Here is a 144,179-nt window from a genome sequence, read left to right on the forward strand (position 1 = left end):
AAGTTTGATAGCATGAAGTACTAGGGAAAACATAAAACAATGCGAATGTTCATATGCTAGTGGAGTGCAAACTTGTACAAACCCTTTGAGATACAGTTTAGTTGACCAGAAAAAGATCTCATAAATAAGCAAAGACCCAAAGACTAAAAAAATTAAAAATCCATCAGTCATACATACCAGGGAGCATATAAGAATATGACTATACTGTTTATAGCAACAAAAAGAAGTAAAGCTGAATGGACAAGTCAAATGTAAATTATAAAATACATTAATTACAAAATTTCTTTTCAGAGAAATGCTCCAAAGCAGTGAAAGTAAATTAACTAAAGTTTTTTGTGTACCACTAAACATACAAAGAAAGACAAGGAAGACCTTATCACAAGAAAAATAAAGAAATTATTAACATAAAACTCAGGAAAATAGATACTCAAGATAAGATACAAACATGGAGGGACATACAAGGAATAGGTAAAACAACAACAATAATAATAGTAACCTTTTTTTTTTTTTTTTTGGTACCGGGGATTGAACTCGGGTCCTTGCTCTTGCGCAGCAGGCAGCAAAACCACTGAGCTAAATCCCCGGCCCAGTAACTTTTTTTTTTAAATGAGTGCTTACTTTAATAAAGAAGATTTTTAACTCTACATTAGTTATTCCCACATATTGGGTTGCACAATATAAATCAACTGTATAAATTTAAAAAGCTGTTACATGCTTTTAGGTAATAGTCAAAGTAACACAGAATAAACTCATTTTTCTCACTGGTTTCTATTTGATTGCATGCCTTTCCTTAGAAATCCAAAAGAATCTCAGCATATATTCACAAATTAAATACAAATGGAGATATATAGTTCTGGGGATAGACTCTAGGACCTTGTGCACACTAGACAAATACTCTTATCACTGAGCTATATCCGAGCTATATCTGCAACTCTTTTTACAATTTTTTAAAATTTTGAGACAGGGTTTCACTAAGTTGTTCAAGCTGACCTCAAACATGTGATCGTCTTGCTTCAACCTCCCTAACTAGGAATGTCAGCCTGTGACTCCATGTCCAGTTTTGCCTTTGATCTATTTATATTTGAGCATTTACTAAAACAAAGCTTCATATGATATGAAAATAGATCTTGAACTCTAAGTAAAAAGGTCCTATCAGAAACAAACTAGCCAAGTAGAGACAACAGGGTACCTGAGCTTTCCAAAGATTTTATTAGTCTTATAATTCTAAGCAGTCAGTGCTTCCATATAAATCAGATTCATGTAAACTGATTAAAATTTTCAGTTTTATTAATTCAAGCCACATATTCCCATATGCCCACATGAAAAGGTGAAAACATGAATACATATGGGTAACATATTAAAATACATGAGGAACGTGCTCTCTTCGGCAGCACATATACTAAAATACATGAGGACTTACTTCATGCAAGAGTGCTGTTCCTGTAAGTTATATGTGCTCTTTCCAGAAATTAAAAATTGAATTACCTGAAACATGGAGTAACAGTCACTTTTTTATCCAACTATTGCAATTCCTCTTCACCGTTATTTAATAAGTTATACATAATATGTAATTTTAGCATTCAAGAGTGGTGTCTAAACCCTGGAATAGTAAAAGTCAAAAAGGGTGGCACTAATATTAATTCTATAAATTCTATAATTCTATAATTCTATTCTATTTTACTTGTGAATCACCTTAGTCATGTTTTCCTAGAGCAAGTGGCATAACGCAGTTGCGTATTGTATCATAAATAAATGTTCTTGAAATAATCACTCTCAGTTTTACGACCCCAACTAAATAACCCTGAGATGTTTGCATTTGATTACTTGGAAAGTGGTATTAATAATAATAAAAACTTCTTCAAGGGCCAACAATCTAATAAGTTAAATTCAGTGAAATATAATTATGTCATCTTTTAATATTGGGGAACTAGATCAAGGAAAACACAAGTGATTATTCTATAAATAAATACACAAATAAATAAATAAACAAAATCAGAAGTATCATTAGCACTGAAAAAAAACTATACAGATATGCCTATGGCTAATGAAGAATAATTTAGGACTTAAAATTCTAACAGAAAGAACTAATGAGATTTGTACTGAGCAGCTTTCCTGAATAAAACTGTCTGATTTCCAGCTTTAACTTAACATCTTGTTGCCTAAATTTGCTTCCAGGTTTACTAACCTTTTTTAAAAAAAAAGTTTGCTCAGATTAAAATAAAAGTAGGAGGACATATTGTGAATTTAGAACCATGAAGTTCATGTGCTCTCAGGAGTGTGTACCTCTGGCATCTCCTCTCTAAGCCCATGTCAAGTTAAATTGTAAAATAAACCGTTTATGTGTCCATAAATCCAGCAGATTAACCCAACCTCTAAAAGATACAAAATCTACATAATTTTGAGATTGTCTTATAGGCATAGGTCAACCTCATCTAACTAAGGAAGGTTACAGATATTCAGAGGGTCAGAATTCCAGAATGTATAACCTTGTAGGACAGGAAATGTGCATACATACTGGGAGGTGAGGGGACTCTTACCCTTCATGCAGACAAGCAAGAGGAATACTGAATCAGGATTTGAGACAAGAGGAGCCTGAAAAGTTCTTCCTAATCTGCCAGGACTAAATTGAATCACTTGACAGAGACAGATAGTGGATACAAGGCTTTTCAACATGCATCCAAGAACTGCATAAGTCCTAATCTCTAAAACAAGGGTAGGTGCCCCCTCATGTGTTTTCTTACAATCTAGCCCCATCTCACACTTGATTTCTACACTTTTGGTGGCTTCTTGATGCAGTTACTACACATTCTATGTATCTACTCATAATTCCATAAAGCAAGGGCATGTGGTTCACAAATGTGTTGTTAGTTCCTACTACTCATAGTTCCTAGCGTATGATAGCTCTTTAATAAAATATCTTTAAATCAATGGAGCATAATAACTTCAGAATCTGTAACTTGAACTCTTTATTTCTCAAGTCAATTCTGTGTACAATTCATTTTCACTTCAAGTTGGACATTCTATTTTTACCTAGAAATTTGTTAGGTCTAAATTGAATACCATAACATCACCTCTCCAGATCATCATTATGCACAACTGATTTCCCATTTTAAAGGCATCATTATCAATATATAAAATTTGGTGTTATTTTAACTTCACATTTCTAGCTATCTCCATATAAACTGTTCACTACATTTATCCTTTATCATAACAAATTTTTATTTTCAAAGATATTTATGACCACAAGTCTTCATTATCTGTGCCAACCAGAGCATCCAAGCTGGTCACTCTTATTAAAAAATACAAAAATATTGAATGTTTATTATGTGCATTGTTCTAAGTGCTCCTTAAGATCAACTCATATAGTACTCAATGATTATTATTTTTACTTTCTAGTTGATTTTCTATACTCTCAAGGAAAAATATTTCTAAAGGTCTCCTTGGGCTAGCTTGAAGCACAAAATGAAGGGTGTGATCTATTGAAAAAATAGTGATATATCCCAAGGAAGATGTGACAGTTAAACTGGTTGTCAACTGATTGGTTTGAGAGCCTTGAGGATTAGTAAAGTACATTTCTGGTGCCTGGGTGTCTTATAGAGGTCTGAATTTGGGTACTATGTCTGGTCCCTGGCCCCTTCCTCTCTAGTCCTGTTCTCCTGTTCTGCTTCCCAGTTGCCTTGAAGAGAACAGCTTTGCTTTGCCATGACCCTCCATCATCATGAATCCAGCTGACCACTTACTGAATCCCTGAAACCATGAGCTACAGTAAACCTTTCTTTCGTTAAGTTGTGGGTGCTGAGTCTTTTGTCCCAGTGATGGGAAAGCTAAACAATACAGAAGAGCTAAATGAACCAAGGTAGCTCTAGGTCTGGCATCTTGGAATCTGAGGACAAGGACTCACTAGTTATTACATCTCAACTTGTCTAATTTCTGCTTCAACATGCAGGGACTTGGCTCTTTCTTTTGGCTCCAGAAAGACAGTCTCCTTAAAAAAGGGAAGATGGCCTGAGCTTGTGTGCCATAGCTTAGGAAACTATGAGGAAAAGAGAAATTTAGGTTCTAGCCCTATTAAAAATATTTCAGACCTTCAGAGAAGGTCTGATGGAGAACTCAGCTTGGGTCACTTAACAATTTCTGAGCTAATTGCTGAGGTAAGAGGTGGAGCTGAAGACAAAAATTAGGATTATAACAGAAAGGCATCAATGAGGTATCAGAAGAGAGGACAAAGGGACCCTAAAAGAGACCAAGGAGAAGCTATTTATTATACTTCAGCTTAATTGTCTTACACTTCACCTAAATGCTTAAAAACATATATGATGTTTGTGTTGATAGGATAAAGAGGGACATCAGAAAATGTACAGTCCTAATATGTGGCTCAGAAAATTTAGAAAGATTTTTTTGTTTGTTTTCACTAAGAAATGTACTCCAACACAGACTTTCCAAAATGTATCACAGAAGATGTGTAAAGGCATTCATTCATTTAATAAATTTTATTGGGTGCCAGAAATGTAATTCTTAGCTAGAACTTTGGCATATTGGTATTATATATCAGCCAACACAAATGCTTAGAGTCTTAAGTCATTTCCTGGGTAACCTACTCCAACCTGCCCTTCCTGTAGGAATCATGCCTGCTTTTCTCTGACACTAAACTGAGCCTCTACTTGAATTCTTTCCACAGTCAGTTACTCGCTACTTTAAAAAAACAAACAGAAAACGAAACCATTATATTATTGGACAAAACAGTAATTACCAATGACATCCCTTTTACGGTGGATCTAAATTTGCCTTCTTATTATCACTACCTCCTGTGCATTAGTTTCTAGAATACATCAGTCCCACCACACACATGGTTGCATTTTGAGTATAGTATATGAAGGCAGTAACCTTTCATCCCCATCATCCTCTCTTTTAAAGACTAACCGTCTTAGAGAAACTATCTGGTATTTACACATGTGTGTCCTATTTATTTCACTTATGAGTATGGTCTCAATATGCATCCATTTAGCTAAAAATGTCTCTAGTTTCTCATTCTTTATTGATAATTTGAAATAGGAAGAAAAGATCCAAAGGGATAAGGATGTTGGGAGGGGAAGGGGAAAGGAAAGGAGGGAAAGGAAAAATTATGAGAAAAGAAAAAAAATGGAAACAAAGTCTATGTAAATAGGGAAGGGTGGAGGGGGTGAAGGGCACACAGGTAATGGGGAAAAAATAAGAACCAAGATACATCATGTACAGGTACAAGCACCTAATGATAAATGTAAATGTATTGTTTACCTAAAATGTACCAATAACGAATTTAAGGGAAAAAAAAGACTAACCATCTTCATATCTTATTAGTACAGAGAATTATAAAAATTTATGATTGATGAGTAGAAAAGCTGTTTTTTAGTCCTGACTGCTACACAAATTTTAAAAATACATCAGTACTTAAAGGGTTAGCATTTGTGGTTTTAATTATTTATGTGTTATTTGGTAAGGTGAGGCAGGAAGGTGATTTGTAATTTCTAGAAGACAATTTTATGGGAGGCTACTTGCAAAAGTTCATTCTTTGACTAACAAGTTCCCCTAGCTCCTGGCCATTACATGCATGGGGGAATATATCTACATCTATGTATTTGGGAATTTGAAGATGAAGATGTTACAGAAACGAGGTACTTAAATTGTTAAATGTCTATTCTACATATAGCAAATATGTTGCAGTTTAATTTTGAGGAAAACATTTGGTCATTGCTCATATCTCTGGTGCTTGTCTTGGTTCCCATATCACATTAACTGCAGAAAAGTAATTACCCTTCCTTAGGCTAACAAAACTTGATAGATTGTAAAAGTGGGAGCATTCCTATCACCTAGATGTAGTCATAAATCAACTAGGCAATCCCATCTAAGAGTCACTTCATTATGGAGTGTGTACTGAGAAAATGACTTTCTATATTAGCATTGCTTACTTAAGAAGTAATGGATATTACAGTAATATGGAAAACATGACCTTACAGTAATATTGCTTCCATTGATTTGTAATTGGCATATCGAAAATAATAATTTGGGAAAACATATTTGGATATTTTTTACTTCAACTCACATTTGCGTCTAGCCTGCATGAGTGCCTCTTGTTTGATGCCTAATATAGCACAGGAGGGCTCCCAGAATGTGTGGGCTTCCCCAGGATTGCTCCTCTCATGGGCCCTGCCTGGAACACCAGGCTCCCCGACCTGTCTCTAAGTCCCATGTTCCTGCAAGCATCTCAATTTGGATTATTCTTAAAGCCTTCCTTCCTGTTGACTTTTGAACAGGGATCAAAATCCTAACTGTACCTCTCAAGGTCCCTGCCTGATCTAACCCCACTCTTGACTCTGAGGCAGCCCTCAACAGAGGGCCAGAAGGAAGAGCCTGTGTCCCTGCACCAGCCAGAAAGGACATGGAATCAGCTTGACTTTGCACTGGGGACAAGCCTGGACCACTTGCTGAAGGTGGTGCCAGTGGGCTTCTCCATTGCCTTTCTGTGTTGCTCCAACTGCTTTCCTTCAGCTTCCTCTATTCTGTGATGATAGACTCACACTCAGAAGAACAGAGCACTGTCTTCTGGAGGAGGGAGTATCTACAAAAATCATTTGTAATTCTTCTTTAAAGGGTATATGCCCCATCTCATCTACTTTTAATTTCATCATTTATTTATATCAGTATAGACCTGTGAATGTTTAGTCTGATTTGGGGTATAATCTAAGAATTTTTACAAATTTTTATTGCTCAAATTATACCATCTTTGATCACTGGAAGTTTTTTTCAAATAGTTTTTCCCATTTTATGGTCTTGTCTTTTGTCTTTTCTCTGACAGATGTATTGCAAATATATGGTCTCTACCAATGCCTTGTGTTTTTACACTTTTTAATGATGTATTTTATCAACAGAAGTTCTTAATTTTTTTTTTGTACTGGGGTCGAACTCAGGTCCTTCCACTTGCACAGCAGTAGTTCTTAATTTTAATTAATCAAAATCTATCAAAGCATTTGATAAAAGTCATCACTGATTTGAGATTATTTTCCAAGTCAGAAAACCAGCAGTCAATGAAAATTTCTGCAATCTGAGAAAGGATATTTACAAAGACAACCCTGAGCTTTCACAATACTCAGTAGTAAAATATTGAGCACCTTCAGCCAAAGTCACAAACAGGAAAAGGGTGTCCTTCATCATCATTTAGATTTAATATAGTTCTGATGTCCTAGCCAGCAGTAGAAAAAGGAAAAGGAAATATAAAAGCTCATAACTGAAAAAAAATGAAACAAATCAGTCAATATTTACAAATGGCACATTTATCTATGTAGACAAGCTGAAAGAATCTATGAACAATTTAATAAATACAGTAATAGATTCATGATATTGAACAAAAAGTCAATACTTGAAAAATCAATTTATTTCTACACAATAACAATAAAAATATAGAAAATTAATTTCAAGTATGATTTACAATTACATCAAATATTAAATAAATAGAATTAAAATGTTCCTGACAACTACGCTGAATTACAGTTAAAAACCTAACTAAAAGAAATTAATACTATTTAAATAAGGGGAGGAAAATATCATGTCCATGGACCAGATTAATCAGTATCATTAAGAAGGTATAAAGCTTCAGTCATGCAAGATAAATAAGCTTTGGAGGTCTAATGTGCATCATAGTAGCTATAGTTAATATTTCATTGTATACTCAAAATTTGCTAGAAGAATTGATCTTAAATGTTCTCACCACATACACACACACACACACACACACACTCAAACATACCCACACACACTCAGAAATTGTAACTATATGAAGGGACAGATATGCTAATTTAGCTTTATTGTAGCAATCATTTTGAAACATATACCTATATCAAAGCATCACCTTGTAAAACTCAAATATATGCAATTTTTTGTCAGAATACTTCAATGAAGGTAGAAATAATTCTCTAAATCACATCCAAGCAGATAGACAGGCTGATGCACAATAACCCACACACTGATGTGCAACATATCATTTATGATAAACACCTAATTATAATTCAAAGCAAGAAATTAAAAAAGGAGGAAAAATTGTGAGTCTCTGAATCCAACAATTCAGTGCAGTCCCGATCAAAATCCTGGATTTATTTAGTAGAAATTAGCAAGATGATTTTAAAATTGTTATGAAAATTAGAATGGACCAGAGTAGCCAAGCCAATGCAGATAAAAATTAAAGCTGGAAACCATATAACTATGATATAAATTCAGTGTGATGAGAGGGCAAGAAGAGATAAATAGACCAGGGTAATAGAGCCATTAGTCCAAGATAGTCTCAGGCATATTCACCAGTTCTAGACAAAGGCTCCATGGCAATTCAGTGGAAAAGGGAGAACTTTTAAATAAGTAGAAACCTATTAATTAGATGTGAAAACAATCTTAAGTCCTTGTAGTATTGCATAAAACTTAAACTAAGAAAAATCATGGACCTAAATAACAAACCTAAAATAATAATATTTCTAAAGAAAAAGCAAGCAGAATGTCATTATAATTTTGGAAAATGAAAAAGTATCTTCAAAGGACTCCAATTACAGTATTCAGGAAATCTTTTTGGAAAAATTTATAGCAAGAAAACTTTCTAATCTTTGATTATTTTTCTAAATTCACTCAATTTTTTATCATTTTGTCAATTTTCCCATTTATTTAACACTCAAACTTTTGCTTAGAAGTATAAAATGAGGAAATTGAGTAAATAACTTACATGCTTTTGTCTCTAGTATATAATCATTCTAACATATTGAAGAAGTTTATTTTCTTCCTTTGGACTTTAATTTTTAAATTTAAAATTACAAAATGATATTTAAACAAAAGTTTCTGGTATGCAATTCTATTTGGTTTTGAGTGACTAGGAGTCCCAATGCACAATAGCCAGCAAATTTCCTAGTTATCAGGCAAAAGACCACTTTTATTGGCTCTACTGACATGTTCTCAATACCAAGACATTAGCATAGCTGTTGAAATTACCAACTATAAGCCAACAATGGAGCAAAACAGCCCCACGTAAGACACATTCAGTACATCAGAGCCCAGCTACAGCATACTATGTAATCTCACAAACATCACCATGTGAAGAGTTAAAGCACCATACCTAAACGGTTTCTCCCCTTTTCATCCCATAGTAAACTTATTCAGAATAGCTGGAAACATACTTTTAAGACTCAATAAAATAACTGCACCAAAAGTAATTCCTAAAATTTTAGATATGTGATATATATATATATTAGATATGTGATTGATATATATCTAGATAGATAGATAGATAGATCTTAGTGAACTAAGCTAGGCACTGCCCTAGATGTTTCTGAAACAATAGAATCTGTGGCATTATGGGGATACTAATACCTGTACAAAACACAAATAAAGCACAAAACTCTGAAGACTGAATTTCTTATAGCTGTGTTTACAATGCAGATATGTGTGTGTTAAATGAAGCATGAACCTTAATGATATTGAAAAGGATATTTGAAGAATGGTCAACTATAAAATTGTTGAAGAGCATTTCTTAATTTTCTGAATATTAAAGCAATGCATGTCCAAAGAAGGCAAGTCATGAAATACAGGCATGTGAGAGGCAGCCATCATGTTCTCCTTTAGCAGTATTGCCAAGGACAAATCAGTACATCATACTTCTTTCAGATCTTTTTATTTTAGACATGATTTTAAATGAAAATATAAGAATATAATAATATAAAATTCAAATAAATAATAGGTATCCTAAGTCTGATAAAACTACAAAAAGAAGGTGGGGTTCACTTATAAAACTGGATTCAGGAATTAACTAAAAAATCACACTATTTTCATTTTTCATAAAAGAAAATACCTCATGTATTACATGAAATAATTTGCATTTTAAAAAATCACAAAATGGTGAAAATTGATTTTATCATATTTTTAAAATAAAGCACTTCAAGTGAGAATATTAAAACTTTCAATAGGAAAAAACGGAGTTAATTCACAGTCATAGCACGCACTTCATCTGGATCATCTGCTGCCATCTCTGTGACCTTTCTGCCTTTTCTGCTTCTCTAAAGACTAGACCTTCCTCCTGGGTCTCCAGCCACATAGACCATGGACCACCATTCCTAAAGTCCTAGCTGCTGAGACATGAGCATACTGTGTTGTCTCACACCCTCCTCAGACCCTATCTACCTCAGTGTTAAAGCCATTTGGACTCGGACATGGTCAAGTCTAAGTTTCATCAAAACCTCCTCCACCTCAGAAAAATGCAGCCCACAGCCCCTAACTGACCTAACATCCCTTTGTGTGCCAGGACCCCTTTGCTCCCTACACACTCACACTTGATTCTGTATAATACTACAACTGCCATGTCTGTCAATCTCTCCAGTCTTATTCTCCCAGATTTCATATACATCAGTGCACTTTGCATTGCTGAATATATACAAAGAGTCAGAATACATTTTCCTGCTTTAGTAGTAAATTCAGACAGGACTTTGAAACAGTCACCTTCTCATGAAAGGCCCACAATCTCAGCCATAAGCCTATAATACTTTCTGTTTTTACTGTTACCTCTTATGATGGTCCCATGACAGCCTATAATAAGATCTCTGAAGAAAAAGTCAGCAAAAGAACTCCCAAAGTGTCCTGTTAAATGGATCTCATTTCTCCACTTCCTTCAACCTTTTACTTAACAGTTTTGTTATGGCCACATACCAAGTCGGGGTATTTAGAGAACCAACAATTTCAACTTCTTTCTACCTTACTCTCATTTTCACTCATCAAACTTCTGCCCTTAGGAAAATGTGCCCGGTATCTTCCAATGATTTCTCCTTCTTTTGGTGGAAAGCTTCCAGAGTTCAAATGACTCCTCTTTTCACACCTGAACTTAAGGTTTGGAAACTTCTGGGATACACAGCCTAAAGCCAGCAGGCATGTCAAAGGAGAAAATCCACTGGGCCTGGAATAGGTGATGACTTAAAAAGTTTTTCTTTACAAAGCGTCACCCATAATATACTGATGACATTCTGCATGGCCACATGTGACTCAGCAAGGACATCTGCATGTTGGAAAGAGGTACTTTGTCAGAACCTTTGAACTCCATCAAGAAACATGGCCTTAGTGGGGCCCTGACCTTGGCAAGAGGCCTGGATTACTGCCCTAGTAACACCACAGCCACAGGAACTAGGAAGAGCAACTGTGTAGGCACTTTTAATTTCCCCCAGAAAAATGGATAGTTTACCGTAAGGTTGGACCAGATTCTTGGGGACCCCAGAAAGCAGAAAGCTGCACAGAATTTGATGACACCAATAGTTCAGGCCCTGTGAACTGAGACAATGACTCCCTCATAAATGTTCCTTCTCAGCGTCATGAGAAGAGTGCTCTGAAGGCCCTGTTTCAGACGTGCACCATCTGCTGAAGAAAAAGTATAGTTACGACACCAGCGCTAGAGGTCCATCTCTGAGGAGCAAGGAGCAACAGATCATGGGCAGGCCAAGTGAGAAAGATAACAATATTTATGAGCTGGAAATAGGATATGTATGTATGATTGTATTCTTTTTATTTTTTATTTTGGTACCAGGGATCGAACTCAGGACCTTGCGCCTGCGAGGCAGGCAGCAGCACCACTGAGCTAAATCCCAGGCCCTATGTATGGATTTTAATTCTAGCTTATTACAAAAATAGTTTGAAATGATTTATATTATTACATAAATTATAGCACGTGTATAAAAATGACTATAAACAAAGATAAAGGAAAGATATGGTTAGAAAAAAGAAGGAAGCAAATGAGTTCATACCTGCATGTCTTCTCAGTAATAAGACTATAGAAGTGACTCTGAGTGTGCTAGCATAGGAAGAGCAAAATAATCACTGCTTGAAATAAGCCAAGCTATTTTCTGATATTAGGATCCTAAAGGAATTTAAATTTGGACTCTCTTAGAGAAGATTGATGTAATTTATTGACCATATCCTCAAAAATATCTCTACAATAAATGCAAAAATAGTTTGCCAACATTTCTTTTGAGACCCATCAATTTATGGCAATGACATAATATCAAAACACCATTTTCTAAGAACAAGTGAATGATGAATTAAAACAATGCAGTATAGATACTGACCTGCTTACCTGATCCAAGAACAACATTTAGACCATCTAGAAAATTAGAATCTGTGAGCCACTCAATTCCAATACAGGCAGGTAGTGCCACCACCTCATTATCCTTTTTATAATAGTCCTCAAAACAGACACACGTGTAGGATAGAGCCACATGTAGCAGAGCATTCTTCAGAGGAGAAGCCATCTCTCATTGGATAAACTAGGAAGTTAACCAAGTAGAATAAGAAAGAACAAAAGGAACAATGTATTAATCATCATATAAAGGCATGAAAACTAGTTTTAACTTAACTTCATTCTTTAAGTCAAAATAATCATGTAAGAATGTTACTGGGTACAGATCTTCTAAAAACACATTGGGAGATAAACATCTGTGTCTCAGTAGAGGAAACTCTTATGACGGAATTGCTCTTAACCAGCTTCCATTCTACCAACTCACAAGACCTATGTTCTCAAATTCCACTGTGATTGAGTTATCACTGGGATACGTGCATGTTTGTGGCTATCTGATGTTCTCTTCAGATGAGCCTTGACTCTATAAAAAGTCAATTGTCTTTCTTCCCAAACCTGGTGACAACAGTAGCTGAACTTGTAATTACAATCTACTGAATAAATATGAAAATCAATAATATGATTTCAGAAAGAACACTATATTTATAAAAACTAAATTAAAAAAACTAAATTGAATGCTCTATTATAAAGCTGAAATATTTGCTTTCAAGTAAGGTAAAGGAAGGGCACAACTATGAGCTATCAAAGGAGGGAAGTTAACATTCTTGAAGACTTCTAGGCTCATATTACATCACAAATGCCTTTAATTTCTAACTCCCTTAAAAATGCAGAGGAAAGTATTGATAGTACATTATGACTATGGTCTACACAAAAGGAAAAATGTACTGTATATAATACCAATCAGTAGCTCCTAAGCCATGATTCTGAACTTAAATTCTTAATGTAGTTATTCTCCCAACATTCTTTCTATAATTTCCATTCAAGAATTGTCCGTGAATGTCACCTATCTCTACTTTTTTCATCTGGATCTTAAGGAACATATTTTTCCAATAATAATATTGCCAGCAGACAGAACTGGCTTCATGGTAGACAGAACATGCCTTCAATGGAGTAGCATGGGATACTATGATTGGTCTAACATTCTGTGGTCTGGTCTTGAACTAGTCTTACTTTGAACTTGAATTTTGGAAGTGAAGTCTGTTGGAATGTAGAGAATGCAATGAGAAGAGGGACACACACAGGAGGGTGCATTCTAGGTGAACTTGGCACATATAGCTTCAGCTCCTGCAGGCATGGGTCTGGTGCCTAGGTACATGCCCAACTAGGAGCTCTTGGAATGCCATGAGGCCTTGAGCAGGTGGGCAAGGCAGGTCCTGGGCACAGGTTAGTAGCAGAGGTGGCAGCTGCTGCAGCCACACCCTGGGAGAGGGGATATGCTGCGTGCAGGCCAAGACTTGGAAATGTGGTGTGGGCTGGGTGCACCTTCTTTCAGAGCCTGTCTTTCTAAGGCCCCACCTGTTTCTCAGCCTGAGCTCCACTGAGGAACTTCCAGCTTCCAGGCTGCAAAATTTGCCGGAAAACTATTGCAAAATAATAAAGTTACATGCGTGAACATCATCATGAAGAATATGTGAAAGTTATCGCAACTCCAACAAGTTTAGAATCTCTGTCTTTGAAAGCAGCACAACACTACAAGACAGATATCTAATGAAATAAGTCTATAACTAACTAACCTAGAAATATAAATGAAATTTAAAGATTTTCACATTGGGGCCGGGGATTTAGCTCAGTCGTTCCACCGCCTGCCTTGCAAGCACAAGGTCCTGAGTTCAATCCCTGGTACCAAAAAAGAAAAAAAAAACGACTTTCACATATGATGGAAAACAACATTATTTTCACACAAAGTTTCAGAGAAACAAACCAGTTATTAATAAGGAATATAAATGTTTATTGCTATAGCAACAAAATGCAGTCATTTTGAATTGTACACAAATCACAAAAGTAGTTCTATTTCTTACACAACCTTTAGAAATTACAGTTTCAGAAAAAATTAAAATGAAATTTTATAAATTTGCACTTTAAATTCTGATTTATACAATACTCATGTGTAGAGTTAAATCTTTTTAGAAAAATTGTTCACTGAGAATCGAGTTTAAATATACTAAAATTTATATTTTGAAATGACTGACTACAAATTTATCCAGTGTTTAAAAACTTAGTATTCTTTATAATTGCATCAATAAAAATAACCTCAAAATTAAAAAATCGATAATTATTTGTGATCATGAATTCACTAAGAAAAATTGATATCACTTTCAATCATATCAATTGAAAATGAACTTACTAGAAATATAAATTTCAATCATCTAATTAATGAATTTCCAGAAAGGCAAGCTATAAAAATAGTACAATTAATCAAGGTATCACATGAATAAGTTATTGTTATTTATTATATAAATTTTGACATCAGAAGCATTTTTACATCTTATAAGTTGTTCCTCATGTATCAGTGTTACCTCATTATAAATAATGAAATATTTTAATCAGAAAAATTTATATTTCAGCACTTTTAGTGGTACTTTTCCTTTGCTTTTTGGACAAGCCTGTGTTTTGTTTTTTTATCAGGCCTTACAATTTATAAAGCTAGATCTACCCACAGAAATTTGCCTTTGGAATTTCTTAATATTAGAAATACTAGTTGAGTCCCTTTGATTATAGTTTTTTTCCAGAAACAGAAGGTAGCTCATAGTAATGTTTTACCAGGTTTGTTAGAAAGCAATTGTGGTCCTAAGAGTAGTTTTCTTCAGAAATGGTAAATCCAAGAAAAAAAAGCAGACTTTTCCCAAAAGTTCTTCATTTCTTAAAGACTGTGGACCTTTCTTTGGTGATTTTCTGATTTCAATCATTTCTGACAATTAAGTCAGGAGAAGCATCTGTGGGCCTGAGGAGAATATGAGGTATTAGTGATATGAAGACCTTTGGGAACAAAGCTTTTTAAAGTGTTTATAGCCTGAAAAAAATTCTTCAGGCTCCTATTGAAAGAGAAAATTAGTTGAAGTGCCTTATTGAATCCATAAGACTTTCCTCAACTACTGAAGCTTTTGTTTACATCAGAACCTGTAAGAACTGCTTTATTGGAGCCAAAAAGAAATGTGTTAATCCTATAAAAGGAGCTAAAAATACTGAGCCCTGTCAGGATCCCCAGGGACTCTGAAAAGCGATGATTGACAAGGAAAGCAACTGATTCTATATGGAAGAAAGGGAAGGAGGGAGTCAGTGCAGCTTCTTCGGGCTCCTAGGCTCCTTACTTGGCCTGTAGACCCTTAGGCTCTCTGGCTGTCTCACCCTAGCTGTCCTGGGCTCACACTTCCCAGAGGCCCTGGGTTTGCATTTCCAGAGTGAAGGTGGCAGTCAGAGTGAAGGCAGTGGTCTCCCCAGTCGCCACCTGTCTGGGATATACTGCCTCATAATAAATAGGCAGATGCTTTCCTGCCTCCATACTCACTGGCCACAAGACTTTCCTTCTCCAGCATCATAGTATAAAATATTAGAATCCTAAAGTTTCCACTGTACCAGTCATTACAGGGAAATAACTATTGCTTTATACACAACACATACACATATATACACACAATCTCTGGCTACAAATGTTATTCACTGATAAAAAATTAAATCAATTTATTTTTTAAAAATCCTTGGCTTTTTCTATAACAGGTCAATTTTTTTTTGTTTATTTGTTTTGTTTTGTTTTGTTTTGTTTTCCCAGCACTGGGGATTGAACCCATGGTCTTTGCATTGAGCTACATTCCCTAGCACATTTTTAAATTTTAAGACAAGGCTTTGCTAATTTTCCCAGGCCGGGATCCTTCTGACTCAAACTTCCAGAGTGCTGGGATTATCAGGGTGTCCCACCATGCCTAGTAACCTTATTCCTGATCTAAGTTTTTGCTCTTGGGGCACTAAAACATTTTAGAAAAGTCTATAAAGAGGTTTTGATTTACAAATTCATTTCTCAACCTTAAAGCACAACAGATCAAACAAACCAATTTCTTTTACATGTTTAACAAGTGTATATTCTTGCCAGATCTACTACAGAGCTTCTTTGCTCCATCACATGTAAAGCAACTTCCGTATGTCCTATTTATCTTCTGTGGATTAAGCTTTATCCTTTTAGCATTTCTTACTTGAATTTACCATGTCCTGGGTATTGCAAAGAGAATCTTATTTTCTGTGACTTTAAGTATTAAGGAGATATTTTAAGAAGAAAAGTTCATTATTTCAGTTATGGTCTTTTGTGAGATTATATCTTAATGGATTTTCAGGAGTAAAGCCCAATATCATAGTCCTTGTGCCGCCCTTGCAGGCCATCTCAGACCTGGCAGGATACACTGTGATACAAGTAGGAAGAATTCCTCAGAAGGAGGTGCCAGGCTTTTACCAGGAAGGAAAAAATATAATATTTATTAAGAATTATATAGTAATTAAACTGCTTAATATTGTCAAGAGAGTATTTATGTTACCTCTACTTTAATATGAGAAAATTGAAGCAAGAATAAAGTTGAAACTTCTAGTCTTTTGCAAACTTTATAATCCTATGGAGCTTTTCAACAGTTCCCATTTCCTCTTTCTCCTCATAATGTAAGTCTGCATTTTGTTTGTTTGTTTTTTCCATTTAGTTTATTGGTACATTTTAGGTATACAATACAGTTACATTCATCATTGGGATCTTGTACCTTTACATGATGTATCTTGGTTCTTATTTTTTCCCCATTCCCCTGCCCTCCCTTCACCCCCTCCACCCTTCCCTATTTACAAAGACTTTGTTTCCATTTTTTCCTTGTCTCATATTTTTTCTTTTCCCTTCTTTCTTTTCCCCTACCCCTCTCACTTCCCCTACTCCTTAAGACATTTTCTTCCTATTTCATATTATCAATTATACATTTTAATCCTTGTTTACACTTTTGGTTTTTCACACCAGATGTTTATTTTTTAATTTTAGCTAATGAGTATATTTATGTAGTACATAATATTTACATTCCTCATGGGAAGTTGGTACATGATATACATCTTAATTCCTTTTTTCCATCCCTTTCCTTTATTTTCCTCCTCCTCCACCCATATCTTAATCCCCTTCCTTTTAAAAGCATTTATTTATTTATATTTATTTACATGTTATTTGCCACATGCTTGCAGTACACAATGTTTACAGTCTTTGTGTGGAGCTGGTACATAGACATAACACATCCCATCTTCTTTTTTCTCATCACTTACCCCTTCCCTCTATCCCACATCCTCCCTTTCTTGACCCCCTTCCCCTTGAGAACAAACTATCTCCCTATTTCCTCTTATCTATCTTTTATTTTGCTCTTTATTTTTACTCTGGGTTTCTCATATAAGAGAAATTATGTGATGTTTAAGCTTGTGCATCTGATTTACTTCACTTAACATTATGTTCTCAGGGTCCATTCATTTTCCTACAAATGACTCATGTTTGTCTTTCTATATTGTAGAGTATTACTCCATTGTGTATAAATACCACATTTTATCCCTTCATCTGCTGTGGACATAGGGGCCATGTCCAAGATTTAACTATTATGAATTGTATTATTATAAACATGGGTATGCGTATATCACTATAATATGATGTCTTTAATTCTTTTGGGAAGATAACTTAGAAGGGAAATAGCTGGATCAAATGAATTTCTACTTTTAGTTTTTCAAGGAATCTCCATACTGATTTCCTTAAAGGTTATACTAGTTTACATTCCCACCAACATATAGAAGGATTCCTCCCCCACCCAACAGCCTTTCCAGCATTTCTTATTTTTTGATTCTTGATAATGGCTATTCTTTCTAGGGTACGATGGAATCTCTGTGTTGTTTTAATGTGCATTTCTCTAATGGTAAGCAGTGTTGAGCATTTCTTTGTGTATTTATCAGTCATTTGTACTCTTCCTGTAAAGTGTCTATTTGTATCACTTGCCCATTTTTTAATTGGATCTTTTATTTTGGAGAGTATAAATTATTTTAGTTCTTTACATATTCATTATAATGAAGGTGACTCATGAAACACATTGAAAAACACCAATTTAGAAATCAAATCCGGTAAGAAGAATCAAAAATAAATAGTGATGAAAATATGAAAACACTCAAGTAGAAACTGAAATTCAAATCCCTACTGTAGACCACAAGTAATAAAGATTACATTATTGTGATCTTCCTTTGAATAATGAATTGGAATAAAATATAGCCTTGCTTTTATGATTTTGAATTTCTGTTCTAGAATGAATTAGTCTCATATAACTAATACTGTAAATGTCACATTATTTATATTGATGAATTTCTCTCTAGTATAACTCTTTCTTACTCTGATAGGAGAAAACAACACCATTCATATCTGCCACTTGTTTTTTATCACATAGCTGTTTCACTAGTTGAGCATTATTTAGTGGTAAATCTAGTAGAGCATTTTACGTCTATTGTCTTATTTTATCTTCACAACTGTCCATTAAATTTCTAACTATTGTGGATGAAGAAATGAAGAATGGGGTTAACTGAATCACCAGGATTACAGTTAAGTACAGTGCAGACTTCCAGACGTCCAACTACACAACTTCACAGGGTAGACTGCTTACCATGTCCCCTTCTCAGCACACAGTGTCCCTCGCCAACACTCCTGCAGAAGTGTACCCACTTTCCCATCAGCAACTTCCTCAGAAGTCCATCATGACACTACCCACACTCTGGATCCAGATCCCAGAATCAAGACCTTCAGGGGAACCCTGCACCTGGAAATGAGTTCAGGAAGAATCATCTGTTCACTCTAGAATCTCATATTATATAATGCTATCCAGTTTCAACCCTAACATCTACTTTCCAGCACTGAATGTATTCTGTTTCCCAGCCTCTGATCAGTCACTTCTAGTTCTGTTCTGTAGTGTCCTTCCTAAGGTGCTAGTCAGAGTGAACCTTTAAAATCAATCAAATCATACTACTTCTCTGCTGTAAAGCTCCTTCTGGCTTCCTATCACTCTTAAAATAACCCCATATCCCAATCCTTATCATGAACTTTAGAGCCTTCATGATGGGCCCTTACAACTGTATGTACACGCCTTCTTGTCCTTTTCCCCTGATTTCCAGGTCCCACCCCTGGTATAGGGCAAAGGCCCTTCCTGTCCAGGACACATGATGCCTTTACTATTCCTCTTTGGAAGGCATCTCCTCAGATGCTCACATGACTTCATTCAGATCTCTGCTCTATGTCACTTCTTCAGCAAGCATCTCCTAAACATCTCCCAGTACTCACAAAGTGTTAGAGGGCAGGGAATATCCTTTATTGAGGTGTAAATGTTATATGATTAGGAATGCCATCTGTGACCCTGTGCTGTAACACATCAGTGCCTCAAGCCAGAAAATGCACCAGCCACAGGTAGTTTCTCTAGCCATGCCTGGCAACTCAGCATCACTGGAGGAAAAGGTAGGGCCAAGACATTTCGAATACAGCCTGCTCTATTTTCTGTGCTCCCACTATACCTTTACTCTCTACCTGCAGATCATCACCAGCATGATCTTCTAGGCCCCCTCTGCTGTGTCCTCTACATCCTCAATGTGCAGTATGGAGAACTCATTTTAGACCTTTAGGTCCACAGACCTGCAGCACATGGTCAAGATCCCTACCTTGAGCCAGAGCCAGGAAGAGCAACTGAGCAGCCACAACCCTGAAATTGGCCCCAGGGAACCAGGCAGGGACTCAGTTACCTCTAGGACTCCACCCATAACTTCTCTGAGAATGCACACTAATTTGTTTCATTTAAAAACTAAACTTGTAAGCAGGCCATACATAGTGGTACACATCCATAACCCCAGAACTCTGGGAGGTTGAGGCAGAAGGTTTACAAGTTTGAGTCTAGCCTGGGAAAGTTAGGGACTTAGGGACCTGAGCCTATCTCAGGTTGAACAGATAGATAGATAGATAGATAGATAGATAGATAGATAGATAGATAGACAAACAACATAAAATAAAATAAATTTCTTGGTACAACCACATGCCACAGGACAAAGTGGACGTGGTTCTCTGTTTGCACATGGAAAGGTCTGGTCCACTTACCTCCATGAGGCTCATGCTCAGCCTCTGCCATCCCACGAGCACACTGTGAGGTCTGGTTCCCAATTTTCAAATGGGTCATGATCTTTCCAGAACACAAGAGACAAACCTCTTGGGTCCTCCAGCCTTCATTTTTCCATTATTCTTCACCCCATAGAGACTGAATGATCTTTAGATGTGTCACTACTAGTCTTTCTGCAAGATTTCACCTGATTTTCATATTAAACTCTTCAGCCACCTTTGTCTATAAGGGAGATTGTATAAGAATGATCTGAGTGATGTTAAGATCACTTGCTGATCATGAAGATAATTCACTCAAAGTAGACTTCTGTTCCATGTTTCTGTCTGTTTACAGCTTTAAAAAATCCCTTGGTTTTCCTTCTGGGTAAAACTAACGACACTCAGAAAAAGTCAGTTCATTTTCAGAGTGTGGCAGTTTCTTAACTCTACTGCCAAATTGTACCTCTGCTTGGCCTTGGGTCATGGCCCATGTGGCTTTGAGGAGAGTAGACAGAAGGCTCTGTAGCACTGAGGACCTATAACTAGATTTACCCAGTCCTCAGGGGACACAGACATCGTACTCCCTGGTTCACTGTAAAAGCACATTTCTATCTTAAAAGCCCAGATTGATTAATAATATGCTCTCTGACAACCCCTTTATTAAGCTCAGGAAATAGATCATCTCTCTGGGCCCATCACATAGTAAGTATCTAATTAAAACGCTTCCCCTCCCCTTTTTCAATATAATCTGCATCAATTCTATTGGATGTTAATTTGATATATTCCTAAGAGAGGAATTCAGCTGCAAATTTTGGGGTAGTTTTGATAATCAGAGTTTGAGAAAAGCAAGACTATGTACAAATTCACTATTTTGACTACTGTTACCATTACCAGCATTTCCATATTAATGCTGTTTCCTAAAACACACTTCTCAATGGAAAATAGAACTTTTCCTCAGAACTTCCTTTCCTTTTTATAAAGCCTGGGTAGAGTTCCTAATCAATATCAAAAATGAACTCTGCTTTCTGCAGGCCTTGATACTACAGGAGTCTTTGACAAGTTCACTACATTCCTAGTGATCATTCTCTTCCTCAGCATTATTCAGAAACGCCAGTTAGTTTCCTCTGAAATCTGACTGTCTGGTGGGAACTTGCAAATAACTTAGTTTCCCTGGTGATGTCTATGGATTTCTCTGCATCACACAGAGAGATTAAATAAGACCTCCAGAGAATTTATGTTACCTCCAGCTTTTGGTCAACCAAGAGGATATTCTCCTGGGAACCCATTAAAAGACCCAGAGTGGTGAAGTCCAGAGCTCAGCTGCCTGATAATGAAGGAAAGCCTATTTACAGGCCTCTCTACTAGTACTTGCCCTGTAATCTGGATTCTGTCCAACACAGAATGGCATTTGTCCTACAGCCTCATCTCTCTTGTTCCCTTGTGACTTCCAGAAATGACAGTGCTTGCCTTTAGCATCTCTTTGGGGCAATTTAAAGGCTGACATCATGACTCTTTCTTTTGTCTCTCCAAGTAACAATTTTCAAAGCCACTTACTTCATTTTGCATAGGACATGAAAGGAAATCAAGTGTTATTTAAAATACCTGTTGGACAGATAATAAAATCTGTGATTCATTAAACCCATAAACGGTTCCCCAAGGCCTTCCCAAGCCTGAACAGTTAGTTATACACAGTAAAACAACTTGACTGCCTTTAACCACCCTTGATTGTTCCCTAATAGAGCAAGACACTCCTCAGGCTCCCTGATTACATTATACAGAAAGATTGCATTAAATGTATCCTATGTTTTGGACACCTGGCAAGCTCCAAAACAGTGTCATCTTTGATCATGTGGAAAGAACTTGCAGTCTGTGTGACACACCACATAGTCTCAACAATTACACACTTCTGATCACAGGGCAAGCAGAGATTGAAGATACCTTGGCCTGGCCATGGTGGCTTTGACAGTTCAGCTCCACTTTCCAGGCTTTGTATTTATTCTTCTGAGATTGTCATAGCTTGTAATAAATCATGGCAATAGAGCTCTGGGTCAGGACAGGTAATCCTCCTCATTTTTGTCACTTTTTATGCAGACAGCGAGAAGTAAACATGCTACAATATTAAAATTTAAAACAACCTAAAGCTTAGAAGTCCAGCCTTTGAGAACAATTCTTAGCAACTTCTTGTTTTTAGAGTAGATCTCTGAAGGAACTAGGTTATTTCCTTAATTTAGAATAATTTGTCCTGATTCCCATAGATGAACTTCACCCCTTCCCAATTTCAATTTATATTTCTATAGATGCTCAAGAAATTGATTTTTATCTCCTTTGAAATGAATCTTTTCTCTTAATTCAGCCTTTGTCATGTCATTTTAGAAGTTCCATATCACACGGCTTCTAGCAGGTGCTAAGTAAATATTTGCTGAATGAGCAAGAACTCGTGACATCCACCAGTAAATAGACACAGACTAAAGGAGGACCAGGTTGTTCATTTTCTTCAGGGAAGCCACAATCTCATTTCCATGCATGAAACAGATATTAATACAATGATGACTCTAAATGATATAAGATGCCAGAGAAGGGAAAGATCAAAGTTGAAAAATCTAGAAAAAATTTGAGAAACAGAATAGATTTAAAGAAAATTTGATCCCAGTTTAATGGTTGGGAGGAGAGAGGGGAATCCAAGGAAGGAACAATTCAAGGACTACGGAGAACCAAAAAACTATTTAAGAACAAGTTCTGTAATTTATTTGGTGTCTGACTTTGGAAACTTAACCTGTCTTATTCTTGCTTTCAGCATCTCCTAAATAAAAACAATGCTTACATAATTAGTAATTGAGAATAGTTAATAAGAAATTTTAGGTACATAACACAGTGCCTGGTCCAGAATAGAGCAGTGGTGACTATTATTGTTACCACCGCCACTGTTTTTATTAAGATGATGACCACACATATATCCGGACATAAAACAAGCAAAGAACCTGTATGTGAAGACACTTGAAAATGATTATGAATATAAGAAACTGATTCTGTAACCAATAATTTATTATATATAAATTATATATATACATATATTTTTTAAGAAGTGTGTTCTTTGGCGGTGAATAAAGGAAAGAACCTTACATGACATGAATACCTGCAAAGTATCTGGGGCCTTGACATGCATTACCATATTCATTTTTTGTGAGGTAGTTGCTAGAATAGCAGCTAGAATTAAAATCCAAGCATGTATAATTCTAAACCTAGATCCTTACTACACATAATCATGCCATTTCCTTACCTAAAAGCTATTTATTAGATTAAAACGTATGTCATGTGGATAAGTTAAAACAAGGATCAGCAAATACATTCCACATACCAAACCCCTTTTTGTAAATAAAATATTAATGGAACACAGCCACATTATTTTGTTCCTTATTGTCTATAGCTGCTCTTTTACTTGGACACTGAGTTGCAAAAGTGCAGCAGCCATAGACCTGCAAAAGTGAACAGGTTTGTTAGTCAACCCTTTACAACAAATGGTTGCCTAGCCCTGGTCAAAAATATGCCTCTGCTTTCTAATCCATTTCTTCTTTCTTCCATTTTTCTATCCTTTATATAACTTAAACTCATTTTCTAGATCAGCTCATATTATTTCATTGTAAAATTCCTCTCGAGTTCTACACTGACATCAACATAAAGCCCAGCCTCCCCATGTAACGTAGATCAAGTATCCCTTACAGAAAATGCTTGGGGCTGGGGATTTAGCTCAGTGACAGTGCACCTGTCTCACAAGCAGAAGGTCCTGAGTTTGATCCCTGGTACAAGAAGAAGAAGAAGGAAGAAGAAGGAGGAGGAGGAGGAGGAGGAGGAAGAGGAAGAGGAAGAAGAAGAGGAAGAAGAAGAAGAAGAGGAGGAGGAGGAGGAAGAAGAAGAGTGCTTGGGACAAGAAGGGCTTGGTTTGAAGTCTAAATTTGAAATCCATTTGTTTCATATATATCTTATGCACTACAATAGTTGTAGTAATTTTGTGCATGAGAAAAAAGTTTCACATTGATGAATTTTCCATTTGTGGCATTATGTCAGCCCTCAAAGTTTTGCATTTTGGAATTCTAATTTTCTGGTTAGGACAGCTTAACACATGCTCAAACCCTATTCTAAAGTCACGGCACTAAGTTTTTCAGACTTTTGTTATTACCTTAACCACAGGAAAATTTCACACCAGTGGCCTGATAGCTGTTCTTTCACCCAGAAGTCTTGAGCTTCAATTATTCTCTCTATACACAATGACTCTGCCTCTGACCATGCTACCTACTTCCCCAAGCTCATATCAGATGTCACCATCTCCAAGCAAAACTTCATCCCCCCACTTCTCAGCCAGTATAGGACTTTTCTGCTTTCTGACTCACATAGCTGCTCTTTTGGGGCATCCCTCTGATTTGCATGTTGCTGTGTCACTGTTACATGTGTGTGTCTCCTTTCCCTTGCTAAAAAGTAAGCTTCTTCATGGTAGAAAGACCAAAGACAAAACATTCGTCTTGACTCCCCGTATTACTGAGCACTACTGTTTATGCTACAGTCTTGAAACCTACAAAGTAGACATTATGTACTTACACAATACTTTTTCTATCAAATAGAAGAGACTTTTGGATTAAATACCAAATAAACCGCATGTGTTTTAACTTCAGATAAAAGTAATATAAAGTCATTTATATTAACATATATATAATATAAATATTTTCATATTGCTAAGTTTTATTTTCTACTTACTTGCAGAAAATACGTGGAAGTTTTAAATCTAATCTATTTGAGCATTTTGTTTTCTTGGAAATTTCCCCATCATTTTAATAATGGAAGATGCATCTTTAAAATCACACATTGTACTGTCCCAGATATCCTGATGTTCTTGGCAAATAGTAAAGATGATAAGAACAAGAACATAATGAATAGAATAATAGTGACTAGAAACTGGGGAGAGTAGGGAAGGGAGGCATGGGGAGAGATTGGTCAAAGGTACTAAATTCGCATTATATAGGAATAAAGAGTGTGGTGTGATATGGCAGAGCAGGTGATTATAGATAACAAAATAGTGTACATTTCAAACAGCCAGGAGAAAATATTGTAAATGTGTTCACCATAAGGAAATGATAGATGTTGGAGGATATAGATTAATTTAACCTCATATAAACCTTATACAATATTTACATATATCAGACTTTCACACAGTACCCCATATGCACAGTTTTATATTTTATGTATCAGTTTAAAGTAAAAAAAACTTATGAACTACCCCAGGGGAAAAAAGAAACATAAGGCATGTGAAGATGTTTTGTGCAAATCTGTGATAACTGTCCATCCTTGATAGTGACCTATTCTTCGCTAGCATGTAAAGTTAAAACATTATTAATACAAATAAAAAAAAATGTTGACAAGTTCATATTTAATCATCTAATTTCCTCATGTTTATAGTTTCGTTAAACACTTTGCTAATTGTGTTTCATTTAATATTTTATTTTATTGAATCTGAAAATTCTAAGATTTAATTAAATTTTCATGATTTGGCTGTTTATAATGACTGAAACCCAAATTTCCATATTCATTCAAAGTCTCACGTATTGGCTAATGGCTTTATATAAAATGTATACATATTATAAAACATTCTGGAAAGCATATTTATTTTTAGTAAAAAGTATACATGTCCAATTGCCTAGAGAATTAGAATTTTCAAAATCATTTAGCAAGAAAATCTACTGGTCTCTTTTCATTCTACTGGCAAACCCATGAAAATATATTCTTTATTCTGGAATAAAACCTCATAACTGGACCTTTTTGGTTAGGAAACTATTTTTCTTGGAAGAAAGTATAGGAAGGAATTTGGAGACTCAGAAAAGAGTTTTAATTTGAAGGAAAACTCCCATAATTTCAAAGACCTCTGGAAAGTGCAGGTCCATTTACACATAAGTATAATGAGCCCTGTGGAAGACCCAGGTCCTCTCCTGAGGACCAGACTTGCTGGAATATGTCTTCTGGAGTCATCTGGCAGGAAGGAGCCAGAGATCTCTGAGGAAAAAGTTGTCATAGTACAGAGTTGGGAACAGTGGCCTTGTGGTAGGGCTGGACATAGAGCTGGGCTCACCCTGAGGAACGCTGCAATCACTCATTCTGAGGCCGAGGCCACACCCAAACATGTACATCCTGAAATATGTATTGGGAAGACATGAGAAATGCAATGAAGGTCTGAGATCATGGAAGTGATCTGGATACAATCCAGCTTACGGCACTTCCCCCCATCAAATCTGGAAAACAGAGTAGCTTTCCAGTGGGAAAGGGGTGTAGGGATGGTCACCCCAGAGCCACTGCAATCACTACAAAGGCCAGGTCATCTTCTTTCAACAAAACCAGAACTTCCAACTGAAAAAGAAAACTAAACTTCATGGTAGCCTGAGCAAATCTCCTGGTTTTCTGAGCACTCGACAATAAGCATTCAGTTTTGACACTTGAGGTTAACCAAGAATCCTAGATTAAAAAAAAAAAAAAGAACAGAGTGAGTAAGACTCCCAAAGGGAAAAAGTCAGCCTTACAGTAAAGGATGCGGGCACCAGAATTCATTACATTGGCTACTAGATAAAGCCGAATCTATCCATTGTCTCAGTCTGTTAATGCTGCCATAACAAAATATTGGAGACTGGGAAGTTCAAGATTAAAGTGGGGCAGGTTCCAGTCCAGTGAAGCCTGCTCTTGGTGCCCAAGATGGTGCCATGGTGCTGAGTCCACAGGTATCTACAGGACCCACTCCCTTAAGCCTCTTACTTAAGGCTTTGCATTTATAATGCAATCATTTCCAAAAGGCTTCACCTCACAATATTATCAAGTGTCAAGATATGAATTTTTGAAACACATTGAAGTACAGCACCATTGAATACCCAAAGTTAGTGTCTTCTTTAAAACTTAGTATTTTAAAAAACTGTCATTCATGGCTGGGGGTACCACAATCCCCAACTTGAAACTATACTACAAAGCTACTGTGATAAAAACAGCACATTACTGGCAAAGAAACAGACCCGAGGATCAGTGGAATAGATTAGAAGATGTAGAAACAACTCCAGACACACTCAGCCACCTCATCTTTGACAAAGGAGCCAAGCACCCTCATTGGAGGAAAGATAGCCTATTTAATAAATGGTGTTGGAAAAACTGCATTTCAACATGCCAAAGATTAAAACTAGATCCATACCTATCACCATGCACTAAGCTAAGATTGAAGTGGATTGAAGATCTAAATATTAAGACAGAAACACTAAACTTGGTGGAAGATAAGTTAGGTAGAACTCTTAATGATATTGGCATTGGAAAAGACTTTATGAAAAAATTCTCAGTAGCACGGGAGCTAGCACAAAGAAGCAACAACTGGGATTGTGTCACATTAAAAAGCTTCTGCACTGCAAGAGAAACTACCAACAGAGCTAAGAGACAATCTACAATATGGGAAGAAATTTTTAGCAGCTATACCTCAGACAAAGGTCTACTATCGAGAATATATACAGAATTGAAAAAAATCAGACCCCCCAAATTCAAAGACCCTATTCAAACATGGGCATACAAAATGAACAGACATTTCTTAGACAAAGAAGTAAAAGCAGCAAATAAATATATGAAAAAAATGTTCAATATCACTGGTCATTTGAGAGATATAGATGAAAACGACACTGAGATTCCTCCTCACCCGAGAAAGAATGGCTGCTATCAAGAAATCAACCAATAACAAATGCTGGCTGGGGTGTGAAGAGAAAGAAACCCTTCTCCATTGCTGGTGGGAGTACAGACTGGTGCAACCACTGTGGAAATCAATATGGAGATACCTCAAAGAACTAGTACTACAGGTCCCATTTGACCCAGCTATTCCCCTACTGGGTATCTTCCCCAAAGAATTAAAAGAATACCACAGCGATGTATGCACACCTATGTTTATAGCGGCACAGTTTGTAATAGCTAAAGCTTGGAAACAGCCCAAGTGCCCATCAACTGGAAACCAGATAAAGAAGATGTGGGGGTTTTTTATAAAATAGAGTACTACTCAGCCATAAAGAACAAGAAACTAGAGACATTTATAGCTAAATGGATGCATATTGAGGCCATACTCTTAAGTGAAATAATTAGGACACACATGTGTAAATATCATACAGTTTCTCTAGTGTGAGAAACTGAAAGTGTAAATAAGGATGAAAATGATTAAAATAAATAATTGATAATTTGAAATAGGGAAAGCTCCAAAGGTGTAAGGAAAAGGTCCCCTCCCCCAAGAGGGGAAGGGGAAAGGGAAGAAGGGAAAGGAAAAATTATGAGAAAAAAAATGAAAACAAAATCTATGTAAATAGAGAAGGGTGGAGGGGGTGAAGGACACACAGGTAATGGGGGGAAAAATAAGAACTAAGATATATCATGTTCAGGTACAAGCACCCAATGATAAATGTAAACCTATTGTATACCTAAAATGTACCAATAAATATATTTTAAAAATAAAAAATAAAAAAACTGTCATTTAAAAAATCCAGTTTTTCTTAACTCAGGGCCAGTATTTTACCAACGATCCCCTACAACATATTGTTTTTGTATCACCAAGAATTTGTCACTGCCCAATGGAATCCTATATCCATCCTCTGCCTGATTACTGATACCAGAACCAGTGCTGCTAGTTCTATATTTTTTCAGTAATCATCATTCCTACTTCCCTTAGTAGTTTGTGATTTACAACTTTCATGATATTTATAACCTCATATAATCTCCATAAAAATCCAGTGAAAATATATTTTATGCCATGAAACAGATGAATAGGATCAGCTCACAAATGAAGGAGCTTGCACTCATATTCACCTCTATTTTATATAACATGCCATAGATATTCTTAGAAGGTCTGACAAATGGGAACATAGTAATACATGCACACTGAAACAATACATTTTAGACTATCAGTTAAGATTGGCTTCTTTTAAAGGGGAAAAAGAGAGAGCCAATAGTGTGGATGTGCACTGGGAGCCAACAAGTAGGAAAAGATGCTTGAGTGGAGATTAAGACAGAAGGATTACGACACACCTCGCCTGTGCAGGCTTCTCAACGGAATCCCATGGTAGAAAAGCTGAGTGCTTTCCATTCAGTTTGGAATCATTTCTCCCTTTTTGACAATGAGATTCCAAATAAATAAGGATAAAACAATTAGTGAGTCCCAAATGTTCATTAGGACTAAGAGGCTTCCTTCATTTCAACAAATAGTTCCATCTTTATCTGTCAGGATTGAGAAAAGGGTGAGATTACCTATTCACAGGCAGCTGCCATCCAATTAGCACTTGACTCTAAGTAATAAATCATACACAGATTTTTTTGACAACTTGTAGGACATTATCTTTGCAATGGCACTTGTCAAGACCTTTGACTCCAAATTATTTAAAAGATGCTCAAATACACACATTCAGAGGACACCACAATCCCTGTGTGTGACAGATCCAGGCTTATGGCAGAGAGTCTGCACACTGTATTGAAAGGGCACACTTTGCTTGAAATACAATTACTGTTGATTAAGTATCATCCAACATCTCATGGATACACAGACTATTTTTAACGTACATATTTAAAATCCACTTGAACTGGATTTCCTTTCATGAGAGTTCATTATTGCTACCTTTTTTCCCCCCAGAGAAAAATCAAATATTCTATAATGCAGTTTGTGTAGAACACAGTTCTAACACCACAGAAAATTCCATTAAATGTCAGAGGAATTTAAAGCTTTGTTGAAAATCATAGGCTCAGGAGGTTACAAGCATTTAGATCTTTGGAAATTTTAATAACCAATGAGTGTGAAAATCTTTTAGAACTCCCTGTTTGGCTTTAAAATAGGATATGATCACCAGTTTATTAAAAGAAACCAGTAATTATGTATGTGAAACACGGGAAAGACTTGGAATGCTTTTGCTTTGGTGTCATATAAGCACTAATCTTCCTACATTCTCATACATTTCAAGACTATCAGTTTTGTATCTTCATTCAGTTATTTACTAAACTAAATAATGATGTCTACAGGGCTTTAAAATAATTTATTGTCTTGCTTTACCCTATGAGTATTGAAAAAAACAAGATATTGACCAAAAAACAGGAAGAATTTTAACCTAGAGCCGAATGACTTTAGGAGACCTCAAAAGTGGTTCAACACAGGCTAAATGCATATATGAACAGGCACATACACAAAAGCACAAGCACATAGAGACACACCCACACACCCACACACAGAGCTATCTTACATTAAAGAACAGAATCTTGGAAGACAATTTTTTCTTCTGCTTAAACCCTGGATTATTTTGGAAAGCATTCCCATCCCTAACAAGTATTTGTGTTTTCTTCCAAGAATGTTCTAAACCTCACTAACTACTGCCTTCCCTAGTCCTGCAATAATTATAGTCCTAGCTGTGTGAAGCTTGATGTTCCAGTCAGTAAAATATTCAGTAAAGAGCTACTGTGGAGACTAGATAATTAATCTCAAAAATAATAAGACTAAAAACTAAGAAAGAATGTAATCTGAGGAAAAGATTTTTGAACTTCATACAAAGATGCTACCAAAATTTACAAAGATGATAACATAAACCCAAATCTGATGTTCATACTGTCTTTAATTATATGTTTATATTTTTTTCTTTTTTATTGAGCATTTTCTATTTTCCAGGCTTCCTACTTAATTGGTCTTAAAGAAAGGGAAAAGAATGTGAATATTCTTATTATACAGCTCTCATGATGCAATGGAATAAATTAGACTACTAAACATAACACAAATAATAATAATCCTAAGTTAAACCCTAGCCAACAATCATAAACTGTTAATCATAAATATTCCATAGATCAGATTTTTATCCTATGTAATGTATATAAACTCAAACTATTTAAAATAATTTAAATTCAAACTTATTTAAAATTAATCTTGGAAAGCTGTATAAAGGTGGCAAATTTTAAATCAAAGTTTGGATAAGCAAAGGGATAAAATTTGGTAGGCAAAATTTGAGTCATCAAGTCAGGAGAGGTCTATATCATGAAGCATTAGAGATGTAAGAGAATTTAAGTTTTGTGCATAAAGCTAAATGTCTAATAACTTCTTGAGTTGAATACATTACCAAAGGCTTAGGAGAAGATAGGAAAAGAGATAAAATCTCAATTCATAAAAGGGCCACTGGCCTCCATATCCCAAATCTCTGTCTGCATCTGGAATAATTATTATTTGACAATAAGCTATAGAGAAAGGGCATCAGTTTGAGTTCATTTAGTAAATCTACCCAGAGAATAGAGTTGTAGCTAAATAAATGTTGGTTTCTATAGTTCTTAAATGTGAGTTCCCTCCTATTGGGGACAGGAAATTCCTACAGTCTGATACTAACATATAAAGCATAATGTTATTTGACAATACCATTTTTATGCTTAAGATTCACACTACCCTAATAAATTCTCCAGGTTATGATTATACAAATCTGCTTTAAAATAATCCCCACAGGAACTAAATACAACAATATCACAATTGAATGAGTAAATACCTTAGTGACCAAGCAGTGTCTGAGGTGCCTTGCACCTCCATGGGCTATGTACATTTTTTCAGCTCCCTCTCAGCTCACAAACAGCTCCTCACACTGTTTTTATTTTTTTCTTTGTTTGTTTTAATTTTGCTTCCTTTAGATACTATGCCCTGTTCTCCTGATTATTTTTCATTAGGGTATTGCCTGGTGCAGGGTACATCATAGTCACCTGATAAAGAGTTATAATGAGTCCTAATGAATATTTCCTCAATTAAGCACTAGGAAGAGGGTGTATTTTGGATATCGCCTCAGTTATCTCCCACAGGTGCTGGCCTTGGTAATCTCAAAGGGAGAACCATTCAGATTTCTCACTTCTTCCTTGAGCCAGGCAGGACTTCTGTTTTGCAGGAGTGGGGGGCTGTTTTCCCTACAGCTCCACATCTTGCTTCTGAAGTGTCCTGCGGGGGCAGGGAGGTAGCCCAGTGAAGGTCTTAAACCAAGGTCACCCGCGGGAGGAGGCTGGGTTCCGTTGTGCACACCTGTGAGAAATTTAAAGCGGCACTGTGTAGTGCTGCTCTCCTTCCCCCGAAGAAGCAGCACAGTTTTCCTCACAGCTGTGCAGGACTTTAATGAGATGTGTGCTCCAAGTTCATGTGCTTGAGCACAGATGTATGACCTTTGCAAAATTAGGGAAGCTCTGCCTTGAAGACAGAGCTTCTGGCCTTAGTAAACAACATATTACCTCTAGAATAATGAGATAAAGATAGGAGCTTCGGAATAGGCAAGAAAAAATTATGGACAAGAATGAAAAGATAATGAAATAATTCCCATCTTCTTTGGTTTTGCTGGCTCTGATAAATATTGTATGTGGTGTTTCTCATGAGGTAAGAAAATTCTCAGAATGTAGAGCTAAAACTAAAACACAGACCTATTTCATTAAGGCTTATTCAGTTCAATTAAATAAACATCTACTAAACAAAACATTCTGGAATGTCATTTGTTTCTGTTCAGTGTATTTATTACCCTATTTCCTGATTTAATACTTTTTTGCCTTACGATTCAGGAGTTCATATTACTGAACTCTACTTAATTTGCTTTCTTTCTCACTTCCAAATAAGAGGTTGCTAACTTAGTGTTTCCCCCACAATGAAGTTGAACTTCACAGATTCTTGTTCCTTCATAGATTCTTGTTCCTTCAAATATGCAGACAAACAAATATTTTACTAAATTATACCTTTGAGAAATAGAGGTTTATCTTCCAGATCTTTATTTCCAAAATTTCTGCTTATTTTTCCACCATGTTTTTGCTCACAGACTGACTCAGTAGAAAATGCATCAGATTCACTCTTGCCATCCATTCATCCTGCATCCATCCATCTATCCATCTATTTGATCCATACCATCTGAATGCTGAGTTGCAGGGCAGGCTCTCAGCTAGGACACGGGATTGAAGATAAATGATTAGGACGGGGGCTGACACTATGGAGTTGAGAGTCTGACTTTCTGGAAGTATGTCCCGTTTTGTGAACAGGAATATTTTATGGGTTTCATATGGAGCTCTGGCAGGCCCATGGGAGTTGAGTGGGTTATAGAGCACATTCACCAAGGAGTCAGATCATGTGTTCAAACAGGCTCTACCTTGAGAACCTGGGGAGTTTTTAATCCTTGAGATCTGTGTGCTAGTCAGCTTCTGTTACTATAACAAACTCCTGTGGTCATCAATTTATAATGAGTAAAGTTTTACTTTGGTTCACAGTTTTAGAGGTTTGGGGTCCTAATTAGCCCCACAGCTTTGGCTTGCAGTAACCAGAAACATCATGGCAGAAGTGTATGGCAGAGAAAATGGCTTAACTCATGGCTGGAAAGCAAAATGGAACAAGTGGAAGAGACTGAGTTCCACAATCTCTTTTGAGGGCACAAGATTCTCCTGCTGGGCTTCACTTTTTAAAGTTTTCACTACTCCAATAACCCCAGACTGGGGACCATGCCTTTTATACATATGCCCTGGGGAACATTTAAAATCCAAACTGTAGCAGGATGCTTAGCTACCTCTTGGATAACAAGAGTGCCTTCTTGCTGTGAGTATGAGGTGAAATTCACAGTACTGAGCATGTAAGTGCTCTATAAATATTAGCTACTATTATTTTGTCTAGACTTTTTGGCTGAAGGTTTAATTTTTTAGACTTCATCCTTGGATGACAAGTGGCCAGCCTTAAGTCAGCTCTGCTGCTCGTAGTAAGCACAAGATTAGTACTTCTTTTACACTGTAGCACTGATTAAAAATAGATTTTAATTCCCCCCAGGACAAAACCAAATCTGGGCACCTGTGCTTTCCCATTTCACTAGGTAAGCCCTGTCAGCTCTCTGACAACACATTTTTCAAACAAGTTTCAGTCCTTCCTGGACTCACTTGTATCTGACCAAAGGGATTCAGGACCTTTCCCCCTGGAGAAGATAACCTTGCTCATTAGACAAGAGTTATGAATTCACTCTTTGTACAATTGCCATAAGTTTATTTTATTAACTCTAAAAAATCAATTGCAATTTTAAAAAGATAAAATTCCAAAGAATCAGAATATAGTCTAGCTACAAAGTTTTACCCAATACAAACTCTGGAGGAGGTAAGAGGACCTGGGACTCAGGCCTTAGCCCGGAGTCATTCCAGCCTCAGCCCTTGCTTAGACACTGCGTTCTTTATTCCAAAATTAAAATATCCTTGAGATTTCTGGGAATTTTGTGTCCTCTGTTATTTCTCCATCCTGTGAGACAGGGTGTGTTTTTCTCAATTTACAGAGACAATTTAAAAATTTTAACATGTATTGCTTTTGTCAGACTTAGCCCACTAATTGGTGTTGGGGGAAATATTTAATAGTATCACTATGGTTCATTAAGAGCCAAATGTTCCAAACTCTCAAACTACACTACAAATTCCTAAGAAGAAATCAAGTCTTTTTCAACTATCTACCCCAAAGAAGCATGCTGGGCCATCTGCTGGGCCCCCAGCCTACAACAGCAATGCTTCCCACCTGCCTTCCTCTTCTGTGGGCCTCTCCTTCCTCCACCAGGCCTTGGGTATGAATTGGGTTCCTTATAGCCCTACAAGGCATAATAGATACAAAATTTGGTATTCTCCAAAATTCTATTCTCCTCCCACTTCTTTATCTCTTATTTCCATCAAAACAAATCCCTTCCCATCTACATATTCAACATGCATCATCCTGTCCCAACTTGAAGACAGGTAAGAATAGTACCTCTTTGTACAGACTCAATGAACAGATTTATGCACAGTGCTAAGAATCCTGTTTGCATAAGTACTAGCCACTTTAAATTATTATTATTATTATTCCTGAAAGCAGATGACTCTCAAATCCTTATCTATGTCAATAAATCCCACATTCACCTCAAAATCTAAAATATAAATCTGCTTTCATTATACTTGCATATCTCCAACCTGCTCTTTTTCATTTATTTCCTAATTTCATTGACACCCTCATTGGCCCATTTACCCAAGCTTGAGACCCAAGTAGTCTGCTTGACCCCTCTCCCTCTCCTTCACCTCAAGTCTCAATGCAGGATGAAAATGAACTGTAGCTCCACTCCTCTTTCTGAGACTCCTGACCTCCACCCATCTGATGGAGCACCCACAATTATTGCTCTTCATTTTATAGGCTGGAGCCTCTTCCAGCCCTACACATCTTTCAAAAGCATGTCTGACCTCTGAGTTTCTGATGGATCTTATTCATGGATGGCAGCAGACACAGTGTGGGATAGTACGCCGGTTAATCTTAACTGTACCAGCTATGTTGGTTTACGAACCATCCAGGGGATACACAGCTCTGTATGTGTCTGGCTAGATCATGGAGGCATGACTTAGGTGCTAGGTGTGACCCCTCACCCCTTCCTCTCCAGCCCTGTTCCTCTGCTCTGTTTCCTGGCTGCCATGAAAGAGGCATCTTCCCTCCACCAAGACCTTCTGCCACCATGTTCCTGCCTTGAAGACAAATGACTTGGGACAGAATCCCCCAAAACCTTGAGCTAAGTTAAACTTGTCTTTCTTTCATTGTGGGCATCAGGTACTGTGGCTCAGTGATGGAAAAGCTGACAACAGACAATGATCCTCTCTCTGGATGGGCAGATGGGGAAATGTCACTAGGAGCCACAAGGCTCCTGAGCCTTCTTCAGCTGAGTGCAGGCATGTGGGTGTTTGACACACTCTCCTATAGGCAAGCTGTGTTTAATTTTAAAATCAAAGCCCCGAATTAGGGTGCAATGCTTGCAGGAACAACCTGAACAACTGACCCAGCTTTTCACAATCTGACTTCACTACCCTGTCCCCACCTCTCTCTGTCACCCAGTCCTCATATGTTGGCCATCTTCTGCTCTCCAAACACACTTCACAGAAGGATTCTTATGCATTATGTAATACAGAGAGCAAGGAGGGGCAAGGGACAGGCACACTCTCACCTCCCATTAGTAGATCTTTCCTACCACAGGGGACACAGCCCAAATGTCACATGCCCTAGCTGGGCTCCTCTTTTCAAACCCCTTCCCCAGGCCACAGTGCTTTAGAAATCATAGTTCTCTATATTCCATGAAAATAAGCTACTCATACACCACCCCCCCAAAAAATGAAACCACTAGTAGTGGGCAAGCAGAAGTAAAACTCATAACCTGCCATCCCACCCTAGAAATTCACTTGATGTCCCTGTGACCCAAAGCACCCAGCTGCACTGCTGAGGAGCACCTCTGGGTTGGAATCTGCTCCCTCACCATGTGTGTTATATGTGTACGTGAATGTGTGGACATGTTTTGTGGACCTGTGTGTGTTATGTAGGTGCTGTTACATGTGTGAGCATGTCCTCCAGTACTGAACACCCTGTCATGGCTTCTCTTCCTGACACCATGATCTCTTTATAAGGAATTCTAGAAATTCCAATACCAATGTTCTCCCTCCTATTAGAATGGCTTACCTTCCTCTAACACTTCCAGTACAGTTATATCTTCCCCCTGCCCCCCAAGCAGATATCAGCCTCCTCTTATATCGTGGCTTTTGTTGAAGGATTGCCCCTGCTGCACAAAGTTACCGCACTGATACCGAGATCTTCCTGGCTGTGAGGTTTTGAATAGGTTGGTTCCATCTGAAATATCTCTTTTCCTCCTCATAAACTGGTTAATTCCTATTAATTCTGCCATTGTCCTTCCTTTCATTATGAGCTGTAAGCTTTCTGCTGAGATCCTCTAGAGAAATCTCTACTCTGATCTGGACCAGCACACACTGTTATCCAGGCTGTCCACTGAGCAACTCCAGGGGACCATTCTCACAGTTATTCTCATTGGAATCTAAGTGACCAGCTCTTCTGGATGGGGGCAGGGCACAACCTATATGGCCGATGCTATTTCTGTTGCTCTTACTCAGTGAAGTCCACCCGTTTTCATGTGAATTTTTAATTTTCTGCTTGCTTTTCCCCTACTCCACTCTCCCTATGAGGAGCAGGAGTGTGTTTTCTGTGGGTGCAGGACAGCGGCTGGCTCAGTTCTAGGCACCTCTGTGAATGTGGCATCAATAAATGTAGATAGGGAGGGGTGGAGGGGTTGAAGGGAAGGCAGGGGAATGGGGAAAAAATAAGAACTAAGATGGATTATGTAAAGGTGCAAATTTCCAAAGATGAATGTCATTATATTGTGTACCTTAAATGTACCAATAAAATTAATTAAAAAAATAAATGGCTGATTGTTTAATTCTAATGTATCATAACTTCTCCATTTGCTCCTCATCCATGCTGCTAATTTAATACAGATTTGAAGGCAAGTGTTCCACATACTTTTGGCTTGTGTATGTGAGTGTGTGAGAGAGATAGAGATAGAGAGATAAAGAGAGAGACAGAGACAGACCAGGCGGGGCACATGGACAGACAGACAGAGTATATTTTCCCATAAGAACCCAGGAAAAGGTTCGGGTGTGGTTCTGATGAACCTTTGGGTTTACACAGGCTCAGCACCTGTGTGGACGGAAAGGCCAGCAAGGCTCAGGGTAAAGCAGCCAGATCAACAAACAGCTGGACAGGAGATTTCTCATGTTTTCGGGGGAAATGTGGTTCTGATTGTCTGCACCCTGGAAAAGGTCAAAGGCGTCTCTCCGAGGAGGCAGTTATGACAGGCTCACACTGCCCTTTATCTGCAAAGGTGAAGTGGCCCATGAAGGGAGGACAGGGCTGGGGGATGAGCAGCTTATTGGGGGTGATGGATCTGATCCTGTGACCTGCCAGCATCCCCGCACAGGTGGTAATGTTCAGAATAAGCAAGTGGCCGGGCCACCTAAGACCATGTTTACTAAAAAACATTACCCTTGTACTTTCAGTATATTTCAGGTTAACTAAATGAAGATAAATCAAGGCTCCACTCAACTGTTCCAAATTACAGTCTCTCACATATTATAGGGGAATGGGCTGAGTAACTGGTGAAAGATGACAGCCACCGTGAAGTAAATAGTGCATACCCCAGTCTCGGATCATGGATCATTCTCTTTGTTCTGTACATGTTGGAGTCGTATTATCTCTGGAAACAAGGTAATTGTCTCCTGGATACATAATTCCCCAGAATTCTCCAAAAGGCATGCTTCTGGAAAGAAGGAGAGAGGGGAGACACTATTCACAGCACTAGACACAGAGCTCCTCACTCCCCTGGGGTTCTGCAGCTCCCAAGGAATCCTCTCAGCTCTTCAGAGTCCATCCAAAAATGCTCAGGCACCAGTTACTCCAGGGAGTACTTTTCCATTTTAAAGGGAGAGGGGAGGACAACTCTAACATATTTACTATAGTCAAAAATATGGAGGCAATAAAGAGGTAGATGATAAGAATTCTGTTAAGAGGAGAATAAGCAGGATCCTGAAAAGCCTATTTGTGGAAGGCCTTGCTAACAAGCCAAAAGCCAGAGTTTTAAGATCACTTATGTAAATACCTCCCAGGATGTCATCCCTGATTAAGGCTGTGTGAGAGTTATTGAGTTTTGAATTAGATGCACTTTAATAAAACAGTAGAATGTTCTTATCTGATGGCACCTGCATTGATTGTGTTAAAGAGGGTTACCCTTGGATACAGGTCAACGATTTCACATAAACTTACTGGGAACTCAGACTTTGTGTATGTTTGCAGACTTTTACATGCCCTAAAATTTGTTAGCTCTCTCTAAGAGAAGGAACACGAGAGTGTGCCTCTTGTTGATGAACACTATTTATTTATTTTTTGCCTGTGTTACATTTTGCTTACTCTGCCAGGTTACATATTCAATTGAGTTATTTTCTGAAAAACAACTACATTAATAACTCAATTTTATTTCAAGTATTCTTAAATTTTAGGAAGCTTTTTATACAATTATGAAATACATCATTCAACATTATCATGTAGGAAAATAAACTGCACATTTACAGGAGACAATATGTAGTTCATAATTAAAATGTAAAATATACATTTAATTGATACACATTCAACAGTATACTTCAACATACTAGTTTTTTGTTGTTGTTCATGTCTAGAAACCTATCATATACAAGTGGACTCATGAATGACCTCGTACCTGTTAATACCATAAACCTCACTTTTGCAAAAAAAAAAGGCAGTAATTGAGGTGAAGTTTGCAAAGCTTTCCATTGACTTGAAGATGACATTATAAATACTACCATATATCACAAGGACAGTAACAATGGCATCTATGAAGTTTTTCTCTTATAGAGAAGTTCTTTGATTGTTTGGACTTCACAAAACATGATTGAACAATATAGAGAACATTCAAATTGTTGGAAATTTATTACAGTTAAAGACACATTTCAATTAATTTCCCTCAAAAAAGTCCCCCTAACTTCAAACACACTTATCTCATGGTTCTTACCACTTCCTGTAACATTCTGGAAGTCCTCTTTCCTAAGCGCCTTTAGTTGTATTCTCACGGCTGTCTCAGTTTTCTGAATTGATTCAAAATGTTTACCTTTCATGATCATTTTGACTTTGGAGAAGAGTCAGAAGTCCCACAGTGTCAGACCTGGTGAATGAAATATATGAGGACGCACTCTAATGATTTTAGAAGAGGGATGGCACTGGATAGCAGCATTCACTGTATGTCTTATCACACCTGATAAAGATACTCAAAATAGAGGACCTCCAGATAAATGCTTCAGAAAGTAGCAAGAACAATGGGATAAGTGTGTTTGAATGGAGGGGGAACACTTCAAGAAGGATTAATGGCAATGTGTCTTTTATTGTAATAAATTTTTAAAAATTTAAACATTCATGATATATTTTGACAATCTGTTGTATAGGTAAAACCAGTGCATCAACATTTAAATTCAGTAATTCTTTCACTCTATAGATTTCTTTTTAGACACTAGTATGGTCTGGTGCTATTGTAAGAACTGAAATAGGACAGTGGACAAGACAGAGTATGTTGTGGAATATGGTTCTAGGACAATAGAGAACAATGAGAAAGGAAATACTACATTGTGTGGTATAAATGAGAAAAAAGATGATACGTGGTAAGGTTACGGAGAGGATGGAATTGCTGGATGAGTGCGCAAAAGATGGCAAAATGGAAGAGATTAGTAGGAATATGACTAAAAAGAGGGAGAGGGAAACGAGAAAATGGGGGAGAGCTTTCTAGGCATAAAAATAAGCAAGGGCAAAGGTCAGATGTGGGTATGAGTTCGTACAATTGAGAAACAGTGCAGCTGCTAAAAGCAACACAGAGGAGACCCAGAGACAGGGCAAGGTAGAGATTACTGGGGCCAGGTAAGGGAGAATAGTAAAGGACATTGTGAGGACCTTTGACTTTAGATATGATGGGAAGCTTTTTAATGGTGTGAAGAAAGAAGTAACATGTTCAGCTTACATGACAGAATGTCCCTCTGGCTGCTGATGAGGAATGTGCCTGCACACAATAAGGCCAATACAGACATATACTGAGCACCAAAGATGACCTCTCTAAAACATCCCTCCTATCTTACTTAAGACAAGGAAGGAATATGTTTTCTGGAAAGTAGGAGAGTTCTCTAAAACCCTTTACTTGCCTGTATTCAGTGAAGAGTTGCAGGGGGATATTATCAGTGGTAATTGTGGATTTCTGAAAATTTGCTAGAGAGGAACACAAGCATGAAACAGGAATCCTGGTCAGCAGCCTTGTTCCTTCTGGTTCTACTGGGATGTGAGCATGGTGATGAAGCATTGCAGGAATCATGGACCAGGTGTGACTCTAGGATGACAGAAGAGAAAGGCAGGGGCCTGAAGACCACAAGACTCTCTGCACTAGCCCTCAGTGAAACTTCTACCTTGATTAAGTCACTAGTATACCAGGACTTATGGGAAGCAAACCTGACTTCAACTAATCCTGGAGTTTAAAGCAAAGACTCAGATGTGTCTCAAAGTTGCTTAGACTAGCATGGGAGATGGAAATTTTGGATTTGAAAGTTTAGTTGTAGGTGTATTTGCTGACCTGAATGTGCTGGGTGAATGTGGATTATGAAAGCAAGAGAAGAGCCAAAGGCAGCTTCTAGGGATTAGCTAGAGTAACTGGCTGGATTGGAAGTGTGGATTATCAAACAATCTCTTGATATAAATACAGGACAGTTGGGTTGATTGATGATGAAAACCTGAGAAACTTCTCTATACTGCTGATTTTTCAGAGAAAGGGATTAAGTGCTCAGTTAAAACTGAAAATGATAGAGGCTTCTGGATACTTAGGGAGGTAAAGAAGGGTGAAGAGGCACCTGAAAAGGAAGTGAGCACATCAAGTATATCCACCCAGGACTGAGGATTCACTTACCACTTGTGAGAGGAAGTTTAAAGTTAGTCAGTCTTCTCACCAACAACAACATCATTAGATCATTTTCCCAGGCCATATCCAATGTGCCAGCTATAGGCACACAGTGAATAGAGTTAGATTTAACCCAAATAACTGATTTACATGGAGAAAACAATGGAAGGATAGAGGGACAAGAGCATTGAGTATGCCCTCAAAGGAATAATAAAAGTAATGGACTGTGAAATTGATGCTGGGTGAGGACAGAAGTTGAAGATAAAGGGAGAGAGGGACATTGGAAAGAGAAGCATAAATGAATTGGAGGTCTCAGTTCAGATGGTCTTACTGAAGTGGAAGTACCAGAGTAAGTGAGCTGGAAAGATAAAGGGTTGGGTCATGGAATTGGATACTTTAATTAAAGATTTTATAGGGAGTGTGGTTGTTGATAATAAATACAAGGAAATGATCCTGAGAGTGGAGAGGAGGGGGAAAGTTTGTGTGGGAGCTGAGAGGATTCCATGGTGATGCAGTGCTAAGCTCTAGCACCTCCCAGGAGACAGCAGATGACTTCAACAAGGAGAGGCAGCATTTGGAGAAGTCTGAGTACATGTGCTTCAGAGACACTGGTGTGTTTATCTATTAGCTTTTGCTTGTTTATTTTATGGAAGGGAGAAAGACCATGGTCCATGCAGAGCAAGGAGGACATCAATCCACTTCCACAGCATGGAAGGCATAGCAGGAGGGAGCCATCACTAGAAAGGTTTGCTCTCCAAAGATATCCTCAGGGTCTGGTTAAGTCTGTGTTGAACCTGGAAGGTGATGCACCCAGAGCAGCTAAACTCCAGGCAAGCAAATTGAGCTTGGTGTAAATGTTCTGGGAAAAAAAAGAAGAAGAAAAGTAAGTTGAGAACACATGTGATAGTTGATTTTGTTTGCCATCTGGATTGGATTAAGGGGTACCCAGGTAGCTGTTAAGGGAGTACTTATTCTCAGCCATTGTGTTAATTATTTCCAGAGCTTCTGCAGGCACTGAGCCTGTTCTCTTTTGCTGAAAGGGAAATCCACATGGTTTGGTATCTGCATAGAATAACTGAGTGGCCCCAAGTACTGTATATACGGAAGGGTGTTTCTGGAGGAAATCTGTACACAAATCAGTGGATTAGTGGAGAAAAATCCCTCCTCTATATGGTGGAGGCCACCTGTGGAAACCATGGACTGAAAAGGCTGAGGAAGGATAAAGTCTTGTTCTTGCTTCCAAAGCAAAAATGCTCTTCTGCCACTGGACATTGGAGCTCCAGCTGTTCTACTTTGGACACAGGGATTCACACAAATGCTTCCAAGTTCCAGGGCCTTTGACCTCACACTGTTACACCATGGGCTTTCCTGTTCTAAAGCTTTCAGATCTGGCTTAAGTCATGCCACTGACATCCCCTGCTCTACAGCTTGCAAAAGGCCTCAGTGGGACATCTCCACCTCCATGTTCCAGTGAGCCAGGTTTCTAACAACTCCTCTTTCATGTGTCTCTCTATGCATACCCTATGGTTCCATGTCTCTGGAGAATCCTACAAAGCATCTTCACTTTGGAGGGTGAGACAGGAATCCAGAAAGAAACACCTTCTTCCCCTTATGGCCTCTCTAGTAGACCTAACTGACAAGCCCCCAGAGTCCCTAACTCCTCATTTCTGCCTAGGCACATATGTTGGGGTTGCAACTGGATGTATTTTTGTCAGGCTGCTTCCATTGGTTCCACCCTAACCTGCCCAGAGGTCAAAAAACATGTTGAGGGCTGCATCACAGGGAAGTATTAATACAGGCAACTTCTGAGCAACATGGGTTTGCCCTGCACAGACTCCACCCATAATTTACACTGCACAGGAATCACCCTTATGTAGGGATTTTGAGATTTACAACATTTCAAAAAAGTCTCTAGAAACCTCAAAAAATTCAGAAAAAAAGTAAAGATGTTATGAACACTAGGTAATAGTCTGTTTTATAATTTATTGCCACAAAATAGATACAAATTTATTACAAAAAGGTTAAAAATTATCAAAATTTATTCATACAAACATATAATGTACAGGACATCATCAAAAGAAACATGGAGAAGGTGAGGCAGCAACATTAAGTCACTACTATACAGTTTGATATGGTCTGTCCTTTACCAACTCTGTAGCCGCCTCCTGTGGCCATCAGGGTGAGCACAACCATTGCCAGTATCTACTTGAAGCACAGGACACTCCTTATGTCCACAGAGTAATGCGTCTCTATGTGAAATTGATGTGGACATTAAAATTGATCTCTCACAGCTCTTGAGTATTCTAACCCATATATGGTATCTATACAAATATGTGTTAATTGGCTGTTCATGTTATCAGTAAGGCTTCTGGTTCCAAGAAATGGAGAGAGGAGGAATAAAGGGAAGGAAAGGGGATGTAAAAAAGAATTAATATATGTTATGTACAGGTACAAACTCCCCACAGTGAGTGTAAGCATTATGTTCTGCAAACACGTACTAATAAAAATAAAAATTTTAAAAAAGGTTTCTGGTCATCGGCAAGTTCTTAATAGTTTGAGGGAGTCAAAAGACCTGAGATGGATGAGTAGCAGGGATGGGGAATGAACCCCAGAGGGCCATGAGCAGCCCACCTAGCTTCCAACCTGTTACCGTCACACCCACTGCTCACTGCTGTACCTGCCCTGCCACCATCACCTCCACCAGGTGCATGAGGCTGAGACCCAGTGCTGCTCCTATGCTCAGTCCTGTGCTCAGCTCCTGTTGTCCACACCCAAACCAAGTTGAGATTTTAAAAAAAACAAAAACAAGTTGAATATTTTTAAAAGCTAACAAACTGCAGGCACCTGTAATTAAAGGTCTTAAATAATTTTAGAAAAAATTATACATAGATCCTTGCACAGGAGTTGGGCTCCCAGCCCTTATTTTGTTCAAAAGTTGTTTGTCTTTTCTTTTAGGAAATTCCAGGGACCCAGAACAGTGTTTCCCTGTAGCTGCAACTCCTAAATCAGAGCAAAGATGTGCTAGGATGTTCTTCCCAAATCTGAGAATCATAGCATCAAGCTATTCTTAGAGGAGAATATACTGAAATAAATTTTTAGAAAGAAAGGAATTCTGAGATCCAAAAATATTTATAAAAGCCCTTCCTCACATATATATACATGCATGTACATATGTGTACACACATACACATGCAGACATGTATGCACATACACAAAGACATATAAACAGACACACATGCATACACACATGCACATGTGCACACTTATAAACACATAAGGACATGCACATATACACAAATATGCACATGTACATATATACATATGCCCATACATATATACACATGTATGTACACACATGCACATGCACACACAGTTATCCCCCTCTATCATCATTCAAATCTCTTCAAATTCTCTCCCTTTACACTCTCTAGGAGTGTGTACCCTATATACTATTCCTACTAAATAGCATAAGATTATATGATTTGTCTGTGTCCAGTCTTCTTAATAGACATGAAAATGGGGTTTTCTTTTATCTTTGGGTCCCCAACACTGAGTAAAAAGTAGGTTCTTAGTAAGTAACTTATTGGATAAAGAAAGAAGTAAATAAATGAATGCTCTGGAATGTGTAGCTAAGTGGGAGACACCATTTTGTTTTCCCAAACCCAAGATGGCATAGAAGTATGGAGATGGGCCTCCTTGTAAAGGGACTGGCTGTGCTTACTTTCTCCCTGGCTGTGCAAGCCAGGCCTCCTGGGAGATCATGGAAAAGACTGCAGGGGCTTATCGTGGTGACAACATGTGTGCACACAGGGCCCTCCCTTATGATGTCAGGAGTCAAGACAGGGTTCTTATTGCTCTCATAAGAAAGCTCTAACACAATGCAGGCCACTAGCAGGCATTTGTTGATATTTTAAGTAGTTTGTGGCTCCACATTCTGCCTTCCTCCAAGCATCAAACACTGAAAGATGAGTATGTTTCAATGGATCCACTTACTCCCACGTTTCAAGTATGTTATTGAATAGGTTCTTCACAACCAAACAAAAGAGCACCTAATTGTATCATTCAAGCTAAAGAGCACAGAAATAGCATCAGAGATCAAAGCTTTGTTCTTTTTGTAATTGCCTCTCAAAAATACATTTCTCTCTTGTCACTGTCACCTTACATTCTGCCTACACAAACAAGAATATTCTGCAAGCCAAATCAAACAAACCCAGGCATGTTGGAACCAAACCCTTTCAGTAACATATGGACTTTTAGGAATCCTAGTCTAAAAGGACTACATCTCAATAGATTGTCAAAGGAAAGACATATTTGTTCTAACTCCAAGTGTTCCTCTAATCAAGGAACTCAGGAGGAAGTTGAGAATATAACTTGGGTAAATCAAAAAGGATTAAGAAAATCATAATTACCAGCAGACAAGATAAAAGAGGGCGTTTCATTTCACACTTCCATTGTGGCCATAAGGGAACAGCAGAGTGTAGGAATGTACCTGTGTGTAGCCCATGCTATACTCCAAAACCACATCCAGATGGTAGCAAAAACCCCACAGTCACAGACATGCTGATGAAAGCCCATTGTGCTGGCTAGGGGTGCCCATGTGTCAACTGTACATTTGGGAATGAACAGGAAAAGTGCAAAACAGCTACGATTCAGCACTGGCTTAGCACTTTCAGATGGGAGTCATGGGAGCTGTTACAGCCAAGACCACCTTTTCGAATCATCCTGCCTCAGCAGGGACCACAGCCAACAGAGTATCACAGTGGGAAAGCAGGACTACGTGTTTCCCAGATTGGGCAATAATGTGGACACACAGAGGGTTTTTTAAAATGTAAGAAAAGAAGGAAGAGAGGCTCATTTGTCACAGGGCACGATGGAGCCCTTCAGTGTGAATAGTTGCTTTGGTTGTGAATAGTTACTATTGAGAAGCTGAGGAAATACAAGATCCTTCCTGAATCTTAATTTCGGGTACTGAGATCAGACACAAAAACTGTTTGGGGAACCACAACTGATCCTTGCCAAAATTTTTATTAGTACATGGTACAATGAAAATGAATGGAAAACAATGACAATGTGGAGAGATTTCTATAAAGCTAAACAATCATAACTATGGTCTTATTTTTCCAAAATTAACTTTCCTGTCTTTAGTGTTAAAGATGTCTTTTGCCTTGCATAATTATAAGGCCATATATGAAGTGATAGTTATATTTACTTTGTTTGATTTTAAGTGTCCTCTTGGCAAAATAAGTTCAGAATATTGTCAGACCTCTGCTTCCTTTGAGGGATTTTTAGCAGTTAGGGATGCTTCATGACTAGAGAGAGCAAATGGCTTCTCACAGTGGACCACACTGTATCCAGCAGTCTTTGTCATTGCACCAGGGTCCCTAGTTACAATTAAAATGTGATGTTTAATCTTCATCCTTCCCAGAAAGCAAGTCATCCCAAAATACGGTTCCAAGAACAGAACACAGAAGACACATTCTGATTGTTACTCATAAGAGCAGATCATATGAGTGACTGTGATTAGTGTCATTTCAGAAAATTGTCTCCTGAGCACTTTTTCTCCCTGGGAGTTTCTTTCCAGGCATCCTTTTCTTCAGGCTTTTAGAACATCTTGTCCTTCACCCAACAAAGGCCTTTTCTTTTCCTTTTTAGTTCTCCTGACCCATGGCACCTCATTTCCCCAATTGGAGTCATTTATTAGAGAAGCTCTTAGGAATCATACCATAGGAGATAGAGCTTGGGATTCAAGAGTCCACAGTTTCAGTCCCAACAAAGAATTCTTTGCTTTTAGACATTTTGGAGTCCTTCATTTCTGTTGAGCTAAATGATCTCTCATGACTCTTCCAGTTCTAAACATCTGTTCTCAGCTGAATCAGAAACAAAGGTGTCTTCATTTGTTTCATAAGCATAGAAATTCTCCCAGAATCCAGGCAATGAGTTCATTTGCCCCTCTGTGACTGGACATGTGCATGTCTTTGTCTTTTCATTCCATTCACCCATTTTTTCATTAATTCATTCAGTAGCTTTTCATTCATCATATATATTTGGAAGAATTTTCTGTTTTCTCAGTGTGTGTGCATGGAGAAGCAATTGCTGTTTTCTGTGCACCCTGTCTTCATCCTCTTCTCCTTTGTAGTCTTCATTTACCTACTGAGGTGAAGTTTTCACAACACTGTGATTTTTTTATATTTCTGCTGTGAAATTTGTAATGCTGCATTACTTTTAACTGCTTATACACCTTCCTCCCTCTCTGTAACATGATTTTCTTGAGGGTGATAACTTAAGCTTCATCATGTCTGATGTCCGGTGCAGTTTGACACATAGGAAATGTTCACCTCTTAACAACAGCAGCAATAACAATTCCTTACACAGGTGTTTTAAGTTCCAGGCACTGGTGACATCAATTTGCCTACATTATACCATATTAAACCTGAATTTTACGCTCTCATTTGTTCATTATTCTTATCCCCACTATACTGTCCAGAAACAGAGGATTAGAGAATCTAAGTGGTTTGGCCAAGCTCACACAGCTGATAAGTAACACAGCCAAGATTCAGCCAGGCAGACTGGTTCAAAACTCCATCTACTAAGTAATACACAATACGGCCTCTCCATTTATTGAATAAATCATTAATACCCATTTGCTTCATAGGAATGTGGAGATGACATAATATGCAATAATTATATCCCATATGTAATGTAAAGAACAGAAATTTATATCATCTCCAGATCCTAAAATCCTACTTAATGTACCATTTTAACAGCTAATATACTATGTCTACTTATTGTATAACACCTCATATTATATTAATTACATAACTCTTTGGGATCATTCCATGATAAACTCCTCCACTGAAATGAACATATTTCCTATCTCCAAAGGGCTGTTCTAATTCTCCTTCCAAATCAGTCTGCTAAGTTTTCTTTGTAAATACGTTTATTTCAGGTTTTAGTGAGAGGGGGGAAATTGCAATTAAGTTGAAAACTCATGATTTGGGAAATAAGAAATAAACTTCAAGATGTGATCTTGATTGGAAATATTTCAATGAATGAATGGACAGATAAAAATGTGCTTTCACCCTTTATTATTCACTGAATATTGACTAAATACATGCTAAATTGTGGACTGTTCACAGATTAATTTGCCAGTTCAGTGTGCAAACTCCATTGAGGTTTCCACAAGCTAGACTCAGTCCTCAGTTAATTTCATTACAGCTTGAGGAGACTAGGTAAAAAGGATGATGAATGATATTTGAAATTAGTATTTCCCCCTCCAGGGCTAATCTACAAATCAGATACTATCAATCTTTATCCCATTCCCAAATCAAATAATTTCAGAGACTGTATCCTGGCTGTGTTTGAAACAGAAATCCCCATGGTCTGAAATTCACAGCTGTGGTTTACTTGTTCTTTCCTTTACTCAGATGCAGATTCATTAATTTGGACTTAGATTTCAGCTTAGACTCCCAGGAACAGAGAGGGTAGGCACCAGAGTTTCGCTCCTCTGGGGATCTTGAAGAGTTAGATCTAAATACATCAGTGCTTCCTTTCCAAGATACAACAGCAACTTGAGAAGATTCCTTTTTTATTGGTCACTTAATTTCTCTTGCTTTAAAGACATTCCTTAGGAATGTGGCGCTCTGAGCATCTTAAAGTTCTCGCAGGCTCTTACAATGTCACTATTCAGAGTTTTGTTGGAGCTGGGCACAGGGACATCACAAACAGGAACTAGAAGCCTTCTTGAGTTCCCAAAGACTCTGCAGCCACAGATCATTGGCAGAGAGCAGCTACTGCTTCAAGAATAAAGAGTAGAGACAGGCATGAATACATTTGAGACAAAGGACCAAGTGAGGCTGGGCCCATTTTCCATGGAAGATGAAAAGCTGTAATCAACAAAACCACCCAGTTCTCTACTCTTTCTTTTATCCCTGCTAATCTTCTGTCAGCATTACTGAATGAGCCACACTGTGATATGTTGGAGAAATGGCGTAAAACATAGAAATATAATTTTATTGGGAAACCGGAGGCAAAACTTGGACAGTCCTTCACCCTATTTGCTACTTTTATTGGCAAAGTAAACTAGGAGACAAAGAAGCAGTTTATACAACAGAAACTCAAGTTTAATTTCCAGTTAACTTATTCTTGAGACCCCAAATTTCTATTATTCAAAGACAGTAACATTGTTAGAGTGTAGGGACTTCCCTACCTCCTTTCCTTCCAAAACAAAAAAAAGCTAGGGAAACTTAGTGAGGGACATGATCAAGAAATCAAAATATGTTTTAAAAATAATTGACTTCATTTTTATCATCAGTAAGCAGACTCCCAAGTCTTCAATGATCAGTAAACTACTCTATTATTTAAACAATCCACTAAGAAAATAAAACAAAATGTGACTCCACAGTATCTAAAACCAAGATATCTGGGACCCTAGCATACTTTGGTATTGTGTTATTGTTACTGAAAATTGTATATCGTTCCCAAACAGCACAGTTGTTATATGGCTTTACGACACTAACTAAAACCAGGGCTCGTCAATGACACTAAGGCAATAATGAAAAATCACTAGCACCTTTCTCAGGGGATAAAGCAAATTTCAGAACCCCCTTTTCCTCTAGTAGCGATACTCGACAAAAAGCCATTTCTTTTTTTTTTCTTTTGAGAGTCTAATTTAATTAAGTTGACTGAAAAGTAGAGTATTTTGAAATTTCTTAATTTCACTTAAACTCGATAACCATGAGTATGTATTTGACTTGTGAACAATATTAACAAAGCCTAGAAAACTAATATTAAAAGTCACAAATTTCCATTTGCTAATTTAAAAGAAAGTAGAGGCTTTCTCTTTACTCAGTTAATGTAGACCGCATCATTTCTAGGAAGGTGATTGATTTTGATTCAGAGCTGAGATCTCCTACTAAGATGTTTGAACCTTCCCTGAAGATGACCTACTGGATTGCATTGCATTGTAATTACCTCCACCCCTGCTAGAGATGATGGAGCATTCATCCTGCCTCACTAACTCTATCCAGGCCAAAGGATACATAGTCTAAGTTGGACAGGAGATTATACCCTAGTGATCTGTTTCCTGCCTTGTGACCATAGTTAATAGAAAGGTCCTGAAACTTTGGACTAAGATAGTTTTCAACTATTCTGGCCTCTAGAAGGTGCTCTTTCTTCCTCCACTCAAATGTCCTTGGCTTGTGGAGTATTAACTCTGAACAGCTCAGCAGGTGGCAAGGTTAAAGATGCAGCATCCCCCTTCACTTACTCTATGTGACTTCAGGAAAGAACATCGGTGTCTCTAATTCTTAGCTTCTAATCTTACCATGGATGTGCCAGACCTCCCAACCATGACACAGGGCTATAGTGAGGCTTAAAAGAGATCAAGTTAAGTGCAAAGTCCTGAGTTTGATCCCCTGTACTGAAGGAAAAAAAAGAGAGACATCAAGTTTGTTAAGCACTTAACAGAACCCCTTGGCCAAAAAGGATTGTCAGAATGCCCAATATTTGGTGACTCAAAATAAAAAGCCATAAAGCACAGGAAAAGCAACAAGAGGGGGGAAAATGATGAATGAATAGAAAAGCAAAAATAGATGAACACACACAATGTCATATCCAAGTAATCTGCTGTGTAGAAGCTGTGTAGACAGGCTGCCTATACTACTTCCTGTGGTAGTCATGTTCCAAGATGGTGCTTTCTGTCAATATCCAATAAGGTGAATGTAAATAAACAGTGCCATGGCAGACTGGGCGTGGGACTCACACCTGTGAACCAGCATTCTGAGAGGCTGAGACAAAAGGATCACAAGTTGTAGCCCAACTTGGGCAACTTAGAGCCTTAGCTAGACCTTGTCTCAAAATTTAAAAAGAAGTGGGAATGTAGCTCCATGTGAAGATCCTGGGTTCAATCCCCAGTACTGCTTTAAAAAATGAATGTAATGGCAAGGCTGTCAACATGCATTTAGAATCTGGAAAGCAGGCCTGCTCTAGACTTGCATCCCTATAGGGTGGGCTCAGCATGCATTTCCATAACTCCATCAAGAACAGGCAGCCATGGACAGAGGTGACAATTCAGGCCATGGATTCAGCCTGAGGACTACACAGAAGCTGGGTGGGGATCCAACCCAGCCCTTTTGACACTCAGAGTCCAGGGAGGGAGCAGGGGCAGGATGGCAGCCCACAGAAGAGGTGAACACTGGTCCTCACTAACCCTATCCTTCTCCACTGGGTGCAAGCCCATATGGGCAGCAAGCTCACCCAAAGGAAGCTGGAGTCAACTTAACTCTACAGAAGAGAAATTAAGAAGGAAATAAAAACCTTTATGGTACCTCCAGCACACTTGATCAAGTCACCGTCCTTATACTTAAACATCACAATAAAACTCCTCAGTTTGGGAGTCATCTCCAGGAAATCTGTTTTGGCTGAGTGTTTGAGCATTCATGTGAACAGGAAGCTCTAGATGTTCCTCAGATGCTGCTGGTGTTCTGGGTATCTCCATATCTCCCAAGACTTTGGGATGGGAGACTTCACTGAAGCTTGAACAAACTGCCCCTCTTGAAGTCTTACCCCTCCAGGACTGCAATGGACCATGGTGGCCACCTAGAGCTTCCAGCAGCATTGGTGCTCCTTCCCTTCCTGGTCGGGAGGCAGACAAACCTCTCTCAGGTTTCTCAGGCTGGAGAAACAGATCCAAACCTCAAGCTCTCCCACAGACAGCCATGGGGACTTAGGCACTGGCTCAAAATGGTGACTTGGCTAGACTTGGGTTGATGGCAGTAAAATTTGTCCATTCATTAGTTCTCTGATTAACCAATGTTTCTCCAGGATTTAGAGGGCAATATGAAGGAGTGTTTTAGTTACAAAATTTTAATAGTCTAACTCAGACACTTCTATATAAAAGTGAAGAATAATAGCAGGGAGCAATGGCACTCTCCCATAATCCCAGTTCTCTAGCAGGCTAAAGCAACAGGATCCTAAATTTGAGCCCAGCCCAAGCAACCTATCTCGAAATAAAAAACAGTCTGAGCTGTAGCTCAGTGTAAAGGTTCTGGGTTCCATTTTCAGTACCACTAAAAAAAGTGAAGAATCTATGTTTTAAGATAAATGTATTACTGCTGAACCTATACATCTGGTATTAGCTGAAGACAAGGGTTTTAAACTTCCTAAAATTCATAATCTGGCAATATATTTAGGCTTAAACCAAATGTATTATATTGATATAAAATGGTTCCAAATTCACTGTTTATAACAGGAATTGAGAATATCTTGATAAATAACAACAGTTTTTCTCTGGGAGATAGAACTAGCATTCAATTCCATGTGGCAAATGCTTTCCAAGATACAAACAAAAATCTCTGAGGCCACAGAAAGAGAAACCAGAAAGTGTGGCATAAGAAATATGATCGGAGTAAAATCAGAATGTTAGCTACAAGCTTGCCTGGTGACAAAGACTACCAGACATGCCCAAGGCTAGGTCCAGTAAGATGGCTTCCTGAGTTGCTCCCTTCACTCCAGGAGCTACAGCATCATGATATCACTGTGTTCACACCATCCTAGTAACTTGTTCCTGCCACTTCCACTTTTTTCTTGGACATAGGTTCATTCAGTAGATTTTTTTGCCCCTGATAGCTGGGCACCAACTATTATTTTGCCCCTGATAGCTGGGGACCAACTATTTGAGAGTTGGAAGGAAGGGTAAAATGTTACATCAAAGGTAGGCAAATATGATCTGGACAAGGGTGTATGTGAACTGTGGCTCTTACACTGAGAGATGAGTAAAGAGCGGAAAGTCATGGCAGAAAACACTTTGTTCACTGTGAATTGCAGGATCGTTCTTAGCAGAAATGTGGAAAGTAAACATGGTGTGTGTGTGCAAATGGAAAGGAACAATGTCAACAGAAAGTGGGGGTAGGCTGGACCAAATGCTTTATTTTTGTTGAAAATAGACTTTCTTTGAGGGGCACCTGACTTGGGGGATCCACTAAAGAAATAAGAACTTTTTCCTAGGAACATTTCAACATTTTATAAGAATGAAGAAATACACGAGCCATCATACAACTATCTCAAAGGACATGCCAATTCCCCAAGAAAATGCACCAAGCAAGTGCTCACTGATGGATACCCATGTGGCAACTCCCTGTTCTCACAAGCATCCATGGAGGGAGATGCTGTGCCCCCAAGGCAAGAAGACTATAGGACTAATCATATGCAAACTAAGTGTCTGGGAAATTTTCTCCAATAATTACCCCTTTTCCTTCTTTTTCCTTTTTGCTTTTCTTCTCTTTCCTTGTTTTTTTCTTTTCCTTCCTTTTCTTTTGTTTTCCTATATTTCTTTTTTATTAGTACAAGTTTGCAATACGTAATAGTTCTATTCATTTGGAGGAATTAGTACATCACATCTTGACCATTTTTACTCTCCATACTTCCCCTTCCTTACTCTCCACTTCCTCCAAATCCCCTTCCCATCTCCACAGAGTCTACCTCCCTATTTCTTATCATTTTCTCTTTTAGGTTCTCCTTTCTTTATATTTTGGGTTTTTCATATTGGAGAAGCTATATATTTATCCTTCTGTATCTGATTAATTTCGCTTAGCATTATGGTCTCAAAATCCATATATATATGTGTGCATATATATAACACACGCACATATATATATATGCTGAATGGATAAAGAAACATTTATAAATATATTATTTAAATGATAAATTATAAATAAATGATAGATTAATATATATTATTTAAATATATATATTTCTTTTTTATTAATTATATTGGTACATTTTAGGTATACAATATAATGAAATTCATCACTGGAAATTTGCACCTTTACATAATCCATCTTGGTTCTTATTTTTTCCCCATTCTCCTGCCCTCCCTTCGACCCCTCCATGCCTCCCTTTCTACAAAGACTTTGTTTCCATTTTTTCATTCTCTCATATTAATTCCATTCCCTTCTTTCTTTTCCCCTACCCCTCCCACTTCCCCTTCCCCTTTGCACCTTTTCTTCTTATTTCACATTATCTATTATACCTTTTAGTCCTGATTTACAGTTTCAGTTTCTATATATATATATATATATTTCTTTATTCATTCATCTGTTGATGGGGATATAGACTACTTCAATAATTTAGCTATTGTGAATTGTTAGATTATTCTTTTTTGGGGGGGGTACTGGGGATCAACCTCGGGACCTTACACTTGTGAGGCAGGCACCAGAACCACTGAGCTAAATCCCCAGCCCCAAGCTATTGTGAATTGTGCTGCTATAAACACAGGTAAACATGTATTACTATAATGATGACTTTAACTATTTTGGGAAGATACCCAGAAGAGGAATAGCTGGGTCAAATGGAATTTCTATTTTTTTTTTTTTGAGGAATTACCATACTGACTTCCAGTGATTATATTAGTTTACATTACCACTGGCAACATAGAAGGGTTTTTTTTCCCCCCACAACCTTACCAGCATTTGCTGTTTTTTAAGTCCCTGATGATAGCCATTCTTACTGGAATAAGAAGGAATCTTAGTGTTGTTCTGATCTGCATTTCTCTGATGGCTGAGCTGAATGGCCTCTGGTGGCCATGGCCCCTGGGGTCCTCACAGCCACCCTAATACAGCTGCACACATTCATTCAGGACCTAGAGCAGTTGCTTCCTCCCCTATAGGCCTAGCTCTGTGCGCCTTGTAAAAAGATGCCAACCATTTCTCCCCCAGCATGGTTCCCAGGTACATTACCTTTGTCTCCCTCTTCCCCTCTGTCTTATCCATTTGGGTTTGAAGTTTTGTTCAAACACACTTTTGGTTCCCAATTGTTCTATTTGTGAATTCCAGGCATTAACAGACACCTTGACTCAACCTCAACCTTCAGCTATTCTTTCCACTCATGCCCAAGGCCTGATTTCACAAGCCACAACTCCAGCTCTTCAAGAAATGTCCCAGGATTCAGAACGCTAATATCCTGTGCCAACTATAAGTAGGACAGGAAGATGAGAACAGTATCCACGCTAACTGAGCTGATCCCAGTGTTTTCACCATAGACACCAAAAGCACCAGTGCCTGGTCTTTAGCACATTCTATGTCTTAGGCCCTCTCCTGGGCACTTTCACATGAATATTTTTGCTGTTATTGCCATTGTCTTCATTCTGACCACTTACTATCTGCCTGAGATTCATGCATTGCTTTAAGCATATTTCATACACATTTTTATTTCATTTTAATTGTGCTTTATAGTGTGCTTTAGTACCCCATTTGCACCATAAGAAGTAGATGTGGGGCAGGGGCTGTGACAAGCCGACCTAGATAGCAAACTCTGAAGAAGACGGGCTTTCTTCCAGCTACAACCTATTCCTAACCCAAACACCATCTCCAAAACTTGCTCCTTCAATTATGTAGCCTTTTGCTTCTCCAACATGTGACTCCGCCACTTTCCTCTCTGCCTACAAACAAACTGAATTCTCTGGTGGAGGTGAGGGTGTTCTTCAGATCCTGCAACCACCATTTTCTTTTTTACTCAAATGCCAAACTTCTTTGAAAAGTAGAAAACTCATGCCCTCACTTTCTCACCCACTGTTGCTTTTTCCTCAGCTTACCTGACCCTAGAAAGTACAGAATCTTGTTTCTTTTCCTCCTACTTTGTAGCGCACAACACTATGGCTTTCATACTCTGGGCAACTCCTTTGCTTCCCAAGTCACCAAAACAGTTACCACACTCTCTCAAGTTTACTTTTTTTTTTTTTCTTGTACTTAAGTCTAATTTTTCCTCTCACAATCTCATCACTGTTCCCATAGTTTTCGTGTGCAACTATGTTCAACATTAAATCTAAAAATATTTCCCCTAAAATAGAGCCTAATTCACCAGTAAGAATAGGTATTTATTTTTTGTATATTCATTTATTTAGCAATACTAGGTCCCCAACCAATTTTTTTTCTTTTTTGTTTGTTTGTTTGTTTGTTTGTTTGTGACAGGGTCTCACTACATTTCCAAATTGCCCATGCTGGACTGAAACTTGCAGTCCTTCTGCCTCAGCCTCCCCAAGTATGGGGATTACAGGTGTGCACCACCAAGAGTTGTCTATTACGTATTTTCTATACACTAACAAATCATTTTTAGGCACTTAGAATCCCAGACTAGTTGTTACTCCTTTCAGAGGATCATATGAGTTTTGAATCCTGGATTCACACAACCACATGGACTGGAGAGAAGAGAAACTGCAGAAGATTCGGTAAGATGGCAACACCACACTGATGGCTTCCTTATGGAAATGACCTGAGAGGGGTTTCTTCAAGGGATCATTTTGGGGTTCTGTGCAGGTGGAGGAACCTCTCAAGGCAACAGTTTAGGCCATCTAGGGAAGAATAGACACTGAATGGTCAGGGCAGGGAGGAAGTGGGTTCTCTACTGTCAGGATCTAGCATGTGGTTAAATAAGCTGGAAACTGCACACAATTGCTTAGTCTTAAACTATCTCCTAGAAATCTGGTTGCTGTGGTACCAAAAAAAAAAACCTTATTGTGTCTGGACTCTTTGACAGCTTCTGTTTTGTTTTGGTTTGGTTTTCTTAATTTGCAAAACTGAAAGCTTGGAGATGAAAGAAATATTCAAAAAGACTAAAGTACTTGAAAAATATAGTTAAAGTAGAATATATGTAGGCATACAGTGTGATGGAAAAATAGAGTGAATATTTTGTGAGAGTCTTCAGTAGTGTTATCGTGACTGCCTTAATGTTCTGAATCAATTTAAAAAATTGACCCTCATAGTCATATTGACTTTGAGAAACATTCCAACATCACACAGAGTCAGATCCAGTGAACAAGGTGGATGAGAATGCATTGCAATGTTTTTACATGCCTGCCTTTCTGTTGGATAGAACTTAGCAGCAGCATTCACTGTTTCTTTGATCATACCTATTAAAGACACTCATGAAAAAGGACTTGCAGAATTACTTCAGAAAGTGGCAAGAAGATGAGGAGCATTCTGACCAAGGCGGAATACTTGGGGGAGTAAATGGCAATCTGTATTTTACTGTATAATTTTTAAAAGTTTAAGCATTCACCATACACTTTCATTGCATACACTTTCCTTTGCTGTAACTAGAACAAAACTATCCTTTTTATTCTCATCTTTTCTCCCCTTTCTTTCCTCTATGCTTTGAAGAACTAAGGGCTTTACAGATTTGGTTAATTCAAGGTACAAAACAGAGAAGACTTTCTCCTAGCGAAGCCATCTGCTTCACAGTCAGATTCCCCCAGGCATCTGCTTGTAGCAAATATCACATAACATCTCCAGGCAAACTGCATGGCCTGGTTGCCAGTGCACTAGCTGTTCTTGAACTATTCTGTGTGATGAAGACTTTGATATTGGCACCTGTAAACGTGGCTTCTGATTTATTTCAATATAAGACTATTTAACTTTTTGTCAGGTACAAGGAGTTGCTTTCTTTAGATAAATCCATTTTTTACTTCTGGAAAACTAAAGCCCACTCCATGTTATAATGTAATCTGTCTTTGCCCTTTGCTTTACTCCATACAAAAATAGCTTGAATGGCACTTAAATAATTTCTTTTAGACATATCTCTAGCAATATGAAAAATAGTTTCTGAACACTCCCCTGTTCATCTATAACTAAAATTCAAGCCTAGAACGATATAGCAGTGAGCAATACTAAGCCTCTTCCAGGGAAAATGGCATTTTACAGAAAGTCAGTCATCTGGCTATTCTGCATTAATGAATGCCTTCTGTATGTTTCCTTAGATGAAGCTATGATTCACCCAGCAGATGCACACAAAAGCAGCTCAAAGGTCAGAAAATGACAAAGAAAATCATCAGAAAAAACAAATTCAGATTGATTATTCCTAAACATCCCAGTGTTTCCATCCCTCCCACCTTTCTCAACCAGGTAAAGCAAAATAACTCTTTGCAGTTTCCGATGGAAGCAGTTCTATTTAAGAAGCGTGCCAGTCAGGATGTTTTAAAATGTTGCTGAATGATTAAACACAAATCCTTAAATTCAAAAAGCTGGTTTTTATTAAATATCCTGGAGCAATGCTGTCTGCTCACACTTGCATCCATGTCTGGCTGCTGGTTGATAAACATGGTGGCTTTAAGATATTTCTTATTAGCATGCCTGTATATTTCTACCTCATACAGTCACACAAGGCTGATTCCTATCTGTTAATTGAATTCTGTGCCAGCAACTGTGTCTTTGTGTGATTATCATTATAATTTCAAGGATTGTAACTTCATTTCCTATTTACAAACAATAATGGCAGAAATATAAAGTTATGTATTCATGCATCCTGGAGAGTATGTAGGTGTGAGTGTGTGTGTGTGTGTGTGTGTGTGTGTGTGTATTTAAGGAAGGTCGCTTAAAATCAGTATGTATTATAGAAAGATACAGTTTTATAAACCACAACAAATGTTTCCTTATAGAAACACACATGTCCCACCACTTCACAGTTTTCTCAGCATGGTTGGTAAATCTACAATATAGAAGCAGGCATTTTTATTTTTCACACAATAATCAAATCTGACCTGATGGGCAGAATACTCAGTGAGCAGTTATAAAACTGTTCATTTATAAACCTGTCTTTTTCCAGAGCATATAAGAAGAAGGCACAGTGACTTAGCCTCCTCAGATTTCAGAGTGCCTATATCTGACTTGGGCATCGTATGCAATGAAACTCTGGGGGAAAAGAAGCAGTCTCAAAGAGCCCAGTAAGGAGTGGGTGCTGTAGATATCTTCCCAGTCTAGGGTGATGGTTCACCCTGCTGCCCAATGGTCTGTCATAGATTGTGAATTATTTACTCCAATTATCTAAAATTCAAACAATTTCCTAACACATCGTGAAAGTTTTAAGTTTTTCTGTGACTAAGTAATATGTCCAGAGATGTGTTTGGTGGCTCACTGGTAAGGAAATGGTACCAACCTACTGACAAAATGTTTCCCAGACAAAGCACTCAACAGATGTTTCCTAGTTCATGGAAGATAGCGGCAGTGGGTTTGATGCCTTCAGTATTCTAGGGAAGTATGGCTGGATCTTGGCAGTTCTAACCACTATCTCTAGTGTGTGCCCAACTTACACACTCAAGACCTCCACTTCTTGGTGCAACTTTCCTCTTTAAAAGCCCCAAGGAATGTTATAAGGCATGACATACTGTTCACATGAGCATAGTCTTACGTAGGCTTTCTCTTATGTGGGAATATTTGGATTAAAATTGCAATGCATCCTTACTTCTGAAATGAAAATGGCACAGCAGAAATAAATTTAAGAATGGTTAATTGAACCAATGAACATGATTGTCTAAGAAATCTAATTGGATTTGAAATAATTTCTAATTTATTGGAGTGGCTGCACTTCTCTCCAGGGTAAGTGTTAGTCTAGACCAGCCTTGGTGGCCACCTGCAAAAACGTGAAAACAAAAGAGTTGAGATCTCTGAGGTAAACATGGCCTTAGATAAACATAGGAGAGGCCCAAAGACAAGCTCTCAGGAAGTTACTTCCATCGCTCAGACCTCATACATGGGGTTATTGCTGACATCTCCTCTCCTGCATCTCCACATTGTCAGCTTAAAACTCTAAAGGAATTTTTGTTGGAATTTTCAAAAATCTTCTTCTCAAATTTTCATTTTCATGGGCACTTTATTATTATTATTATTATTATTATTATTATTATTATTATTATTATTACTATTTGGTACCGGGGATCGAACTCAGGACCTTGAGATTGCGAAGCAAGCAGTGGAACCACTGAGCTAAACCTCCAGCTCTATTATATCAATTTCTACTGAGGTAATAGTAATACATCAAAAGTCTCAGAAGAAGCTTAAAACATAGGTTTAGAGTTTAGTAGAAAGAGCAAAGCTACAGAGGCTGATATAGGAGTTGTTCCTACAGAGCTGAGAAGGTCTAAGTCATAGAATTTGGTAGAGATGACTAAGAAAATAAGTAACGGAGTAAGAAAGCAAGAAACTCAAAGGAGCAAGCCTTACATTTCAGAGAAATGTAGGGGAAGAAGAACCAGGAAGGGCTCCTATGCTTAACCAGAGAAGACAGAGAGGTAGAACTGTCAGAGAGGTAGACATGTCAGGATACTAAGGATAAGGAGAAATTTAAGAAAGAAGAGATTCCACAAGTCAAGCTGGAGAGTGATAGGAGAAAAGGTCTGGAGAAAAGATCTGCTGTGGCAGAGGGGAATTTGTGAATGTCTGAAGAGACACTTTTGTTAAAAATGGTACAAGTAAATTCCAAATAAAAAAAGGGTTAAGGCCAAACTGGGGATGTAAGGAACATGTGGACCATACCCCAAAAGGCTTGATGATAAGACAAGAAGAGACCCAGGGAAGAAGGAAGAGAATGAAAGGCAGAAAGCATCAATCAGGGGAAATTTTTTTTCATTTATGCTCAATTAAAACAATGTCATTATTCTCCAAGGAAATCTTTGCATTTGAAGAAGATGTAGTTCTTCAGTTAACTGATAAATAGTGGATATGGGGGAGAAAAGCATTTTAGGACTTTCCCTGTGTGCTACCCTTTATACCCATGCAAGCCCATTCTTTCATCCGTTTATACCTAGCTAATAAAGGAGAGAGACCTAAATGGTTTACTAAAATAATCAAAACTCTACAAAAATTAATTTCCATTTTGTCTTTCCTTCTGACTCTATAATCTTGCATTATAAATGTACATTCTCTAGGGACATTAAGTCCCCAGCCTATACCTATTTCCAGGCCAGATCTCAGAAAATCATTCTCCTAATACATAAACAATCTGGGTACAGAGACAAGGTTGTTAGCCTGACTCAAGGTCATAGCCTTCCAGTGTGTTTGAGTTTTATGGTTGTAGGCATAGGCTAACCAAAGGCACAGGAGACATAAACAACTTTAAATATTATCTTGTTAATTATTATGCCAAATATACCTAATTATTATGCCAAATATACCTAATAAGGGTTGAAATTTTCGAAAAAAAAAAAAAAGCATCAACTACTAACAGATAGGTCAACATGAGAAGCCAGCCTGAGGAATACAAAAGGAGGAAAGGAGAAAGATTAATTTTTAAAGTGGGATGCTTACTTTGTCTTCTTCTGTGATAGGATGGTAATAGAGCTACTGCTTTTGAGCAATCGCTATGGAAGTGCTTTATGTGCATTATCTCACTCAAGTATCTTACCTTTCTGATAAACTCTAAGTAGTTTAAAGTTCCCAGGACAAAATATCCCCTTCTTTAGACACAAATCAAGCTATATTCAGCTTCATTCTCTCTTGCATTCTTCAATGCGATTACTCTAGAGTTGACATAGGTGGGATGTTACCATCACCACTACTCTCTATGGTTTTTATTTTTTGTGTAATCAGCTTTTCAAAAGACTTATGGTCAGCGAATACTATACTACTAGGACTTAAAAGAACTCAGGAGTCTTTATGAACCTTCCTTGTTCTGTTGATAGAGAGACAAGTTTCCCACAGGTTGAGTTGTGAATTTATGGTCAAGAATTCCACTTTCCTGGATTTAACATTAGCACTTTCCTCATAATCTTTTATCTCTCCACAGCAATTCTAACTCCCCTAGATTTGTCCCATATCCAAGCCCATTGGATTCTGAATCTGTAGCTGGGCTTCTCAAAGTCAAGATTGTTCTCTACCAGGGCTAAATACATCAAGACATGCAAACAAAAAGGACTCTCCTCAGAGACTGAACCATATAAACCCTGCTTGCCTAAGTTCAGCATTACAAAACATCTGAAAATGAAAACAGCGGACTTGGCTTACCATCTTGGTTGCTGGCTTTCCAACCTGTTCAGCTAGGTGGAACTCAGCTAGGCCTACCAATTGTAAGTCCAGCACTAAAATGCCACAAAAACACCATGTCTGGCCTATAAATTTACAACAATTAACTTCTCTGCTGCTAAGAGTTCTTCCCCTTGATAGAAAATGAAAACTTTTCTAAAAGAAGATGAGTGAAGCCAAAGCTACTTACCTATGGATCTATGGCCAGGATTCTCAGGGTCCAACGGATATGCTAATTATATCTGTGCAAAATATCAACTTTTTCTAATTTCTAAAGTTTAATATGATTTTATTTAGGCTTTAATATTTATTCATTCTTTACTTAATATAAAGTATAGCAGTCAACATTAAGTTATCATCTCAATTTAGTGATTGAGCAGAAGTTTCCATGAAAATAAACATCTCAACATTTCCTAAATATTTACATAATTAGCTATTTAAATGCAAGGAACTCCAACATATGCAAACCATTGAACATAGTGTATGTGTGCAAATCTAAAACAAAAATGTTCACTGTCCATCTTCAATTCATGATTTAGCCAAAATATATTTCTAAGATTTTATGCAGTAAAAACTGTACTAGACACTCACAAGCATAGTACATTTTGCAAAGCAATTAGGAATCAGGAAAGTGAAGTAGCATGACAGTGTTGAAAAGTTACTAAGTGTTGATTGTAACTTTTTCATTGAATGATGAAGCGCATGACACCCAGAGGAATACACCATAAAATCATCAAGATCTATTACAACAAAGGTTACAAGAAGTGATTTCACACGTTTTTAGTAAATTCTGTACACTCAGATAATGCAAAGTTTTTGGTCAGAAACTTTCAAAATCATATTCAGTTTTCAGTAGCTGTGAATTTTTTATGCAGTCAACCAAAATATATGCTCTCAAAATATTTATTAAAATCAGGTTTGCAGAACCAGCTTAGGAGCTGAATCAGCTCCTAAACTGAATCAACTCATCCTCATATATATTCTATGTTCCACCCTTCCTTTTTTTCTAGTTTATTGTACAAGCGAAAATGAGAGAAGGATAAAGAGGTAAAGATAGTGAGAGTGAACGCTTTCTGCTTTTGATAAGCAGTCAGACTTTATCCAACAGGAGAGAAATATGTTTCATATCTGCTTCATACTAATTACTGCCCTAGGAAAACCCTTGTCAAACCACAAATAGCTAAGATCAGCTAGCTCTCGGGTAGCAGATAGCACTGTCACTGCTGCAGATGGCAGGGGTAAGAAGCATGCTCCGGCAGACAAACTGTCTACCATCCACATGAAAACTACTTTTCTTCCCCCTTTTTCTAATTAAAAGTGACCTGAAATAACCAGTCCACTGTACAGAATTTTATGATGAATTTTTCCATCTGCTTAGGTCACCATAATCCAACATTCAAAATACAACAAGCAAATTAAAATTATAACTGACCTTGAAATTCATTTCTTCCCAATGCTCCCTTTATTCTGAGAGTTTTGGAGGATGGTTTCCATGAATAACTTAATGTCAGTGACTTTGGATGATGAGAAAACAGTGTGACATCATCGATTACATAGTTGTGCATGTTTTACGTGGTGCTGATTCCACATTAGGACTTAAGGAAGAAGATACCTTTACTGTACTGGAAGAATGAGCCTGTGACATAGCTATGCCACATTAGAACAGAAGACTCGATGAAGCTGCATTTTCGAGAGGTCTCCACCTAAAACTTTGCAGATTTGTAGAAGTCCAGTATTTTAAAATCAGAAATATATATACATATATATATGGGTGTGTGTTTAGGTATATACATTTATATATGTATATATACTTATAAATATATACACGTGTATGTATACATATATACATATATTATACAAATATATAGTTAGATATGTATAAGTGTAGATGTGTATACTATATATTTGTATTTGCACATGTGTGTGTACAGAAACATACATCTACGGGGAGGCCCCCTCTGCTGTTTGTAACACTCTACTCTGAGGCTAACATGTGAAGACTATACAACCACCTCGTGGGTAAAGGGTCCATTCCCTGAGAGTAGAATGTAGCCACTGGGTCTGTTCATTGTCCCAAACATATGCAAGTAGACATCTAGACATCATGTTCAACATAAGCAATGCTTTTGACCCTTAAATTAAAATGACAATAGCAGAGCATATTCTCTGTTAAATTTTTCAAGAAAAATTTTAATTAGCAATCAAAGGTAAAAACACAAAGGTAACACTTAAAAGACTTCAAAAACTTTTTGAAAGATTTTTAAACTTTTTTTAAAAAGTAGGTGCCGAAGCTGCTTCTCTTGTTTTATACAATAGTCTCACAACTAACTGTTTTAAAGGAAGCCACAAGCTTTGGACAGGCTCATTTTCCCCAGCCTATGTCCAGGTGAGTCATTTGTCACATCTGGGTGCTCATATTTGGTTCTGGACCTACAAACCCTAGGCAAATCTCACTTTCTTTTTCACTGAAGTTCTTCCTGGGTGGATTTTTTTTTTCCTGCAAAGTAATTTTATACTGCTGGTTGTGCTGGCAACACTGTATTAAAAGTCAAATTTATGTCAACATCCACAGATCAACTATCAGATGTTGCTATTAACACTGACATCAAAATCATTAAGAGATTTCCATCATGTAAATTAATTGTCAAAATTGTATTGGCATGAATACATAATGGCATTATTCATGACAATAATTAAGAATATGCCTCCTGAAAACAAATTATAAAAATGAAATAAAATGTCATTATTGTGGAATCTTGACATCCATTAGGCTTGGTGTTCAGCATGCAGGACTTCCAGATTATCACAGAGAAGGGGACAAAATGAGGGCAAGTGATTAATGCTGCCATTGTCCATGTGGAGACTGAGGGCCTGACAATGGTGGGCAGCAGCATTGTGATTCTGGGGCAGCCCTTTTATGCCACCTTTTTACTGTACAATTATCTCTGCAATTATTGTTAAAGGAAGGTAGGTAATTTTATTGTTGCCAGTCTGAAGTCTCAAGGGACCTCTCACATAAAAAGGTTGCACTCATTAAAACATCAGTGTTATGATAAAGCACAGCAGCAAAAAATAATTAACCTGAGTTCTCACAGGTTATCTTTCTCCACCCCACAAAAATGTAATTACTACCCCTCACTGAGTGCAGAGGAGAGTCTGATTATAGAGTTAACAGATGTTAACTGCAAACTTTCCCAGGAAGAAATAGGCATGGCAAAGACGGAATTTAGTTTCCATTGGGGAGAAAACATCTAACCCCATCGAATTAACATGGTTAACATCTTGTATGGCACAACACTTAGTTCAGTGGTCATCCTTGCTAATGGATGGATTTAGAACAGGCCAGGGGAGCAGTAAGCAAGGAAACCAGAGCCAAATAGAGCAAGCAGAGCCTCTTTGCATTTTTCCCTCACAGCCATATTCTCTCAAAGAAGCTTTGTCTAAAGGACTATAGAATTCCATCCAAATTCACTTGTAAATCAGGTGGACACAAGGAAAAATGCACAGGCATCACTTGCAGTTAAATCATACAAAAATGGAAGTTTTGCCTTTGAATTATTATCTTATCAGCAGGAAAATGTGCAAGGGTTGATAGAGAAAAAGGAAATTACATCAGTTCTCTAGAAAGTTGCCTTTCTGGAAAATAGGGCGCTCCTGCTTTATGGAGTTTGCTTAGGAAGTATCAAAGCTTCACGACTATTGGAAAGTTCAGGTCCTGTTGTGGTTAGTCTGTCAATGCACAATGCAGACCTGCACATTTAATTATAAACTGTATAAAGACCACAATATGTAGCGACTCTTTGATAATATGTGATGATTTGTAAGTATTATCTTTTTGCAAAGCTTTCATTTGTACATAATTTGCATGAAGTTTTCAAGTTTAAAAATAGCATGTCTTCCAAAACAAAACCAAAATAATCATTTAAATAAATGTCTGCCATATTATGAGCTTCAAAAGAACCATTTATAAACCCACAACTAGAATTTGTCATACAAATCAAGTGAATACTCAATTTGTCATTAGGAAGTAAAGACAGAGACCAAACCTAGTTGTCACAGTGAGAAAACTATGAGCAAAGTTCTCAGGATAAACAGTCTTCTGGATCTGGTAGTACTTTTGTTTCCTAAATCTTTAAAGAGGAAAAGGAGATCAAATCTTGTTCAAGATTTAAAACTTATTTTTCATGCCTCAGCCTCACAAGAATTCCAAGAAGAAAATTGTGGAAGTGGGAATTTGGGGAGCATTCATTATAATGAGATGATCTGATTTAGAAAAGAGAATATCCCTCCAAGAAGCGGCTTCCGCCCAAAATTTCCCTGAAAAAAAAAAAATTTTTTTTCTAAACTAAAAAATTTTCCCCTTTTACTTAGAATACTCACCACACTTTGCATTTTAAGAAAACTGTTATGAGGTAATGTAGTAAACCCAAAAGCAATAATGACAAACATTTGTCTTCCCTCTTTTTGGTCCTTATTTTAGTTTGAGCAAAGCAAGAATGACTTATTATTACATGATAACCCTAAACCCAGTAGCAGTCATCAGCCCTTGGTAATACCCAGTTTCTAAGTCTGGAGAGCAGATTTTTCTGTGAAAGTTCCAGTCATTGTTCCTCTCTGTTCTCTACATTGTCCACTGCCCATCTGCAGAGCAATCTGGGATGATACTGAGCCCTGAGCAGGATGTGCTAAGGTAAATCCTGAGGCAGTGGAGAATAAGGTCTCTCTGTGCTTGGTTTTAGGCTTAAGGACAAGGACAATGGAGACCACCATATAAGAAGATGCGCAAAGACATCAACTGGAGACTGGATAAAGAAAATGTGGTTTTTTTATAAAACAGAGTACTACTCAGCCATAAAACATGAGAAATTAGAGACATTTATAGCTAAATGGATGCACATTGAGGAGATATTCTTAAGTGAAATAAATAGGACACACATGTATAAATACTGAATAGTTTCTCTGGTGTAAACTGAAAGTGAGAAACTGAAAAGTGTAAATAAGGACTAAAATGTATAATAGGTAATGTGAAATAGGAAGAAAAGGGGCAAAGGAGAAGGAAGTGGGAGGGATAGGAGAAAAGAAAGAAGGGAATGGAATTAATATGAGAAAATGGAAAACTAGGAACAAAATCTTTGTAAATAGGGAGGAATGGAGGGTTTGAAGGGAGGGCTGGGCAAGGGTGAAAAATAAGAACCAAGAGAGACTATGTAAAGGTGCAAATTTCCAATGATGAATGTCATTATATTGTATACCTAAAATGTACCAATGATTAGAATGAATAATCGATAATGCAAAATAGGAAGAAAAGGTCCAAAGGGGTAGGGGTAGTGGGAGGGGCAGGGGAAAGGAAAGAAGGGAAAGGAAAAAATGATGAGAAATGGAAAAAATGGAAATAAAGTCTTTGTAAATAGGGAAGGGTGAAGGGGGTGAAGGGAGGGCTAGGAATGGGGAAAGAATAAGAAGCAAGATGCATTATTTAAAGGTACAAGTTCCCAATGAGAAATGTAATTGTGTTGTGTACCTAAAATGTACCAATAAAAGAATTTAAGAAAAAAAAAAAAAAGAAGATAGGCAAAGAGACCCAAAGACCAGCTCAAACAAGAGCATAATAGATTCATTCATGCCAGTGATCAACATCAGGGGTCCAAAGGAGCAAATCCAAGAGAAAAGATCCAGCTCCAATGTGGTCAGAAGGGGATGAGGGGATTGGCCAGTTCTGACTTGTATCATGCTGGACTTAGGTCCATTCAAGACAGCCAATAAAGGGCACAAGTAGCCGAGTTCCCCAGACACTGGGACATAAAGACAGCAGAGAACAAACCCCCTTCAAGTGGAAGGTCAGGGCAGCAGTAGGGATGGAAAAACCATGGGCATCCATAGGATTCAGGCAGAAAGGAGTAGGTCACCTTTTGACCACCCATGGATACAGAAAGAAACACAGTAAGAGGCACGCTTGAGTTTCTAAAGCATCCACGGCATGTCCAAGACCAAATCCATTCACTGCAGAACGTGCCAGGACCAATGAGGCCTGATGTGCATTGCTCTCTCTCCTCTCTCCTCTCCCCCTCCCCCTTCTCCTTTTTCTCACAGTACTGGAGATTGAACCCAGGGCTTTCACACTGAGATATACAAGCCCTTTCTATATTTTTTATTTTGAGAGCCTTGCTAAGGCTCTAAGTTGCCCAGTGTGGACTCAAACTTGCAATCCTCATGTCTCAGCTCAGCAGGGTGCTGGGTTGACAGGAGTGAGCCACACACCTGACCTGATCTCCTTTAATTAGCTAAGTGCAGAACCACCAAGGCCCCCAAACAGCAGGTAACTGATGCCCACATGGGGCATGGAGTTACAGCAGGAGTAAGAGTGAGTGAGTGTGGGTTGTGTGACAACCCTATACTGGCCAGTTAATGAATCCTTGGCCATTTGGCTAAAAACTAGATGGGATCAGCCTAGGAGCAATGCCTGCTGTTAGTTGACATGCTGTCTCCCGAGATGCTCCTACTGGGAGCAATGCCCCAGAGAATCACAGGTGCCCTTATCCAGGCCGGCCAGCCATAGTCTCTTCTCTCAACACACAGCTCCTTTCTAAAAGGTGAGAGTCAACATTACAGTGATCTCTGGCTGAATGCACACTGAGACAGTCTTCTCTAAAGCAGACAAAATAATCTTTTTCACTCTCAGCCTCTCTCCTTGCTCCAACAGTATAGTTAACACTGATTGAACAAAGGCAGATGCTTTCTTCATGGCACCGAATTGTTTTAATAAAAATAATTTTTTGAGAAATTGCAAAGATATTAACAATCATCCAAGACCCCACCAATAGAATCAAGAAATATGACATTTAGACTTACTTGCTTTTAGAATATTTTTATGTGTGTGCTTTAAAAAATAAATCAGTAATATATTCCCATAGTCTTTCCTTCAAAATCAAGGAAACACTATAGGCAACAGCAGATCTCTTCTGCCCATACCACATGTTCTACCTATCATTCAAGACAAACACTGTACATCTTAACAATGGGTCTGACCAGACTGTATTTAAACCCTGTATCTATGCAAACATGACCTTACATTCAATCATTCCACACCCAAGCTGCTATGAGCTGTTCTTCCTCTTGCCTCTTAACTTCTCCTAAAAGTGACATCATCATTTGCCTCATCAACCACCAGGGTCCCTTCCATGGTTCTCACATGACAGTGTTACTGTTACAAAACTGCGGTTACAATAATCTACATCAGTTTTTCAAATTATCCTTGCTTTTTAAAAACAAGCTTCCAAGGGCCAGAGGTTTAGCTCAGGGGCACCAGTGCCTGCCTGGCAAGAGCAAGATCCTGAGTTCGATCCCGGTTCCGCAAAAAAAATAAACAAATAAAACAACCTTTCAATGCTTCTTCAATTGATTGAGAGTTCCATTTTCTCAAAAGGAAGACAGTACTTGACAAAATGTTTTAAGCAAAGAAATATTCATACCCCTTATCATCACAGAGTAAAGACAGAAGGGACAAGACTGAAGGAAATGAAGAGCATAGGCAAGGGCATCCTGAAATTGGCATTACACTACTTCATCTATTTATTATTAAATATTCATAGGCTTCAGGGGTAAATTAAATGGGTAATCATGTTGAGATATGATATTAAAGACATCTGCACCACTAACAGGTTTCTTCTGCTAGCCTGGTACTAAGGTTGTGGCTGGTGTGGGCTTCTCCTCCATCATTCAAAGGGACCACTTCATTTGAAAATGCATAAACATATTATTTAACACACTAAGTAGATTATTAGAATAACAACAGAGCTTGACTTTTAAGTGTAGACAGAGTAGATGTGTTGAAATGAGAAGGAGCAAGGCAAGCTCTTTGGGGGGCAATGGCCTCCAGTAGGGAGCCCAAATGTCTCAAGAAAGCCAGCAAGGATGGTAGTGTTAGGGCAGCTGTGTGGACTGGAAGTGCTGGACTGAGTGGGGTAGAGGACAACAAAAAGATTCTTGAATTAAATAGTAAGACTCAGTTCTCCTTGATCTTGAGAAAAAGAAAGAGCAGAATAGGAAGAAAACAAGGGTGCAATATGTTACTCTTTATTTCCTAAATGGGAGGCCACCACTTCGGGTGGTCTCTTTGCCTTGAGAGTGGAGCTGATAATCCTGATCACATCTCCTTTTTATACCAAATTTCTCATCTTTGGAGATACTGTCTGATTATAAGAAGAGAGAATCTCACTTTGAGATTAGTTAAGATAGAAGAGTTTGTGAGAAATGGTCTGGAATATTTTTAGCACTTAGGGGCAAGCTCCTTCTGTGTGTGTGTGAGTGTGTGTGTGTGTGTGTGTACACCCACATACCACCATATACACACTCATGCACATGTACACTTATTGAGGTAGATGATATAAAATTTCCAATATTCAAGCATTTTCACGTACAAAGATGGTAACTTTATAAGGTAAAATATACATAATTGCTCTCCTCTGTTCCTTTCTCTTATAGATAATAATTTCTGAGTTAAAGAGAAAATTCCTAGCATTGTAGAATCACTGTGTCTAAATTTCTAGATTCCAAATGCCCGAGAGAGAAATCTCCTGGCACAGCTGTTATCTGTTAGTTAGGGGCTGGGAATGAGAATATAAACATGGCTGGTGTTGGCTACTTCTCTGGAGAAGGTGTACCTGCATGTACCACAGATTAGCATGTGTGGGTGCATGCATTGGTGTGATTTTACAGGTGTGTGTGTGTGTGTGTTATGTGCATGAGTGTGCAGAAGAGCAATAAAGGATACCAGGGTCGATTCTTGAGAAACATAGCTGGGTGTTGGGGCTAATTCTCAGGTGGAGTAAATTCCAGTGCGCTCACTGCCCCTACAAACACCCATATTCTGATGGAGCCAATAAAAATTAATCAGTGATGAAGACAGTGTTGCAGTTCAGTTATTGAACCACGTGATGATTGTCTGTAAACTTCTATTTGGTGGTCACCTAACCCAGTGCTTTCCAACAGTCTCCAGGATAGCAGAGTAAAGTCCAAACTCCTATACCTGCTTGGTGAGACTTACTTCCTCCCTCTGGGGTCCTCAAACTCAACCATAACTCCCCAAAGTAGCTCTTCTCTCTGGCCAGGATGGTGTGACTTTCCTTAGATACATCTTAGTGCCAAGTCTTTGATGATGCCGTTCACCATCCCCCAAGAAATGCTTTCTCCCTTCCTCCCAACTCCTTAAATTGTACTTCTCTGAAATTGTGCCTAGTCTCACCCTGTTCCATGAAGACCTTTGCTATGTAGTTTGTATCTGATATTTTCCCTAAAGGCCCATGTGTTGAAAGTTTGATCTCCATCCATGGTGCTACTGGGAGGTGGTAGGACATTTAGGAGGTGGGGCCTAGTGGAAGAGTATTGGGACCCCTTTCACAGCTCTCTTTTCCCTTTCCTACCAAGAGGTGAACAGCTCCCTCCACACACTTCCACCATGATGTGCACCCTCACTATGAACTCAAAAGGAATTGGCCCAACCAACCATGAACTAAAATCTCCAAAACTGTAAGCCAAAATAAATCTTCTCTCCTTATAGATAGATTACTCAGAAATTTTGACAGGAGTTGTCAAGATAATATGTACAAAGCACAGTTCCTGGCACTTAGTAACTGTTCAACAATAATTGTTATTAGTATTGTTTTCTTATTATTATTTACTAATGGTGTTGCATATTATTCACTGTCTTCTTCCCACCCATTTCTTCATTTCCCCAAGTGGAGAAGCTCCTGCTTTTTTAAGTCTGATTTTACTTGATGATGCTAGGAGTTGCAACCAAGCTGTTTACACCAACACATATGTCTTACTAAAGGCCTGAGTTCTCCTGAGAAGCAGGATTCTGCCTCTGTTCCTCCCTTCCTTACACGTGCTAAGAAGAGCAGGCGCTCCAAGGATACCAGTTAAATTGTTTAGAGAAGGAGCAGGGAAGAAAAAGACTGAGTAAATAAATAATTTTAGAAAACTGGATTTTGCACATTTTATAGGAAAAAAACACTAAAAGGTAAATAAGACAAACCCCTCATAGTTGAAGGAGACTGCACATAAATAACACCATATGCAGAGAACACTGCAATTTATTTTCACACAGCATCTTCTATTCAAAGCATTATAGACATTTGCTGAGAACAGTTAGTTGTACCAAGGGCAGATGACTCAATGAAATGTTTCAGTCACATTTTATAATGGGGGTGATGCTCTTCCGGATGTCTTTTTACCAGGCTGAGGGCCAGCAAATGCTGAGTAGGAAGGAACCAGTGGTGCGGGAAATTCACAGCATAAAACAAGCCTCCGAGTTTAGCCAGACAACTTGATCAATGCCACAGAGAGCAACACTCCTTGTAATTTCAAGTCCCAGTAACTTGAAGTGACACATGAGGCCAGGCCACCCTCATGCTGACCCCTGTGATGCTCACCAGGCTTCCTGTATGAGCAATGCCTTTCTGGGGCACCCGGGAACTGGAACTGATCTACCAGGCGTGATCAAAAAATATGGTGAATATTCAAATTTTGAAAATTAATTACGGTAAAGGATACATTGCCACTAATTCCTTTCAAAACACACACCTTCATTTTGAACACATTTATACCAGCATTCTTGCCACATGCTGAAGCAGTTCTGAAATTCCTCTTACCTGAGCGCCTTTAGTTGCACAGTCATGGCTACCTGGATGTCCTAAATTGATTCAAAACATTTACCTTTCATGATCATTTTGCCTCTGGGGAAGAGCCAGAAGTAGCATGGCACTAGATTCAGTAAGTAGGGTGGATAAGCGCCTCTATAATGTTTTTACCACCTTGCCTTTCCATTGGATGACACGGCAGCATCATTCACAGTATTTTTGTTCACACCTTGTAAAGACACTCAGGTAAGATGACTTCCAGAGCTGCTTCAGAAACTGGCAAGAACAATAAGTGTGTTCAAAGAAAGAAGTTTTCCCCCCAAGGAAGATTAATGGCAATGTGTTTTCTACTGTAATCGGTTTTTAAAAATTTAAACATTACTGTAAATTTTGATCAGACTGTGTAAGTTGTGTACTGTTCTGCAAGGAACCTGAGAGACAGCTCATTCTGGATAAATTCTCACCCAGGCAGACTCCATGCATGTCACCACCTAAAGTCTTATTTAGCACATTTGTCTGGGAAGTTTGAAATATTTTTATCAGTCTTATACAAGACTGAGCTAGTTATTCTAATCTTGATTTTCAACCACTGACCACAGCAAAATAGTGGTAAGAGATTAGTTTTCTAATCACAAATGCCATCCCCAACCCCATCTTCTCATAAGCCAAGAATATAGAGCAGAGAAACAAGAAACTTTCCTGAATATTTGTATTCAGCAGAGTGAGATTTATGCATGAGATGCAAATTACTATGTGTTATTTACACATCTGAGGAAAAACAAATCGTGAATGTAAATATTTAGAGGGTATATTATTTTTAAATATGAAAATAGCAAAAATTATTAGAGCATTTACAACTCGCACTCTGTTAAAGATATATTCAAATGGGGTTTTAAAAGAAATTTTATCAGAATAACAGAAACTATAGCAAACAAAGCATCAAAAAATAAAAGACCACTTCTACAAATCCTTTTTAAAAACCAGTTAAATTTTCAAGTGATCATAGGATCAATCTTCTCCTATAAAATCTTTGTTATTAATTAAACATCAAGCCTGCAACATTCATCCACTTATTTTCAAGCTTTCCATTGTTCCTGTTGGAATTGAAGTAAATGGAGCATTTTATTATTTAGCTACCTTGATCTGATCCTTTTTATAGACATGTTTTTTGAAGTGAAACACTGGTAAGTAAAATTGAGACTTTACAGCTTTATTCTCTGAATCACTAATAGCTTATTTGGGAAACTATGCTAAAAAACAAGCAGTTTCCTGGGCAATACAGGGTTCACCCACAAAAGATAAAATAATCACTCATCCTTGTCACTTATTATGTGCAGGTCTCTGTTGTACATATTTTACATACACCTTTCCATTTAATTCTTACAAAAACCACAACAAAAGGTACTATTATTGTGATGGTTGTACAGGTGAAGAAACTGAGGCTCCAGAAATTAGTAGAATTTCCAAGATTACAAACCTGGCACATGATGGAACAAAGGTCTGATACTAAACCATGCCTTGTTGAGGACAATACTTATAGGTATAACATTGGGAAGTTCTCTCCAAAAGGCTGTCATGGCACCCGAGAAAGAAGATGTACTGAACATCACTGCAGAGTACTTATAAAGCACAAATGGCCAGGTACCATGTTGAGCACTTTATATTTTATAGGTTAAGCATCCCTAATCTGTAAAACCAAGGTCAATAGGAAATGTTTCAAAATCAGATTTTTGGAATGCTAATATGATTCTACAAGGGGAAAAATTCCATGCCAGGTCACCACTGTCAAAACACAAGTACACTAAAAATAGTGTATACAATTACCTAGTGTATGCAATTACCTTATGATTGGGTACATAAGATACACAGGTATGAAACATGAACATATTTCCTGGTTAGATTTGGGTCTCATCTCCAACATAACTCATTATATATGCAAATATTCCAAAATCTGAAAGAATCTGAAATTTCAATTAATTCTGATCTGAGGTTCTTTCAGATATGGCATATTTGACCTGCTCTATTCCATTAAAGCTTCCCAATTTTCCAGGAAGGCTCAGATAATTTACTAGGTCAAGATTTGGTGGAGTAGATTTCCAATTTATGGGAGAGTAGACTCCCCAAATTATGTTCTTTGTGTTTAAAGTAAGGAGACCCAATTTATTGATGAGATCAATGAGTAAAAATATGAATGAATCCACATTCATTCAACACTAGGGTGAATAAAAGCTATCTTACTTGTATAGGTACAACTCCTTTTCAAAGGCATACTTTTTGTAGCTTCCTTTTAAACAGCTTTATCTAAGGTATAATTGACCAACAATAAACATACATATTTAAGGTTTCTGCTTTAGTAAGTTTTATGTGTATACCCGTGAAACCATGCCATCATCAAAAGAGAGAATGTGTCCCAAGCCCTGGCAAGCTTCCAGGGAGCATGTCCTATGTGTTTGCATTGGGCCTCCTGTTTAGATGGAAACCATGTTGGGCTTAAGGCTCTGTTGTTGGTGTCTTGAAATTCTTAATAATTTTTGGACAAGAAGTGCTGCATTCCTATTTTGCACTGGGCCCCACAAACTGCAGCTAATCTTCATGACTTCTGTGTTAATTTTGGTAAAATAATATAAAATTTACCCTTTTAATCATTTTTGGGTATATAGTTCAGCGGTATTAAGTAACTTATATTCTTATTGTATTAAGTACATGTAGCGCCTCACGTTCACGTTAAGCATATTTACATTATTGTAAAGCCATCACCATCATCCACTCACACAACTTTTTAGTCTTCCCAAACTGAAATTTTATACCCTTTAAGTCATGAATTCTCATTACTTCCTCCCCCAAGTCCCAGTAACCACCATTCCATTTTCCAACCCTATGAGTTCGATTTCCTATGCACTTCATAGACACAGACTCATGCTGCTATGACCTGAATGTGTGTGTCCTCCCCAAAATTCTTATGCTGAAACCTAACCACCAATGAGGTGATATTAAGAAATTGGACTGAGGGGATAGGTCATGAGGGCTGCACCCTTGTTAATGGGCTTGGTGCACTGATAAGAGAGTCTGAGAGACTGCATTGGCCCTTCCTCTACATGAAGATTTGGCAAGAAGATGCCATCCTTGAATCAAAGATGGCCACCACAGGACACTAGATTTGCTGATCCCTTGATCTCAGACTTTGCAACCTCCAGAACTGTGAGTAATTAGGTTCTCTTGTTTATAAATGACCTAGTCTAAGACGTTTTGTTATAGCAGCCTATGACACATTTGTCTTTTTATAACAACCTTTCTTTATTGAGCATAATGTCTAAAGGTTTATCCATGTTGTAGCATGTGTCCCAATATTTTTTCTTTTTGAGGCAGAAGAACCTTATACTGCACATCCCTGTTATACTTTGTCAGTGGACATCTTGTGTCCATTTATATTTTCGTGTTCTTACCCCTGGGGCTTGAATTTCTTTCTTTCACAAGAGATTACTTTGCATTTTCTACAATGTTAAAAAATTGAATCTTAATTGTTTTGGTTCCTTTCTTTAGTGCAGCATAATTACATCAAAATTTATTTATGTTGTAGCATATCTCAATTGTTCTTTCTTATTGCTGAATAGTATTCCATTTTACAGATATACCACATTTTATTTCCTGGTTTGTAATGTTACAAACAAATCTTCTACAAATATTTATGTACAAGTCTTTGTTTGGATTAAGCATTTATGAATTAAGGATGCATTTTATGTAGTATTTATGTATTTTGTACTTATGTATTATGTACTTGTATTTTAAGTAATAAATATGCATTCAATATGTATTCAAATATTTTGCCTATTTTTAAAACTGGGTTGTTTTCTTATTATTGAAATTTGAGAGCCTGCAGTATATATTAAGTATGAATCTTTTATCAGATATAATCCTTACAAGTAATTTAGCCCAGTGGGGGCCTGGTCCTATTATTTTCAAAATGTCTTTTAAGGATAAATCACAGGGCTCATCTCATTTGTTTTCATCTCTCAGAGATCACCAACCTTTGTTGCCTGATATCTAATGTCTTGAAAACTGATTTTACATGGTGTTTTCTTGTCTTATTGGTTATTTTGGACAAGAGGGTAAAACCAGTGCTGATTACTTTATCTTGGCAGGAAGTTATATTTTGACATATACTTACTCACTTTATTATTTATTTATTTATTTATTTACTGAAACAAGGTCTCACTATGTAGTTCAGGCTGGCCTTAAACTCACTAAGTAGCCAGGCTGGCCTCAAACTTGTGGAGACTCTCCTACCTCAGCCTCTCGAGTGATGGGATTACAGGTATGCACCACCATGCCCAGCAGTTCACATATACTTTAGAAAGTATAACAATGTTGAGATTACCAAAATTTACATATGTTAAAAGTATCACTAAGTTTTAGTCAATTTATGATATTGTGGATTTTTCCTTTTAAAGGGTACTTGGAGAATAACTATCATCATGAGGGACTCTGAAAAAATTGTAGTTGAAAAGGGTTTTCACTTTGTAAGACAAAAATTTTTAAATTAATGTTATTTCTAAGAAAAGCTTTTCTCAGTTTGTAAGGACTAGGACAGCTCAGAGCTAAGAGGATTGGTTATCAAGAAGCAAGGAACCCTGAAAGTGGCTAGACTCTGAACAATTGGTGGCTTAGAATTAATTTATAAGAGATTTTCTAAAATTGATCATTTAGTAAAACTAAGCAAAAATGTGTTCAGGATTCAGAGGTGAAAAAGTAAATTCTGAGTTCTTAGAGATTTGTTCTCAAGTCTTAGGTGACTTAGAACAACTGGTGTTCTCAAACATCTTCTGACTGTAACCCACATAGGACTTTTAAAATACTGAAATTGGTCTCAGTGGTTATTTGGTAAGAGACTACACAGAAACCCAAATGCCACAGGCAGCCAGGCAGCACAGCACACCATTTCAATCCCTTGCAGGAGCAGTCCAAAGAGTGTTCTCTGAGTCCTACATTCCTGTGTACTCCTGTGGGCCAAAGGAAGCCCACATTTATTTTCCTGAGTTCAATATTGTGCTGCTGCTGGAATTCTCCATCTTCTTCCCTTTACACTACCTGCCAGACCTTTTACACTGCCCCTCCAGAGCCCAGTTTAGCATTTGCAGTATTTGTCACCAAGCCATAAGCACAAGGCTCTGGGTGTAGTGAGAGAGCCCTGGGCTTGGAGGAGGAAGGAGAGGAGAATGCTGCCCAAGGCCTGGCCATGACATCTTGCCATCTCTCCTTCACCTGCCTGTGTGCCAAGCAGAGCATGTGTAGGGAAGCCCTGGCTCACTGCTTCCAGGAAAACATGAGCAGCTGAGCACAGCCCTTGACACCTTGTAAGCAAGGTTGTTAACAGAGGCAGAAAAGAAAGATATGAGGTTCTTGAAAGTTTCATCTCCTGAAGCCCTGGGGTTTATAACTGAGCAGCTGGATCAGTGAGCGGGCTGGTCTCTTCAAGCAGCAAATGGTCAACAATTAGGGAAGATAGATGTAGATAAAACAGACGTATCTTCTGGACACTTACAACATGTTATATGAGTCTAGATTAATGAATACAAAGGAAGTAATAGACACCCTATTATGTCATATTTTGCCACAACTATTTTTATTTTTAATTAACATTTTAAAATGGGAATCATATTTCTCTATATACCAGTCTACTACCAAAAAAACTCAACACACAGATTATTACATCCACCTCCATTTCCTTGCTCCAAAGAACTGGCCATATTCCTCTTGGCCAATGTGTTCAAGGGAATGGCTGTTTCCACTCTCGGTCTACACATCCCATGCCTTGGGCTCAGTCCTGCACTGGCCAGCTCTTAGCTTGCATATAAAGGCTGGCCTTTGTCAAAGATCCCTCCTCCCTGTGCTCCAGACCTCTCCTCCAAGAGTGCCCCTGCCCCACACCTCCAGGCCCAGATGTCCAGTGGTAATGACTGGCTGATCATCTTCCATCTTTACAGCATATGAATGTATTCACAGATGATAGTAAACACACACAAGATTGTGGTTTTAGATTCTGCACTATTGTCTTAAGGCTGCAGAACAAAGTACTTCACACTGGGTAACTTACAACAGCAAAAATGGATCCTCTTTCAGTTCAGGATGCCTCCTTTCTAAATTCTGGTAGAGACAGCATTCTCCCATCCTTTGCTTGTAGATGCATTTGCTCCAATCACTGCCTCCATCTTCACCTTCACATAACAGTCTCCCTTTGAAAACCTGGGTGCCAGATCTGCCCCTTCCACTTATAAAGATGCCTGTGATTCAGTTTAAGGCCCACTCTAAATATAGGTTAATCGCACCTTGAAATCCTTAAAATTAGGTCATCTGGGGTTAGGATGGCTTTTTGAGGCCATAATGAACTCAGGACATTTTCCTTCAAAAAGTGTATTTTGTGTCATACAGCTTCTCCCTGTCTTGATTTTTCACTTAGTGGTACATACTGAGATATCCTCCAAGTTGTTGGGTAAAGATTAATTTTGTTATTTTAAGTAACTACAAAATATTCCATTATATAATTATAGCACAATTTAACCATTTTCATAGTCATTGGTTCTTACTTTGGGTTTGATTTTGGTTAAGTATGATATGTGATAAAAAATGGATGAGTTTAAATTTTTAAAAAATTTATTATAGTAAAAGACACATTGCCATTAATTCCCCCTCAAAATACTCGAAGTACACCCCATCTCTTAGAGCATACTTATCCCATCATTTCTGGCAATGTGTCATTTACTGTAATAAGCTTTTAAAACTTTCACTGTATCTTTCAGTCACCCCTTGTATGAACAGTATTGCAATAACACTCTTGTAAATACAGCCTTAAATCTTATAATCTTATTTCTGTGTAACAGATTCCTACACATGACATTGCTTAGTCCAAGATCTATACTAGAAGTTTAAATTTTAATAAAAGGTTCCAAATCATTTTCCAAGGAAGAAATATTCATATTTTCACTAAAAGTCTATGGCAGTAGTTTTCCCACATTCTGGCCAGCTTTTCTAATTTTCTAAATCTTTTACTTCAAATTTCCCTGACTGATAGATGTTGAGTATTTTTTATATATTTATGGGATACATAGACCTATAGGTCTAGTGCCTCTGGGTATCCTTTGCATATCTTCTCTTGGTTTTCTTACACTATCATTATCAATTGGTAAATGTTCTTTATATATTTGAAAATTGGAACTCTTTCCCTCTCTTTTAATTTAACCTAACTCCCTTGGTATACAACATTTTCTCATACTCTCACTTGTCCAGTGACTGTGTGGTGTTTATGTCTTATAAAAGTATTTAATTTTTAAATAATTAAATGTTTATCATTCCTTTTATGGCTCATGGATTTACTATGTTGCTTCTAAAAATCTCCTCCAATTAGATGTAACATATTCTGACTCCAGTTTTGTTTTACATTTAAATTTAAATCATCAGCTCATTTAGTACTTTGCATGTCTTGGGAGGTAGGATTCAAGTAAATTTTACTTTAAACAACCAGTTGTGCCATTGCCTTTCCTATAGAGTGTCTCACTTCCTGCCTGAATGTAAGTACTCCTTTGACTGACCTCCAAGTGGAATGTCTGGTTGTTCCACTTAACAGCTTCTCCCCAGACCAGTGCCATGTTGTTTTAATTGCAGTGCTTTTAGAATATGTTTTCATGTCTGGGGAGGCTAGCATCTTTTTCATACTCCTTATTTAAACTACCAATATTCCACTTTAAGATCATTGTTCCAAGGTAGAAAATAAATGAGATTTTTAATTAGAATTGCATAAATTTACGTTGTAATTTTGGGACAACTGACACTTTAATATTTAATTTTATATTTTTAAAAAGTCTTTCCATTTTGCTAAAATCTTATTTTACATTTTTCTTTAAGATTTTAAATTTTTTCAGAGCATTCTAATATTTTTCTCATTAAGTGAATTCATAAATATTTTATATTAATTGCTGTTATTTTTTAATGGGATAATTTTATTATTTTCATTTCTAGCTAGCTATTACTAGCAGAGAGAATGTTGCTGATTTTTACATGTCAAATTTAATTACCAAATTCTCTTATTAAGTATAGTACATTTTAAAAATTAGAGCATTGGCCCAGGGATTTAGCTCAGTGGCACAGTACCTGCCCGGCAAGCATAAGATCCTGAGTTTGATCCCTGGTTGCAAAATAAATAAATAAATAAATAAATAAAATAAATTTAGAGTATTTTGGATTTCATGAGTATGTGCTCATATCATCAGCAAAAAGAACAATTTTATTTTTTTCCATGCATTTTAATCACTATTTCCCTTTTTTCAAAAATACCAAATAGGAAAAAAAGTAGTAAATGTGCCTGTCTTGTTCACAATTATTATGGAAATAAGTTTAGCATGCTATCATTTAGAATGATACCTTCCTTTTTTTATAAATTATTTCTTTCAAATTTAAATTATTTTCTTCTAGTTGTGGTGTGTTTAGATACATTATCGAAGACCTGCTAAATTTTATCAAATATCTTTTTATAATTTGTTGAAATAATCATATTTTTTTCTATCTAAATAAGTTGACATAGAGAATTAAGTTGACATGTTCTAACAGAAAATCATTTTGCATTTCTGGAATTGTCTTTTTAAAATTTTTAATTTAGCAACATATGGATATCAGTATCTTCAATAAATGTAGCTTACTTAGTACTTACTACAAGGTATACACTTAGCAATCCTTTCCTTGAAGTGCACAAGAATCTGGACTGTTATTTTTGGCCTATTCAACTATAAAAACCCTGTGTTCAGAAAGAGCTCAGAGAGTTCTAGTACTCAGCTTACTAGCAGAGATAGGCATAACCCTGTGAAAGCTATTTCTCTGTTTTATAGATTAAGAGGAGATGGAGAAACATATTTTAAAGTTGTCAGGACTCACTATATTCCATTGTCTCAAATAGTTGGCATTTGTGGGAAAGTAGCAAAAGATGACCTTCTCATCAGACATTCCCAAGCATGCATACAAATCCATTGCCCAGTTGATAGGAAGTAGTTCAGCAGTCAACCAAATTTCCAAATACATTTTGTACCTAGGAGGTGAGACCATGCTGACCACTCCAAAGTCCATAGACCTGACCAGCTTTTCCTGGGCCACCATGCCACCACTGATTAGCTCTCACTCTAGTGGGCTTCTGGTTTCATAGAGTGGCCCACAGTGCTGCTGCAGCAAAGCAAATATACCAGATTCATCCCCTCTTTGCAAAAGAGCTTTCTCCCAGTGCCACAGAATGCAGGAAGCAAACACTGTCCCATGTCCCTAGCAAGTGAGGAGTCCTGGAGTATGTGAGATATGGGCACTGACTGCCCAAGACTGTGATTGGGGAAATACAAGTAAATTCAAAGATTGCCTAGAAGAGAAAATTCTAACAGAGCCTCTGAAGAAAGTGAGAAGATAAGGGCATAAATCAGGGCCCATAAAATAGATGTGTCATTTTTTCAAACTCTTAAGAAAATTACTTGTGAAGATTAATCATATAAAATTGTGATTGATTAAAAGTGACAAAAATGGTCCATATTTTACAATATCTACTTGTTATTTGGGTTCTTCAAACATCATAAAACTCCTTTGAAAGTGAAGATTGGCACTACACAGAGAAAGAAAAGGCTATGGGGACCCTAAATGCACCAGACAGCTGTATTTTACCTCCACCCTGTGCCTGTGACCATCCAGGGCATGTGTAGAAGTTTGCACAGCCCTCTGTTTGCATGGGAGAGCCAGATAGGGAGGGGGAGCTCACCATCTTTTGATATCAGCAAATTATTAATGCACTCAGACCATGGAATTGTGTGGGGTACCTTCTCAGAAACTGGGCTGAATTTTACTCTGTGAAACAAGATCAGCCCAGACCCTATGGAGCTGGAAGGTGTTCAGTGCTGCTTTAAGGTGTATGGATTCATTTTGACAGGACCTGCTGGAACAGAATTCCAAATCACCTTATGCACCTTTGATGCAACTGCAAAAGAAACACCCTTTCTAAATGGATTACTGCTCCATGCCACTTAAACACATAATAAACTAGCTTGTTTCAGTATTTTTAATTAAAAATAACACTCATTGTTTTTTCATTACTATAGCAATGCGTATTTGAGAGAATAAAGATAAGCCATTTGAAAAAAATGTAAACACCTTTATCTCGCAGCACAGAGATTGCTGCTGTGAACACTCTGTGGGCATTTACTGCCAGACCTCTCTCTGCCTAGATAAACTGCTATTTTTTCACAAAAAATAACTTACATTTGTCACATTTATTTATCACCTTTTTCATTTAATAATATATCCCAAATCAATTTCCATAGAATAAAAATTTCTTCTAGAATATTATCTTAACAATAATTTATCTTGCTATTCTTCAGTGCCAACTGAATTCATTCTTTTTTATTACAAGCTCAACTTTCAGTTTTAATTTCATTAAGCAACTGGTTGTTTTTACAAATACCTTCTGTGGTTTTGTTTGTTCAATAAATTTTTTGTTTACAACTTAGGCAGTAGGAATCCACCAGAGAACAAAGCCCATTCCACCCATCTTAAGAATAAGGAGAGTTGGAAGTAAGAGGAAAGTGTTATTTGAACATTTAAAAAGCCAACCCCACACTAAAGATAAAATTATAAGTGCTAGCAAATGTCTCAGAGGAGAAGAGCAGGTGGTCAGAGAGAACAAGGATATTTGACCTGTGCCCATGAGGACAGGAAGGGAATCCATGAAGGAAAACTGAGCACCAAAGGACAAATCGGGGAGCTGGAACAGGTGAGAGAACAGAGGAGGTTGGCTTTGGGCAAGAGAGCTGAGAATTTATTCCCAGTGCAGTGCGGGAGCCCCCAAACAGCTTGACATAGGATAACAGCCAACAGAGTTGAGGCTTGACACATTACCTTGCTATCCATGGAGAGGTTGAGTTAGGAGTGACACATGGCAGTTACCAGGTGGCCACAGTGGCCTACAAGACAGCAGCATTGTGATCTTGGTGAAACATTCAGATGACACAGAAAAGAAAAGAAAACTCACCTGTGCTCCCACTGTTTTAAGGTAATCTACTAATAAATTTGTCCTGCCTTATCTGCAAAGGACATGGATCAAGACTTCAGTGGGTGCCTGAAAACATAGCATTGAAACCTACATGTACTATGAATCTCTTACGTGCACTGTAGCGTGGCTACATAGTACAATCTGTCCTTCCATGATTTACGCCCTGGCAGCTCCTTTGCCTTGCTACCTTTTTGCTTTAGAGACATTCTTAGGGTGGCTGGAACACAAGCACTCTGATAGCTTGCCTGTGAATCTAATAATCAAGATGGTTCCTAAGCAATTAATGGGCAGGTAGTGTATACAGAGTATACACTGAATGGAGATTCATATCCAAGGAGGGAAAAAGCAGGATGGCAATAGACTTCATCATACTACTCAGAACCAAGCCCTACTTAAAACTCTCAATTGTTCATCTTTGAAATTTCCCATTTAAAGCAAAATTTCAGGTAAGAGAGACTCCTGTATGTCTTCTTATGGCTTTCCAGAGTTTTGAGGTGCTTGTGTTTATATATAAATGTTGTTATTTTTATAATTAAATGAGATTATATCACATATTGTAGAATACTGTTTTCCTGCTAACTGTATCATTAATTTTACATTGTGGATAGATACAAAAGTAGTTAATTTAGACATTTCCAAGTTGTTAAATTTAATAATTTAGTTAATGCATAGTAATAAAAAATATGGGCATAAAGTTTGACTTAGGTAGATGAGGATGATTAGTGTGAAGAGTTTTCTTTTTCATAAGAAGATAACAGTGATACACACAGAATACAAAATGTGTGTTTACCCTTAATGTACACACAGTTCAAGGAATTATCACAGTCAGCACACCTGCTCACCAATACCTAGATCAAGAAATAGTGTTACCACTTCCCAGAACTTCCCTCTTGCCCTTTCCATCCCTACCACAGCTCCAAAGATACTCTTCTGACTTCTCATACTTTGCACTCATTGTGACTGCTTTTGAACTTTATGAAATCACTCAATGATTTTCATTATAGAAGACGTATTCTTTGGCTTAGCTTATCTTGCCAAATTTTATGATTTTGAGATTTATCTGCTATTTTATGTAGCTACAATTTGTTAGTTTTTATTGCCATATAGATTCTATTGCACAAATGAATTTTTTCATATATCAATGATTATTTTCTTAACATAAATTTGAAGAATGGGAATTGATAGGCCAAAAGCTAAATTGCAAGAGAGTGAAAAGTATTTCCAGTCACTCTCCAGAAAACAGAAACTAATTTACTCTTCCACCAAAAATGCATGAGGGTGTTAATTCTCATCTGTGGCCTTCAGTAAGTGTAGAATTTATTTTTTAATCTTTGCCAGTGTGAGAGATATCTAAAATACATTGTTTTATAAATCCTTTTAAAACCATACAGGACTAAGAATTTGCACAAATACATAAAACATAAATCTGCTTTTCAGCTTCTTTCTCTTAGTAATGTATCATTAGCATTTTCTTTTGTGTCTAAATCCACAGCTATGCCATTGTTTCTGATTAATGCATCAAGTCTACAAGATGGATAATGCCAAAATTTACTTTCTGAAACTTCACTGCATAATAGGCAGTTTTAAGATTTTTAAAAATGAATTCATTATGTCAAAATGCTCCTTAATCCTCAAAGCATTAATTTGAACTAGGATCTACTATTATATACCTTTTAACACCAAGGAAACTAAGACACAAGAGGACTATATAATAAGTTGCCTGAGATTAACAAATTAGTGAGCATTGGAACCAAAAATTGTACCTAGACCTGTCTAGTTCCAGCAGCCATGATTTTAATACCCTCAAAATATTGATCTCTTCACTAGCATAGTTTCCTCTCCTTCCGAACATAGGTGTGCTTTATTCCCACTGCACTTTCACAGTCTATTATAGCCTGTAATCATTCTATAAATGCAACTTCATTTGCATCAGTGAAATGCAATAAATGGAGGAAGCAAAAGTTAATCGTAGCTTGATTTAAGCATGTATTGTTTTTGTTTCTTACAAAATTGACCCTGGTTATTTGTTGTTTCTATAGACACTCAAGAAATAACTTTGTAAAAATAAATTCTATTTTATTGGTACATTTTAGGTATATAATATAATGACATTCATCTTTGGAAATTTGTACCTTTACATAATCTCTCTTGGTTCTCATTTTCCCCCTTCCCCTGTCCTCCCTTCAAACCCTCCATCCATCCCTCTTTACAAAGGCTTTGTTTCCATTTATTAATTTTCTCATATTAATTCCATTCCCTTCTTTGTTTCCCCTACCCCTCCCACTTCCCCTTCCTCTTTGCCCCTTTTCTTCCTATTTCACATTATCTATTATACATTTTAGTGCTTATTTACACTTTCAGTTTCTCACACTAGAGAAACTGTTCAGTATTTATACATGTGTGTCCTATATATTTCACTTAACAGTATCACTTCAATGTGCATTCATTTATCTATAAATGTCTCTAATTTCTCATTTTTTATGGCTGAGTAGTACTCCATTTTATTTTAAAAACCACATTTTCTTTATTCAGTCTCCAGATGATGGGCAATGGGGCTGCTTCCAACTTTAAGCTACTAGAAATTGTGCTGCTATGAACGTGGGTGTGCATATATCACTGTGGTATGATTCTTTTAATTCATTGGGGAAGATACCCAGCAAGGGAATAGCTGGGTCAAATGGGACTCCCAGTCCTAGTTCTTTGAGGTATCTCCATACTGATTTCCACAGTGGTTGCACCAGTCTATACTCCCACCAGCAGGGGAGCAGGGTTCCTCTTTTCCCACAACTCACCAGCATTTGTTATTGGTTGATTTCATGATAGCAGCCATTCTTTCTGGAGTGAGGAGGAATCTCAGCTTTGTATTCATTTGCATCTCTCAAATGACCAGTGATGTTGAACATTTTTTCATATGTTTATTTGCCATTTCTTCTTTGTCTGAGAAATGTCTGTTCATTTCAGATGCCCATTTTAGGACTGGGTCTTTAAATTTCGGAGGTCTGTTTTAAGTTCTTTATAAATTCTAGATAGTAGACCTCTGTCTGAGGAACAGCAGGAGAAAATTTTTTCCCACATTGTGGGTTGTCTCTTCACACTGTTAGTGGTTTCGCTTGCTGTGCAGAAGCTTTTAAGTAAAAAGAGATCCCACTTGTTGATTGTTTGTGCTAGTTCATGGGCAACTGAGGTTTTGTTCATAAAATCTTTTCCTACACCAATGTCTTCAAGGGTTCTACCTAACCTCTGTTCCAGCTGGTTCAGCGTTTCTATTTTAATATTTAGATCTTTAATCCATTTTGATTTTAGTTTAGTGCACAGTGAGAGATATAAGTCTAGTACTAATCTTTGGCAAGTTGAAGCCCAATTTTTCCAGCACCATTTATTAAAGAGGCTATCTTTCCTCCACCGAGGGTATTTGGCTCCTTTGTCAAAGATGAGGTAGCTCAGTGTGTCTGGAGTTATTTCTGCATCTTCTAATCTGTTCCACTGATCCTCAGGTCTGTTTCTTTGCCAGTACCGTGCTGTTTTTACCACAGTAGCTTTGTAGTATAGTTTCAAGTTGGGGATTGTGATACCCTCTTCCATGTCTCTGTTGCCTAGAATGCTTTTGCTATTCTGGGTCTCTTCTTGTTTCAAATGAATTTTTGAATTGTTTTCTCAAAGTCTGTGAAGTATGCTGCTGGAATTTCAATTGGGATTGCATTGAATCTATATAGCAGTTTTGGAAGTATGGCCATTTTCACTATATTAATCCTTCCTACCCAGGAGCGGGGGATGTCTGTCCATTTTCTGATATCATCTTCAATCTCTCTTCAGAGTGATATAGTTTTCAGAGATTTCTTTTGTTAGTTGATTCCTAGGTATTTCAGTTTTTTGGATGCTATTGTAAAAGGAATTGTTTGCCCTATTTCTGTCTCAGTGAGTCTGTTTTTCTGTGTAGAGGAAAGCTTTCGATTTTTGTGTGTTGACCTTGTATCCAGCTACTTTACTGAATTTGGTTATTAAGTCTAGAAGACTTTTCCTGGCATTCTTGAGGTCTTCTACATAAAGTATCATGTCATCTGCAAATAATGACATTTTGGCTTCTTCACTTCCTATTTTCATTCATTTTATTTCTTTCTTTTGCCTAATTACCATGGCTCATGTTTCCAAAACTGTATTGAACAGGAGTGGTAGTAGTGGACATCCTTGTCTTGTTCCTGATTTTAGTGAGAAAGATTTCAGTTTTGACCATTTAGTATGATATTGGCTGTTGGTTTTGCATAGATGGCTTTTATCAGATTGAGTTAGAGACCATCTATTCCAATTTCTTGTAGAGCTTTTATCATAAATGCATGTGGGATTTTGTTGGATGCTTTTTCTGAATCTATGGAGATAATCATATGATTTTTGTCCTTGGCTCTATTGATATAGTGTATTACATTGATTGATTTGGGTATGTTGAACCATCCCTGCATCCCTGGGATAAATCCCACTTACTCAGGTTGTATGATCTTCTTGATGATCTTCTGCATTCTCTTTGCCAGTATCTTATTAAGCATTTATGCATCTATGTTCATTAGTGAGATTGGCCTATAGTTCTCTTTTTCAGTTGGGTCTTTCTCTGCTTTGGGGATCAAGGTGATGCTTGCTTCCAGGAATGAATTTGGGAGTATTGGTTCCCTTTCAATTTCACTGAAGAGTTTAAAGAGTAGTGGCAGTAGTTCCTCTCTAAATGTCTTGTGGAATTCAGCAGTGAAGCCATCAAGACCCAGGCTTTTCTTAGTTGGTAAGTTTTTAATTATGTTTTCAATTTCATTGGTTGATATTGGGTTGTTTAGAATTTTTAGGTCTTCTTCATTCAACTTTGGTAATTCATCCATGTATAGGAATCTGTCTATTCCTTCTGTGTTTTCCATCTTATTGTTGTATAGCTTCTGGAAGTAGCTATTGATGATCCTCTGGATTTCTGCTGGGTCTGTTGTAATTTCACCCTTTTCATTCCTAATTGCATGGATTTGGGCCTTTTATTTCCTTTTTCTGATATGGTTGGCTAAGGGTTTGTCAATTTTGTTTATTCTTTTGAGGAAACAACTCTTGGTTTCATTGATTTTTTTGTATCATTCTCTTAGTCTCCATTGTATTGATTTCTGTTCTGATCTTTATAATTTCCTCCCTTGTATGAGCTTTGGGTTTGTCCTGCTCTTCTTTCTCTAGAAGCTTGAGGTTCAGCCTCAGGTTGTTTAATTGGGCTCTCTCTGTTTTCCTAAGTGACTATGAATTTCCCTCATAAAACTGCTTTCATTGTTTCCCATAAATTCCTGTATGTTGTATTAGCATTGTCATTTAATTGAAGGAACTGTCTGATTTCTTCTTTAATTTCCTCTGTGACCCATTGGTTATTCAGTAGTGTGTTGTTCAATTTCCATGTGTTTGTGAAACTTTTGCAGTTTCTCTTGCTATTGATCTCCAATTTCATCACACTATGGTCTGATAATATACAGGGGATAACTTCAATTCCTTTGCACATAAACATGTTCTATGTGCAAATATGTGGTCTATTTTGGAGAACGACTAGTGTGCAGCTGAAAAGATTGTATTTTCTGATTTTGTGGGGTGGAACACTCTGTAAACATCTGTTAAGTTCATTTATTCAAGAGTTAAATTGAGTTCTAGTATTTCATTACTTATTTTTTGTCTAGTTGATCTATTTGTGACAGTGGAGTATTGACGTCCCCCATTACTATTTTATTAGTGTATATATGACTTTTCATGTCTGTTATTATTTGTTTTATATTGTTGGGCACACTAGCATTTGGTGCATAAATATTAATGATTGTCATGTCTTCCTCTTGGATTGTTCCCTTTACAAGGATGTGGTTTCCTTCTTTGTCTCTCTTAATCTGTGTTGGTTTGAAATCCACTTGATCCTCAAAGAAGATAGCTACTCCTGCTTTTTTTCGGGTTCACATCACATGGACTATTGTTTTCCACCCTTTAAACTTTCAGTCTATGAGTTTCTTTTTGAATGAAGTGTGTTTCTTGTATCCAGTATATTTTTGAATCTTGCTTCTTGACCCATTCTGCCAGTCTATTTCTTTTGATTGGTGAATTGAGACCATTTACATTGATGGTTATAACTGATACATATTGACTTATCATTGTCATGATTTTTTTCTTTTTGTTGGATTCTCCTCCTTTGCTTTTAATTTCTTGTCATGCCAACAGATTCATTCTGCTGGGCTCCCTGGGGTTGTGATCCTCATTGTTTTTTCCTAGGGTATTGTCTAAAATTTTTTGGAGTGCTGGTTTGGTATTCATGAAGTTCCTAAGGTGCTCTTTGTCATGAAATTATCTTATTTCTCCATCAATTTTGAAAGATAGTTTTGCAGGGTACATCAATCTGGGTTGGAGGCTGTTTTCTTTTAGGGCTTGGAATATGTCACTCCAAGCTCTTTTTGCCTTGAGGGTTTGCATTGAGAATTCTGCTGTGATTCTGATGGGCTTTCCTTTGTATGTGATTTTTTTTTTTCTCTAACTGCTTGTAGAACTTTGTTCTTCTGTTGGGTTTCCAGAATCTTAACAATTACATGCCTATATGCACTTTTTTTTTTTTGTACCAGGGATTGAACTTGGGACCTTGAGTTTGTGAGGCAGGCACCAGAACCACTGAGCTAAATCCCTGGCCCTGCATTTTTTTTTGATCAAGGCTAGCTGGAGTCCTAGATGCCTCACTTATCTGTATATCAAGTTATTTTCCCCTGCTTGGGAAGTTTTCTGCCATCACTTCTGTGAACAGTTTTTTTATGTCATCTGCATTCTCTCCTGTTTCTTCATTGATTCCAATCAGTCTTATATTTTTCTTTGCAACGTCTACCAACTGGTGGATTTATTTCTCATTGTCTCTTACAATTTTAAGGCAATTTTTCTTTTCCTGTTCACTAATTGCAATCTTATCTTCTTTATCTAAAATTCTGTCCTCACATTGACTCCTTCTGGTGTGTAGACTCTCAGTGGAGTTTTTAATCTCCTGGAAATCTGTTTGCATCTGTTTTATGGATTCCATTTGTTTCCTATGTTGGGATTCTATCATGTTCCTCAGATCCTCTATTTTTTTATCTGTGTCCTCTCTAGATTTATTAATCATGTCTTGCACTATAGGCACAATCTCTGCTGTTATGTGAGAAATTATTTCTGATTGCATTTTTTCCAGATCCTCTTTCGAGTCCAGGTGTTTGAGTATCACAGTGTTCCATCTCATTTCCCTTTGGGGTTGCTGTAGGTGATCTTGAAGTCTGGTTTTGAGACTTGTTTAAGTGTCTTCTCACTTCGAGGGGGTGGTGTGGCAGGGGGAGCTACTGCTGTCACCTGCAAAGCTCACCTCCTCTGTTCTGGGAGCAGTGGTATGGCAGCCCAGAAGCCTCCTCTGCATTGGGAGTGGTGCTATGGTGGCCCAGAAGCCTCTTCTGTGCCAAGAAATCACTTTAATTTTATTTCTGAAGTTTTATAGCTCTATTGGTCTAAAGAACAGAAATTCTGACACGGTTCTAGATGTCAATATCTACCTGGGACAAACTTTTGCAATTCAGGTACTAGGAGTCATCAATTTTACCAGCAAATAATGTCTTCAGCTTTGTTGCTCCTCCTGCTATAAATAAAGTGTTATAAAGCTACCAGATAAAGTGGGAGAGTTCATGCATTGGGTCTAGATATTTTGAGAATCACTTCTTGATAGTTTTTCCAGAATTACTAATCATTTAATTCCTCAACTTATTTCTGGCTCTGGCAATTCATAATAAGATGGATGATAATAAAAGAGATTAATTACTTTGTTAGGTTTATTGAAAATTCCAGACATATGAAAAATGTCTGCAGAAAGCACCAACAGAATTAAACTGTTATGATAGGTTAAAAACAGTGTGTTCAGCTAACCTTTTTCAACACAGTAGTCACCCAAATTGCTGTTTTTAAGAGCCAGCGCCTTTCCCTGCTAAGCCCTGTAGCTGTCATATGATTAATGTGCTAGTGTCTTATTAACTGGTCTGTTACAGAAGCTGTCCAACTCCCAGCCACCCTTTCTGCAGAGACCTTTTTGTAAAAACGTACTTGAAATCATGCTGTTCTGACTGCAGGCTACTGCAGCTACCACCAAAACATCATAAAGAGCAAAGAATTACTGTTTCCAGTAATCCAGGCCATAAATCAACCCATTCTCAGGACAGTAGGGGAAAATCACAGGCACTTCCTGCATTCATATTCAAAACCTTTCTGTGTAACAGCATATTCCGGAAAGTGTCAGCAGCCCTGCATGTGCTTGTGTGTGTGCCTATGCCTGTGTGTGTGTATGTGTGCGTGTGTGTGTGCGTGTGTGTGTGTGTGTGTGTGTGTAGCAAGTGGGGTGACAGGGAAGAGGAAGACAAAAGAAATCTCAGCCCCAGTTGAATCCTTTCACGTGCTTTGATCTTATCATGACCTTCCTAGCTCTAACAATGTTTTAAGATTGTTAAAAATTGCCACCTTATCTCCTTGGTGGTATCACCCACTGCTGGACTTATCTGGGCCCAGCTGTTTAAGAAAAATGCAGCATGGTGTGACCTTGATTTTTTAGCACCTGACCTTAATATCTAATCAGTCGCATGTCTCAGTATAGCCACCCAGAGATGTCACATAGGCCTCTTGGCATCCAGCCATTCAAAAGATGTTTACTTCATTCACCCTTTTAAGAAGACTTCCAGCAACAGTACTTAGTAACTGCCCCTTCCTATCTGCTCAGGGTCCTCCAAGGGCTAGTGTGCATTTTAAAATCCAGATGCCCTTTCAGCTGAAAATAATTTGAATGCCTTTGGGTCAGTGATAAAAATTTATCTGAGTTCATATTTGAGACTGTGAAGAGAATCTTCAGTTTGGATCTAGAAAAACATTAACCACTCTGGGCAGTTATAGTATTTAGAAAACACAAGCTCTTCACCTTCAAGTTTTAAGGCCATTTACAAAGAGTTAGGGAACACACACCCACACACACACACACACACACGAGATCTAAGTGTTCATTGTAAAATGATCTATTTAGAAAGCTCCAAATGTTTAATGACCCCAGGTTGAAGTTAAGTCTTAAATCTGGAAATAATATCAAGAAATGTCAGAGTTATTAAAATGTCATCATATTAAAAGTGACAGAAAAATGTTGCATTTTTTTCTCTCTTGTTGACTTTAGAGTCAAATTGCTTGATTTGAAAGCATAGATATGTCTACCCACCAGAGGCTACACCTGGAGGCTGGGGTCAGCTGGTTTCTTCCTCCTTCTGACCCTGTCACAGGAATGAACATCTGACCATATCAACATTGTTGAGTGTCAGATCTCAACCCAGGCCAAGAAATCACTTGCTTATCTTCTTTTTTCATGGCTGTATTAATTTCTATGATCCACTACACACCATAAAGAGGTATTTTGGAGTAATGTGTGAGAATGTGTGTTTTCTACTTAATCAACTGTAATGTTCCTCTAAACATAAGAAATAGCAAGCTAGAGAGAGAGCAGAGACTGGCACTTTCTTCTTCCTTTTCCCTGAATACAATTGGGACCCAGGGAGAATAGCACCATCCCCTTCATGCTCTTATGGCAACTGTAGTTCCAATGGAGGGTGCTGGCCAGTCTTTTTCCTGTGCCTGTGTATCCCACCCCAGACTGTGGAGCATTTCCAAGGGTGTACAAGAATGAGAAGTAGACATATGTGCATCAGAGCAGCAAGGCATTACTGAGGACACTGAGTGTTTGACCCTTCTATGGGGAGTCTCTGACACCCTATGGAGAACCTCATCAGTAGAGAGGCATGAGGTACTTGAGAGCCCTAGGGAAGAGCACCTGAGGGCTCCACATGAAGTTGCATTCATGATTACAGGCCCAGGATACTCAAGGTGAGCTCCACACTATACCAGTGCCCATGAGCATGGCTTAATCCATTATAGTCATGCACTACCTGGTATACAGATAGCTCTGAAACCATTAGCAGGTTTCCACTGGCCTGAGCCTGGTATCCCTGCATAGTTCACATTTCAGGCTCCACAGGAGTGACCTTCAAAGTTGTGCCAAAGATTAGCCTGCAGAGCAGCTTCCTTTCATTCTTAGTTTTAATGGATGAGAAGTCACTGTATCTATCTATAGGGCAGCATGTGCTGTGTTGACACAGAATATAGTATGTATGATTAAATCAAGCTAATAAGTATGTCCATCACCTCTCTTAACATTTTTGTGGAAAGACATTTGAAATTTACTCTTAGCAATTTTTAAATAGACAGCATGTTGTTATTAATTATCATCATGATGCCAGGCAAAAGATTTCAAAACTCTGCTGAGATAAGGTGGAGGAGGGACACATGGCCTTGGCTTTGTGGTAGTATCCTAGAGCTTTTCACAAATGGATGTGACCTGCCACTCTCCAGTTCACATCCTTGCACCCAAAATCCAGGTTTCCCACCCACCTTCTGCTCAGAGGCCCTGAAGGGTCCGTTGGGTGCTGTTTTGCAAGAGCATTTACACACACCCTAACTAAAGTTTTGTTCCTAAGATATATGGGCCTTCTGGGCATCTCTCTTAAACCTGCCCTTCCATGTTTCCCTCAATGAAGGCTGCTCTTTATGAGGATGTGAGGCCTGAGGTAGATGCCAGGGAGGACAGGGTACACTGGACATTTTGTCAGTGAGGAACATTAATGTATTCTGAGGCTGATCAGCACAAATCCTCCAGTGTACCATAGAATCCTGCAAATCTGAGGAAAGAAAGGGCCACTGTTTTAGTTCTCTTTGCTGAGACAAAATACCTGACACTGAACATGAGAGGAAGAAAGGTTTATTTCAGGCCACAGTTTACAGAGGATTCAGTCTATAGTCACCTGGTTCTAAGGCAAGGTGGCTTGGCAGGGGGACATCACAAGAGGAGAAACAGTCTATGGCAACCAGGAAGGAGACAGCAAAGCAGTAAAGCAGCAGAAGAAGCAGCAAGCCTTCTTTATCTCCCTTATATTCTATCCAAGCTACCCACCCTTTGAGCAGGTAGCATTCAAATCCAGGGTGGGGCACCCTTAATTGCAGGGACCTTAGAAAAGCCCCACCTATGAGTGCATGAGGCTTTGGGGGAACATCTAGATATAAGCCATAACAGCCACACAGCCCCGGCCCAGCCCCCTCAAGTTACTGGTTGCTCACATCCCATCCTAGGGAAGCCAGTGAGCAGCTCAAGCTAAAGAAAGTTGCAGTAGAGAGAAGTAGAGTGTTTCCACTCCAGCTGGCACAATATCCTCCAGGCAGAGATAAGACACTCAGGAGAATGGCCAAGAGCCCTGTTTGGAGACCTACAGTTTAGCAGGTCTCTGGCATGTCCATCTGCGGAATGGAATACACAAGTGGACAAGTCAGTAAAGAGGAAAAGCTCTCAGAATAGCTGTCAAACACCATAGAATTAAGGTATGATCAGCAAGCAAGGTGATTATATAAATAAAAAATTATATTACAATAAAACATACATTGCCATTCATTCCCCTAAAAATACTACCCCTCACATTGAACATACTCATCCTATTGTTCTTGCCACTTTCTGAAGCAGTTCTGTAAGTCTTCTTTCATGAGTGTCTTGAGTTGTGCTGTCATGGCTGCCTTAATGTCCCAAATCAATTCAAAATGTTTGCCTTTCATGGAAACTTTGACTTTGGGCAAGAGCTAGAAGTTACATGGTGCCAGATCTTGTGAATAAGGTAGATGAGGGCACATTATAATGTTTTTATGAGCCTACTTTTCCATTGGATGACACTAGCAGCAGCATTCACTGAATTTTTTATCATACTTTGTAAAGACACTGATGAAAGAGAACTTCCAGAACCGCTTATATGGTGGGTTAAGAGTGCTCAAAGTGAAGGGAAGTATTTTGAATGTGGTTAATGGCAATGTGCCTTTTACTGTAATAAATAGTTTTTATTGAAACAACTTATTTTTGATAAGTCCTTGTACAAACATCAAATTCCAGGAGGAAAGCTACTGGAGCCAATGGAAATGAACAAAGCTGTTCCTCCCACAGCAGCTGGCTTCAACTGTGTGGAAATCACCTGCTCCACATGCTGAAGCCATGATGGAGGAGTCCAAATATGAGCAGCAAATCCTGGAGGACTATATTTGCAGTGACATGTAAACTGCCCCAGGGAGTAAACTATCCTGCTGTGATTTTATATTAATCTCTGGCTTCTGGCTGGTCATGGGATGTTAAATTCACTACAATTAGATTTGGGAAATGTGTGTGGGAAGAAGGAAATGGTGTCATTAAGGTATCACATCAAATGCCTGACCACATCTTTCAAAAATATACCGGAATATACCCATCCTGGTTGCCCCATGCTGCCCTACAAGGCAGAAGCGCCAGAGTAATCTCAGGAACTCCAAACTTCCATTACAACACCCCTCTTTAAGAAAACCTATTTTCTGTACCAAAATCAATCTGGTAAGGCTGTTAGCTCATGGAGGCTGTCTGGGTAACTTAAAGGAAAAGGCAAGCATGGTCTTCAGAAACTGACTTACGATTGCATTTTGTCACAGGTGGGGAGATGTAAGGAATTAATAGGGGGAGCAAATTTAAATAGTTAAACCAACAAGTGACACAGGGGTTCTGGAAGCTGCTTTGGCCAAGGTAAGTTAGGATACAGCAGATTTTGTGTCTCCAGAAGATTTCATTCAGGGACTCTTTTCATACCAGTAGGTTAGCTTTGGGTATCTATTTAGAAGAGCAAGAAGAGGGACTGAGTCAGATAACAGAGCATCTAAGCCAAACTGTCCAAGGTAACCCTGAAGACCTGAGCTCTGCCTCCCTAATGCCTATGTCATCAGCCCTCAGTCATTAATGGGGGACACTGGATTCAAGTCCTAGATATTCCTCTCATGAGACAAGGGATCCAACTGGCCTATCATAGGTTATTAGTGTGGTGGCCCCCAAATGGCATGGCCCTCTCTTCATCCCACCTCTTGATACTTTCCTCTACTAACTCTGGTCTTGGCCAGGGGCTTGCTTTGGCCATTAAATAAGTAACACAGCTGGGAATCGAGAAGCACCAGCTCATTAGAATGTATGTCTCTGGCTCATCTTGTCACCTCCTTGTCACTACATGTACACACCAGGGCCGCCCCATACAAGATGAGGGACAAGGCCTGGTCACCCTCATTGCCTATCCAAGCTCTACACACATCCATGACACTCTCCTGGTCAGAATGCAAGATGTAAATAAGCTGAGCCTGACTCAGAAGGGTCACCCTCTGGACCACATACTCATGGGCTCATGGATTCAAAGCCCAGCCCTTCAAAGTTCAACACTGGCTGTTTTAGCCACTAAACTTTGGGGAGGTTGTTATACCACAGTTGGCAACAGACATATTCCTAAACCTCAGTTGACTCCTCCATTGCCAAGATGGGGACAGCGGGAGTACTTCCCTGGGAGGACAGCTGTATGATTAAGATAGGCAGTGACTTGAGTACTGACAGTAACTGACCTCACCCACTGCTGGCCCTTGTCAATAATGGGCAGTCCGTCCATCACAGTTTCAAATTAAATGTTATCAACACATTTCTGAATTTCTAAATTTTAAAAACAGCTGGCACCTAAGAAATGCAAGCTGTAATAGTTAAGAAATTTTGTCCTAGCTAACAAAAATAATGCAAGGAGAACTTATCACATCATTTCTTCCACCATTTCACAGCCAGTGACAGCAAAGTGACTGACAAGAACTCACAGTGAACACTCCAGGCACATCCTGAACTCAACCCTGAGCATCAGCTGTAAGAAGCCTGACCTCATCTTGGAGAGGGGATTCCCTAGGACAAATGTGCATTCTCCAGACACGATGAAGAAAAGGCCACTGCCAGCTCCCACATGCAACCCATATCCCAGCCTTGAGCAGCTTGGGAAACCAGCCACACTTTGACTGATGTTCTTCAGACAGACTGCATAGAAGGGATGGAGGAATAACCACAGAAAACAAGGGTAATCTGGGCAATTAGTGAGCTATGATGAAGGGGAACTGGACAGTACTTATAACATTTATGCCTCTACAAACATCAAGGACCAGAAAAAAAGTCACTTTCTGATAAAAGGTATCAGTCAAAAGGCTAACACAAAAATCTCAGATATTTCCACTCTATTCCCCCAGTATGTCCTCAAAGCCCCCCATTTTCATTCCACCACTGAGCATAAACTAGTTACCAAGCACTGTGGAGGGAATGGGACAACCTCCCCCCAACCCAATTCAGCTTCTGGCATTTGCCTAGACTTTAGCGAACAAGAGTCTCAAGTGGTACAGAGGACAGGCATGATGGCTGGGGGTTTATCTTCTTTTTTTTTTTCTTTAATCTGATGGCTTTGATTCTACTAAGAATAAGCTGAGAATTGCCTCTGAGAGTCTGTGGAGGCTGCTTTGAAACCGAAGTGCAAGGCTAATTGGTGTAGGGTCCAATACTCCTCTACTAACAGCACCCATTCACTGGGGATCTTAGTGTGTTAGTAGTTCTTAGCTAAATAATTTATGTATTTAGTTAGTCTCATAATAAATTCATAATGTTGTTGTTATTACCTCCATTTTTAGATGAAGACAAAGAAGATGGAAAGTTGAACCCCCTAAGTTTCATGGTCAATAAGAGGAAAAACCTGGAATCCGAGCCAGGGCTACCTATGCAGGGGTTTTAGCTGGTGTGGAGGGAACAGGAGTAATGGCAAGATGGATCAAATGGATCCTGGAATGCTCTTTGGGAGGCTGAACACAGAGCCTTGAGATCCCAACTATGCAGACTCCCAGAGCCATATCTATTTTGCTCAATTAGAACCCTTCATTCTCCAGGATGAATGTCTGCACTGCCCTCAGTGAGACAAACTTAGTCCGTACATGAGAAGAGATGGGGGTTTATCTTCTTGATATTAAAAGAAGCTGGGAAATTCCTCCATGTAAGGATTATTATAAGAGCCACTGGTAAAGTCTGTTATTTTACAGAAAAAAATGGGCTTTAGCATGTTCTTTAAATTGTAGGGCTAAATCTCTTGAGTGGATGACTGGAACTTCTGAAGGAATGACATTTTTATTCATCCCGGAGGCATTTACTAAACACTTGCTAAGAGCAATGCACATTGTGGAGGGAGCCTGAGAAAGCTGGCTGAGGGAGCCTGGGGAGGCTCCAGGAGGTGACCAGAGGAGGTCAGTTGTGCGGGTTTCTAAAGAAAGTGGCTGGACACATGCTGGAGGGGTGTGGGGTACTCACTCAGGTGAAGAGGCCTCAGCTGCCAGGAGGGAGCTTGACTGATCAGATGCAGCCTAGCCTTTGAGGAACTCAAGTGACAGTTAAGTAGTTAAAAAAATTTTTTTAAGCAGTACCAAGGATTGAACCCAGGACATTCACACTGAGCTACATCCCTCTCTGTCTTCCACCTGTATTTTAAGATCGAGTCTTGGGACAGGGATTTAGCTCAGTGGTTCTGGCACCTGCCTCGCAGCACAAGGACCTGAATTCGATCCCCGGTACCAAAAAAAAAAAAAAAAAAAAGACCGAGTCTCATCAAGTTGTCCAGGCTGACCTCAAACTTGTAATGCTCCTGTTTCAGCCTCCTAGAGTGCTAGGATTTCAAGCATGGACCCGAAAGTAGTCAATATTTAAGGAAGATCCATTGAGGAGTCCCTGCAGGCTTCAATGTAATTTTCCAGACAAAGTTCCACATGTCCGCTGAGGCGATGCGATGCATGAATTAACTTTAATTTTAAAGTGAAAGAAATCAACTTCACTAACAACAAAAAGAATTACCATTTGTGTTACATTTCCTTAACTTAGAATTGAAGTCTTTTGTTTTTGTTTTTAATCCAGTGTACTGCCTGTTCACCAAGCAAGTAACATGGAGTTAAATTGGCTAGAGTAGCAAATAACAGCTGAGAATGCCCAGAGAAATTTGAAATTTAGATAAAACAGTGAATAACTATTTAAATGAAACTAGGTCCCAAATATTGCCAGAGTGTTTTTTTCACTAGTTGGAAGCAGTAGGGAGGAGCTAGACATGTGAAAAAATTCTGTGGGATTTGCTGAGTTTCTTTGACCTTGAGAGCTGTAGATGAGCAACCCTCCCAGCCTAGGAGGGCTCCACTGCTGACTCCTTGGGATGTGTGTCAAATGTAAGGTTACTAGAAGGTTTCTGTTTGAAGAAATCAAATGCATTTTCAGTGTAGAGAACATTTCTATAATGAGAAGAAACAATTATCTAATACATATGTTCAGTGCTTGTGGATTTACTTTAAATCAAATATTTTCATATCCCTCTCGAATGTAGCAGCTTTTTCTCTGAAGTCAAGAAACTTTACAGAATGAATGTAGCATTGGAATCCCTCCAGGAAAGACAATGCGGTCCTATGATTATGAACATTTTGTACCATACTTTGCAATGGCTCAAATTGAACAGAAGAGAATCATGAAATATTTTACATCTAAAATCAAGGCTGGTATTAACACCTGTCAAATTGCATCCCCTGGGGGACAAACTTGGGACACATTCTTCTAGAAGCTACCAGAAAATAAGACAATTCTTGAATTCTGGACTAAAAACAGTGTTTTGCACTTAAGCATGTTTGTCAATTCAATGACAAACAAAGTACCAGATCTGGATTGAAAAGACTGCTTGTTTATTAAAATATGATCTGTATAATTAGAGTGATGTGGGTCATATAAACTAAAAACTCTATAAAATTAACATTTTCTCATGAGATTTATATGTTTTCTAGAAATTATCCTCATCACTCAGTTATTCTTATAAGGTGATAGGTACCTAAATGCAATCCTATGCAAACATTCTTCAAATAGGAAAACCATTATAATATTAATAGAAATAAGATGCCTATTATGGCTTGAATCTAGATGCGCTCATAAAGCCTCATGGAGTCATAGGTGGGGCTTTTTAGAGGTGGCTGGATCTAGGGTGGGTGATTCTGGGGTCACAAATGTGATGCTTTGGATTGATTCACAGTGCAATGCTAGGATTAAGAGACGAAAAGGGCTGTTGTGGCTGTCACTTGTTGCTTGCACCTACTTTTCTGCCTTCTTGCCTTCTGCCCTCTGTGAACTGTTTCTCCTCTGCATTGTCCCTCTGCCATGCCACTCTGCCTTGGAACCAGCCAACTGTGAAATGAAACCTCTACAAACTGAGTCAAATAAATCTTTCCTCCTTTAAATTTGGGCATCAGGTATTTTGTCTCAGCAATGAGAAAAGTAACTAAGACAATACCTTTTAAAAACTCTTTGATTTTGTGAAGAGGGCTCAGTCTCATAAGAGCTGTACAAGGCCTATTCACTTTTTCTGTATAGAACTAATACTTATTTTATCTTTAAATCTAAGATGTAAACAATTCTTAAGTTTTATTTTCAAAAACTACAAATTGTTAAAACAAACCATAAACACGGAGCAATAATCTTTATAAAATGGATGAATCTAGATCTAAGCAAAGTTATTAAAGTTATTGATTAGACTAACACGCAAAGACTCAGGTGAATAATAAAAAAAATTCACTGAGAAAAATAAGGTCCATGATCAAACAATTAAGGGAAAACTCATTTGAAATATTCTTCTCATTTAAAGGCCATAAAGTTTGACAACAAAGAAAAGTTGACAACAAAGAAAAGTTGACAACAAAGAATCATATAAATTATATTTAATCCACCACTTTCACATTTCACTGAGAATATGGTACCTTTTTCTTCCTATATACATATTATCAATCTAAAGAACAATTTCCCAGGAAGTATTAATTTGAGGAACAGTGGATTAAATGGATTGAGTGCTTGTCTTTCTCACTCACGCTTTCAGAAGGAAAGGAAGTGCTATTGAAAAAAATAATTTGAGATTATATTGACACATGCTGCCAGTCAAGAGGATACTATCCACTTTTCATGAGATTACACAGTTTCCAGCCTCCCGATTTTCTATACTTCAGAGACCTTTTGAGCTAGTGGAAAACCAGGTCTCCAGAACCTCCAGCAGGGGGCTGTGTGCCCTAGACTGTGAAGGGCTTGAAGGCAGTTCAAGGCCAAGATGGCTCAACAAATAAGCCAGAAATGTCATCTAGCCCACAAGTGCACAGCAGCATAAATGTCTAGCCATGGTCCAAGAATGTTGCCATGAGAAAAATCTGTCCTCAGAACTTTATTACTAGGTTTTATCCTGTGTACATTTTCAAATATAACTAAGAGGGCCCAAATAGCAAAACAATATATATCAGAAACCAAAGAGTATTCTTATAAAATAATTATCGTTATTGGACTCACATTGAAAATACAAAAAGATTTAAAAGTTTCTATACATGGTTGACAACTCACATGTGCCAATTTTCCATCAAAGATAGTGCAGAAAGCTGGGTGTGGTGGCACACACCTGTAATCCCAGCACTTACTCTGAAGACTGAGACATGAGTATCACCTTGATTTCGAGATCAGCCTGGAGTACATAGTCAGTTCAAGGCCAGCCTGAGGTACATAATGAGACTGTATCTCAAAAATACCAAAAACAAAACCAAGAATCAAAGAAAAATAGTACAGAAAATGTGAGAGTTGGACATCAACAGTAATAAATTACTTCCACTGAGATGATGAACAAATACATTCTTTGAAAAAAATATCTAGAAAGTGGGGAAGGAAATTGCCTTAAGGAAGCAGTAGTTTGGTGAAGTTCTCATCTATAATCTGAATTATTTCTTCGTAATCCCCTTCTTTCTTATTCCCCATATATACCTCCCCTAACAGAAACCAAACCAAAACCAAAAAACACTTGTAAATACTTATAATTTGGATCATAAAGAAATAAAAATACTTGGTTCAAAGTGTAAGCTGCACCACTTCAGCCAGAATAATTGAAAAGACAACAAATAAAGTAGCCAGGAGAGATCAAAGACTCAAAATAGACCTAATTGACACCTGCAACTCTCTCCTTTTGCTTTAGTCACGGGGGATAGTGGTTCTGGAGGGGGCGTGCATTCCCACTGGGAAAGAAATGTACAGCAGGACTGACAGGTGCAAATGGTTAATGAATTATGGCATCTGGAAGAAAGTGGAACAATTCCTTCTCTTCCAACCCTTAAAAGGTTTACATTTATCACAACCACACACGAACATGAAATATCTCACAAATCAAACATTCGAGTCTGTGCTATTCTTTTTTCTTTTCTCTTTTTTTTTTTTTTTTTTTTTTTGTACCAGGGATCAAACTCCAGTCCTTGTACTTTTAAGCCAGGCCGCAGAACCACTGGACTAAATCCCTGGCATCTTTGCTCATCTTTTAGTGAATTCCATATTACCTCTATAAACGAAATAAAGAGGCTTCACTCTAATTTGCACACAGTCCTGTGCTGATGACTGAGATTGAGACTACTTTCAGCCTACATTTGGATCTCATTAAAAACAATTGTTATGTAAGGATATCATTCTCATGTAGTTTGTTAGTTTACTAACATTTTTCTTCAGGAAAGTGACTACTGAAATTTATTCCAGGTGAGCCCTGTAAACTGCATAGAGAACAAGTCTGGAGGGAACATGACATATTGTAAGGGTACAATATGTCTACAAGGGGAACATTTGGGAAGATGTGTTCTCTGCCCTGTCCTTTCACTGGGAATGTGACGTCAGCAGAAAGAAGGATAGGAATGTCCATTCCTCTGGGCATAACTCACCCAGGCAAGGCTCCTAGGGCCACATGGTAGCTATTTCTAGCAGCAAATTATGAGGATCTGGGTGTAATAACATAACCCTGACTAATGAGAAGAGTCTGAGAGTCACAGAGCTCATCCAAAGAGCATGTGACAAATTACCAGCCTCGGGTGGTCAAACCCACTTGGAGGACTTGGGGACTAAGTGTGATTTTCTGGAGTTCATGTCACAGTTATAGGCAACTAAGAACTAAAAGTAAATGACTGTTTTATAGAATCAAACCAGCACGAAAATTTCAAGAGGAAATTGTCCTAAATACTGGCTAAGAAGAGAAGTGTGCTGGCAAATACTTAACAATGGATTCTTTCAGAGAGTAAAGCCTTGATGTGTGGGATTTTCCGCCTCCCATCTCCTGTGGTATGAATGCTCCCATGTTGGCCTGGCTCAAGGTCCTTGGATTCAGAGCTAGGAAGACAACTCCCGCAAACAGCCCTTGAGAGCAGGTCCCTGTGTTCACAAGACCCAGCATGAAGGCCAGTGAGGCCCAGAGACAACCAGCTGAGGCAGATCCAAGTTACCAAGCAGGCTGCCAGACTGCAAGTCCAGGGCACTTTGTTCAAACACAAAAATAATTTGGTTTAGGAAGCCTTGGCTCCATATTGGAGTCACTTCTATTTATCCTAATTTAGGATTTGTTTAGAACAGGTATTGCTAAAAGCACTTGGTGTTTGTTAAGCCCCCTAAGCAAAACTATTGTACATTTAAAAAGTAATTTGTCTTACAAATAACTTCTCTGTGGCAGACCATGTACTCTCAATCAGTTGTTTCTACAGAAATTCTCCTGAGAGCACCATGAAAGAGTAGGGCTGTGAAAAGAGAGCAGCAATGCAGTACAGCTGTTCAGGTGTGACCAAAAAAGACATAGTGGGTTTAAATTTTTAAAATGTATTACAGTAAAAGACCTGCTGCCATTGATCACCCTCAAAGTACTCCCCCTCATTTCAAGCACACTTATCTCATTATTCTTGACATTTTCTGAAGCAATTCTGGAAGTCCTCCTTCCTGTCTTTATGAGGACTGATCAAAAATGTGGTAAGTGTTGCTGCCAAGTGCCGTCTAAAGGAAAGACAAGCTTTAAAAAATATTACAATGTGTCTTCATCTACCTTATTTATTGGACCTGACTCCATGAAACTTCTGGCTCTTCTTTGAAGCCAGTAAGACCATGAAAGGTAAAAGTTTTGAATGGATTCAGAACACCAAGGCAGTCATGACAGCACAACTAAAGATATGCAGGAAAGAGGATTTCCAGAACTGCTTCAGAAAGTAACAAGAACAATGGGATAAGTGTGTTTAAAGTGAGGGCAATATTTTGAGGGGGATTAACAGCAATGTGTAGTTTAGTATAATAAGTTTTTTATTTAAATTCACACCATATGTTTTGATCAAACCATGTCTGTTTCCCAAAGCAATGTCTTGGCCTAAGCCATCTCCATGTTTCCACAGCCTTCTATCCTCTTGTCTCTAACTGCCATGTAAGCATTAAACTTCTTCTCATGCCCCACGGTTGTAAATCTCTTATGTGGCCATATGAACTTCAAAGCATTTATATTTCTTATGGATTTTATGTGATTAAATGTGCAGCCTACTGAATATTGCACATGAGAGTAAAAAAAGATGTGCTATTCAGAAAGGCATTTTTAATAGTTCTGAGGTTCAACATTCAAAAATTGTTTGGGCCCAGTAAGATCTTGATATTATATTTTGTTAAAAATTTTAATCAAATGTCACCAGTATCATGAAAATTTGCTGTAAATTACCACCAAATGATGATAAGTAAGATAAGTAACTTTGCAAAAATTCCAAATTCCCAATTAATCTTTTTTTTTTTTTTTTGGTACCAGGGATCAAACTCAGGACTTTGTGCTTGTGAGGCAGATGTAGCACAACTGAGCTAAATCCCCAGCTCTCAATTAATATTTTTACTATTCATATTGTTTGGGGGGTTTATTTCATTATGTCAAACAGTGGAGTGAATGGAAATGATACAGTTGTTTTTAATCTTTGTGCCTCTGAGGCTGTCTTATACTCCTGAACCTATTTTGTATTTGTGGGGAAAAAAAATCTCTAGCTTTGCAAATATTCTGGGCATGCCAAAGTGATACATTCTTTTTTCCATTTGACCATAAGGTAAAGATATAAACCAATTATATGAATTTTAACAGTGGCATTCAGAGTAAAATATAAATGTCTTAAGATCTCAAAAGATTTTGCATAATCAATGTGCTACGCTCAATGACTACAAGAAAATGAGAAAATAGTCATAAAAGGGCAAAATGAACTCTACAAAAACACAAAATAAAGTCTGTAACAATCTAACCACTAAGAAATGAATGAAGATAATAATATCAAGAATATTTTCATCACCAGCACCACAAAGAGAAAAGAATGCTTTCAAAGGAAACAAAAGAAACAAATCAAGAACTAAAAAAACTAGACATCCGCTCAATGAGGAGAGAAGAACATTAAAATTAGATAATTAGGTGCGTGTACTGGCAAAAATTCATTGTTGCATTCATTACTTATTTTAACTACAATTTGAAACAATGGTAAAATTACAAATGTCATTCCAGGCAACTGTCACAAATTAAATGTGATATAAGGGAATAAAAGTGTACCAACTTCATTAAAGAATTTTCCAATACCCTAAAAGAAGTCTTAAGGAAAAAAAATAAAAAGGTAACACCAAGAGACAAACGATTGCTGTTACTTCACTTCAGAGCAATCAATAATAAAGGTCACTACCTTAGGGACAAAATGCTCAAGATAAGCTCAGGTGGGAAATGGGCTCTCTGGACATGACTTCTTTTAGTAGGAAAAATAAACCTGACAGGAAAAGCTGTGGTCACAGCCTTTTCTATCTTTTTAGTGCATTAAGCAAACAGCACATCTTTAAAAACTCATGATGAGACAAACAGATCCCAACCAAAGGAGTATCACTGGCCATGGGCTGAAGAGAAAGGTGAAAGCTGGCTGTAGTTCCTTTCATTCTTTATGATAAATGTTTCTGAATTCCTGATAGCTTTATGCAAATGAAATTTGTTGAACAGTTCTGAAGGAGAAAATCCACATTGTCACTTGATGATGTTTGGTTGCCGTAGCTGTTTAGCACTATAGATCAGTCACAAAATCTAGACAATTTAAATAAATAAAAAAGCAGAATGAAAAGTTAACTAGAGTGACAAGCCACCCCATGTATGTGGAGGACAGTCTGGAAGCTGAGGGACAGTGGGCCAATTGTAGTGCCTATTGTGAATCTGCAACCAGTAGCAGGTAGATCTGTGCCCAGGTCATAGCAAAGACACCAGCAGAGGCAGCCACCTCTGTGTGAATCCCAGGGTAAATCTAATTATCCATGACCTCAGAATAACTCCCAGGTATTCTTCCCTCTCCCCAGTGCTAGAGCATCATGGAAACAGGACAGCCAGGGTTAGGTTCATGTGCTATACAACGGAAGATGCAGCTGTGGTAGCAAGTGTGGCTGAACACAGGATCTGGCTCCCAAAAATGAGCATTTGGTCCAATAGACAGTGTTTTCTGATGTCTTCATGGTGACCATATGTCAGTCAGGCATACAAGGGCCTCCAAACCAGCCTCCTTGATTCATCACTAGTCCCTTCCAACACTCTCCCTTTGCCACCAAAGATTTCAGACAACACCTTGCATCAAGCTCCTATCTAAAACTTCAGATGGCTCCAGCATTCATCTACAGATGTGAACACACCTGTGCACACATTTCACCCACTCTGCAGGCCCAACTCACTTACTTCCCAGCTCACTGTGCTTCTCTGATGCTAGAGTTCCAGAAGCTCTGTGCTGTGCTGTGAAGCTCGCTCTGTGCCAAGGCATTCAGTGTCTCATTGTGGTGCTCTGCATCATGCTGCGTGCTCTCATCCTGGGCCTGGCTCACCATTTCTCCTTTACTTTTTCTACAAAGATCTTGCATTGTATGTCTGGCATCAACTACTTCTAAATGTCACCTCTTCACTCTGCTGTATCAGATACAACCAATTATCCTCCCATCTGTGCTTCTGCAGCATTTTACTAATTCTGCTGTGTTAGAAAGACTGTACTGTGTTTAGAAGTTCTCCTGCTTAGAAGTTTAGAATATATCATCTGCATCATAGTCATCACATGTCTATTTCCAGTTAGATGCAGTCTTTAGGGTATAAGCATATTGTAATTTATTTCTTTCTGTACTTAGTAGTTGCACAATTAAGTTCTCAGTCAGTACTTGTTAGCTGAATAAATGGAATCTTACCAAGTTTCCAAGTGTGATAATTTAAAGTTAGTATTTCTCTATGTTGCAGACTTAAAAAAAACAGATATAACCTGTTGAGTCACTCAAGAAGTTGGTAGAATTTGTCCATTAAATGATAGACATAAAGATGTTATGTATCTTTTCAAAAATCCCTGAACACACAATTTCTTTCTGTAAGCAGGAAAATACATCAACAAGACTTGCATTAGAGAAACTTTCTGCAAAATTCATAGCATATTGTTATGGTGCTCATTTTTTACATGAGAAAACATTACACATAAAAGTCAGACTAATTTACTGGCTGTTGTTGGTGAATTAACAACAGAGTCATAGTTAGAAGCCAAGATTTACTAAATCCTCATGTTAATCGTAGCCCATTAAATCATACACCCTGTGCCCCAGTCAAGCCAGGCTCAAGGAAGAAGAGTAAGGTTGCAACAGCACCACGCTGTTACTGGCTACTGTGGAGGGGTAGGATCTGAATCAGCTGTTTTCCGGTAGGACAATAAATCAACAATAAACTGCTCATTCTCTCTCAGAAATTTCTCACTGACTTGAACCAGGCACACGACATGGAATCTTTGAAGGTTAAACAGAACAAAGGCTTTTTAACTCATCAAAGGCTAACTTGTTCAAAACTCTACTTAGCCCCAGTGCATAAAGATCTTTCCTGAGCACTAGATTCCTTGAAAATTGTATTTCACACAGAAAAAAAATAACATTTGCCAAGTTTATGCATTGAATGTGACAACTTTCAGTATATTTGGATGTTTTTACGAAATATTTCCTAAATTACACTTGGATTTTCTGCATGCTAAGGGAAACAATTTGCATGTCATCAACAGATACATGAAAATTCCAATCTGTGTTAGAAAAACCTCATAAACATAAACATTTGGTATGCCAAATTTTATACCTAAGTATCAAAGCAATAGCTTACTCATGGCTCTGAATTTCAGATGTCAGCTGGGTCAAGCAGATGATGGATGGTGGGTTTGGTGATTTCATTACAGAGAAGGACGGAAATATAAGGCAGATTTTGGAATGTATAAATAATTGCATGAGAAAAATGGAAAAAGTGTGTAAGAATACCCTAATCAGTATGAAATTGGTTCTCCTTTAAGCTTAATTTTAACAGAAAAGCAGTGCCAGTTAATCATACGAACACAGGTGTGGACACACATACACACACAAACATACACACATGCACACACACCTAGAATCAAGTCCTTGCTCAGAAATTAACTAACTGTGTGACTTCAGGCAAGTCACAAACCCTGGGCCTTGTACCTAATTTATTAAAGTAGTGATATCTTCCTTGGGACTATAGTGAATATTAAAATAAAAAAAGCCACAAAAAATCTGCTACCCCAAGATTAGGTTTCTCTGTACATAGGTAATAGAAACAACAAAATAAAAATAATAATGTATGAGATATGAAAAGGTAAGGAGCTGCAGATAAATGCCCAAAGGTAAATATTCCCTCAGAAGTATAATGCTACTGAACAAGGCTCCACCATTTTCTAATGCTTGAGTTAGGACTCCACTTGTACAAGGACCAGATCGTTTATGGGCAAAGTCAAGCTTTTAGGGCAGGCTTGTTACTTTCAGTTGTCTTCATCTGACATGCCGTCCTTGAGTACCAGCTAGACTGCGGTCCACTCTCCTGAGGTGACCTCATCTTCCTGCCCATCCAGCTCCAGCTGCAACCCTGCTACTGAGCAGTCATGAGGAAGACAGATGTTCCCACGCTCCCTCCAGGGACAGAACTCAAGGAAAGACGTTCTGAATACAACTTTATTTGGTTCTCAGTGACTATTCTCTGTCTTGTCTCATTTTCCTATTTTCTCCTATATTTTTATATTTACTCTATTTTGGGTGAGTCTATTTTGTCCTTTGTTTGGTGACTTCTTTATCTTTTGTTTGGTGATCTCTTGCCACCTCATACTTGGTTTCTTTCTTTCACAATCTCTTTCCCTGTCTTCTTTCCATGTCTTTCATTTTTCTTTCCTTGTGTCTTCTCCCAGGGCCATGGTAGACATAGTGCCAAGGGCCCACTTTTTAAGGCCCGTAAACTATTTCAGTTTCTCTTTAACAACATCAAATGAATTTTTGAGTCAAAAAGAATCCTTAATAAGCAATATTAATGTATTCATCTTTATACCACAACAATGTAATTGTTAATATATTCTTTTTTATGGAAGAAACATAGAGAATAGTCACTAAAGACCACAAATATCACAATACAACCCTGTTTTCTCCCTCTCCTGAAGCCTAGCAACACTTCTGCTTTTTTCCCACTTTACTTTTATAGTAAATTCCATTTTTCAGTGTGCCCAACAACAAACTGAATAGCTAGCTTCCCTGTATTCCCATAGCTCTCTGAGCATGTCTGCGTGACAGTAATTATTGTATTAGCACCAGTTCCCCTGGTGTGCCCTGATGCACTTTGAGGAGCGGCAAGCCTGTGCCTGTCTGATCACCTTTTCACAGGATTCATCCATGTTTCATAAGCAAATGCGGTACTCACACTCTGAGGAACACACTGCAGGTTGCAGGGACATGAGCTCACACCATCCACTAGCAGAGCCCACAGGTGTGCCACAGCCATGTGAGAAAACTAGGCATAGGTAGTGAAGTTGCTAGTAGTGCAACTCTTGGGGCAGGAAAGCCAAGGTTTAGACTACTCTGCTGTAGACAGGGAAGCTGTGAGGATTTTTGTTTTTAGGTCTGCTCATTGGATACATCCTGTCTGCAAATACAGAAACTTCCACTACCAGACTGGGGGAGCAAGTTCACACAAATGAAGATCTCTGCCATGCATAACAAGCCAGCCTTTTATCTGTATTCACCAAAATCTGGTTGCTTGAGGTAGCAGAAATCACAAGGCAAAAACATCCAACTACCACCCATCCGTCAAGGTTCTGATCTCTTTTTCTTCGTGCAAAATCCACTTTGAAAGTCGGAGGGATTTTTAAAAGTTAAGGAAGAGTACAAGAACAAAAGAAGAGATGAAAGCAGCCTGGATGGCACAGTCCACATTTCTGACACTGCTATAATTATACACAATTCTATTTTTTATGGCCAGGGTAATATTAGTTTCTTATTATTGTAGCTTGACACACTTTAAAAACACCACATGTCCTTCTGAATCGGATAATGCGCAAAGAAAGTGTGTTCGGTATTATTGCTGAAAAGAATCCTAAATGAGGATTTTGAGCCCTTGAGTATGGCAAATGTCTTGATAGGTGGGTAATTCAAAACTTCCCACTGAAAGAACTACGTGTTCACTAAATCAGGACCAGTGTGAATGTGTGTCTGTTGGAGAAAACAGTTGCAACTTTAGAAAATTCTACTTGGGAAAAAAAGAAAGTGCTCTTTTTTCCTCTAGAACTTTCAGTTCTCATAGCTTCTTTTGTTGGTGTAAAATCATAATCATTAACCAAGCCCCTGGGAGAGCTGCCGTCGCTGGGCAGCAGTTGGAAATAATGCTGTGGAATGACACTAAAATGGATCCAAGGGTTTGCACAATCCCAAGGCCTCAAAAACCTTGTACCTTTCAGAGAAACTGCACTGGTCCCAACAGACACTCACAGTGAAGTGAAAGGGCCGTTTGCTACTCCTTTGCCCCTCCTTGTCTCTAATAATATAATATAACCCAGCCTCAAACCACACAGAAGATGACTATGATTGGCAAAGCTTAAAAGTCAAAATAAGAAAAAGTGAAAACAAATGAAAAGCTTGTTTTCACTATTCTACTAGAGCAATGAAAGTGGAAATTTTGGATCTTTGTTCTTTCTTTTACTAAATTTTGTCCAACCCTGTGCAATGGGCACTATAATCTTTTGAGCTGAACAAAATAAATATAGGCAAAACAGAAATGACTGGCTATATCTGTAGAAGGCTTGCATGGTAAAACCTTCACCACTGAGACCCTTAGAAGGTAAAGGTGTAGCCTAGAAGCCATCAGAGGTAGAATCCCCACCCATATGCCACAGCTAGACAAAACAAAATTGCACTTCTAAGCCTCTGCCACAGAGCCTCCCTTACTTAACATTCTCGTCCATCTGATAACGGTTTGGAAAAGACTGGTTTGACCTGTTTCAGCTGCTCCTGGGCCTTTTCAAGCTTCTGAAGAGGCTGAACTGGCAGAGGGGGACACGGGACTCACATGCTGCTGTGGAAATGGAAATGTGGATGAAACTGATACAGGGCTCCAGTGTGGCAGTTAATTAGGTTAAAGATTTAAATGCTGAGGTTGAATTTTTCTTCTCCACTAAACAATGAATTTCATCAACTGAGCAGAGAAGGCTCCAAGCACACAGACAAGGCAATGTCAGTGGTGGCAACAGAGAAAAGATTTCCCTGAATAGTGGTTTCTTCTGACTTTTTCCTTCTCTTTGGACATGTCTTCAAAACTTGGTAAAATCATTCTCTATTAATAGCATAGAAATAAAAACCTTCCCTGCTGGTCATCAGTACTTACTGTAAATGCTCTTTTGCTGAGCTCTGGAAAAACTCTTCCCTGAGTTTTTTAAGGTAATAATACACAGGGTTTAATATATAATGACGAAAAAAACTATGTAAATATGTACTCCTTAAAGACATTATATATGAGCAGAATTCTTGTTCTTAAACAAAGCCCAGGACTTTTGCTAACCATGGGAGAATAATGATACAGAAATCAGGGGCTACATTTTTCACTCTTAACAAAAAAATAAAATTAGACACCTTGCCCCTCAAGAATGAAGCAGCTTCCAGATATTTGTGTTTCCAAATATCTCACTGATTGTTCCTTATAGGCACTATATACCTATGAACACCTAGTAAATGTTCACTGATGATGACAACTCCCATCTGCCCAAGACAGGGACAACACCCTGCCTGTCTGAAGCTGCAGGCCTGGTTCCACCCAAGTCACAAATGCTAGCAACAGGTAGATGCTGGGAGTAACAAAATGGGCTTGTGGGTCCAGGGAAGGACATCCTAAAGGGCACTAGCCTTCCCCAAGCCTGTTAGGGTGGACTGGAGGAAGACTTCTCAAGGCTCTTACACTAGACAAGTCAGAGTTTTAATCTGCTGGAGACTTAATTAGACCTCCAGATTGAAGAAATTATTTAAATAAGATATTTCACAATGCAAAGATGCAGACCTACAATTTCTTATATTTAATCCATCTTATTGTGGGTATAAAAATAACCTTTGATTTTTTTAAAATTTTAAATATGGAAATGTACCCAATAACTTACATTCAGCAGTTTCCACAGGAACTTGCCTTACATTTTATTAACAAATTATTTTGTTTGAGACTTACAGGAATTGACTTTCCCTTTAGAAATCTTCCCTGTTTGTAGATGTTAGCTAGTCTCCATTAGCACAAAATTGTTGCCAGTCTTTTTCCTAGTAAAGATAAAAACATCCTGTCAGTACTTTAAAACTCTTTGACAACGCAACAACAAAAGCCTTAAATGTCTCTCTACAGCACCATCCTAATGAATTTAACTGGGAAATGATAAAGAGATAGAAATCCCAGGCTTGAGATTTTTCTTTTAATTGCCAATTTTCCCCTTGCACTGAGGCATTAATCCTTGAAGAATAGAAAGCCGCCTTGCCAGTAACCCAGCAGAGAATGGCATGGGACCAGGAAGGCAGGACATGGGAGAGCCTATTGGGCCCCTGTTGAATCTGCCACTGCCCCACCCTCCCTGCCCTCACAGCTCTGCCTTGTCCCTGGAAGCCAGCCCAGACAGCACTGGTATTCAAATTAAGCTGCCAATCCAGTCAGGCACAGCTCAGAGTGGACTGTCAGAACACGACATGAAGAAAGGCCACCAGATCTCAGATGAGGGAGATCCAGCCAGATTCAAAGCTGCACAGAATACATGCCTTCAGGACGTTCACAGGGACATGGCGGGGGGAGTGTTCTCTTCTCCTTAGTCTTTAGTTTTATTAAAACAAGAATAATAAGAAAGCAATGAATCTCCAACAGAGATTAAAAAAGAAAGAGGAAGGGGGTTCTGCGGAGTCAAGCTACTCATTCAGAGCTGAACACTGGTTTCTATGGGAACAAGAGTGGCTTTGTGAGGGCTGAGCAACTTCCCCCTCCAGCTCCCCAGCAGGGCTGGTCCACTGTCTCAGTATTGTATTTGTGTGGCCAACTTTTCTTCTGTCTCATTCATGCTCCCTGCCCCTGCCTACCCCCAGCAACAACGCCCATTGCCACAGGAAAAAAAAAAAAAAAAACACCAAAAAATTCACAGCATCTGGGCTGAATTAAATCAGACTACAAAAGTATCCAGGCAACTGAGTCCCTCGTGCTGCCAGAGACCCAGGACCATCATTTTGCTTCTTACCTCCTTTTTATCCCCTCTTCAAGCAGCTCATTAGCATGATTTCTTAACACTTCTTATGCACAACATACATAATCAAAGTTTTAAATTAAGTTTTCATGTGCATAAAATATTATAGGTATATAAGATCATATTATTAAAATAATAATAGTAATAATCTAGGGCCCGGGATTTAGCTCAGTGGTTTCGCCGCCTGCTGCGCAAGCCCAAGGACCCGAGTTTGATCCCTGGTACCAAAAAAAAAAAAGCAAACTTTAAAACTTTAAAGTATTGTATTGTGTTAGCATGCTTGTACACATGTGCACAAGGAGTGATCGAAAATATCGTGTGTTTAAATTTAAAAATTAATAAAGTAAAAGGTGCATTGCCATCAATTTCTCTCAAAATATTCCCCCTACCTTGGGACGCACTCACCGCATCCCATTGTTCTTGCCACTTTCAGAAGCAGTTCCGAAAGTCCTCTTTCATGAGAGCTTTGTGATGAACTGTCGTGGCTACAACCATGATTGATTCAAAACATTTACTTTTCATTGTCAGTTTGACTTTGAGGAAGAGTCAGAGTCCCACAGTGGCAAATCTGGTGAATGAGGTAGATGAGAACACACTGTCATGTTTTTATGAGTCTGCCTTTCCATTGGATGGCACTTAGCATTCACCACATTTTTTTATCACACTTCATAAAGACACTTAGGAAAGAGGACATCAGAACTGCTTCAGAAAGTGGCAAGAATGATGGCCTATGTGTGTTTGGAGCCATGGGATGTATATTGAGAGAAATTAATGGCAATGTGTCTTTTATTGTAATACATTTTAAAAATTTAATTATTCACTGTATATTTTGATTGCCCCTTGCATACAGATAGGATGAGAAAAAAAGAGAAACTCTGAGCAGATCATTCCTATCTATCTTTGATAAGCAGGTGTTTCCATGTTCAAAGACTGTGAGGTCAAACCAAACTCAAAGTGCCTCTCTTCTTTTTGATGAGGTTCTTTTAATTTAACTCTTTTTTTAATTCATTTTGACTTTTAAGGTTAAAAAGTGGAATATTTATGAATCTATTACTCAAAAGCTGCCATGCAAAACATTTTAGCGTATAAATCCTCATTATTTCACTAAGTGTCAGGACTTTATTTTATGAAAGGAAGGCACATGTCTTAATATTGTTTGTAAATCGTCACTAAAATATTTAGTGCTACAAGTTTCTTGGCCTTCAAAGACAGGTTTTTTTTTCTTTAAAAGCTTAACAGAAGTCTATAGGGCCTGTGAATCATTCACAGGCACATTTTCAGATCCAAAAGCATCTGCATTTTGTAAGTGTTTACTTAGGACGTCTGCAATTCATTTTCTTTTGCAAGATGAAAATGTCGATTTTCATCCTGTAAATTTAAACTTGTAAAAAAAAGTTTAACCTGTTTATGTGCCACTGAGTTATAATCTCAGTTTTGAAAAGCATCTTGGGATATGTAGCATGAAAGGAGTTATTAAAGATTGAGAGCCATTTCAAGCTTTAGTAAGAAAAACAATTTGTTCATAAAAGCCAGAAATCATCTTTAAATTCATCTTTTTCCCCACTTACCTTCCCCAGGAACATATCTTTTTATCAGATAGATACTGGCAATCCATGTAGATTTTTTTTTTAGCATTCCTATAACTTACCTATTCTGTTTTATTCCCCCACAGAATGATCATGACTCAGTTGAAACACTATTTCACAAAATGTTAAGCAGAGTAAAAATTTTAAGCATTTTACTTAAGGTCTGAGGTCACAATTACATGAAATGCTTCACCTTGCCTTGCTTTGCCTTGCTTTGCATTGCATTCTTTTCTCTCCTATCCTCTCCTTTCCTCTCCTTTCCTTGTTTTCCTTTTCTTTTTCTTCTCCCTACAGACCTTCCCAGAACAAAGAAGTCAGAGTCACAATGACCTGAAAATGAAAGTATATTTATTTGCAATTAGCATTAGTTGATTAATAATTATTAAGAGCTTCTGCTCTTCTCTCATACCCACTGTCATACCCATTTTCATATTTCATCAGCTTCGAATACTTTTTATTTCCCTTTTCAAAGACCCAAAAGCCATTTCACCCACTTGTTTGCCCTACATCTTGCCTGCCTTGACCCTGTGTTCCCACAGACATTGATTGAGGAGTGGGAGTTCCATTCTTGAGGGAAGGCAGGTCAGGATGCATTATTATCTGTTCAAGCTCTTGTGTACGCCATCTGAAGAGGTACGGGGAAGGGTATGCCAAAGAAGGAAGCCACACCTAGTGGGTTATGGCCAGAGTCCTGGTCTTCTGCATTCCCTCTCTCAGGCACAAAACACTGGGCTCCACTGCACGTCCTGTCTGCCTACTCTAGTTACACACCACAAGATCATCCTGGAAAAAGGCATGGGCACTGTGCCATTGCACAGACTAACCAGGTGCCCAGGTGCCCAGGTGGCATCTCAGGAAGCCATCTCTCCCTCTCCCTTGCACAGTGGAGTTTCCCATGGGGTGGTCTGCAAGGCTGCTCTCAACCCAGCTCCCACTCCCACCAGCATGTCCACCATGACCCTGTTCCTGAAGGTCGCCACAGCCTCTGAGCTTGCTGCCCTGTTCCCTCCACCACAAAGGCCACTCCATGTTTCCCTGATGTTGATGTTCTCTGCTGCCTCATTTCTGTCCCTGACACTGTGTTCTTTCCTAAACCTATGCCAGGGGTTGTCATAGTTCTAGGTTCTTGGTATCTCAAAGAACTAAGCAAGATACCTACAAGTTGAAATGAAAGCATAGGCTTTTCAGCAAAGATCAAAGAACAGTACACTCCAAAAATGGGAGTGAGCCATTGAGAAGAGTTCAGGACCCCAGTGAAGACAAGTGTCAGAGTCTATGTCTTTGAACTGGCAAGGGAAGTTATTCCAATCATGGCGGATCTTCTTACTTTTGGAGGGAGTAGTTTTTGTCTTTATGTGGACTTTTAAGGAACTATCATGAGGCCCAAAGCCCATCAAGGGGCTTTAAAACACAATGCAAATTAGATTATAATTAGTTATAATTAATTTGTGGATACTTTAGTGTGTTCAAGATATTCTGTAGTGCATGCATCTCCATGTATGGCCTAATTCAGTGATAGAGAACCTTTTAAAGCTCAAGTCCCCAATCTGCAACCCAAAATCCACTTATTTATCACAAACTGCCGACACTGCAATTAAACCTTAACAGTGAGGTTTTAGTTTAGAAAAAACAACTGTTATCCAATGCTTGGTTGCTGGGGTGACTTGGCCCACGTTCTGACAGAGAAGGCTTTTCATGCCAGTTGCAGCTCACATGCTATAGGTTCGCCACCACTGCGCCCTAGTTGTTAGAGACAGGTACTCTTTGTGGTCCTCAGAGAACTATCTTGGACCCTAAAATCCTACAATGCATGTGCCCCTTGTCTTTCCCAGGTGTGATCTAGTTGCTAGAACTGGATGTGTTTTAGGGTTTTGGAGACCTGGCTTTCTCTTTTACCCTCTGGTCCTCAGGTCTCCTCCAGGGACTTCTTCCCTTTATCTCCTTCTTCATTTCCCTCTTGCTTCCTTCTTTCTTATCTTCTTGCCTCAGCTCTCCTCATTTAATTCCAAGCCCATGTCCACATTGGTTAACAAGCCGTGTCCTTCTTTCCTCAGCCATCCTTGGCTTCCCTCCTGTCACCTAGCAACTGCCTCTTTTGCCCACAAGGAGGCCTCCCAAAAGAGATCTCTATACCCGAAAGCTCAATCACAATCAAAATAAGACTCTTTCCAAAAACTAGAAGAATATACATACAGTCCATGAGAATAAGGTCTATTTTGATCAGCCTGAATTTCCAGTGATGCACAGTGTATCACAGATGCACAAGAAACTCAGGGAAATACTAAATTCAGTGGACTCTAAAAGATATGCCTGCATGCACTCAATAGTAGTTACGTTTGAGCCCCGTCTGGATAATTTAATGACTTAGTGTCTCAAAATAAAAAATAAAAGGGGGCTGGGGATGCAGCTCAGTGCCAAGGCACTGGATTCAAACCCCAATATCACAGAACAAAAAACAAACAAACAAAAAATTATGATGACTAGTAAACACTGGGACAAAATAGCAGAAGACAAAAAATGGGGTCTCAGTGGTTTGAGGGGGGGAACATCTAGACTAGTAGAGGCAAAGAAATCAAATCAACAAACCTCAAAGTAATCAATTATAATTAAAATTCAAGAAAAGAGTAGAAGGTATTGTGGCAATAAGAACAGCAGTGGTTTGGCTGGGGCATGGGGTGGGGGCAGGAGACCAGCAGGACAGGATGGCAGGTGAGGCCAGAGCCAAAAGGGGCAGATGTGGGGTACAGTGACGCAGTGGGGCCCAACAGAGGCCTGGGGCCTGGGACATGAGTGGACTCAGCCCAGAATATGCAGGGGCCGTGCTTCAGCCCAGCCTTCCTGAATCCAGGCAGCATGTATGACCTTCTACACCTTTGGCCACAATCTTGAAGTTTCAGGACAGATGTGGTGAATTTTAAGGCTGGCTGGAATGGCAGTGGTTGAAATAGAAAACATGTTCTGTTCTACACACAGTAGAAGCATACAGGAAGGGTTAAAGCTCCTTCTGAGGAGGGCTGCCATGTGTGGTCCCACAGTGAGGAACAGCACAGGAGCCCAGGAGGAACAATCTACGCCAGGAAAGGCTCTTGGTGCTTTGGGGACCTTAGCACAGGACTAGGCACAGCACCCTGGTTCCTTCTACCTACTTGCAAAAAGTGCATGGTGGTTGTTTTTTTGGGGGGGGGTTTGTTATTGTTTCTGTTCTTCTTTCGTTTTGTGTTTTGGTTTTGGTGCTGGAGATTGACTCCAGGGAGTTTGTACTGAGCAATATCCCCAGAACTTTTATTATTTTTTTAATCATTATTATTATTATTATCATTAATTTTGAGACTGGGTCTTGCTAAGTCTCTAAGTTGCCCAAGATGGGCTCAAACTTGCAATCCTCCTGCCTCAGCCTTCCAGAGTGCTGGGATGATAAGCGTGTGCTACCATGCCTAGCTGTGAGTATAATTTCACACATAAAAAGGAACCTTTACACCTGTCATCCGTAGACTAAGACTCCAAGGGCACCAACATTTTACTCTGGTCCTTTTGCTGAGATAATTGGAGGTTAATTTGCTTTTATGAATATCTGAAGTAAAGCTGCAGCTGTTCCAACTACTGGCTCCTGGTCATCAAGGCGAATTCACCCACAAGTTGCACAGCTAAAGCTTCCTCTATTTCTGATTTCCTTTTCTGGTTTGTCCCACAGATAGGTTCTTCATCATTTAATTAACCAGAATTATTGATATAAGAGTATTCAATTTCATGCTTACTAAAAGTAATGAGGCAAATGGTTTTCTCATCAGTCTGACCTCCAGCTTACAAAGTGAGCATGTAGACTGGCTGATCAATAAACATGGAATGCATTTAAACTTTTTAAAATGTTACAGTAAAAGACACATTGTCATTAGTTCCCCTCAAAATTCTCCCTCTCTCTTCAAACACACTTAGCCCATATTCTTGCCACTTTTTGGAAGTTCACCAACCTAAGAATTTTTATGAGATGGAAAAAAAAATACAGTGAATTCTATTTTCAAGTGGCATCCAACATAAAAACAGAACATGATGATGCGTCCTCACCCACCTTATTCACCAGATCTGGCACCATGCATCTTCTATCTCTTGCCCAAAGTGACTAATCATGAAAGGTAAGCATTTTGAATCAACTCAGAACATTGAGGCAACCACAGCAGTTCAACTAAAAACACACAGAAGGACTTCCAGAACTGAAAAGAATGATGGGGTAAGTGTGTTCAAAGCAAGGGAAAGTATTTTGAGGAGGATTCATGGCAATGTGTCTTTTACTATAATGAATTTTTAAAATTTAAACGTTCACCTTATATTTTAATCATCCCGTGTACTGTTGAGGCAGAAAAGCCATGCTATTTTCCTTTGTCTCCTCCTTTAGCACATCAAGAACTGAGCCCAAAGGAACCACAACCAAACCACTGTTTCCTAGATTTTCATATTAGAAGGATGAGATTTGTTCTTCTACTACCGGAAGAAAAGGCTATAAGGCAAGAAAAAGAAAAGCCTGGCACATAATTTCCTTTTATGAGCACATTATCAGCTGGGCTTTATCTGAGGGAGGCTGGTGGAAACTTGGAGCTACAGCTCTATTATATTTTATATTCCAGACAGTCTTGGAGAAATACCAGCCTCAGCTCACTTTTTAAGTAATCTTTTGGCTTCTGTGGGTTCCTGGACCCTATAAGTAGTCTATATTTCAACTGCAAAAATAGTTCAAGTTCTCTAATGTGGTTATAAAATCTTAGACTTTCTTTTTCATCCACAAAGAAAGACGCATTAAATTCCTTAGTGGTCCCCATCCCTTGTAGATGCATTTTTATTTGGTTGAAATTGTCCACTCGTGAAAGAGGCTTTTATGAATCTTACTTCTAGGCTCATAGTCTTAGATCTAATTCCAACCTTCATTCAGTTTCCAGCACTCATTGCTTTGTGAGCCCAATCCTGCAATTAAAAGAACCTTCATATAGTATAGACTGTAAAAATTACCCAAGTGTTTACTGAAGGAGGAATTTCAGATTATGTAGTCAAAAATCTTGTTGATATTACAGTTAATTAACTGACTAGTAACTCAGTAACTTGAGCCTCAACCTCCCCATGCCTAATTAGATAGCTTCGACAAAATGACCCAAAACAATAAACATCAATCAAACTTCTTATCTTCCTCTCAAAATAAAATTCTTTAATAACATCGCTATCCTCTCACATACAAATTTAAATCTTCAATTTCAGGGCATTTATTGTATGTAAATTATGTATCAAAGAACATGAGAGAAATGTCATTATCTTTGAGTCTCCTTTCTTTCCACCAAAGCCAATTACTTGCTACTTTGTGTTAATTAGCCTCTGAAGTGCCCAATCTCACTACCCCATTCCAGCCCCAATGCTAACTGTGTCAGAACCTTGCCACCCGCCCAAAGAAACAGCCACCACCCTGTGGAATGTCTTCCCTTCTTTCATCTCACACCCTCCTGTCAGCCAAACCTCCCTGCAGTACAGTTTAAATTCCAGCATTGCCAACCCAAGTTGTTAAACATCTCTGTGGTTTGTGAAATAAAACCCAAACCCTTTAACTGGAATTTAAACCCCTTTGTGGTCTGATCCTCACCTATCTCCCGTGTCTGATTTCCTAACTCCCCTCTCCTGGGGCATCGGCATCAAACAAGATAGATTCCCATGTCCACCTCAGCCTCAGACAGGAGCACAGAAGATGCAGGCTGCAGTGCGTGCACATTCAGATTCCACCCTTGTCATGGACACACAGTTTGTACAAGACAATTTTCCATCAAAGCCTCACCTGGACAGATTGTGAAGATACAGTACATACAATTTGCAGATGGATTGAAAATAGGATGTAAGAGAAAACAAGGATTCAAAGGTGACTGCAGTATTACAGCTTGAGCTGCAAGAAGGACAGAGTCCCCACTGAGTGACAGAGGAAGGAGAACATGAGGGGCAGAATGGTTTGTTTCTTTATTTGTTCCTGGCACTGGAGTCTGAACCCAGGACCTATGCACTGAGCTACATCTCCAGCCTTTATTTATTTTTTATTTTGAGTCTCATTAAGTCACTAAATTATAATCCACCTGCCTTAGCCTCCCAGAGGACCAGGATTATAAGCATGTGCCACCATGCCCAGACAAGAGTGACTTAGAATGACAACTGAACTTCTCAGAATCAGTTTCTTCGTCTGCACAAGAAGCTTTCTAATACCCACCAAGGCTTTCCTAAAGATTAGAAGTCATGAACATAAAGGACCTAATATTGTCCCCAGTGACCATTGCCCAGTATTGGTAGTTCTATATAAAGATTGTTTATTGTGGCTTTAATTATTGATCATCTGTAAATCTATTTTTATAACAGCCCTTTATGATTGGCTGCTGTCCAACTCTTGAGCTCACTTTCTGTGTCCCTCTCACCCACACCCAGCCAGCCCAGCTGCCTTTTGTCCTCAAGCTCAACAGACCAGCTCCCACTTGGGATTAGCAGCAGCTTCCCATTCTTCCACTGGCTCCTTCTGGTTCTCTTGTTTTTGTCATTCATGCATTCCCCAGAGGGGGAAAAAATCCCAGCACACTCACCTACCCACCATAACACCCTGACATGTTATGGTCAACCACTGACCCTTGTGGTTCTTCTGATGACCTAGTACTTGTGTTGCACTGCATTGTTCCTATACTGTTGGCTTTCCCCACTGGGTAGGAGCCTTTGGTTGTACAATTTTCTGCTCTCCATTCAGCACTTAAGACAGGAATAGAACTGGCACTTCACACATAGTCAACTTTTAAACTCATCCCTCAAATTCTGATTGTAAATCGAAGACCCATATTAGAACTTCAAGCATAGAAAATCTCTCCCTAAATAAAGAAGGAGCTAGCTATGTTTGGCAACTCAGTCAATTCCCTTTGTGGGAACAGAATTCCACAAGGAAAAAGCTCTCCCTATTTTCTTCTTACCTTTTTAGCTTCCCCATAACTTTTTGTCGTCACCACCACATTTTTGTACACTGGAGCAATGCTAAAAGGGTTCAAAAATGACTTAGGCCAGTGCCTCTGCGAAATTGGTTGTAGTCCCTTGCTCAGAACAAAAACATGGTGTGACCAGGAAGGGAGAAAAAACCTGAGGAGGATATAGGGGACACTGTGGTCATCAAGACCTATCTGTAACCTTCCTGGGGTGATTTAGGAAGGCACGCTTCCCAAGCCCACGGCTGCATTCCTTTAGCCACAGCTAATGAGGAAGTAAGCAGGTCTCTTAGAGAGAGCTGAACCCCTCTCTGGAAAGGGCAGTTCCACCACACACTTTGTAAGAAACAAGTAGACTTGGATTCTAGACTCTCCCTCTGGAGTTTAGTGTCCCTGGAAGTTCAACCCCAGGGAAAAATTCTCCCTCCCCCCCAACCCCACCTTCCTCATTTTGCTTATAGTTGTATATTTTGAGTAAATCAGACACATAATAAAGCCCTTACTGCCAGATTCCAGCAAACCACATTTCCAATGGACCAGTTGGCATCTTGGGAGCACAGGAGGAAAGAGCTGTGGTGTTGGTTGGACTGGTCTCTAGTTCCTGTGAGACCTCCCCAGCCCTGAAGCTTTTGATTCAGTGTTGTGCATAAGTAATTGAACACCCTGGTTTGGTGGGGCTGCTGCATAGGTTTTCTTTTTTAATTGACTTTTTGTAAATTTAATTCTTTAACTGCTACTTTTCTTAGGCTACCTCAAAATTTGGCAAATGAATCCTTTTTCTAATTTGATTTGGTTTTCTGGAAAGACTTCCTGTCTTTTCAACACACTGTTTACCTATTATTTTTCTTTTGCATTGTTCCTTTTATGTTTTTTCCCTGGTTTGCTATATAAACTTTCTTGTCTTTTTACTGGCTTTGTTAGTGTCTGGTTTTAAAGCATTTCTGGGGCTTTTAAATGAATAAACTTGAAAATTGCATAGAACTTGGTATTTAATTACACACTCAGAACAAGTGAATTTGATCCCTTTCAGAGGGGAAGAATACCCAACATTGGGCTATATATATATTATATGTTTCTCTCACATAAGCCTTATATGTAGTTCTGCTTTAAATAATGGATAAGAAGTATCAAAAATTTAAATTCCACTATGGAAGACTGTCACTTTTCAGATAGGTGCTGGTAGATCACTAGTTGGAAAAGAAATGCCAAGAAAAAAAAAGAGCAAAGATATGTGGACCTCTGGCTTTAATGTATTTAACTAGCCCTTAGTTATTGTTATGGTTTTTGTTTAGATGTGCCCCCAAAGCCTCATGCAGATGAGGTGGGACTTTCTTTTTCAGAAGTAGTAACTAAATCTGGAATATGTGATGCTGAGGTTAAGTGCATGTGATTACTAAACCACTATGTGTGAGTGATTAGTTTGGCACCGCCCTAATCCCAGCAGTCTGGATGGGATAAAAGAGGCAGAAAGACTCAGTGAAGGTCTCTTGTTACCTTTTCTGCCTTGTGCAAACCATGTTGTTTCTCCTCTGCAATGCTTGTTTGCCATCCGTGTCTTGGAGCCAGCTGATTATGGACTGAGACCTCTACGAACAGTAATTCAAATAAAACCCTTCCCTTTTAACTCTGGGTGTCAAGTATTTTGTCTCAGCAATGAGAGAAAAGTAACTAGCACAGCTATGTAGCTGACCCTAATGCATAAACAAATATATAAGTGGACAGAGAAGCAAATCTCTGCCAATTAAACCACAACCCACAGGAAAGGTCCATAGAAGAAAATCCCCAACTCCTAACCACTAAAAAGCCACTGTGGAAGATTCTGTCCTTCCTTGGTATGAAATAGATGAATAATTTTTAAATTCCTTCCAGGAGAAGGAATTTATCTCTAAGGAGATAAATGTCCACTGTATTGATCAGCTTTCCCATCACTACAACACAATACCCAATACCCACAATTTAAAGAAGGAGAAGTTTATTTTGGCTCACAGTTTCAGAGGTTTCATTCCATGGTCAGCTGATTTCAAGGAACCTCATGGCAGAAAGGCAAGATGGAGCACAACTGCCTACTTCATGGGGTTGGGAAGCAGAGCACAGGGGAAGAGCCCCAGAGAGAATTATGCCCTGCAAAGGCTCGTCTCCAGCTACCCAAGTCCACCTACTGGGTTCTGTCTCTTAACAGCATGTTTAGCTATGACTATCTTTGGATTAATCCATTGCTGAATGTAGAGCCCCCATGATCCAGTCGCCTCTCGGAGTTTCTCAATCCTTTCAAGCTGACAAATAAGGTTAACTGGTCAAATCACCCTCTAGAACTAACCAAGGCTTTCTACAGATGGCTACTGAGCAGCATTGCTGTGACCCAGCAGGGCTAGATCAGACCTTCTCAGCAGTCAGCCAGCCATCCTCCAGTACCTCACTGGACATACTGTGGGAACAATGCTTTTTTCTTAGCAAAGACAGCTGCCATCAGTGCTCAGTGACTCACCGAGTGCAAAATGCCAAGTGGGCGAGCTCTATAGCTGGGTTTCCAACCAGCTAACAGTGACCTACTGAGCCAGAACAAAACAAAGAAACAAGTCAAAAGTGTCCACTTATGTCTGCAAATATGCTTACCCTATTCTCAAGAGAATCCTCTTTTTCTCATGGTGCACCCTTTACAGCCTCTGCAGACACCCCACAATCCTGCTAGATGGAAGGGCATATGCCCTTGGAGGCCACCTCCAGCTGAAACCACATCAGAGCCAATTTTCTCTTGAGCAACAATGCCAGCATGGGGCCGGGGATTTAGCTCAGTGGTTTCGCCGCCTGCTGCGCAAGCGCAAGAACCCGAATTCGATCCCCCGTACCAAAAAAAAAAAAAAAAGTAAATCCTCCTTAACAATGCCAGCATGTCAAATCTTCATGGCTCACTGTATCAAAACCCATTTTCCAAAACAAAACACCTTTAGTTCCATTTTTCACAGTTAACAAAAACTGATATATTTAGACTACAAGAACAACCCATGAAATGTTTTATATAAAAGACATATAATTATGGCAAAATGAAACTATGGTTGTAGAAATTAAGCTCCGTGGTTGAACCTACAGATCATCTCATCTTCCAGGAGAATTTCTTCCAGGGTAATATAAGGAAGGCTTCTAAAATGCAAAATGAAGCATTATTTCTGGGCAAAAGATTTTTAGTTTTCAATATTTTATTTGGGTATTGTTAGAATCATTTAACTGGTAATGGTCTATGTTCAAATAAAGTGAACTATTCATTTAATTCAGTTCAGTTCATCTAAAACTGCTGAGCCCCTACTCTTTCTCAGGTCCTCAGATGAGCAGCTTAGATCCACTATTGGATCTTCGCCACACGCAAAGGCAGTGGGCACTGGCTTGATTTTGCACAGAAAAAGACAGAGGCTCTGAGAGGCTAATAATGTCCCCAAGCCACACAACCACTCTGTGGACCACTTGGGGGTTGCCTGGGGGCTCCCAAGGCTCCTAACCACTATGAGCTCAGAGCTCACGCTTCATCCCAGGAACTCACAAAGGCCACCAAGAAAGGTCCATAGAAACTTATTTTTAAGTAAATAGAGAAAGTGACTATTATAAGTTCAAAGACAGAGCCCACATCAAGTACTATAAAAGCATATATGAGGGATAAATTAATGTTTTTAAAAAGTCATCTAATTATCACAAAAAGAAACACTTGATCAAATTCCTAGGAAAGATTTGTTTTTCATTGTTCTTACTGGTTGTCTTAGTCTGTTCAGCTTCTATAACCAAATACCAGAATCTGAGTGGCTTACAAACCTGCGTTTCCTCCACCACCATTTCTGGAGGCTGGAAGTCCAAGATCAAGGCCTGGCAGATTTAGCATTTGGAGAAGGTCTGCTTTCTCACAGATACCTGTCTTCCTTCTTCAGGCTCACAGGGCTAAAAAGAAACAGGGTCTGTGCTAGGCCTCTTTTATAAGAAGACTTCACCCTCATGATCTAATCACCCCCTAAAGCTCCTTCTTCCTAATACAATCACCTTGGGGGATAAATTAATTTTGAAGGCATATAAGCATTCAGACTTAGAATTATTTATATTTTTTATTTTGCTTTGTGTTTTAAGAAAGCCCAGAAACATACCTTACCCGGTGATTTGGCTGAGGCCATCTGAAAGGTATTTGCAAGCAGCCTGCACTCCTTGCAATCTCCAGGTCCATCAGAGGATTTTAAGTGCCACATAAATTCACATCATTCACAAGCGGGAGGGAAACACCATAATGAAGCATTCACAGAACCTCCCCTGTAAATGCATCAAACTATCCAGCTGCACAAAACTCAGGGACACTTAAACTCTATTTAAAAACCATTGCAATTGAAGTTCAAATTTTGCTTTGAGATGATGTTGAACTTCTTATCAGCAAATTATTAATAACATTATTTCTTACTTTTAAAAATTCCTTCCAGGTACCGTTCCCAAAGCAACCAATTGCTAATAAAGCCTGATGGGGCAAGGAACAATTATGTAACAGCTGCAGATATATAACAGATATAATTTAGTATCTTCCTCCACCCTAGAATATAATAAAAGTAAAATTTAAATGTATATCAATAAATCTTAAAGGTAGAGCAACACCAGAGCAGGTAAGTTTCATGGTCTTTTGTAATCATAAAAAAGATCATGGCACAAATAAACCATGGAAGGAAAGAAGAAGAAAGAAGAGGCTGAGGAGGAAGAGTGGAAGCGAAGGAGGGGAGGAAGAAGAGGGAGAAAAGGAGAAGAGGAAGAAGGAAAAGGAGAAGGGTCATTTTAGTACTGCAGGGATGGTACAAAAACAAACTAGGAAGAGCAACAATCACATCCACCCACTGTCCAGTTCGGTCTGGGGACACAATCACCCAACATGTCACCTTTGTACCTTTGTACATGCACTTGAATATTTCTGTGATTCTGGATCACTTGGTCTCTGTTTACACTTTTGGACAACTAATTCTGTCTCTTCATTTTCCTTCACTAATGAATGCTCATTTTCACTCCATTCCATCTCCATTTGAGTCCTACTTTATCTTTTTTGTTTTCTTTCATTTTCTCCACAATTATCAGACTCCCTTTGCCCAAGTGTACCTTTTACCTCTAGGCAATCTGGCTTACTTTCCTCTGAGATTTTTTTTTTTATGATCAGGGCTTGGAGCCAAAATCTTGCATCTATTGTACAAGGTGATATTTTCATTGGCTTGTACTGATATGTTGAAAATTGATGCGGCTGGAAAATTGCTCCAGTGAAGGGAAGATGCTGCCCAAGAAAGAAGGGTGAGAGCTAGAGAGAAATGTTCTCTGACAAACAAACAGAAATGTTCTCTGTTATTTCCAATTTTTCTATTGATTCTTCATTTCTACCTACACTTTTCTCAACATGCTAAGATTATACAAATAATATAGATAATTGTAAGATGCAGAAGAGAACATTGCTCTTGTTCTCTTCTGAAGGAGCATCTGCAAGTCATACTTTAATTCAGTTAAAACTTGGAAATGTTTCAGTGAGTCTGAGATCTCCATAATGTCCCTGTTAACCACCAGGTCTTTCACCTGTCACCTAACTCAGATCCAACTCAAGAAGCCAAATTGTCCCAACACGAGATGTCAGCCTGCTCATTAATGTTCACTATCTCACACATTTTAATAAGTTGAAGAGGAGCTGGAAAACACCTGTTTCTGAAGTGTGTTTGGGTATTTGCTGCCTTTTAAAGAAGAGTAAGTGTTACACTGGGAGCCTTTTCTCCTTAAGTGGAATGCCAATGGTTGTGTGCATACAGGGAAGAATGAGAATACAGTGCTGGCCTTGGAATGAAGGGCAGAGGACTGTGAGGAGAAGACACAAGAGTGTATTCAGGAGTAAAACTTTTCCTGCTTCTCAACATACCTGCCAATGAATAGAGAGCCTACTTCTTGTTCTGGATGGTCCAAAGAACAGAAAATATATGAAACTTCCAAACCATTGGCTGCAGTTGATTTGTCCATAAGTGCAATGCTACCAAGCCCCTTTTGGATTATAACACTACACTACAGGCATACACTGAAAAATAATGTTTAAATGCCCAATTGACTCAGTCTTATGGAGTGAAGCTCTCAGGCACTCCGAGAGAGATACAGCTGTGGATCTGGCCAAGTGGAAGTTGGTTGTCACCTCTTCCCACATTTCTGTTCATCAGTTGGAAGCTAGGCAGGGGCTGGTGGAGGAGGAATGGTGGCCTCATCAGGTACTGTAAACAGCTACATGAAGCAAAACTGGAATCCAATGGCCAAAACATGACTAAGTCTACTCAACACACACCAGCAGCCCATGGGTGACTCACTGCATGCTGATATGGCAGCTTCATTATCTCTCTGAGGACCTTGATCTTTCTCTCAGTCCTTCTCAAGTTATGGCCCTAATTAGAATGCACTATGACTTTGCTCAACCCCAGGCACATTTACCTTCATAAGTCCTCAAAGAAATATTGAAAATTATATTTTATGTCTATGCTGGTATAAAGACAGATATGTTAGTATTATATTAAAACGTTTTCTTTAACTTAACAATTTATTTTCCCTTCTGATTTTAAGAGGTATTCAAACTTTTTCATGGGTCCTTAAAAGTATTGTGGGTGCCAGCCACTAGTCCTACTATGTCTAATGGATAAGTCAGCCCTGGCTCCAGCCATTCTGTCTATATATTCCAAATATCACAAAAACGGGACAGTGAAGGTTGAGTCAGGTCTTGAGCATCCTTCTGAAAGGACCAAGCTGATTGCACAGAGTTTAGATGACCATTTGTAAAGGCAAAGGATTCTGGGAAATGTAGTCTTTATTCTAGGTACTAAGTGCGTAGCTGATGGATGTGAGACAGAAAATGAACAGAGTCAGCCAAAATTGCCAATCCAAATTGAGAATTCCTCTCCTAAATAAGGAGAAGTGGAACATACCAAATAATAATAAGTAATAAAAACTTACTCTGCTAAAAGTAGTATTCAAGGTTACTTTCAAGGCAGCCAACACAAATAATAATAATAAAGGCAGAACTCCATTTCCTGTTCGCTTATCCTTAAAATTTCCAGCAGGAACTTTATTTCAGCCTGAGATTTGAGTGCACATTATTTGTCTCCATCATCTCCATTCACTCTCCCTACCACAATTTTTACACTTGTATTCTGATGCTTGTAGCCCTCTTCCCACCTGATTTCAATGTAAATATCTTTCTTGCCTAAAAGCTAGTGCTAACAGGGTTTTGCAATTCCTGTCCCATTTTGCATGCCAAGTGAATGCTATTCTTTACCAAGCTCTTTATAAATAACCTCTAGTAAAATATTTATCTTTGAATGTACAAGTAAAATATTTATCTTTGAATGTACAATAAACCCCAATAAAGGGTTTTGAATGAATAAATGAATAGTGCCTTTTAATTGATTATTCATGTGTTTGTCTTCTATAATCCACCCATGAACAGTCTTGTTCTTAGATATATCTATCTCATCTAATATTGTTTGGCACATAGTAGGAATGTAATAAATCATTACTAAATGAAAAAAAAACTTCTAACAATTTAAAAAGTCATAATCCAGCCTGCTTGTATTGATGACAAGCTAAAATTCTGCTCCCTTTCAGCATTCACACTCTCCCTAGAGAGAGAATGGCAGGTGGAAAGAATTCCCTTTGAGACCAGCCCCTTGGGGAGCCAGACAACAAGCTCATGGTCATGTAACTGCCATGGCAGAATTTGTAGCAATTCAGGGACTTTTAGAATACAGGTGAAAATCAGAATAATGAAGGAGGGATTTTAAAGCACTGAAAGGGAAAATTTTCATCTTCTTTAAAATATAGATGTTCACTTTTATTATGGCTAAATTTAGAAGGGACTCTACTGTCACCAAACAGAGGACAGACACAGGATGTCTTAGTCCAAGCAAAAACCGTATTTAGCAAGATGGATCCACAACCAAGATAAACAAAGCACCTAGTACAGTGCTTAGCATACAAAAAGCATTTGACTGAATCAGTGAATAAAAATGGTGATTAACCAATTCACAAAATAATTTGTTACTTTTCAAAAGAACTTACAATTAGATTCTTTCACCATGCTGCTTTAGCATAAATTTGTGATTTAATTTATAAAAAATCCAATTTACACATAGTCTTCATTTGAAGACCTAATTCTTAGAGCCAGTTCTGATACTATGTGCATCAGTTTAAATTCATCTAATTCAGAACCCTAATTTCCCTTCAATGTCAGGATAAAGAACAGAAAGATGATGATTTTGACCAGTCCCCTACTCAAGATGGTAGACCAGGGTAGCAGGAAGGCAGTGGTGGCCAGGGAATGACTCTCAACAGCAGGTAACATGACAGGTGTGCCCTGAAAGCAAACGGAAAACAGAAAGCATCAAAGGATTTCATTTTATCTATAGATCTCAAAATAAGTGATATGGTAGTCAGGGTATGAGGAAAGACCTTGTTAAATTACAAATACTGGAGAAATGTGTACACACATATCCAATTTTATTCTCAGTAATGAGCTAGGATGTGTCAAACTACAGCATGTGATAAATCCTGGAAGGCTAAAAATTTTATTTGAAATTATCAATTCAATAAAACTCGATGACATAATTTTTTTTTTTTGGTACTGGGGATCGAACTCGGGTCCTTGTACATGTGCAGCAGGCGGCAAAACAACTGAGCTAAATCCCCAGCCCAATGACTTGCAACTTAAAGAAGTCTCCCTTGAGTAATTAGTCTTGACTCAACCCCCCACCCCGCCTTATCATTCCCTTGCCCCTTCACTTCTGTCCCAAAAGACAGAAGTGTTGCCCCATGTCAGTATAGGTGCTCTTGTCTCCCCTCCCTGCTCCACTCTCTCTCCTCTTCCCATGGGCTTCTGGAGCTGAACTGTATGCAACCTTTGCTGAGATTGTGTTTGATATGTGCAACCACAGGGTTTTTTTCCCTAGCTCTTTTCAAGCCCCCCGGTCTTTGATTTGGCCCCAGGCACTCCCAATCTTACATTTTGCCCACTTGATAGACACCTCCACGTGTGTTCCTTGCACCATTCTAGGGGCAGTAGAACTTCCTTTGGCTACCTCTAAGCCCAGCAGAAAGCTCCCTCACATTTACTGTCTAGGTTTAGCTCAGGGCTCTTCAAAATATAGATCCTGGCTGCCCCCTGGGAACCGCATGTGAATTCCTGCCTGGATTCCCCCATGGTGTCTGCTCAGTCTCCCTCCACTTCCTAGGATTTAAATGGATAAGGGGTGCAAGGCAGAGGCCACCATGGGCACAGGAGCACCCACATTTCACTCATCTGCTCTCAACTCTCCCAAATCAGCTTACTTGTGAATTTGAATTTCCTTTGGGGGAGGAAAATAACTATAATGTCATCTAATTTCCGTCTTCCTTTAAAGCTTTTAATATAAATTCTATACATAGCATGCTAAGCTTAGTTCTTGATATTGAAATCTCAGATTATGTTCTAAAAATCTTTTAATATTTTCTCAATAAAGTCTGGTTATTGTAAGTTGAAATCATTTTGGTTTTCAGGCTGTTGTTTATGTTACTTGTTTAAATATCCAACCAGAATCAAATCTTCTTCCCTTGTTCCAGATTCCGGTTCCCTCCCACTTTGACTAGTGCATATCAATGAAATGAAGAGAAAGATGAGAAGTGAAAAGAACAGGAAAACCAATAATTTAGTAACAAATCAATGTCACAAATTAAAAATGGGCACTCAGGAGCCAATTAGCTATTATCCAATTTATGTGCCCCTATTCAGATTATTGATGCAGGTGCTAAAAATGCCTTCAAAACAGCAATGATAAATATAATTGTCTTGCCTTATTAACCATCACAGAGATATTGGTTAATTTATGCATTTATTTCATTTTAAAATGCTTTCCCAAAAGCATGCCACCAACCAGCAATGGTAGATTTTAAACTCCTTGAAGGCAAAAATACAATGCCTTAGACTTTTCTCCATAGATCATACCACTCTTGCAGGCCCAGATGTGCAAAAGATGCTCATGAAATACTGCTCTGCACATAGATAATAAAATTTAACTCAATTCATCATTCTCTATTTAGACAGTAAATCATATAAAGGTAATTGGTGGAGGTCTCTTGAAAGTAGATGATGTTACAGAAGGAGAACGCTCCTGTTATGTAATGTTCAATCGATATTTTGGATTCAGGAGCTCTGTGAGCAACTGAAGTGCCATGCTAAATACCATCCACGAGAATGTTTAGACAATTGCATTAAACAAAACAGCTTATCAATCAAAGTGGGAGATATGTTAAAGAAAAGTGACTATTAATATTAATTTATTTCATACACAGAGATGTATGAATGTCCTAGTACCAGAAGATCTTATGACACAGTAAAGTCATAGAACATTAAAGTTAGAAAGGATTTAAGAAATTACTAAAGGGGAAAATAATCCATTGCTCTGAACAAGAAGTATTATCTCTGAAAAATTGGTTTGTTAATGCTGAGAAGAACCAGGAAAAAATATTTTGCAGCTGAAATATTTTGATGCATACTGTTTGTTCGTTTGTTTGTGACAAGGTCCTGCTATGTAGTTCAAGATGGCCTCAAATTTGTGGTCATCCTCCTTCCTCAACCTTGCAACTTCTGGGATTACAGGTATGTGCCACCACACCAGGTTTGACACATATTTTGGAGATGCATATTAACACATTAAAGAAACATTTTTCCATAAGCAAACTGTGCTTAAGCGAGCATTCCAAAAATATTTGTACAAGAATCTTCTTTACTAGTTTTATTTGTTTTAATGCAATGCTTATCACCACCTTGTAGATGAAAACCAGTTATCTAGTTCTGTTTTTCAATTTTATGGGGTAGGAAAAAACACAAAAGTAGATTAATTAAGTGATTTGTCCAAGACCATATACTTACTTAGCAGCAGGACTAAAATAGCGATAGACTAGTAATAACATAGTCATAGTAATAATCAGAGCAGAAGTAGTAGTAATTATAGTAACAATAGAAGCACAATAAAAATAGTAGCAAGAATAGAAGCTGCAGTAAGAATAGTAATAGCAATAGAGCAATAGAGGTCATAACAGAAGCAAGGGTAAGGATGTCTATTTTTTGAGTGCCTCCTATTAGGCACATTGTAAGAGTTCAAAAACTACATTTGTTTACCAGTCCCTTGTCAGCAGGTAAATTCAAAGAGGACAATTTTCACCATTGTATCTTCAACACTTTAGTAGAGTGCATGACATAAAATAACACTTCATAAATATTTATTGACTATTGAATAAATAAATGTTCATGCACAGTAAATTTTAAGGCTTAAGAGAACTACCCCCATGTGCCAGACTGTCCTTTTTTTTATCATGAATCAACAAATCCCTTTCTAGTCCTTTTTCACTTTTTCTTAAAGCTAGAAATGCACAGTGCAGTCTTAGTTCAGGACAGCTCAGAAGAAGTTCTTCAATTCCAGGAAACAAAATTTTGAATGACAATTCTTGATATAAATGAGAAAATATTCATTGCAGCAGTTTTGAAAATTACCTTGAAATATGAAGGCACAGAAGTAAAATTTAAACAGAACCTTGCTATCCACCAGGGTCATACACTTAAAAATTTCCCACCACAAAATCATCCTGTTAACAATAATCCCCAAGTAGGTAACAGCAGGTGTTGGTGGCCAAGAAGGAAACTTGTCTACAAAATGAGGGACATTATCTGTAATAAAGAAAGTTAAGGATTTTAATAAACCTACCAGAAGCCACTTGTTAATCACTGTTTAATAAGAGGAAAAAATAAACAAAAAGGGAAATGATGAATATTAAATAAGAAAATGTGCTCAATAATTACTCAGCTATAATTGCAGTGCATTCTTTGGCTACAGTTCTGTTTTTCCACCTGTTTAAAGATGTTTATCCCAAATTACTTTTTATTTATTTTGTCTAAAAGAAAATTTAAGAGGAGATATAGGGACATGATGTCTGTCTTCAAATATATGAAGAAATCTCCTTAAAAAGAGGGAGGTCAGTACCCTTTTTCCCATTGCTACTGTGGGAAAGTCTGAGACAAGTAGATTGAAGCATCAGAGAGGCATGTTATACATGAAAACAGAAAGATTCATCAAGAATAGATCCTAGCAATAGTTATCCATTTGCCTAGAAAATTAAAGTTGGTTTCCCATCACTAAAGTGCAAGGTAAGAGGCAGGACCACCAGCTATCAGGGTGCTGTCCAGGGTTAACTTTCATTCAGCTAAGTTGACATCAATCAACCTTGAACTCCTACAAGTCTTCAGCCCTTTGTGGGATGTACAGAGTTTTCATTTCCCTACTACTTCAGCCCCAGTGCAGAACACTTGGTGAATTGGCTAGTGGTCCCAATCTAGTAGCTGAGACCAACATTCCTAATTAAATACACGTGCTAGATAACATCAACTTCTTCACATTTGTGCAAGGTAAGCAGGAAAGGCAAGGCACAAGCACCATTGAGACTGTCATCTCTCACCTAAATTTGGGCCAGAGGAGGACACCAAAAATACTGGAAACATGCTTAAACTGCCAGGAGTTAAACTTATAGTGAGTCTTCAGGAGCAACTGAGGACTTGGACCAGTTGATTTGACACAACATTGAATAACTTATTGTGCATCTCCGACAGATCAGCAAGAAAAAGATACACAGCTAAACTGGAAAACAGGCAAAACATTTCTCAAAAGAGGATATCTTAATGGCCCACAAGTATGCAAAATATCCTTCACCATTTAATCATCAAAGAAGTGTGAATTAAAACTAGAAGATACTACTATATCACCATCACATAAGCTAAAATTAAAAATACTGACTATACCAAGAGTTGGTCAGCAAGTAGAACAACTGGAACTCATAATTCACTAATGTACCAAATGTTAATATACATTTGTACAACTACTATGGAAAAGTTTGTGCCAGTGTCACATCTTCTGAATATCTCCTTACCCTGTCACCCATAAATGACACTCCTATGCATATGTAGAAATGTGCGCATACAAAGACCTGTACAAAAATGTTCATAAGAGCATTATTTATAAGTAGAAACTAGAGTACAGCCCAAATATTTATCAACAAGAGAAAAAATAAGCGATTTGCAAGATGTCTATAAAATGAAATGCTCTAGAGCCAGGGAGGCAGAGAGGATCTTGGCCCCATGGAGCCCTGTTCTGGGCAACCTGTGCCTGCAGCCACCCCCCACCCCACCCCATCCCACCCCCATGAATACTCCTGGCTGTGCTGCTACCTGGTTCCACACTACAGAGGCACAGGGTTTCATAAAGGCCACTCTCCTGAGCTCCAGAAGATAGAGCAAAAGTGAACAACAGAAAGAGAGCCTCTCTCAGGCTCCTTGATGAAAACTGAAGCCTGCTGGAAAAGTGAAGAGAATCTCTGCAATAAAGGCACACCAGACCACCATGCTTGGTAAGTTTGAGGGATTATCATCTCGCATTAGAACCTGGATGATCTTCAAGGGAAGGGCAGCTAGAATCTGCAGTAGAACCTTGCAGATTTCAACCCTGCAGGAGGACAGGGAGCTCAACCTGGGACTTGCAGCCAGAAATCTGCCTGAATCTCAGGGGTCTGCTACTGGCTTGCAGACCCACTGAGACTCATTGACTTATATCTGCACATTGCTGCCCACATTGTCTATTATGACAGCAGAGACATACCCTGAAGGAGGCCCTTCATTTTTATTTTTTGTTATTTTCAAAAATATTATTTTGCTCTCATTTTTAATTTTTAATTTTTCTTTTTTTCTTCTCTCTCTCTCTCTCTCTCTCTCTCATTCTCTCACTGTCCCACATTGTTCTTCATCTCCCTTTTTGTTCCTCTTCTGGGCTTAATTCAGATTCCTTCTTTATTTTTCTTTCTTCTCTTTTTCCTTCTCTTGATTGTAATGAGTTTTAAAGGAAAGTAAATACAGTTAATAGGCTCCCTATTGCTGTTAGGTTGTTCTGTTCCTGTCTTTGTTCTTTCAGTCTGTCTATTCCTCTTGTTTTCAACAGTTTCTTAGAGTTTGTGTGATCCTCCTGCATCCTCTGGCTTCACTGCTAACCTTCCACTATTCTTCTACCTATCTATCACTCCCTCTCCAACTCCTTATAACTCCTCATCCCAAAGGGTAAAGTTGCTATATTGAAGAGTCTATTCACCATAAACATATGTTGGGCTGTTCCTCAATTTTGATTAAATTCACACAGGTAAAGGTGATAGATGAATAACTACCACAAATTGTCATTTTCTAAGATGTGCTTGATGCTATGGTGTTGCTGATTTTATGACTCAGGCTAAGGTGTTGTGATTGATGTAATCAGTTGTACTTCCTGGTATAATGAAAATGAGATATGCCAAGAGTCATTAGAGACTCAAAACCTAAAGACCAGCAATATCTGGAAGACACCTCTGAGAAGCAGTCATTCCATAAGGGTTCTAAATACAAGCAAGAAAGATAGTTACAATAAACAATTTTGAAGTATCAGCCCAGGAATTAAATGAAGGATAGTACCAAAAACAAAAATGAGAAAACATTTAAGCAAGGCACAAACTCAGACTGCTACCCAATCAAAGGTAAATTCTGGGGAAAACGAGGTGGAAAAATATGATAATCAACCACCTGGATGCCCTGAACTAATAGCACAGGAAGTAACAAAACAGATGAATGAGGCTCTAGAAAAATTCAAAACAGAAATAACTTCCCAGATAACTACAGAGATGGTGAACAGAGTGAAAGACATGACTAGAGGCTCTAGAACAGAAACAGATAAAAAAAAATAGATGAGCTCAGAAACATGCTGGAAGATGTGAATGCCCAGCATAAGAAAGAAATGGAAACCATGATCACCCAACATAAGAAAGAAATGAAATCCATGAAACAGATTCAAACAGATATCAAGGAGATTAAAAACTCCATTGAAAGTATTCACAGCAGACTAAGTGAATCTTAAGATAGAATATCAGATATAGAAGACAGGATTGTGGTTAATGACTATGAAAAGAGAGATTTCTTAAAAATAGTAAGGAACCATGACAAATCAATCCACCAGCTGCTACGTGATGCAAAGAAGAATAACATCAGACTGATAGGAATCCACAAAAAAGCAGGCAAAAGTACAAATGATATAAAAAAAAAAACTGTTCACAGAAGTAATAATAGAAAACTTCAGCAAAAAGAAGTAGAGAATTGCACATACCGATAAGTGAGGCATATAGAACTCCAACTAGTTAGGATCAAAAACATATCTACACCTAGTCATATAATAATCAAGATCCCAGAAACCCAATGGAAGAACAAAATCCTACAAGAAGTTAGAGAAAAGAAACAAATCACCTACAAAGGAAAGCCCATCAGAATCACAGCAGACTTCTCAACACAAACCCTCAAGTCAAGGAGAGCCTGCAGTAAAGTATTTCAAGCCCTAAAAGAAAATAACTTCCAACCTAGATTGTTGTATCCTGCAAAATTACCTTTCAAAGTCGATGTGGAAATTAGATACTTCCATGACAAAGAACACCTGAGAAATTTCATGAACACTAAACCAGCACTCCAAACAATTCTAAACAATATCCTAGAAAAAGACAATGAAGGTTACAACTCCATGAGGCCCAACAGAGGAAAGCTACCAGGCAAGGCAAGAAACTAAAGGGAAAGGGGGAAAAATAAAAGACAAAAGAGCCAATAACAATAACACATCATGACAAGGATGAGTCAGTATTTATCAATGTTAATGGCCTTGATTCACCAATCAAAAGAAAGAGACTGGCAGAATGGATTAAGAAGCAAAATCCAACAATATGCTGTATGCAAGAAATATACCTAACTCAAAAAGAAATTCATAGGCTGAAAGTAAAAGGATGGGTTCTCCACATGACAGGAACCTGGAAAAAACCAGGGATTGCAAGCTTATTTGCAGACAAAGTAGATTTCAAACCAAAACTAATTAAGAGAGACTAAGATGGTCTCTATATCCTTGTGAAGGGAACAATCCAAGAGGAAGAGATGACAATCATAAATATATATGCACCAAATATGAAATCCCCCAACTATACAAAACAAATATTAATGAACATGAAAAACCAAATAAGCACTAATACAATTTCAGTGGGGGATCTCGATACCCCACTATCACCAATGGACAGATCATCTAGACAAAAATTTATCAAGGAAATTCTAGAACTGAACCAAGTTATTGAACAAATGGATTTAATAAATGTTTACAGAGTGTTCCACGCCACAAAATCAGAATACACATTCTTTTTGGCTGCACACAGGTCATTCTCCAAAATAGACCACATCCTAGCTCATAAGACATGTCTAAGTAAATGTAAAAGAATTGAAGTTACCCCCTGTATATTATTAGACCATAGTGCAAAAAAATTTGGATCACTAACCTAAGAAACCGCAAAACCCCCACAAACACATGGAAATTGAAAAACACCCTCTTGAACAACCAATGGATCATAGAGGAAATTAAAGAAGAAATTAGACAATTTCTACAAGTAAATGATAACACCAGTACAACATACAGGAATCTGTGGGACACAATGAAAGTAGTTCTATGAGGGAAATTAGCAGCAGTGAATGCCCATATTAGGAAAACAGACAGAACTCAAATAAACAACCTAATGCTGAACCTCAAGCTCTTAGAAAAAAAAAAAAAAGAGCATAACAAACCCGAAGCTCATACAAGAGAGGAAATTATAAAGTTTAGAACAGAAATCAATGCAATGAAGACTAAGAGAACAATACAAAAAAATCAATGAATCAAAGAGTTGGTTTTTTGAAAGAATAAATAAAATCAATAAACCTTTAGCCAACCTTAACAAAGGAAAGAAAAGGCTTAAATCCATGCAATTAAGAACAAAAAAGTGAAGTCACAGCAGATCCAGCAGAAATACAAAAGATCATCAATACCTACTTTGAGAACCTCTACTCTAATAAAATGGAAAACACAGAAGAAATGGACAGATTCCTGGTTATATATGAATTGCCGAAGTTAAATGAAGAAGATATAAAAATTCTAAACGCCCCAATTACAATGAGTGAAATTGAAAAGGTAATAAAACATTTACCAACAAAGAGAAGCCCAGGTCCTGATGGCTTCACTGGTAAATTCTACAAAACTTTTAAAGAATAACTATCACCATCACTCTTTAAACTCATCAGTGAAATTGAACAGGAAGCAATACTTCCAAATTCATTCCTGGAAGCAAGTGTTACTTTTATTCCAAAACCAGGGAAAGACCCAACCAAAAAAGAGAACTAAAGGCCAATCTCCCTAATGAACATAGATGCAAAAATCCTCAACAAAATACTGGCAAAGAGAATACAGAGGGTCGTCAAGAAGATCATACACCTCGAACAAGTTGGATTTATCCCAAGGATGCAAGGATGGTTCAATATTCATAAATCAATAAATGTAATACACTACATTAACAGAGCCAAGGACAAAAACCATATGATCATCTCAATAGATGCATAAAAACCATTCAACAAATTCCAACATGCATTCATGATAAAAACCTTAGAGAAAATTGGAATAGAAGGTCTTTATCTCAACCTGATTAAGGCTATCTATGAAAAACCAACAGCCAACATCATACTAAATGATCAAAAACTGAAAACTTTGATGCTAAAATCAGGAACAAGACAAGGATGCCCACTATCACCACTTCTGCTCAATATCGTTCTGGAAACATTAGCCACAGATATTAGACAAGAGAAAGAAATAAAAGGAATAAAGATAGGAAAGGAAGAAGTTAAACTGTCACTATTTGCTGATGATATGATACTTTACATAGAAGACCCAAAAAAACTCGGCCAAAAGACTTCTAGACTTAATTGATAGATTCAGTAGGGTAGCTGGATAAAAGGTCAACACTCAAAAAACAATAGCTTTCTTGTACACAAATAATAGACTCACTGAGAGAGAAATTCGGGAAAAAATTCCTTTCACAATAGCACCAAAAAAAATGAAATATCTAGGAATCAATCTAACAAAGGAAGCAAAAGTCCTCTACACTGAAAACTACAGCACTCTGAAAAAAGAGATTGAAGAGGATATAAGAAAATGAAAGACATCCCTTGTTCCTGCATAGGATGAACCAAAATAATGAAAATTGCCATGTTTCCAAAACTGCTATATAGACTTAACACAATCCCAATTGAAATTCCAGCAATATATTTCACAGAACTAGAGAAAACAATTCAAAAATGTATTTGGAGCCAGAAGAGACCTAGAATAGCTAAAGCAATTCTAGGCAACAGAGACATGGCAGGGAGTATCTCAAACCCCAACTTGAAACTATACTACAAAGCTACTGTGATAAAAACAGCATGGTACTGACAAAGAAACAGACCCAAGGATCAGTGGAATAGATTAGAAGATGAAGAAACAACTCCAGACATACTCAGCCACCTCATCTTTGACAAAGGAACCAAGCATCCTCACTGGAGGAAAGATAGCCTATTTAATAAATGGTGTTGGAAAAACTGGATTTTGATCTGCCAGAGATTAAAACTAGACCCATATCTATCACCATGCACTAAACTAAGATCAAAGTGGATTAAAAATATAAACATTAAAACAGACACACTAAACTTGGTGGAAGATAAGTTAGGTAGAACTCCTGAAGACATTGGCATGGGAAAAGACTTTATGAACAAAAGCTCAGTAGCACGGGAACTAGCCCAAAGAATCAACACCTGGGATCTCATCTTATTAAAAAGCTTCTGCACTGCAAGAGAAACCACCAACAGAGCTAAGAGACAACCTACAATATGGGAAAAAAATTTTAGCACCTGTACCTCAGAAAAAGGACTACTATCTAGAATATATAAAGAACTTAAAAAAATCATACCCCCCAAATTCAAAGACTCAATTCACAAATGGGCATCTGAAATGAACAGACATTTCCCAAAGAAGTAAAAGTAGCAAATAAATATATGAAAAAATGTTCAACATCACTGGTCATTCAAGAGATGCAGATGAAAACATTCTGAGATTCCACCTCATCCCAGAAAGAATGGCTTCTATCAAGAACTCAACCAATAACAAATCCTGGCGGGGGCGTTGGTGGGGAGTGCATTGTTGGAGGGAGTACAGACTGGTGCAACTCTGGAAATCAGTATGGAGATACCTCAGAGAACTAGGACTAGAGGTCTCATTTGACCCAGCTATTCCCCTGCTGGGGATCTTCCCCAAAAGAGTTAAAAGAATCATACCTCAGCGATTTTGTGCACCCATGTTTATAGCAGCACAGTTTGTAATAGCTAAAGCTTGGAAACACCTCAAGTGGTCATCAACTGGAAACTGGATAAAGAAGATGTGCTTTTTTTATAAAATGGAGTACTACTCAGCCATAAAGAACAACAAACTAGAGACATTTATAGCTAAATTCACCCATATTGAGGCCATATTCTTATGTGAAATGAATAGGACACACATGTGTGAATACCAAATAGTTTCTCCAGTGTGAGAAACTGAAAGTTTAAATAAGGATTAAAATGAATAATTGATCATTTGTAATAGGAAGAAAAGGCCCAAAGGAGTAGGGGAGGTGGGAGGGGAAGGAGAAAGGAAAGAAGGGAAAGGAAAAATTATAAGAAAAGGAAAAAATGGAAACAAAGTCTTTGTAAATAGGGAAGCGTGGAGGCAGTAAAGGGAGCACAGGGAATGGGGAAAAAATAAGAACCAAGATACATCATGTAAAGGTACAGACAGGCACCCAATGATAAATGTAAATGTATTGTATACCTAAAATGTACCAATAAAAGAATTTAAGAGAAAAAAATGAAATGCTCTATATCGATGAAAATTGCATGCAATAATGTGAGGGAGTCTCACAATATTTCATAAAAGTACATGAGCAAAATTAGTCTTCCCTATTTGATTACATTTATTTGAAGTTCATTCACAAGAAAAGGAATCTATGGTTTGGAAATCAGGATAAGAGTTACTTGGCATGGTAGCAATAAAGACTGAGAGGCATAAGAAACCAGAAGTGTCAGGAGTTTCTGGACTTGGGCTGCAGTGAAACTCACATACTCACTTCATAAGTTCATTGGGCTAGATATGTTGGATTTCTTCACTACACAGTACACATCATACATCAGAAAGTTTTGTTAAAATGAGCTATTAGATTGAAATATTCTTGTTATCTTTAACCCAGGTTATTTTTAGTTTATTCAATACCAAATAATTCTAAGATTCATATTGGTGACATTCTGGGAATGGTGAAGAAATGAAGTACCAGAGTGGAAGAAACTGATGTATTCTGAAACTAAGCAAAGCCTCATATTCAGAGTGAAGTGGATCCCAACAGATACCACGTGTGCATCAGTGGTTTCTTTGTTTACAGAGAATTGTCAGCTTGCCTGGCCAAAACTGCTTAAAGATGACACTATATCTGCACGTTTCCAGAGATTTGCTCTCCTGCGGTATTTGCTTTTGGAAACCACAGTGCTCTCTACTTGCTCTTCAGCAGGGATTTTGCCTGCCTCTAGTTGTGAATACTGGAACTTATGGTGCTTTATAGAGTACATCAAGGCTTCAGACTGAGCCTTCTTCATAAAGAGTTCAGAAATCATCATTCCTATTATGTTCCCTGTTCTGTTACTTCCCTCCCTTCCCATTTCCCTCCAAATGTAGCTAAGATTTTGCTGCTCAACAATTCCTCAGACTTTCATTTAGAACAGACTACAGGACATGTGCTATTACCAAGGCACAAGGATTTTGTTTTTATTCAGACAAAGCTCTGCTCTCCTGCCTCATATACCTTCACAACTTTAAGTAGATCTTTCTGATTTCGTTGATAATCATTTTTCACAACTGACTCAAATATTCATTCATCAAATTTCACATATGTTTCCTATTAATATATATTCAATAGCATTTTACATGATTACGTGAGTATTTTCCATATCTTAGGTTTTGCCTTTTCCAAAATATTCTGTATCTCAGTTTCTCTTTACTATAATCTCCTTGGTCTTTGTTAGTTCTGTGAATAAATTAACCTGTTTTTCTAAGATTGATCATTTACTAACATGTTCTACCCAAATTACAGAAACATTTTGAGTCATCAAAATTTAACCAAAAGACAATAAAGTCAGATAGTCTTTCTGCAGAAACAATTAGAAAGTATAGATACAATATTTTCATAAAAGCTAAAAACAGCAGAAAATGGATCAGAATCTACCCTTGAAAGAAATATGAACAGGTGAGAGTTG

General features: G+C 38.3%; 1 long non-coding RNA gene across 2 annotated transcripts; it reads right to left on the bottom strand.

The window, feature by feature from the left end:
• Positions 1–5,375: 5,375 nt before the first annotated feature.
• On the bottom strand, positions 5,376–113,133 carry LOC147823347 (uncharacterized). 2 transcript variants are annotated; one of them, XR_015444062.1, is made up of 5 exons: positions 112,112–113,133; positions 14,879–15,059; positions 13,852–13,954; positions 12,111–12,308; positions 5,376–11,403 (listed from the first exon to the last, which is right to left on the bottom strand). It is a non-coding gene; the product is annotated as an uncharacterized LOC147823347 (long non-coding RNA). The 2 variants fall into 2 exon arrangements; XR_015444063.1 differs by lacking the exon at positions 13,852–13,954 and having other exon boundaries at positions 112,112–112,422.
• Positions 113,134–144,179: the final 31,046 nt, after the last annotated feature.

Source organism: Heterocephalus glaber, unplaced genomic scaffold, assembly GCF_053883595.1.
Source record: "Heterocephalus glaber isolate CG9 unplaced genomic scaffold, H.glaber_assembly_v1.0 deba00001593, whole genome shotgun sequence".
NCBI lineage: Eukaryota > Metazoa > Chordata > Mammalia > Rodentia > Bathyergidae > Heterocephalus > Heterocephalus glaber.